This window comes from Onychostoma macrolepis, chromosome 09 (genome assembly GCF_012432095.1).
Source record: "Onychostoma macrolepis isolate SWU-2019 chromosome 09, ASM1243209v1, whole genome shotgun sequence".
Lineage (NCBI taxonomy): Eukaryota > Metazoa > Chordata > Actinopteri > Cypriniformes > Cyprinidae > Onychostoma > Onychostoma macrolepis.
This window is the reverse complement of record NC_081163.1, coordinates 19,888,422-20,019,499: the sequence shown is the minus strand read 5'-3', so window position 1 is coordinate 20,019,499 and position 131,078 is coordinate 19,888,422. Positions and strand designations below refer to the sequence as shown.

Sequence of the window (131,078 nt, the reverse complement as noted above, 5' to 3'; positions counted from 1 at the left end):
CTTGTGACTTGTGACTGTGGCCCAGAAAAGTATGAAAGACATTGCCAAAATAGTCCATCTTCACGTTATGAAGCTACGAGAATACTTTTTGTACGCAAAGAAAACAAAAATAACTTTATTCAACAATTCGTCTCTGCGTCAGCGTAGTGCCATTTTGGAGAGTATGCGCTGGATGTAAACTGCGTACTCTGTTCTGCTGCGCCACACGGATACGCTGTTTTCGTTCAAATCAAAGTGTAAATAAATGTAGAAGACATATTCGTGTGGCGCGGCTAACACAGAAGAGCATACGCTGTTTGCGTCCAGCAGATATTCTCCATAATGGTGCTATGTTACGGTTGAACCACTGATGGTAGATGGACTATTTTGATGATGTCTTTCATACTTTTCTGGGCCACAGAAAACAACGACAAACAAAGCTTTTACGGGTTTGGAACGACAAGGGGGTAAGTGATTAATGACAAAATGTTCATTTTGAGATGGAGTAACCCTTTAATTACTTTCTTCATTCGGTATATTGAACGAAGCCCTGTTGTCCCTACAGATCCTCTACATTACAGCTCACTCGCCCATAAAAAATTTGTCCTGGGATACTAGCATTAGCTCTGCAGGTGTGTGCATGTCGGCCATTTTACAACTACTCATCCAATCAGATTTTCGAACCAGAACTGTCCATTTTATCATTTAATTTTTATCACAAATTAATGACCCTCCCCCTCCTCAAACTTCTCTCTGCGGGCCATTTTGTGCATCACATCCTTTAATTAGTCGTCACAGGGCTGCCAATGACTAAGCCACCATTTAGAAACTCGTACCCATGACTCAAGGATTAAAAGGGCTAATCGAATAACTAATGGTTAATTAGAGAGTAATTATGTGAAAGAAAAGGTACTTCTAGCACACATTCTCACAGCCTTGTAAATGTCTTCCAGTGAGATTTCCTCCATCAGCTCCGCTCTATTATAGCTGATGCTGGTAATTGAAATTCACATTGTCATCGCCTCAAACCAAAAGCAAATGTGAGATTTATGCGTCATCCACCTCCTGATGCAAGTCTTACTCCTGACAGACTCTCGAACGCCAGTACGTTTCATCTCAACAGCGGCAACCTGATATACAGCACATCTGGTGTCAAATGTGTAGAGTAAATCCAATTAATTGCATTGTTAATTTGTAGGAATAGACGTGTCAGTGACTGCTGAATAATCTCACCTAGGCTAATCAGGGGAAAAAAGGGGAATTCTGCAGGCTGCAAATTTCCTGCTCGGTCTCTCGGGATCCGTGTCAGTAGCTTAATGTGCATATCCAGCCCCCTCCATTCACCAGCCCACTCACCCCCTCTGCTCTTGGCACAGGGGTCGAATCGTCTGGGTGGCGGAGAAGACATTCATCCATGCCAAGTTTATTAATGTAATACGTCCCCGTGCCCTTGTGCGCCTAGACAATGGTACTAAAATTAGTGTGTTGATTAAATGGAAATTATGCCACTGATGTGATTATTGCTTTAATAGAGCTAAACCCCTGTAACTGATGCTAACTAACAAAAGGTCACTTAATTAAGGAAGTGATAGCAGAAGATAATCAGGAATTTACAGGACTCTCGAGGTGGCTGGGGACAGCAAAACAATGTTTTGTTGTGCACAACATGTTCTCGTGAACCCCTTGATTGTGCGGTAGTAAACAATCTTGGATTTTCCCTGAAGACTGCATTCTGGGATGTAAGCAAACATAGCAGAAGGCATGAGCACAAGGAATTTCCCATGATTCCACTCTTCTACACTTACACAAATTATATCAGATTGTAATATCACTGTACTTTGATATACCATGGTATTGAATAATTGAATATTAGTTTCCCAAGATATTCATCTGAGCCATATGAAAAAGAAATGAATACTTTTATTCAGCAAGGAGGCATTAAATTGATCAAAAGTGACAGTAAAGACATTTATAAAATTTATATTTCAAATAAATGCTGTTCTTTTGAACCTTATATGCATCAAGGAATTCTGAGGGGAAAAAAAGTATCACAGTTTCCACAAATATATTTAAAATTCAGCTTTGCCATCACATGAATAAAAGATACTTTAAACATAATAAAATAGAAAACAGTTGTTTTACACTGTAATATTAATTCATAATAGTACTGTATTTCTGATCTACACACACACACACACACACACACACACACATACTGTAGATGTATATAAATGTGCATAAAAGCAGACAGGAAGGCTGAATTGAAAGGATATAAAATGGGAGTCTTGTTTCAAATGTATAAACATTAAAGAGGTCAAAATATGATTCCTTTCATTAATATCCTTGAATTTTAGCTTTATCACTCACCAGCAATTTCACACACAAAAAAAATACTGCCACCTCAATGAAATATCAAATTTGATTGAAAATGGTGAAAATGTCAAAGGACTCATAAAAACTTCTTAAAAGCCCTTTTAAACAAATTCATTGTATTAGGCTATAATTTAATGTCTGCTTTGCTGTCTGAAGAGGGATGATCACATTTTGTTAAACCTTTAATCTTAAGATGGCAATAAATATGCTTTTGTTTCATTAGCTCACATATAAAATATCTGCTGTAAGGGCACAATGAGCGCTTGCCCATAAAAGCCAGCAATTTATTCCTAACCATGGAGGAGGGGAATTATATTAACTGCCAGAGGAGATGGTATTTGGAGTGGGATATGGCATAAATTGAAGGGTTTCATGGTTGTCCCAGCACCGGAAATACTTGTATCCTGACAGGCTGGAAGCAGAAAATAATGGCAAACATGGTAGTTTAACTAACATGTGCTTAAAACAATACCGCCTCCGTGTAGATGGATACCACTTCATTCAGTGCGATGGGTACACGCACTGGGAGTGTTCGAAAAATTGGTTTTACGGATTGCATTTGATGGTAAATTGTTAAAACATTGTCAGCTTAATATTTTGAATGAACTAAACGCCTGACAAAGAGACAGGAAAGCAATGTTCTTGGTGGCTCAGACAAAGAGAGCGAGAGAAATCCCTGTAAAATGACTTCCGCCTTCCAAGAATAGAGGGAAGGAAAACTATGATCTCACAAGCAGCCGTGCAAACACAACACAGTAAACACTTCCCCACCGGATTCTCAAGCACACACACACACACACACCCAAACACATTTCTAGCACTCTCTCCAAATATCTGTTGTGATTGTTTCTGAAGTGACTGTGCTAGATCTGTCTGTCCTTTGCCACTGTTTTGCTGTAAATAGTATTAATCACCCTTCTGCCAACCACGTGTCTACAACTCAAAGAAGGAAAAAAAAATCTAGTCTGGAAAATTTCAATCTGAAGCTGGACTGTCTGAGGATTAAAACATAATTAGCGGTGCTTGCTTAGGCAAGAATTACTATTATTATTAGAATTAAACTTTGGCTCATGTTAATATGAATGAATACCACAAACCATAAAACCCAAGTCTAAGGAGACTCAGGCTAGTAGGAAACCACCTAGCAACCACTCAAAATACCCTAGCAACCACAAATCAATAAAGTGCATTTGTGCCTGCCCACTTTTTCAGCTGTGTTGGTTCCAGAAGTGCCCCCATTTATTTTCTTACGTCTTAAGTCTTTATTAAAGCATGGTAGGCCATGAAACAAGCCAACTACAGACAAGAGACAAACTGAATCACAGTATTACAAAATTTTATTTGAAATAAAAATATAAGAAAATTAGAAAAAAATATAAAGCTAATTATTTTATCAAATTAAATAAAATTATTTTATTAAGCTTTATTAATGTATTGTTTATTGCTTTGCTGTGAGTCTGATTGGTTTAATTTTCTGTCCAGCTTCATGGTTAATGAAGTTTTTTTTTTTTTTTACCATTAACAAGCTTCAACAAAAGCATTGATTAACAACCTTGGAACTTAGTAGATCTGTCTTGAAAGGTTTTTAATTATTGTTAAAAATCAATTTCCCTATAGAGACAATAAATGGAGTTTTTACTTTCGGAACCCACTTCTATACACTTTGAACAACCAGACAACACTTAAGCAACTGGCAGCTAGGGCTGGGCTTCAATACAGATTTCACAGTTCGATTCAAATTCAGATTCAATTCCAATTAATTTACCAATTCATTAAATCAACAATGTATTTTTCAGTTATAATGCCCATTTTGTTGATGCATACATAATGATACGTTCTCCGCTAATGCTGTAAATTATATATTTAAATCATGTTTTTGATTCATTAAAGAGAACAACCTTATAAGAGCCATTTGTTTGTGAATTGAACTAGCCTGGTTGCTTTTCATGTTTGTTTTTGATTGTATGCTGTATGGAAACCTCAACAGAAAGATTATTTATTACATGCACTTTTTAAATCACAACACATTCTGCGAATTCATACTCACAACACAGAATTCAACAGAACGCAGTGACACCTGCAGGACAGGATGCACTGTACAAACATTTATTTATTTATTTTTAATCTTGGGATTTTCAAAATAGATATAAGGAATGTTCAAAAGAAGATTGTGATTAAATCATGGAATCTATATTTTTCCAAATCTATATTTTTTAGTAGTCCTATTGACAGCTAAACATCTGAATACTAACGCTTTCTTCAAAAATGTAAAAATCTAGTTCAAATTTTGTAAATGTATATGCGATCGCACCAGAAATTTATTAGGAAAAAAATATATACACATTTGTTGTGAATAACAACATGCAGTCTGCCAGTTTTCCTCTGGGAAACAGCACCGGTATCTTCACAGTGCAGACACCTTGGATTGCCCTCCAGAAATGCCACTGTTTACTTCAACGTCAAAGGTCAAGATTCAGCAGGGTCAGAGGTCAGAGAGGGGGGTCACATATGCACAGCGTTTTAGCCAGATCTTACCATTAATCCAGATAAAGTGCTCAGGATAAGAGAAGTAATTACAAAAGGTGTATAAGGATTCGAGACAATACAAACTTATCTCAGGATGACAGTAACTCAAGAGCAGATTTAGATTGTCCTCTTTTAGCCTGGTTTTCAAACTCATTCAGCAACTCACTGACTGACTCACACACACACGGTATTTCCTGCCCGTTTTCCTGCACACGCTTTCTCTCTGTTTCCTCAAGGAAAATCTTAAAAGCAGCTGAGTCCAGTCCAATGACTCACGCTCAGGGTCGCACGGGGTCAGAACCACTCAGCCCATTCAAAATTCCCCCATAGTTCAGACCAAACATCTGCAGATTCCATTGAGCATCAGTTCTGAGCAGCAAACTTCCTGGATGGAGTTTGTGTGGGGGGTTTTTGTTCATGTGTAGCAGTGCTTCCTGCACCACTGCGAAATCTGCAGCACAACAAGAGTGCTGCAGATCAATAAAATCATAAAAAAAGAAAAACAACTTACTAAAATCAATGGTGTTGGATAAAAAATCTAAACAAATCCATTTAAAAAAATAAATTGATTAATAAAAAATTTAATAGACCTGATACATTGAAATCAATTTGTCTATTATTTACAATTAAAAAAAAAAAAAAATTTTTAGAAAGATCATTTAAATTTGTCAGGAAAATGCGGCTTCAAATGGTTGCCCAGCCTAGGTAAAGAAACAGAAGAGAAAAAAAATCCACTACAAATTGACCTCATCATGTCTCTCTTCTCTCTGCTCGATTTCAGATATGTATCAGGGTCCTTCAGTAAATCTGCTGAGATCCAGCATTATGGCCCATTTCTTGCTCTGCTGAGTAGTCACATCAACAAGCTTCAAATAGCCAATACCAGCACTTCAACTGCTATCTACTGACTGCTCAGACTCATTAATGTCATACGCAGTCTTTATCAGACAGTTGCTGGAGTGTACTGCTTAAATTATTCAGGGTAAACACATGCACATCTGAAGAGGACCGAGGAGGCTTATCTCAGAGAGCAGCCTGTTGTTCTTCCATGTTCCCTTCTCAGTGCATATCAATTCGGTCCATGTCGGGAGGAATCTTCCTGATCATCCTGTGTCTCTGAACAAACTGTGGGCCACTATATCTGCAGCTTGCTCTCTGTCGCAGCAAATCCACATTGATTTTAATGCTATCTTTATAGCCGTCTTGTCTATCAGGGGATTACATTAGGTGCTTTTCTGCACATTCAGTCCTTAGCTTCCAATCGCATCATTTTCAAGTTGAAAAGAGCGATCTTTGTGCTATATCTCATTTTTTTGTTGGCTTAGCTTCAGTCATCGCCACAACCCAAGAATCAAAAATGCATTTGAAATGTCCAATAAAGCATTTGCATTTAAAATCTGCCTGCCACTTTTCATCTCGTAATTTGCATAACATTAAAAATGTCTCCACTTTAAGCTCTCACTATTTTGATGCATTATATTTATATAGCAGATTATTATCTAACCTCAATATAACAAATGATATAGCAAAATGAGCCACTCAGAACACAGCTCAGATTATCTACCGAAAATGTAAAATCTTTTGCAGAATTTGCCAATGAAATGGACACCCCCATCTTCTTAGGCTTCAAAAAGAGAGTGGGGCCATTAATTTCCCTTGAATCAGGTTTCAACTATTAGATGAGCCTTTGAACATGAACTTAAAAGGAACTTGTCCCACTCTCAAGTACGCCTCAAAAAAAAAAAAAAAATCGTAATACCCCAGACCTGGTTCCTCTAGCAGGAAAAACAGCACTGCACACACATACAGCCTCATCGAGCATGAGGTGAACAATGTTCCTTTGTCACCAACCTCACCTCAGAACTAATACCCTTGGCAGAAAAACGTGTAAAAAGAAAAAGCCCCACTGCCGTTTGTCTTGTCTTTCATCCTGTTTTCCCCCTCTTATCAAGCAAGCCTGAGAGGGCAGAGGAAAAGGAAGTACACACACAGAGAAAAAGGTCTGCTGACAGTCACACGTGTTTCCTTTTTCTCAAGGCCTGTGTGTATTGTTGTGGCCACAGGTGTGGGGCAGAGGCCAAAAACCGCAATTTCTTTCCCTTACTAGCTAGGTCAAATCCCATTCACAGTGCTGGACCTGGTGAAACGCTGCATCTGAGTCTCAGTCTAACACAATCTGTGCTGTCACACTTTTTGTAGATGAAATGCACAATGTCTCCACACTTCTCCAACTCTGGTCTATCAGTAGCTATGTTTCCATTACCCTGTTTTAATGCAAATTTTGAAGTATCGCATCAAAAACGAATGATAGAAATGCCAAATTTTGTGCAATGGGATGGCGTAACTTGACTAACCAATGCACCAATCTTGTTGCACAGCACCTGAAATGTTGTTATGGTCATTCAGAAATGGCCATGCAAAGTCTGTCGTCAAAGTATGACCGAATTCATTGTGTTCCGTCTGCTCGCTCTGAGGCACAAGTCATTTAATATACAGGCTATTAAAATTATTATATTCAGTGGCTTCTCCCACTTTTCTTTATGATATTTAGTGCCAGTTTATCAGGAAGTGACGAGTTTGTTCTCTTTGACTCTTCGGATGGAAACAATACTTATTTAAATTGCTTAGTTAACTTTGGATGGAAACCCGGCTAGTGTGTCATTTAAAAAGGAGTTGAATTAATTTAAATAAATGATTTAGTGAAATAGTCAGTAATTAGGACCCAACACACAAAACACATAAACTCACACTCACCATAACTGAGAGATATAGGCCTAGGTAATAGTGATAAATATTTAATATATGGACATTCAGAGATCATAATTTACATCAATACCACTTACATATTATAAAAAAAATGCTATGTTATGCATTTTCACTATATATATCTGTAGCTCAATTAGTAGAGCATGGCGCTAGCAACGCCAAGATCATGGGTTCGATTCCCAGGGAAAGCAAGAGCTGATAAAATGTAAAAAAACTGTAACTTGAATGCAATGTAAGTCGCTTTGGATAAAAGCGTCTGCTAAATGCATAAATGTAAAATGTAAAATGTAAATGTATATATATATATATATATATATAATACAAACTGAAATAAAATACATTGTTTTTATTTATATATAAATGTTATATACAATTATATACAAATAATATAATTTAGTTTAAATGTTTATAAAAGTCTGCATTGCAACTGAAAACTCAATTAGGCCGACCAATAACAAATGGCACCCTAAAAGCTACTGGCTTGCATTCTGCACAGTCCACTCTTCACTGGTTGAATCTACAGTGACAAAACCAGAGCGATATGAAGTGAGAAAGGAAAATGTCCTTTGAAGAATTATAATGAAGGCTCTGGCCAAAATGGAAGTCTTTTTTTTATATGACTTAAAGGGGTCATCATGGGAAATAAAACTTTCCTTGATCTCTGGAGATAAAAGAGTTCATTGCACTATGAAAAACATACTGTAACTTTTAGAATTTAAAACTTTTGTCCAGTGGGGAAAAAAGACCATTTATCAACCACCAACATATTCACCATTCAGAAACTTTGCCTGCCCAGTGAAGATGAAGATATGGTTAGAAAGCTGGATAGATACCAGGGGTGTCACAGTATACCGGTACCGACAATAACAGCAATATTTAAATATGAAATATCAATATTATGTTAAAACACATGATAATACCATAAATAATCCAGCATCAGTAAATGGTTGAAACTTCAACATAGTAGGTGGCAGTATTGCACCTTAATGCTAGTTGTCGTCCATCATAAAGTGTGTACACAGTGTGTAGCTACTACTGCAGCTCAAAATTATGTTTCAGGAGATGACAAAAAAAGCAAGTCACCTCATCAGTAGTTTGGATTCTGTTAAAGGGGTCATCGGATGCAAAATTCACTTACATGTTGCTTGAACAAATGTGCGTTGGCAGTGTGTGTACACATCCACCCTATAATGATAAAAATTCACCCAGTGTTTTTTTTTTTTTTTTTTTTTAATCCCTAAAAAATAATAACCCCTTTCTCAAATCAAGCCATTCTCAGATGCTTAGCTGTGTGACGTCACACAGACCCAGGCTGCTCCCATGATTGTTGATTGACACTGGCGTTTTACCTTAGACCCGCCCTGAGTGAGCTGTCATCAGTCCGCCATTGTTTCGACACCGGAGCAGGAGTAGACAAGAATGGCTCCTAAGCGATTGAGGTGTTTTGTTGTTAGATGTAATGATGAACATAGCAATCGTCATTTACTTCCAACATCTGAGCCACTGAAGACGCAGTGGATTATGTTTGTTTTTGAAGGGAATGTGCCTCCAGATCTACCTAAATGTGTTTATGTTTGCGCAAATCATTCGTGATCCAGCTTCACCTCCAGAAGAAGTGAGTATAAGGGGTTTTTATGAATCTTTGCAAACCACTTTTCCTAATAATGTGCTAGTTAGCAAGTTCCGCGGCTAAAGTAAACAGAACCACATCAACTAGTGGAAAATGGGCATCCGATGACCTCTTTAAAAGGATAGGGTGTTACACCATGTCTACAATGGACACGAGTGGGGCAACAACTATAATCATTGATGCTCTCTACATCGAATGTCACAGAGCAACAAGCCACAGACAGTAAACTGATGCCTTGTTCTATTTCGGACATTCTCCACCTGATATGCGCTTCTTCCAACAACAGGGTAAATGGATTTGGAACGTTCACTTAGACAAGCTGTGTTAGACACCACAGTCTTCAGGAAGTGCCAATCAACAGTAAGTGCATAAGGGGGCAATACCACCAGTCGATATGACGTTTTGTCACATAACATTGGTTAAATAGAAATGCCATCGGTGGCAATTTCTTAATCAACATTTATAAAATATTGCAAGTTTTGCACAAATCTGTAATGGAAATGCAGCTTGTGAGAAAACAAATGAAAAGCAAATACCTGTATCTGATTTCACAAATGAAGAGGGTGTTTTAGTAAGGCAAGGCAAGGCACGTTTATTTATATAGCACATTTCATACACAATGGTAATTCAAAGTGCTTTACATAAAAGGAAATAAAATAATCATTAAAAAAATAATCAGCAAGGAATTAAAAAAAAAACTTGTTTAAATGATTTAAAAATTGATTTTATAGAAAATTTGATAATTGATAGAAAATGATTATACATAAAATACAGTGCAGTCAGTTCGGATGTAGCACAGTGCTCATTCAATAAATGCACAGCTAAACAGATGAGTTTTGAGTCTAGATTTAAATGTGGCTAATATTTTAGCACATCTGATCTCTTCTGGAAGCTGATTCCAACTGCGGGCGCCATAATAGTTAAAAGCAGACTCCCCTTGTTTTGTGTGAACCCTTGGTATTTCTAACTGACTCGATCCTAATGATCTGAGTAGTCTGTTAGGTTTATATTCAGTGAGCATATCTGCAATTTATTTAGGTCCTAGGCCATTGAGTGTTTTATAAACGAGTAAAAGTACTTTAAAATCAATCCTAAATGTAACTGGAAGCCAGTGTAAGGACCCGAGGACTGGTGTGATACGCTCAGATTTTCTGGTTCAGAATCCTGGCAGCAGCGTTCTGGATGAGCTGCAGCTGTCTACTGGTCTTCTTGGGAAGGCCGGTGAGGAGACCATTACAATAATCCACCTTGCTTGTGATAAAGGCGTGAACAAGTTTCTCCAAGTCTTGATTGGAAACAAAACATCTAATTCTTGCAATGTTTTTGAGATGATAGTATGCTGATTTAGTTACTTCTTTGACGTGACTACTGAAACTTAGGTCTGTCTCCAGAATCACACAAAGATTCTTGACTTGATTTTTAGTTGTTTGACCCCTAGAGTCAAGGTATGCATTCACCTTGAGAACTTCATCTTTGTTTCCAAATGTAATGACTTCAGTTTTCTCCTTGTTTAACTGAAGAAAGTTCTGGCACATCCAACTATTAATTTCATCAATGCATTGGCAGAGGGTGTCAATGGGGCTATAGTCATTTGGAGATAAGGCTAGGTAAATCTGGGTGTCATCTGCATAGCTGTGATAGGCAATTTGGTTCTTTCTCATTATTTGACTTTGTGGGACCATGTACAGGCTAAACAAGAGTGGTGCAGGAATTGAGCCTTGTGGGACTCCACATGTCATGGACATCCACTTAGACTTATGCTCTCTTATACTCACATAATAATCTGTCCCTTCTAAGTATGACCTGACCATCCCAGAAAGTCCAGAGATGCTCATAAAAACAAACAAACAAATACAATTACAGCTGTTTTTATAAACTATTTTAGGATGCCAGCAAAACAATAGGGCATAAAAAAACAGTTCATTAAGCAAACATTCCAAGCTGCCAATGGCTAGGGCAGAGGAGAGTCAGTCTGAGGATGTAATTATTCCATTATCTAATTGTCAGGGCACATATGACTATCTAATTTCATCTTCCAACACAAAATGACGCCATGGGCAGAGAAGTGGTGGCGATATGTGATACAAAATTCAATGCACATTTTTGCCCACTTGGGTAAAACTCCAAAAAGCCGCAAGAAATTACTAGCTTTCCAAGAAGTTAAAAACCTATTTATGTTGTTTTTTGTCAGTGAACTAATCACATTTTAATTCCTTTTTTTCCTCTAGTATTTTGTGTTTCTGCAGAGACAATGATCCAATTAAGCTCAGGCTTAGAGCTTATCTCTGTGCCCGTAGCCTGCAGAAGTGAATGGGCTCTAATTGTCTCTCTTAATTGCCACGCTGATTCACCTGCAGCTGGGAACGGTTAGATGGCAGTCTCACACCACCCTGACAGACCTGGAATGGAAATGATGCTCCTAATGAAGATACTGGGCGGAACTATTCCTCACACTGACAGGAAGGAAATACACATCCAGGAAGACTTGCAGGTTCCAATAGGGATTAGAGGGCTCCAGGGTTTCTCTCTATTGGGCCCATGTTCTCTTGGGCTTTGGCTGCATCTCAGCACCATTATCGCAACCTCAAAGCCTGAACTATTCACAGATTAGTGCTGGAGGGCAGCTGACTCCCAAATCAGACACACATGCTGGTCTGAATGTCGCCTTCCAACTGAGTATTGATTTGAGTTGATATGTGCATTGTATCAAAATGAGACAAGATCAATATGAAAGTGCACACCACTTCAAGGCTTTATTAATATCAGTTTAGATTAAAGGTTCCATGAAATCTAATTTTTTTAATTTTTAATTTTTTACTTTTTTGATCATGACATAGGCAAAATATGTAGATCAAGATATGTAGACTTGACCCCAAATTAGTGTAGCTACTGTACACTGGTGTTGTCTAACAAATACAATTTAACACAAGGAACCATTTTCTTGGTATTTACCAAGCAGTCATTGCATTAATTGCACATTTCAGAAGCTCAGCATGACTTCTACAACAACTCTTTGTAACATCATTGTAACATTTTTTACTCTTTAATTGCAGGCTTTTCTCAGTTGACAGCCTTAGAAAAATAGCCTACCATTCAAAAGTTTGGAATCTGTTAAAAATTATTCAGCAAGAGTGCATTCACCCAGATTGAAAATTCTCATTTATTCAAAGAAACTGATACAGGTTTGGAACAACTTGAGGGTGAGTAGCTAAATGACAGAATTAAAATTTTTAGGTAAACTATCACTTTAAATTGATCAGAAATGACAGTAAAGGCCTTTAAAAATGTTTCAAAGTTTCCACAAAAATATGAAGCAACACAACATTGTCAAGATTGATAAGTTCCTTAAACACCAAATCAGCATATTAGAATGATTTCTGAAGGATCATGTGCCACAGAAAACTGGAGTAATGAGTGCTGAAAACTCATCTTTGCCATCACAGAAATAAAACTTTAAAATGTATTAATGTAGAGAACAGTTAGTTTAAATTGTAATAATATTTCACAATATTACAATTTTTACTGTATTCTCAATCAAATAAATGCAGCTTTTGTGAGCATAATAGACTTTAAAAAAAAAATAAAATAAAATTACCAACCCCAAACTGTTGAATGGTACAGTATGTTTTAATGTATTCTCCACATTGAAGTTTGCCCATGACTAGTTACATGACCAGGGTCTGTTTAATAAAACAAGTTTACCAAATAAGCCAGGCTTATTTCAGATAGTCTGACTTATTTTGAATCAAATCAACTGACAGTAAGTCAGTCTAACTGAATCAAACCTGGCTTGTTTGGTAAACTTGTTTTACGAAACAGGCCCCTGGTACAGCAGGTTAGCATGAAACTTTCTGATCCTCCTCTGTGTCCTCTACTTCGCCCTTGGACTGATGCATGTGACACAACACAGTGCTAATACTCCATGATGCACCATAGCGAGCAGAGGGATATAAGACACTTCAGTGCCAAAAAGACTGGATTGAGCAAAATTTCTCAAAGGGCTCCTGCACTCGGGCCAGCCTCCAGAACCAGTCCCTAGCAATGGTGGCTTTCGTTCCAGCCCAGCAGGAGGGCCCAGAAGCCCAGGTGTGGATCAAAGCGACATTTTAAGACCCTGCAATCCTAAATGGGAAGCCCACGGGATGGACTGACCTAGCCACACCTGTGCTGGTTTGATCAAGGACCACAAAGGTGCCTTGACCATGACCTCCAGAAGCATGCATCGACGAGTTACTATTACGCTTCCAGGCTTGTGCAGGCGATTAACATGTCTAATGCCTCAGTGACAGTACGGCTGAGAAGGGGGAGATGGGGGTGTTTGCTGGCAGAGGAGTGTGAAATCCGCTAATTAACGTGACCTGCCTTTGATCCAAAGAGAATACACAAATGACATCTGAATCAGGAGGAGCGCTAGGCAAACTGGGGGATGTGCCCCACCCAGGCATGCTGGGGCTTGGCGTGCGACTTCAACTCTCTGTCAAATTACATATCCTACCCGAAACAAAGATGTCACAGGGATCAGCTCTTCTTTTAAGAGCATCCCTCCTTCAAAGTTTTCTCCATCCGCCAGCATCTATCTCGGCCTCCCGCCGTTCTGAGAGAACATGTGTGGACCAGGCGGCATCTTTTGCGCCAGGTCTGGAGCAAGCGGTCCCCTCCCCGTCCCCGTCCCCGTCCCCACAGATGGCCCTAGAGGCCCCTGCCTGACAACGTGTTGTTGTGCTGTGCACTCAAGCACACTTGATTGAGGGAGGAGGACACGTCTCTTCCTCTCTCCGTCCACCACATGGGGCTCACCGAAACATTCCACCTGCTACTCAAGCATCAGCAGTCACACGCTCCGGACAGATTGCGGAGTGATAGGTAGCAGGAGGGTGGAACGGCGAGATTTTGTCGCACACAATTATATTCAATTTTTTCTCTTTTCAAGAGACTGCTCACTGCAAGCCATGCCAGAAGATGATTCTGGTTTTTTTTTTTTATCGTGGCCCCATGTGCGACTCGCATTGCATATGTAGTAACAGAGAGCCAATTTCCCAAGCTATGTCACTGGAACACACATGGGCGCGTCTCACAGTCATGTCACGATAATGACTGTTTACCTGCCCTCTTCCTGTCTCCATTTTCCACCGGCTGCATCCCATCATACAGAGAAAGACAGAAATGGAGAGCATAACAACATTTGTTTGAAATGGCATACTACTCGTATAATGTGCCCTGAATGAAATATTACTGTTTGGAATAGAAATTTCACTTGAAATAGCTACAAAATCAAAATGTATATATTTATGGTTTCTGTGACCCAAAAAAAAAAAAAAGATTTAACTTGAAATGATAAAAGAAAAGAAATGTTTACTACATTCTACATTTCTACATTACAGGGAAACAAAACTACATACTGTTTACATAAGAGTAAGCAGAACACTAAAATTCCTTGCACACAGAGTCTGAAATTTTCGTATATGTGTTTTTTCATAATCGTCATCCTGAAAGTTCATCATCCACAGAAACTTTGCACACTGAGCCTGATGCTTAAAGACAGGAAATATTGGGTCCATCCAATCCTGAGATATAGACGGGAAGGAGAGTTCCCCCTCCTTATTAAGGAGCAGCGGAATTATCACGGGCGATGCAAAGTTTACTTCAGGATGTCAGTGGCTCAGTTTGATGCTTTGCTAGCGATACTAGAGCCACATATTAAAAAGAAGACCACCAATTTCTGTGAACTCTGTGCAAGGATCTTTACAGTGCTTTGTACTGCGAGACGAAGTGGATGAACAATCGCCATTCTGGATTTTGGCGTTCGCTTGTACGGTGGCTCTGAATTGTCAAAAGTCCTCTCTCGAAATGCATGCTACGGATGCGAAAAATGCAGAAAATCGAACCTAATCCAAACATTATGACAGACGAAAGTTTCGGAGGCAAGTGTAAAGGCCATTGCACACTGAGTCCGAAATTTCCGCACATTGAAAAATAAATACGACCTCACATTGTGTCAATCATGTTTACACACTGCCTCCGAAACTTTTGTTCATCATAAAAAAAAATCGGAACGGGTTTGATTTTCTGCGTTTTCGCATCCGTAGAAAGCATTTTGATAGGAAAGGATGACGAATACGAAAAAGAAAAGAAAAAAAAAACGCATACGGAATTTTCGGACCCAGTGTCCAAGGACCTTAAACATGATTGACAAAACATGAGGTCATATTTATTTTTCAACGTGCGAAAATTTCGGACTCAGTGTGCAATGGCCTTTAAGCCTGGAAAACACGGCACAACTTTTGCCCATATTTGTCCTGATTTGCAGTCTGGATTTTGCATCAGAGCCAGTCTTCACATTTTGGGCAGTTGAGTTGACAGATTTTACAGAAAATTGTTTTGTGTATGATAGGCATGCACTGCAACTTTTTTTTTTTTTTTAGCTTCAGACTATGATTTTTTTTACCAGTTGAAGGATATCAAACATGTTACATATTTAACGCCAATTTTAGAACACATTGTTTTCATTTGTCATGAATCTTTCAGTCCCAGCAATGAGGAATGTGTTTCTGCGAATTTGCGCTTCAAAACAGCATGAAAGTCTGGAAGGGTGTTATTCTTGATCAGAATAAGATGGCGACTTTTAAAAACACTTTTTTAAAAACACAGACAACCAAACAATCCACTAAAACTGAATCTATACCAACAGCCTCACATTGCAATCAAAACTGACTTGTTTTTCTTTTCTAATCTGATCTTTAGGAGTAGGCTATATGCGCATGTTGCAAATGAATTAGCATGCTTATTCAGATGGTGTAGTCTATTGGTCTCAAACTCAATTCCTGGAGGACCACAGCTCTGCAAAGTTTAGCTCCAACCCTAATCAAACACACCTGGTCCAGCTAATCAAGCTCTTCAGGATCACTAGAAACTTCCAAGCAGGTGTGATTTGGAGCTGGTTGGAGCTAAACTATGCAGATCCTACAAATGTGGTCTGGGGTTACGAAAACTACGAAACCAAAATCTTATCTTATTAACGGTGCAAATCACAATGTTATTGTTGATGAAAATTAATTTGCTTAACCATGGGGTAATGCCTTTTTCAAATCATTAAATTTAAAGTTTAATAATAGAACTTAATTTCATTAGTTCCTCTTTTTGTTTGGAAACTGATGCACACAAACCTAAAAATAACAAAAACAACACATTATATTTCACTTGAGTCAAAACCACAAGCCTAACATTTTGAACTCTGTATTTTCTAACCTGATCTCATGAGAAAATGTAACTATTTACGAATTGGGGATTTTGTATGATTTGAAAACTGTAGCCTGCTATTTTTAGGGGAAAAAGGTCTATCCCTAACCCCAAAGATACACATAACTCTGATGGGGCAGAAGCAGATACAAAGTCGTACAAATGTGATGAATTCATCGCCCATTCACTTAAAATTGTAAATAAAATTGCCATGACCATGTTGGCAGTTTTATGAGGCATTCTGCCCACTGATTTAACATGGTATAAACAGCAACATGTATATACAAGTATATAGGCCTACAGTCAGACACACCACAGCCCTTAAGATACATATAAAAAAATAAAAAAATAAAAAAATTAGATTTTTTTCTGCCTGTCTGAACAAAGCCTATTACTCTTGAATAGGAGTAAGGTTTAAATCAGGTTTATTAGACTGACCTATCTGGAACATTTCAAACTGTATTACTATCAGTCCAATCCATATCAAATGTGAACACAAACCTTGTCAGTACCACTCTACAGCAAACAGAGAGAATGTTGCAGTAGCGGTTTGGGGGAAGCTTCATAAATTGAGCAAGCAAGGAGGAGCGCTGGACAAAACAGCACACTGTAATTCACTGCATCCTCCTATCAGACACGTTCTGTCTATCTGCTTTTAAGAATCAGTAGGGACTGTCAGATCTCTGGCAGGCTGTCGGGAGCAGATTAAGGACACTATCTTGGCATCGAGCCGGGTCTACAAGCACAGCTTCTGGAAATGGATAGCACATGCAAGCCTATAGCCACAGAACACACTGCAGGTGCTCAGGATGGGGCTGTGTCCAATAGCATGAGTCTATTCATAGAAGACACCAGTCTCTTTGTAGGGGATGTGCTGCAACATTAATGATTATTAATTAATGCCACAGATTAAAGTCTTGGACAAAAGAGGATTTTTATATTGAAGAATCTTCCTTGCTGTGATCTCTGCTTTGTAAATACAACACTCACCCACAGAGGATCATCATTTTTAAATGCTAAGACTTCATTTAAATGTTAAGTGTGTCACTGAAGTGCCACCAGTGGCCCAAAACATAATTGCAAAAGTTTCCAAACAGGTTCCCAAACACTTTTATCACCCCTTATCAGACATTACATTATGAAAATAATTATCAGCATTGATTAGAATTTTAATACTGGTGCAATTTTATTCAGAGGTCCAATCTGAGCAAAAAAAAGTTTGCAATGCTTGTAATGTACAGTAAATCACTGAGATTTTTATAGCAGACTATACATGAAATGCTTACAAATGTATGCATCTCCCAATAATATATCCTAGTAAGATGATATGGTTACACTTTACTTGACGGTGTGTGCATAAGACTGACATGACACCTTCATAATCATGACATGACACATGTCATGAATATGAAGGTTTTTTTATGCATGTTTATGACAACTGTCATTAAGTGTCATTCGCTCAGTTAATGCAAAGATGACATTGTTTGAGATGTCTTTGTTATGGGCTAGGGTTAGGGGTAAGGGTAGGGTTAGGTTAGGGTTAGGTCAAATAATGTCATCTTTGCATTAAAAATGACATAACTGAGCAAATGACACTTAATGACAGTTGTCATAAACATGCATAAAACCTCCTTCATATTCATGACATGTGTCATGTCATGATTATGAAGGTGTCATGTCAGTCTTATGCATACCACTAAATGCTTATTTTATACTAAAAGCTCTGTAGTTTTAAATGTGAGGGGAAATGTACTATAATTCAATAAAATGATAATAAAATGTACACTCTCAGAAATAAAGGTACAAAAGCTGTCACTGGGGCTGTACCTTTTCAAAAGGTACATGTTTGTACCTAAAGGGTCCATTTTGATACCTTAAATGTACATATTAGTACTTAAAGTGTACATATGTGAACCTAATAGGTACAAAAGTGTACCTTTTGAAAAGGTACCGCCCCAGTGACAGCTTTTGTACCTTTATTTCTGAGAGTGTAGGTTAATAAATGTTAATGTAATATAAGCCTGATTTTTCAGACAGATCGACAAATGGGTGGATGGTTCATCTTTAAATTTTAAAAGCAATATAAAATATATTATAATATTAAAAAATAATATATTATTCTTACATTTACTTTATAAAATTCCTAAATATTTCACAGAAAAAGAGAAAAAAAAAACTGTGTACCTCATTTTTAGAAATATAGTTAGAAATAAGCCCTTTTATTTGACTAAAAAGTAAGACCATAGGCCTATAGATGTCAGAAGGCAGTAGATTGTGTACAACTTTTTTCAGCCAAATTTTGCCCATATTTTTAAATGTAAAGGCACTACAAATTCATGTATCAAATATGATACACCAGGATTTTTAGAGTTAAGGAAGTCAACCTGTAAATGTCTTAGCTATCTCTGAGCATTAAACTGATGCCATGTTCTAACTTTAGGTACTTTCACAAATACAGCCTTTTCTGTAAATTTTACAGCATTTTTCAGTTTAGAGGTCATATGAGATCTATTTTGAGCTAACTATTTTGAGACCTATAACAGGCATCAAATTTGAAATTAGCTCATTTTGTGCATAAAATTGTAAATTTTCTCAGTTTAAACATTTGTTATGTTCTCTAACAAATGTTTGCTCATGTGGTTTGAAGCCTTTTAGTTTTCATTTTATTCAAATTTTAAAAAATGTCATTCCCAACATCTCCGGAATTCGGGTTGTACTTGATCTATTCTAGACTATGATGCAGGAATCATGATTATCTACATTCAGGCAAGAAATTTCATGAAACTACTTAGACAGACGCTGAAATGAAATAGCTCTCTCTGTCTGAACAGATGAAGATATTTGACGAACATATTTGTCAACATATTACTTGAATAGAAGTTCTCTGACAACCTTACCATGTTTCCGGTGCAGCAGTTTAAAGGTCATTTTCAAAAATTACTTTACATGTTTCTGCTATTTAACAAAAGTCTAAAGCTGTTGCATGTGTGAGCTTTTAACGTGTCAGTTTGACTGCAATTTAACGGGTTTCATGTGTGAAAGTGGCTAATGATACAGTGCACACTTCACCTTACATATATATTCTTGCCACAGGAACGGTAAGAGGTTTGCTCAGTCAAAGCAGATAATGCAAACCACTCTGTTCCTCTACAGGGGGGTTTCTGGAGGGATGCTCCCCATCCGCGATAGCATCACAACAGCATGTTGAAGCCACATGGCGCACTGTGAATTAAAGGATCTAAGAACATCCGAGTGCCAATGCATGATGATGTACTGCTTGATTTACATGTTTCATTCTAGCTCACTTTAATTAGGAATGAGCAATCAGCTTTTGTCTCATGAATGAAGCACACATGGCTCGGAATATGAAAATCACATAAACGCTTCAAATCCCAATGCAGCAGTAACACCGGACACACTGTGCCGTAATGCACCATATGTTTAACTATACAGACATTAAAACCTAAAGGCCTCTAATATAAAGCCTGGTGATTAACTGCCTTAGGAAGCAGATTTCAAACTGTTCTTTTAGTGACACTGGATATGGTAGGCAATAAAGCAAGCATCTGTTTGGTGCAAGTGTCTTTTCCTAATGAAATGTTGAATCTCACACCTGCTACCTGTTTCCTTCGGACCAGAGGGGATATCCTAAACATATTAGACGCCACAGGATATAAAACTAACATTGCATGCAGTCGATCTCCTCTTTGTAGGTCACTTTGGCTGTGTATTGTTTCCTTGCTGACTGTAATGTATTCATTCGCGAAGTGCCCAAAGCAGAGAAAGGTCTAAATATTTCCAATTATCGAACAAAGTGTCAGGCAGACCTGTGGTAATTAAAACCCAGTTGACATGGAAGATAGTCAGTGCTCTCATAGGTCACCACTGCACACGCTGCAGGCTGCTCAGTAATTGCCACCAGATTTAATTGTTTTTTTTTTTATCTTGATATGAAGCTGTGATAAACACCTGTTAGAGACAGTGTAAATCATGTATTTCTCCTTTCCATTTATGCTTTTTTTAATTATTATTATTTTACATGTTGCAGGGCTCCAGACTGTGACTAAAATAAAAATATGCTGCTATAATTTGAAATCTAGTCAGTTGGGAAAGCTTTACATTCGTCCCATGCGACTTCATTCAGACGTTATTTCGTTAAAGTACGCGCCAGAGTTATTTCCATGCAGTAGAATGCAGCAGTACAGTTTAAGAGTTGTAAGCCATGAACCAACATTACAAAATTTAATTATGGGGAATGAAAATTGCCCAAAAATACAAAGGTACAACACTACACACTTAAAGGAATAGGTCACCCAAAAATAACAATTTGTTGAAATTTTACTCATCCTCTGGCCATCGAAGATCAGGACAGATTTGTAGAAATTTACCATTACATCACTTGTTCACCATGGATCCTCTGCAGTGAATGGGTGCCGTCAGAATGAGAGTCCAAACAACTGATAAAAACATCACAATAATACACAAGTAATCCACGACTCCAGTCCATCAGGTAACATCTTGTGAAGCAAAAAGCTGTGTATCTCTCCTTATTCGGACAAGATGACTTTTTCCCTGGAGAAAGCAAGATAGAATACTCATATTTTACTCGGAGGAAACTGATTGAAGTTAAAACTTCTTATTGATGGATTTGTTTCGAACATGCAGCTTTTCGCGTTAAGACATTAATGGGATTTTTACTTTTGGAACCCAACTGTTCCACTCTATAACAAACGCAGCACGAGTTGCAGAGGGCAAATTCCTCTTATGAACCAATTCTTTTTAATGAGGCTTTTGTGAATCTTTTTGCACTGACTCAAGCTCCTATTTTAGTTAGCAGTTTGAATCAGACTTACTCACCCAGTAAATGATTCAGAGCCATAACTGGCTTAACAAGCCACTCCTTTAATGAACCACGATTCATCTTCTGTTTAATGTCCAATTCAATACACAATTGCTGTGGTGTATACAATAAACTGAAGCACCTCTGAACAATTTAATGAAGGATTAATCTGTCAACTAATAGGCTAAGTCATTTGGCGTAAATCAATGCTCCTTTGCTATTTTTTTGTCTGGAGCCCTATATTGCTGTTGAGATGTGCATATTTTTAATCTTTTTTAACAGCACATGGAAGGTATGCTGTTTATAAATACGTCGGGTTTTAATGAGCTCTACCTGGGTGGTGCGTTCAGAAGAGTATTTGACATTTCTGTCAGCCTGGCCCTAGCTGAAGAATACGGCTGTAGTCAGAGGAATTTTCAGCATGTGCTGCTGAGAGAATAGCAAAATTTATAATTCAAATCCCTTTGGGTCTAAAGTGTTCATGACATGACTGACTGATCTGTTACAAGGTCACACTCACAGAGTGCTGAAATGAATTAATATATCACAGACAAATGATCAATGGTCAACAGTCATGTCCAAACAGGCATGAATATACTGAATATTGAGATGCACTTGAATACAACCATGTCTTTCTTATTTTTATGAGTCATGATTTACTGCAGATTTTTATCACATTCAAAAGCACAAGTTAATATATTATTCATGTCAAGCGTATGATCCAGATGACCTCCTGTCTAGATGCCCTTAATATGCTGATCTAGGACCCGCTTTCACTAAGTCATGACCTTAACTATTACTGGAACAAACAAAACCTTCAGACGGGCAATAAAATTCTATGGGTGTTCACTTGACATTAAATTCCCATATAGATTCACTATAAGTTGACTAATTAATGTCCAGCTTTTTATTAACTCGATACCAATGATCAGATCACAAACACCAAATTTCCACATCCTAACGAAAACCTGTGTGCAAAGCGAAACTCAAACATAAAACCCTACAATAGGAAATGAAGTCCACAGCAATTGCTGCAAGCATAGAAATCAAAACACATCATATACAGGGGGTGTGGTTTATCTTGGAGAAACTATGGAGGTTGCCATAGTTACTTGTTCATTTCCAGAAAGAAAATGAGAAATAGGCAATTTGGCTATTGTTAGAAAGAAAATCATGCTTAAAAACATGCTTCAAGTTCTGATTTTACAGACACGTCTTGTTACTGAATTGACAGTCTTATTTTTTTAATTGATGGAAAAATAAAATGCATTTTCTCCACTAGGTCTTACACTAGACAAGAGTAAAATGAATGCTGCCTGTGGACAGGTAACCCAGATCAATTCTCTCCATGTAACCACAGCAGCTTTCCAGGTATTTTACCGTTATTTTGCCATTACTAGCACCGTGCTCTGTTATGCTACTTTAATGTTATCTCTTCAGAAACATTGAGAAAAACTCATTTTAAATGAATGCAAACGTGTTTTCTATCCCTTATCAGCTCAATACTCATATTTTCTACCATTTTTATGACTTGACAGACATTAAACGCACGTTTATGTCACAAATAAAGTGGCGTCACCTAAACATACGAACAACACCGTCTGCTCTCAAATGCACCTGCACGGAGACACTTTTGCTGCAGAATGCGGTCATCACTCTCTTTTAAAACCTGAACGGTTTATTAACTTAATTTAACAGGAATAACAACCGTATTACGCAACTGTGTCAAACAGGGCCTGTGAGACCTACTCAATCAACACTGAATTAATTAAATACCAGAACAAAATACTAAAACAAACCGTAAGAACACAGCAAAAGATTAATAATAAACCCTAACTAGTAATTCGCCATACGTGGAGTTACCTCGCAACGGATGAAGTGAATGTACGCCATATTTTTTTAAAGTTTAATCTCATTTATTCCTTTTCTGAACTGTTTTCAAACGCCGTCTAGGCCTAATTAATTACCTTAGGCAAGCCAATTTCCGCTGGTAGCATTATTTAGAATTGTGAGAAGTGACTGCTTCACTAAAGAGCTTAAGGCTTTTTCCTGTAGCCTATTATTGAGTAAGCGTAATATTCAAGACGAATATTATACTTACTCAATTATTCAACATAAATACAGCGATCATAAATACCATGACATTTTGTTTTGTTTCATGAAATTATTTTATTGTCCCAGCCCCACTATAACTTTATTCTAAGTTAAATAACAATAAATTATTTAAATATTTACTGTGTGAAAATGTTTTTAGTTGTTTGATATTCATTATGTTATCAAATAAACATTGTCTCACAGCTGTGGCATCATTCCCACCATAACAAACAATTTTGTCTAATAAAGTTGTACAGTGTACATGTTTAATAAGGATACAACAGTGTCACTGAAGAGCTTGAGATGAAATATATGTGATGTGTGCGGGAAAAACAAAGAATCTTTTATGCATAATTCATAAAAAATAAAACGTAGCTGTAGTCAAATTATGCAAAATGTGTGAAAATATGATGTAATTTTGGATATGTGGGATATAAAATTAGACTTAGCAAGGAGGTGCTTTATTTACTTATTTATTTTGTAAGTGTAAAATGTCATTTCCACCACTAATTGCTATTGAACAATACATAATCTGAGGAAAAATTCATGGCTTTCAGAAAAACATGACAAAATTCCCCCTGCGATGCAAATATACACTACTGAACATTGTTAGAAGGCAAATTAAATTAACTACTGTGAAAAGTGTTTTTAAGAAAGTTAATTAACAACAAGTCAGTATATCAAAGTACCAGTGTGTTTCCCAATGATACCATCCCTGTACTGCACCATGATACTTTTTGTTTCTTTGTTTGTTTGTTTGTTTGTTTTAAGCGCTGGCTATTTAACAGACTGTATTCAGTTCTTGACTAACCTTTTAGGTCTGTGTCTGTAGTAGCCTATACATAAACTAGCAAACAGCTTGTTTCTGGGTTAATTTTCCATACACAGGCACTGATACAGAATGACTGTCATGATGTGAACGGCTTAGGATAAGACCGAATGAAGCTAACAGAGCATTTCTGCTGCATTTCCCTTGTGAATATTAATGGATCATGTGTCTGTGTCTGTGTCTGTATCTGTATCTGCCTCAGTCATTGCTGACTCCGAGTGCAGCGTACAGTGCAGACTCTTACAAACTTTTATTGCCCTCGAAGAGCATACTGCCTTGAATTCCGACAACTTAGTCCATCTAAAACAAACATCTACTGAGGTTTGTACCAACTTTAAATTAATATCCAGCGAGGCTTGCACTTCACACATCCCGTTAGATGTAAACTGGGTCTAAAGCAAAGGTTCGGTCAGCACAGCATGATGCTCAGGTCTAGAGAGAGCACCTGGTTGTGTAACACCCCAGTGCCGCTCCACAGGGGCCATGCATTATGCAGCGATTGCATTTCCATGCTGCTTCCTCCTGCGCAGCAGTAAAAATAGAAACGCAGACCTCGGTGCTCATGCTTCGTTGTTTACGACTGCGCCGCCCTCCTTCGCTCCCGAGCACAGACGGTTATTACTCAAACACCCATACACACACACACGACATCTTACCAGAGATATTAAGATCAGAAGGGGTCAGGCTGCTCAAGGAAACATCGTCCTGAGATGTCAAAGATCCCAAGCCACCGAGCTTTTTATGGCTTACTTATTATTAAAAACACCTTTGTGGTCATATTCACCTTCTGAATGGTTCCTGAGGTGTAGAGAGAAGGGGGGAAAATGCAAACAACTCTGCTTGATACATTTTGTTATACATATTTTGTCTGGTAACTTGATATGGTTTTACATATTACATATTCAAGTTGATGTTTCTGTGGGGGCTGTGAGTGGTAACTTTGCATGCATTACCAACTTTGTGTTTAAAAAACAGAAAAGGCCAATGAAATTTCCTCCGGATATACAAAATCTCTATCTACTCTGTTTACTGTTGTCACCATTGCAGTTCTAGTGCCTATTATAAGGAACAGCACAATATAAAAAGCGAGTGCAACTTCACTGACAGCTACACTGAGGCAGCCTTTGAGCCCACGCATCAATAAAAACTGTGGCTCTTACTTTCTCTGAGTCTACCGATATCAACACTGCAGACACAAACAAGAGAGAAAAAGACATGACTGAGAACTGGGGTACATACCCACTGCATAAGAGTAAAAGTCCATTGCCGAGCAAGAAAAACAAACTTTTCCTTGTTTAAAATAATAGGACGAAGAAACTTATGATGTAAAAACCATTACATCTTTTTTAGTTTAATATTTTTGTGATTCTACTGTGTGCGTATGGGGGATGTCTAAAGTTTATTTGTGTATTCAGAGAAGGGTCAGAAATATATTTACTGTATGCAACAATATATTGAGTTCATTTTGATTTAATGGTATATAATACGTTGCAAGAGATTTATTCTGTACATTTTAATAATCTAAATAACCTTTTTTCACTATAAAGAACCTTTTGTGCAATGGAAATGTTTCCTAATGGAACCACCGATTCCAATAAAGAACCTTTATTTTTAAAGAGTGTGTAAAAAAAACAAACCTGAAAGGAAAATGTCACCTCTTTACAGAAAAGTTCATTTCTGACACTGACTCAGAGCTGTCATTACCTTCTATGAGACTGTGTTAAATCACCATACAGTGTGGGTTGCTGCTCGACTGGGAGAGCTCAGTCTTGTTTCCTCGAATTGTTTGGGTTGCATAATTAGTTGAATATAAATCAGTGAATAAAATCCAATCTGCAATTCCAACGATAGGCCATTAAGTGCTAAGCGCATTAGCATTTTTTCTGATTCTTTTTGAATGACTATGTTGAAGAGAATTTTCTATAAGATGCAAATAGCCAGGATGATCACAGACTTAATTTGTTAATTTTTCATTAATAAAACTTTACGAATCACAGCCCGAGTAGCAGTGTTTGAAGCCCTGTACGTCTCACATCACAAATGTAGCACAACTAGCCACTGGCTCCTCTGCTTCCTCTGACGACGTTTGATGAATTTTCATTTGGTGATGTGCAGGGTTTGCAGTATTGAAAAGGCTTTAATGTATCACGTATTCTTTTCGTTCTCGCTCGCTCTCTCTTTCTTTTTTCATTTTAGTTTTTTACCTTGAGCACCCTCACTGCACAATCAATGAAACAGTTCCCCAAACTCGAGCACACTAACTCCTGCTTATCCTAATGGGTCCTCTTAGGCTGAGAGGAGATACAACCGTGCCAGACTCAGACAAGAGACTGAGCGAGAGTGCGCGTTCACTCGAGGGATGATGCACAGCAGGAGCTCAAAGGAGAGAAGAAGGTGGTGGTGGAGGAGGGAGGAGGGGGTGAAGAAGAGGAGGAGGGGAGGAGAGAGAGTCTCTATGGCCAACTCTGAATGTAGTTCTTTTTCAAGGTCAACCTCATACACATTGGAACGGTTATACAAAAACAGAATAAAAACAGGCTACATACAATGTGCACTTTCACTGGAAAGTGAGAATAGCTTTACAAAAGATGCTTTCTTCTAGATTTATGTTTTCAATAACAGCCGCCATTGCCTTTGTATCATCGGGGCTGAGCGGCGTGCACGACGTGGGCAATTTTAACGTGCTGGCGTTGTGATAACGGAGCAAATTCTTATTGATTTTTGTGTATATCACAAGAGTTTCCCCTTATCATCACTCTATAGGTCTACTGTCAGCCCACGCAGCCTCGTAAAGATAATTTCACATATTGCACAGATTTGTCACTTTTTCCCTGAAGACATCCACCGAGCACAAATTCATGGTTGTTCATTAACAAGACGGTCAATTCCCCAAACAATGTGCTTCATGTCACAATAAAAAGCAGGTTTTATGGCTTGTAGCAGTAAAGCGCTATTAAACAGATAAAGCACACCAAACGGGCATCTGGAGGATTATAAAAAGGGCTGCCACACGAATAAACTCACACACCCCAAACCCATAGCCATTCAGAGAGAGGGGTTATTGAGTGCATGTTGAAATAATTGCGTAAATGCTGCCCCCTTCAGGAAGACTTCGCAGCGGCTGCGACACCACACAGATTGAGGAGTTTTCTCTCAAAAGAGGTTTACTCCTGCCCCCATGTGTTAAGTGTGTGACTTTATGTATCGCTTCAAAATTGGAACATTTCACATAAGAGAATTTCAGAGAAATGCAATTGTGTCCAAGGTTAAATAAATAAATCAAATTGAAATATTTATTTATTAATAAATTGATGTGCAAAATGCACATACAGCTGAAATCATATTTATTAACCTTATAATACTGATAATAATACAAATTTAAATGCTGCCCATTGAAAAATGATAACTATGTTTTTTTAATTTTCAAAAATCATGTTTTTTTTTTTTTATTATGTTATCATGTTTTACTGTTTTATTGTGTTAGTTAGCTGTATTATTAAGCACATTTTTTACCTAATCAAAATAACCCAACTGCAGTTTGATTGAGATTAATTGGAACGCACAATGAAAAAACATGATTTTTGAAAATTGTTAAAAACGGAGTTATGTTTTTGCAAATGAACTCTTCAAATAAAGACGAAGCAACAAAACAGCTTGTGCTCTGCTGAAGCAATAACAATTTATCTCTTAATATCAGTAAAACCCAATTTTAGACTTCATGGTGTTCAGTGCCCATTGTTCCCCCTTATGTTGAATAAGACCCAATACTTCCTTGGAGACTCAAAACAGCCAGCATGAACACTACAGACTTGTGTGGAAAGAATCCAGACTGCCAACATCACTGGTTCAATTTGTTTGGCAGATGCTCCACTGTGGGTAAAAAGGCTGAAAGACTTTTTCATGCAGCTTGTCGTCTAGTTTGTGTGTACACGTCTCTGTGTATTGTGTATAACAAGTTTATTGCATATTCAGTATATTGTATATTGTCTGTGGTGTATATTGATACCTGTTATTTGAGCACCTGTGATGAAATGAGCTTTTTTTATGATTAAAGGGCAATATTTGCCCCAAGGGTTGATTTTCCAATGCCTTTTTTTTAGCTTCATGAGAGCATATATTTTTCAAACCTCATAAAAACATTGTGTCATCCATTTAGGTCAAAATGCAATTAAATAAATTGAATCAATATCATATACAAACAATATCATGACACAATAAACATTCAGCTAATACATTTATGGACTCGATATTATACAGTTCTCTATTGTCTGCCATCAGAATTCAATTTGAATATAATTGTTGTTCCTAGTTTTGAAGTTAGGAGGTTTTATTGCATTTTGAGTGTTTCACTATCTGGATTTATTATTATTATTAGGCTATTATTATTATTGTTATTATTATTATTAACAACATGTTCTGCATCGTGGCTCCAGACGTCACTGTATTTCATGTTCATCTCTAAAGAGAAATAAAAATAATATTTTTCTGACGTTGATACATTTCTAGGATATGCTATGAATTCACATACTGTCATTTAATAAGAATATTGTAATAGCAAACAAAATTTTAACAAAATTGTCAATCATGTTATTCTTCTCCCTCTTCTACAATGACAGTGTGTTTGCCAACCCTGCATATTCGTTTGGAAAAACCAAAGTCGACCATAGTGCTAATAATAGGGGTGCTTTGTCTTTTCTGTCTTGATAATTTATGTTGAATTAAATATTAATTGATGAACATGACGTTTTGCATTATTTTGCATATGATGGATTGCAAAGCTTTCTAATGAAATATGCTGGTTTAAGCTATTATTTTCACCAGAGATAAGATGGTTCCAGCTGATACAAGCCTGGTCAAGCTGTGTTTTGGCTGGTTTTTAAAGGAATTTAGGGTACTTTTCAGAGCAAGCTTGAATACCAGTTAACCAGTTGAACACCAGCTTAGCCAGGCAGTAAAACTACCGTTTGCATTTTGACATTTATTTGGTATTTTCATGTATGCTAATAAGAGATAAGATTGTTTGGTGGTTCCAGCTGATCCAAGCCTGGTCAAGCTGTCTTTTGGCTGGTTTTAAAGGAATTTAAGGAATTTTCAGCCGGCCATGCTAAAACAAGCTGAACATCAGTTTAGCCAGGCTGTAAAACTAGCGTTTATATTTTGATATTTAATCGGTATTTTTATGTACGCTGAACAATGTTCCGTTTTAAAAACCTTTTTCCGAGATTCATTTTCGAGTCTTGCTCAAATATGTCGTATTCGCACTGTTTCGTTAAGCTTCGGCAGCGCTTCGTCTATTTCCGTCACCACTCGACTTTTTCCGCCACGCTCTCGGCAGCTCTCGCTCAGTGCAGTGGGGTTGATGATCGGATTTTCGTCTCGTTCTCTGTGTTGTTGTTCTCGGTGACGCGACGGAGGTGTAGCCTGACGCGGTCTCTTACGTGTCGGCCTGAATAAAAGTGGAGCTCCGAGGGCTCGAGAGTGACGGAGGGAGTCTGTATCGGTAAGAGGAGACAAGTGTCCGGAGGGAAAGGGCTCGCCCCGAATGGCATAAGAGTCTGGTTTGGGTTCGGCCCGTTGGAAACAAAGAGATCATGGCGGCTGTAGTTGTTGCATGCAGAGGGAGGGGAGGCAAACGGGAGAGCAACACAAACCCAGGGTGGGAACTCTAGATGCATGGCTGATTATTTAAAATGCAGGGAAATATGGATGCACAACATCTCTGGGTTTCTCAATGCATCGGTGCAGATCATATATGTGGGTTTTCCCCTTTCTTGTTGGCTTCTTTCACACACTGGCTAGACAAAATGTGTACTGCTGGGTGGATTCATGGTGTAATACTCTTATATCATTCAGGAATAATTTAATCTCCGATGTCCATGATGCATTGTGCGATTTATTGGACACACTCAGATTAGATTGTAGATCTTTAGGATTGGGTTATTATTGCACTGTTTCATTGTATACTATTCTAAGAGCTGTGATTGCACACCCTCAAGCAATACATTTTTATACACAATATTGAAAACCTTTTACCTTCTATACATTGCACATGACTAATAAATGCAGTACTATATTGCATATATTTATATTAAATTCCACAGATATATTCAAACACAAGTCAATGAATTTTAAGACATTACTCCTGATCTGTCCACAATGCCAAAAAAAAAAAAAAGCTTTTTTTTTTTTTTTTAATAACTGTAGGCTGTCTTTTGGATGCACACTTATAGTTTTAGATGTAAAGATATATAAATGCACATAAACAGCTACATGCTTCCTAGAATAATCTGTCTGGCAGAAAATAGGATTTGAAAAGTAGAGGGAGAACTATGCATGACCAATCAAACCACAGATAGACTCTGAGCGTCATGAGATCACATTACTATCAGTTCACGCTTTCTGCCATGCTGGAGCTCGCTGGCTCCCTTCCTTATCTTTTTCTTTTTTTTAAAGTGCTTTATTGGCCTTGTTATTTCACACACAATAAAAAAAGAAAAGAAAAGAAAACAGCGTTAAACAGTGTTATTTCTAATATATTTATTTCATCATTATATGTTAATATTATATTCACATTATATAATAACAAAACATTATGATATTTTAATGATATTACTAGCATTGTTTAGTTTGGTATAAGATGTTTCTCTCTCTCTCTCTCTTTTTTTTTTAAAGCTGAGTATAATGTCACAATTTTAGGGGACTGTTTGTTGGCTCAGCCAATGGCAAATAAGGGAGTGTTTAAAAAAAAACAACTGTTTAAACTATTTTTGAAAATCCTCTTTTTAAAAAAAAAAAAAAACTTTTTTGGGGTTTTTTTGTTGTTTTTTTTACATTTTTTGGTTTTGTTCTTTTTTCTTTCTTTCTTTTTTTTTGTAATCGAGTCTGCAAGTTGCATTATTATTTGCGATGTTACGTTTGAAAAAACGCATGTTATATAACAAATTGTGGTGGGACATTGCAAGCACCTCTTTCCTCAACTGTGAAAGCTTTACCCTCCAGTGTGAGTGGGATTTGTATCCAAGAGGGCTGACGCCAGTCGCATGTTTATTTATGAAAACCTATAGCCTTGCTACCTGTATATGGGGTAAATTAATCCAACTGTTCCTCTCCAGAGGAAGAGGCCTGGAGGTCAGGCACTCCAAAATCTACAAATGCTGAACAGTCAAGGGAAGCCAGGACTGCATTCACAGCATATTGTGATACACTTTCAATAAAAAAAGGCTGTATGATGACACCTTTATTGCAGTACTTAATTTTTTATCACTGGCCAGTGCACTAGTAATTTTACACTCTAATATTAGATGTTATTGTAGACCAATGCAGAAATAAAGATTTTCAGAGCACCTTGGGGTTACACACTGGGACTTTATTTAATGAGAACGTACAAACTCTTTAAATTCACACTGGGATTTTGATTAATTTTTACTGTGCAGTGTAATGCATTGCATCGCCCTATGCAGGCGTATGTTTCAAACGAGACCTGCCAATATTCTGTGCTAAAGCATCAAAGGTCAGAGTTCACTGTATCCTGAACGTAAAAATATTCAGCAAGGATTCAGCAGTTTGTTTCTGTATCTTAAATTTAGCAACTTTAAATGAAGACAAGACATATTTGATGCACTTTCTTTCCTGGACAAGAACGGTTTCTGGGAAAAACATTTATCAGTGGACATGCAGTGTTGCAGTCTCAGTTTTTAGACCAAACGGCCGTTGTATTGATTCATAACTGTGCTTGTCTCGAGTGCAGGAAATTTGCGCCCTTATTTCCGACGTAATGTCAAATGATTAAATTAAAACTCCATATAGAGTTGCAGCACAGGAACGATTTAGTCATACTTAACTAATGTGTGGCTATATCTGTATATTCTAAAATTAGCTTCCCTTTCCAAGAAAGTCTAGAGCTTCATTTTCATTTGCTTGTCTTATAAAACTGGACAGAACATTTAAGTGGATATTAAACTTTGTTTGAGTTGGGTTTTCATATCCTTGTCATGTTACAATATTATACCAGCTAAACTATATTATGATACCTAGTAGTATTACAATACCACTGGCTTGGATGCAGTGATTCTTATAGCATTGCAATGAATGCGATGGCACCAGGATGCCATGAAGCAGTGGTACGTATATCAAACTTTATGCATATTTATTTATAGAAGTCACAGTGACAAGGAAGAAAGGAATTCTGTCTAATCTGATATTACTTGCAACTGAGCCACAGACTTTATACATTATTGGGTAATCAACCTACTAATCACTTAGATTTGCTTCTGTATATTAAGTATTATTACATTGCAACAATCACGCACTTGATATTGTCATTTACTCATCCTCAAGTTTTTCCAAACCTGTATGAATGTCTTTCTTTTGCAGAACTTGCATAGTTTTTTTTCTCCCATACTATGGGAGTCAGTGGGGACCATCAACCGTTACTTACCCATATTCTACCCATCTTTTATCATCAAGAAAGAAACTTATACAGGTTTAAAATAACTTGAAGGTGAGTAAATGAAGACAGAATTTTCATTTTGGTAAATTATCGCTTTAATGTCACGTTTGATGTTATTACTTCATTTTTGTTAGATACTGTATACCAGCAAGAGTGTTTGCAGAGGTTTATCCCTCAGTATTTTGTCAGTAGTATGAGGGATGGTTTCAAAGTAGAAATGTCAAAGTTACTGTCTAGTAAAGTGACTTTTCTGTGTCTGTCTGATCAGATTTCTGCAGTAGCAGAGAGTGAAGGCTTACCAGAGTCAGTGGACGTGTGACTTTTGTCTGGGTCTCCCTCTTATAGGTATGTGCACTTCATCTTCAATGCCACATCCAAAGTTTCAGGTTGAGACTGTGAAAGTAGTGTTAATAAGCAGGAGTTAACTTACTTAACATATGTTAATCATTTATGTAATTCAAGTCACCGTGAAATCAAATTTCTTATTTTAGTATAGATTATTGCAGTGTTCATTAAAATTAATATTATCATCATTATCATTATTATTTTAAACCTGCTTATCATCATTTTAAAATTCAGACCTCTCCAACAATTTGTTGCTCACATGAAACAATCACAGCAACTAGCAAAAGACAACATAATTGTGTAATTATTAAGTATTATTATAATTAAGTTTAATTAAGTGATTTTTAGGATGTTAAAGGGATAGTTCACCCTAAAATTTGTCATCATTTACTTGTTCCAAACCTGAGTTTCTTTCTTCTCTTGAACACAAAAGTATATATTTTGAACAATGTGGGCCATTAACTAACATTCTTCTTTTCTTTTCTTTTCTTTTTTGGTGTGTGTGTGTGTGTGTGTGTGTGTGTGTGTGTGTGTGTGTGTGTGTGTTCAGCAGAAGAAAGAAACTCGTACAAAATATTAATGGAACACTACATTAAATTTTACGGTGGGATGACATGATATAGGAATACGGTGATTAAAAAATATGGTAACACTTTATTTTAGGGTCTCTTAACTAGTTTCTTATTAGCATGCATATTACTAGAATATTAGCCATTTATTAGTAGTAATGAAGCACATATTAATGCCTTATTCTGCATCCCTACTCCTACCCAACACCTAAACTTAACAACTACCTTACTAACTATTAATAAGCAGCAAATTAGGAATTTATTGAGGGAAAAGTCGTAGTTAATAGTGAATAAGTGTTCCCTATTCTAAAGTGTTACCAAAAATATTATCGGCACTTGCTTGCTATGTTGACTTTTTTTGCCTCCTTTACCTGTGGCAAAAATGTAAATTCAAGATTTTCTTATTTTCATCCTGTTTCTTACCAGCTAACTCGATGACCATGGAGTCGGGAGCCGATGCCCAGCAGGGTGCAGACACTGCGGTCTCTGAAACTGAGAACCAGCAGATCACACAGGCCCAAATTGCCACTCTTGCACAGGTAGGAACACAATCGATTGTTTACTATACATCACGTCAAATGAATTCAGAGCTTGTTGTAGTCTGTTTATTTTGAAACATGAAGAATCAAAACATTGAATCAAGAGTCTGACATTAGAGACAGGATGGCTGTGTTTGAATATGTGTGTGATGTTGGATAGGTAACAATGGCTGCGGGACACGGTAGTGCCACAGCACCCACAGTCACCCTGGTGCAGCTGCCCAATGGTCAAACGGTACAGGTGCACGGAGTAATTCAAGCTGCTCAACCTTCAGTCATTCAGTCTCCACATGTGCAAACTGTCCAGGTAAGACAACTTAAAACTTCAATATCTTTAGATGTTAAAAGGGTCCTATTATGCTTTTTCACTTTTTGAATTTTAGTCAGTATGTAGTGTGTATGTTTGGGCATAAAAAGATCTAAAAAGTTACAAATCTCAAAGTCCACTCCAATGGGAGATATTTTGTTTTTTTAAAAATCCCTTTTCAAGAACTACAACGAACTACAGCGTTGTTGTCTGGTGTTAGTGACCACAAAGCGGTCCGTTAGAATATCATTAAAATAAATCCCGCCTATGGAAATTTGAATGGTTGGGGGGTGAGGAGGGTCGTGGTTAGAATGCTTGGTTGAGTGCATCAGACAAAACGATGACGAAGAAGAAGTGCTGCTGTAGCGTCAAGTTTTCGCAAGTTATTACACATGCACCTGAATAATTATGTATGTAAATATGTATGTTACAATTATGAAAAGTTTTTATAAATTGCTGACAGTACAATACTGGACAATGATGTAATCTGCAGAATTTACACTTCAATTATGAGACTACAGTGTTTTTCATACATTGATTTATTTATCAAAACTGACTGCCACAAATAGATTTTCCAAAAGGCTTTGAAAAATCTTGAGCACTGCACGTTTCAAAATCGAAAGCCGGTGCGGGTGTTTTTATATCACTGTATTTCTGAAGGAAACTGACTGTTTTCAGAAAATTTGGATGTCATTTTCATGTCTGCTAAAGCAGCATTTGTAAGCGGAGCTCTGTTTTGTGTTCAGCGTTACCGGGGAAACCTTGATCTCTACCACTCCCAACAGCACCTCCCACTGGTAGAGAATCAATTTGCATATATGCCGCCAAAAATGAGATGGTCCTCACTGCAGAGCACAAGATCCAGGGGGTGTGGTTGGATCTAGATCCAACTCCTCCCACCTTACATTTACCTAAACTTACCCGTCTCCACCCCCTGATCCCTAAACCCACCCATCTCCACCCCTAAACCAACCAATCTCCACCCCCTGGATGTGGATCCAACCCTGCCCCCTGGATCTTTGTTCTGCAGTGAGGGGCTACTGCCACAAATCGTGATTTAGCCCAAAAAAAAAACAACAATAACGTTGCCACTCATTCAATATTCTCAGGGTTTGAATCCGGCTCAAATTGATATGGCAATATTGACGCCATCCGGAACTTCTGCTTTGGCAAGGGGCGGGGCAGTACTGAAACACCGTCTAAAGCCGCGGTCACACTAGACTTTGAGCATGCAAAATCGTTTCGCATGCTGCAACGTTCGTGATATGTTCGTGATATGTCACGCTGTGCAGCATCTTTTTAAAAACTTAAATTCAACACGTAGCAAATTATAATACATCTAAAATGTAAAAATATAGAATCTACTCCACTTTCCTGCAGCACTGAAGTTTTAAATTTATGTTCTTTTAATTCAGATAGGAGGTTATACTGTGACGTATCGATCTGCCGTTTGTTCACACGGTATCACGTGATACGAATTTGCAGGCCAGAGTTCACCAAATTTGAACTTTGCATTGCTCGGGCTTGCGGACGCATTTGCATGCGTATGAATGGAAGTCAATGGAACGAAAAGTCTAGTATGACTGCGGCTTAATCTTTTCGCCAATCACAACGCACTGGGACAGCTAACCAATCACAACACATTTAGTTTTTCGGAAGGCGGACCTTCATCAAACCCGGAACTAATCGAGCCGTTTGTGTCTGGCTGGGGAGAAAGGTATTGTAATAATGTAAATTATGTGAAAAATAATGCGTTTTTTGAACCACCAAGCATGAGAGCATGTTCTAGTACACCCCCAAAACAAAATCAAGACTTTGTAAAAGAGCATAATAGGACCCCTTTAATGACTGATTATCAAGTGACAAGATGCATTTAATTCTTGATGCATTCCATTCACCTCACATGGTTCTCTTAACATGCAATTATGTGAAATTAATTACTAAATATGACAGAATTGTCTGTTGATCAGATTTCCACAGTAGCAGAGAGTGAGGACTCACAGGAGTCAGTGGACAGTGTGACCGACTCTCAAAAACGAAGAGAGATCCTTTCTAGACGCCCCTCATATAGGTACGTATACGGTCTTCAATGGTTTCGCATGAGATGAGGACATTTTAAAGTCAACAGCTGTCTGTGATCTACAGGAAAATCCTGAATGACCTATCATCAGACGCTCCAGGAGTTCCGAGAATCGAAGAGGAGAAATCCGAGGAGGACGCTGCGCCTGCCATCACTACAGTGACCGTGCCAACTCCAATATATCAGACAAGCAGCGGCCAGTACAGTAAGTCCATGACTGAAGTTTTGAGATATTTTGGGGTTCAAACCTACACCTCCCACTTTGTAAGCACTGCTCAACATGCCTGGCGCACCATTATACCGTAATTCCCAACATATTTGGTTCCATATGCACAGCTTGTCACCAAATCAAGACCTCTATTTTTTTGGCAAATTGTCACCAGACCACCTCATGATTGCTGTTTCTCTTTCAGTCGCCATTACACAGGGTGGAGCCATTCAGCTAGCAAATAATGGTACAGATGGAGTGCAGGGATTGCAGACTCTAACCATGACCAATGCAGCAGCAGCCCAGCCGGGGACCACAATCCTGCAGTACGCCCAGACCAGTGACGGTCAACAGATACTGGTGCCCAGCAATCAAGTGGTGGTACAAGGTGAGCTGGACTATTTCCCCCTGATTTTTTACAGATACAATCCAGTTTTAAGGATACAAACCAGGAAATTGCTTAAGTTAGTAAATAGTATCAATTTTAATATTGTTTTCAACTTTTTGGCCTGCTACGTTACTCCATGTTAAAGGTGTTCATCATGATTCTATGCTTTAAGTCAAAATTTGGATTAATTGTTTGTTGGATGTCCTAAAGCTGCTTCTGGAGATGTTCAGGCCTATCAAATTCGTACTGCCCCAACTAGCACTATTGCTCCAGGTGTGGTCATGGCGTCCTCTCCGGCCCTGCCAAGCCAAGGAGGTGCTGAAGAGGCCACGCGCAAGAGGGAGGTCCGCCTCATGAAGAACAGGTAAAAACCAAAACAAGTTTTTGGTAAAAGCAAACGTAAAGTCAGCCTTATCACTTATGGTCATACATTCAGAACTTGTTGATACTCATGATACACATTACCGTTTGGGGTTGTTAATAGTTTTATTTTACCATTTTTGAATGAAGTGTCTTATGCTCCCCAAAGATGCATTCAAAAAATACAGTAAAAACAGGAATATTGTGAAATATTGTTACGATTTAAAATAACTGTGTTTGATTTGATTGTTTTAAAATGAAATGTATTCCTGTAATGGGAAAGCTGCATTTTCAGCAGCCATCACTCCTCTCTTCAGTGTTACATGATCCTTCAGAAATCAAAAAAGAAATCTGATTGTCAAAATACTGGATCTGCGCATTAGAATTTATAGTAAATGCATCCTAAAATACCTGCTGTTTTTCATTATGTTGATAATATTCATGAAAAAAATATACCGTATTGTCCCGAATATAAGACAATGTTTTTTTCTTGGAAATACATCTGAAAAAACGCGGTCGTCTTATATTCGGGGTCTAGACTTTGACATGTCAGTAATACACCCACAACAATAGGTGGCGCCAAAAACGCATATAACGAGTGTGCCATGAAATATGTAATATAATGTGTGTTGTAAAGATCGCGGGCGAAAACAAAAGAAAAAGAAAAGCTTACAGCGGCACGAGTCGTGACTGTCATGTTAGCCTGATGGGACCAAACTTCCTCTGTAAGTGATTTTAAAACATAAGACAGTACCCAGATTTGAAGACTACAATAAGATTACACTTCTACTGTTAATAAAATTTTGGTTGGCTACTATGAGATGGATAGCCTAAATGTTATATAAATCAGATGGGCTACCTGTTATTTTTATGGTATATCAAAAAGTGTATATTTTTCAATGTCATTGTTGGTACATTTTACCAGTATTTACCATACTTTCAAAACAAAAATTAAAATAGGAAAAATATGCAATTTGAAAATAATTTAAGAAAAAAAATTGTTTTACAAAGAGAAAAACAAACAAACAAACAAGAAAACAATTTGGTTTTCAAAAAGCCTTTTTCCAAAAGGTACATCTGGAAAAAGGGGGGTCGTCTTATAATCAGGGTCGTCTTATATTCGGGACAATACGGTAATTAACATAAAACATCGACAAAAAAAAAAAGAGATGAAGGACATGTAATATCTGAAGGATACATGTATTGTTTTAATTTAGTTCGTTAATATGTATAATAGCATTTATCTTTAAATAAAGGCATGTGCAGTATAATATTTATCTTTAAATAAAGGGATGTTCTATAGTGCATTTTTGCTGTAACAGAGAATCGTGAAATTTCTGGTATTTGACTATATATTTTGTCAACCCCATTTTGAACCAAAAAGATTCATCAAAACTAAGTAGATCTCAAATATATTTCCCCCCTTTAGAGAGGCTGCTCGTGAATGCCGTCGAAAGAAAAAGGAATATGTCAAGTGTCTGGAGAACCGTGTGGCCGTTTTGGAGAACCAGAACAAAACTCTCATTGAGGAACTCAAAGCACTCAAAGACCTGTACTGTCACAAATCAGAGTGATGTACCACCCGTTCTCCTTCATTCTGGCAGACTTACATGTACAGAGACTAAAGGGCGAGTCAGCCAGACACGGACGCATGTTTTCTAAATGTTTTCTTATTTTAAATTGCTGCAGACTGCCTGTATGAACACACAAGTACGTGAGGGAACTGAACAGAAGCCCCCTGGCCAACACAAATCTCCTCTAGAAATATCGGATCATGTCATTAAAGACAAAAAATGCTGAAAACCTTACTGTGGACATAAACACACAAGTACGTTCTCAGCCATCTTTACTTCCGGACTCAAACCGAAACTCAGAGGAGGGGTTTGTGGGAAAATGTTTACCTTTTTTTCCAGTGTGCTGGTGTAAAGTCGTCAATAATTTTTAAAAGAGATACAAATAATGTACAATAATAATAATTTAACTGACATTTCAATAGTATGGTAGGCATCAAGAAAGATTTTTGTCTTGGAGTTGGCATCATTCCCTCTTGACATTTTAAAGGTTTAACGTGTCTGACTGTTACTTTTATTTGGTGTATAGTGCTCTTGTGTTTTAAGTTGACATTTTTACCTTTAAATATGAACAAACTATATACAATTATGAAAGCTGATTTACAGAATCTATGCCATTTATAAACAGAAATATTGTGTATTGTATACAGAACAAGATTATAGCCCGTGTATATTTCGATTTTGCTCATTTTAGATGACAAACAATTACCTAAATCATTTAATTTCTTAAAATACTGCCTTTGCAGTAGCAACAGTTGCACAAACACTATATAAAAAGGTAATTCTATTGCAGACATTTGGTCAAATGTACACCAAAATTCACATTACAATGTCAAGAATTACTCGGAAGTGATTTTGAAAATATTTTTCAGGTTAAACGTTTCTTCACATTTATATTGATCATATTTGGCAGATCACTTTTGTGTTATGCTTGTGTATCATAGAGCTATAATTGGATGAAATACAATCCAATACATTCTATCTTTGGCATTATAAACAAAAGCATGTTTTATAAATATTACATTAGCTTTGATATTGTTATATGGTCAATTTTTCATTTCAACACTAACTGGGAGGCAGTGTCTTTGTATTTGATAATGTGATAACATAAGTAAAGAGTACATGTTATCTATTATAGCATTTTTGGCAGCTATTTCATATATATATATATATATATATATATAAAAAAAAAAGATGTTAAAAGGATTTCTCTTGGTTTCATTTTTCCTTTGTTCACATTCAGTTGCTTCTGAAAATTCAAGAAAAAACTGAACAGTTGGTAACTTAAGTTACAGTTTGCCTTCATCAACGCAAGTTGTATTTTGTTTACAAAGTCATCTCAGTTGACCCAAACTGTTTAAGGCTTTTAAAGTTCTTGATGAATAATAATAATAATAATAATTATTATTATTATTATTATTTTTAATCTGTCGATTATTGGACTTTAAAGTTGTTTAAAAGCAAAAGGGGTTCACATTTTGGTTGTAGTGACATTTTGAAAGTTTTTGAAAGAGATGTTAGCAGCCAAAGAGACTTATGAATTTAAAAATGCCCATCAACAACCCCAGTCTGTACTGAAATATACCTTTGTCATCTGTTGGCAAGTGCATCATCTGCTGCTACTCTTAAACTTCGAACCGTCTGCCTGACGTGTCATTTACGCATTCAGCCGTGACAAATTAGGGAAGCAATCTCTCCTCGGCAGGCGCTCACGGTCCAGATCTGCAGTCTAACTGCTTATGCAAGCTGACATGCAACCTGATTTCCCTCACAAAACCAATTATTTTCTGACACAAGAATCTGAATTGGCCCATCGAAGGACAGACTGACCTCAGCTTTCAGAGAAATGCAAATTCTGTCTGTTTTCAGTGATAGAATCTTTATTCATTTTTCTGAACTGATATTAACTTTTTCCCCTCTTGTATGTACCCCGTATGCAATTGAGATTGACCTACTGCCTTGCTGGCCAAAGTGAACTCCGAAATATGCGACTGTGTGTGTTTGTCTTCATGAATTCAAAAGACCAATCAATCTGAAGCAATGTTTGATCCACTCATTTTGGACAAACACATCATGCACTTTTTGTATGATAGCTTTCACCTTTTGGACACTATGTACAGAACTGGTAGGATTTTATAGTGTTTCGAAAGTTTAGAAGTGTATTGTATATACTCTGTGACTTGGCTTACATTTTTAGAAGCTTTGCACTCTATTACTGTTAAACCAGAATTGTGTATACTTGTTGTTGTTCCCCCACCTTCCTTTTGTACACAAATGTAAATCTTTAATAAAATACTAATACTGCACAGTGAGTGTTGTGGTTGGAAATACTATAATACAATGTGCTTAACACCATACTCGAGTGATTTTTCAAAGCTGTGAATAAAACAGGTTATTGGAATATGTTTTACAAGAAAGCATTATACTTCAATCTTTCTACTTTAAAATGTCATTTTGAATGTAAAATTTCCTACACTGTAAAAAAAAGAAAAAAAGTTGAGCCAACTTAAAATTTTAGGACAACCAGCTTCAGCAGATTTTTGATTTTTCTCAACTTGTCGTTTTAAGTTTATACAACAAAAATTTGAGAATCTCCCACAAAAATAAATTGAGCAAACTCAAAAATCTGCAGAAGCTGGTTGCCTTAAAATTTTAAGTTGGCTCAACTTTTTTTTTTTTTTTTTTTTAAATACAGTGTAGCAATTTCTGAGTAAAAATTGTTTAAAAGTAAATTCTGTAGGAAGCTTTTTTTGTCTGATTGAATGTTAATTTGGTAGGGACATTCCAAGATTTTACATTTATGTTTCGCATAATTGGATTTAAATTTTAAAACAATCAGGCCAGTATTCAATTGGAGTGGCAAACAAGAGGCAGAATTAGTGAAAAAAAAAAAAACTTTTGTAACATTATACACTACACCATTCAAAAGCTTGGAGTCAGTATAATTTGTATTTATTTATTTTATTTATTTATTTATTTATTTTTTTTTTGGGGGAGGGGGGGGGGGTTATGGAAATTAATACTTTTATTTAGCAAGGATGCTTTAAATTGATGATGATAAAGACATTTATAATGTTACAAAAGATTTCTATTTCAGGAAAATGCTATTCTTCTGAACTTTCTGTTTATCAAAGAAACCTGAAAAAAAATCTACTCAACTTTTTTTAAACAATAATAATCAATGTTTTTTTGAGCAGCAAACCAGAATATTAGAACAATTTCTAATGATTTCTGAAGGATAATGTGACGTGATGCTAAACATTCAGCTTTGAAATCACAGGAATAAATTCCATTTTAAAATTTTAAACAGTAAAAATATTTAAAATTGTTACTGTTTTTGCTGTACTTTGGATCAAATAAATGCACGCTTGGTGAGCAGAAACTTAATACACATACAAATATGTAACAATTGTATGATTTAGCCTATTGGTATTTAAATTTCTATTCCACTGCAAAAAAAAGACTCAACCATTTTTATTTCATATAACTAAACAGCACTTGCTGAATTAAGTATAGATACTGTTTGAAATGTTTATCATTCTATAGTTTATATACTATTTCACAAAAGAATAGTATGCACTGTACAGTATGCACTGTGTAGTATGCAGTACGCTAGTATTCCATTTCATTCTATTCACAAAGAGGTGTGTAAATGGGCGGGGTTTAAATCTTTAGCTTACCGGCGTGATTGACAGTTATAATCACCAATCCTTAAAAAGATATTTATTTTGTTTTGATCCCTCATCCAATCGTATTTGATGGAATGTCGAAAAGGGGCGGGCCCTCACCTGCGTCACTCGGAGCAGATGGCGGTGGTGGCGGGGAGCGGATCGCTGCTGCTGCACTGGCCGGCGAGGAGGAGGGGATAACAGGGGGACTCTCCTACGAGACTCGCTGGACAAAATCTAATAACTCCAAACGAACCCGGAGCTTGAATTAGGCGCATGTAAACGGACAGGACTTTATTCATCTGCTGCGTTAAAAGCTTCATTTTCTCTCGCTACGGGCCCGAAGGCCTGAGGATTTGAGTGATTATTGGATCCAGAGTTTCAGCCAACACACAGATCTGCCATATACATGACGGATAAATGCTTGGAAGTCTGTTCTTCAGGGGCTATTTCATCTGTTCCCGATTTGAACCGCCAAACCGGCTTAATTTAGGACACATTCGGACATTCAAATCAGGATTAAAGGGATGGTTTATCTCAGTTAGCACGACGGCTAATAACTCGCTTAATCACAATGAATCAATATTAGCCGTTAGCAGTTAGCATGTGCGGCTAATTTAAAAGACTAAATCCGTATTAAATGATCTCAGACTGATATTTTCTAGTGATATGCTGTCAGTCACGTGTCTTATATCCGGTTGTATTGATTGCTCGGATGCTAAAGCCGTAGGTCTTCTGTTGCACTGGGTCTAAATGCATGGAGTCCCGTTATATGACTGGCACAGATAGTAAAATACCTCTTGAGTCTGGAACAGCAAGACAGCAGTAAATGCTGACTCTGTTTGTTTATTTCAGCCCTTCATGCACCTTCATTTAGCTTGAGTTCATTCATTGGATCCACTGCTTCATATTTGATGACAGAAGCAGCCTAGACTAACACACCTGAGCAGGTAGAGCACATACTTGTGTGTATCATCATGGGAAATACAGCATCCTGCTGCGTGTCCCCCAGTGGGAGCCCCAAACTACCCCGTCAGGTGGAGCGTCTGGAGGACTATCAGATCAACACAGACCTGAGCGATGACACCGGTCCATACTTGCAGCACATCAGTGACCGAGAGGTTCCCGATGGTAAGTTCTAGTGGGTAAAAGATCTAGTCCACGATTGCTCAGTCCTGCTAGTGGAGATCAACCTTCTGGACTAACCCTGCTCAAACACACCTGAACTAGCTCATCAAGGTCTTAATGTTTACTTGATGATAATACAAACATGTGTTGGAAATTAACTTTTGAGGTGGATCTCTACTAACAAAACTAAGCACCCTTGATCCAGACAAGTGGTTCTCAATTGCACATTTTAGATGTCTCCCCTAATTAACCTGATTTATATCATCTGTTTATTAGAAGTAGTTTCAAGGTCTGACTAGTTTCCAAAATGTGCAGTTCTTGGGTTATCTAGAACCATATTTGGCAACTAAATCTAGAACTTTAACCAAAATGTTGCAAGTTTGAATCCTGCGAGTGTTGTTCCATGACAGCAACTGTCACCACAAAATTCTATTCTATTCCTTCTGTTCTTTACTATACTTGTGTTTCCACATTTGTGTGCCACGGCTTCTTGAGGAACTTTACTGCTGTGATCCGATGCCTTGACCTCCTCGTCTCACGGGTCGGGTTTCTGTTAAGAGCTGAACACTTTAAGTGTTGTTGGTTTGCTCTGAAAATGGGTGGCCTATGATATTTTCGGTCCGAATAACAATTGCAGATTTTACTAATTAGCTACACTTAGTATCGTTATTGAAAGAAACAAGGTTTATGGAGATGTTTAGAAGGATAACTGTTAGTATTTGGGATATGTGTGTGATGCCCCTTGGGATTGTTTGCAGTCTTTACTGCTGTTTATTTAGCCTGAGCTATTTTACCCTCAGGGGAGATGCATATAGTCACACACACTCACAAATAACTTCCAATGATGTATTTAGAGCGACATGTCTTCATCTTTGGCTTAAAGCACATATGACAGCAGCGTAAACTCCACTACTGCGGCTGCGGTTAATCCTTTATGATTGGGACATTCCAGGTCATGGTTAATTTGGAACATTTTTGGACATGAGAATAAAAAGCGATACTAAGTTTAACTGGCAGAGACGATCAAAAATGTGTAGAATTCCTGGCATCCCACTGATGTAGATCTTGGGACAGCTGCATTCTCTCCTTATCTCGCTCTCGTTGGGAATCTCCATGAGGTACGTTTTGTTCCCTTTTGGGCTTAGAGGTTAAGTTTGGATAAAGTTACTTTTCCTGTATTGAACTGTCTTCATACAGTATATAGTATCACTTCTCTGGTGTGCAAAGTGTAAGAAAGACAAGAACTGCTGATATGATATGGCAGCACTGAAAATCAAGTTGTGAATTTTCTTTAAGTAAAACAAAAGCTGTGAGGTACACATACCCCTTGTTGGGAATCACTGTGCTACGCCACACTACAACCGTGTTTCTCCCCTCAGTGAGGACGGCTGCCCTACCCCCAGGGGTTATTTTTGACTTTGGTGGTGGGGGAATGGGAGTGTCAGTTGAGTACATGAGCTCTAGAGACCTATGGAATGAATGAATCTCAGTTGTTTAGCACATACACTACTATTCAAAAGTTTGGGTTCTTTTTTCATGTGGAAAGAAATTAATACTTGCATTCGGCAAGGATATATTAAATTGATATAGCGACAATTTACAAAAATTGTATTTCAAACACATGTTGTTCTTTTGTATCACTGTTTCCACAAAAATATTAAGCAGCACAACTGTTTTCAACATTGATGTAATTGATAAGTAATGTTACTTGAGCACAAAATCAGCATATTAGAATGATTTCCGAAGGATCATGTGACACTCAGCTTTGAAATTCAGCTTTGCAGTCACAGAAATAAATTACATTTTAAAATATATTGCAGTATATTAAACAGAAAACAGTTATTTAACTTGTAACAATATTTCAAAATGTTTTTTTTACGGTATTTCTTAATGAAAAATGCAGCCTCAGTGAGCACTGATATCTTTCAAAAGCGTTAAATATTCTTACGGCCCCAAAATTTGAACCATAATGTACATGCTAAAGGGATAGTTCATAAAAAACAATAATACAAAACAAAGTATATTGTATATAAAGTATATACCAGCAACTGGTCTTTCTTTCTGTATTTCCACAGAAGTCACACAGGTTTAGAGCAACATGAGACTGAGTAAATGATGACAGAACTGTTAGTTTTTAATTGAACTAATCCTTTAAAGCAATAATTCATGGGAGGTCATTACAGGGCTTTTACCACAGTTAAGGAGTGTTCTTATGCACTAAGTGAGGTGGAGTAAAATCACTATAATGCACGGCCTCAAGATTTTGATCTAATCTTTATGTGTGATCCACTAAGAAAGAATGCATTTGTATTTGCCAGCAGTGTGACGTTAGCTTAACATTTTATCACTGAGTTAGCGAACGTATTATTGGCTGTAGTATACCACCCTTGGACTAAAGCTGCCTTGTCACCAGGCATTCCTGCACCTCCCTATTGGTCAGCATTCTCTCTCACCCATGACCATCGATCTCTCAGGGGAAGGAATCTGGGCCTCAGCTCCAACAAGAGTTCAGTTGAGAAATAAGTCTTCGGGTTTGCCCAACTAATTTGGACTTGTCATTCTCACTTTGCCATGCCATTCGTATCCTCTGGTAGGAAATGGCTGTGAATTTTTGTGTTGAAGAAAGATATCAAGACTTGTACTGCCAGGCTCTGAGGTTTTCATTTATTAGAGTACATGTTTGGATGTACCTGAAATTTAGTCTTTTATAAATTATCTGCACTTTGCACATAGTTTAACATGAAGGTGAATTGCAGCAAGAATAGGGTCTTCGAGCGACATTTTGATAGAGTTGCCTATAAATATCTTCGCCATTAAACGGAATCAATGTTATTAATTTAACTAGCTATAAACTTTCTTCATAAATTATAAACTTGACTATTTAAGTAACTTTAACTACTGTTGTTTCATAGCTGTTGACCAGCCAGAATAAAGTTAGTTAAAATTATGCCAATTATGCCACTTGTGGGCACAGTGACTCTTTGGTAATGCTATGAATGCTACATGCATTGTGATTTGCCTCGTGATCCATTGTACATTTAGGGCCATAGAGTGTAAAGTAAAATCATCCAAACTAAAGCTGGGTACCCTGAACTTCCTCAAGAATTCTTCTGTCCTGCACCTGCGCTACACCTCCTGCCAGTTTTGTAGCTCCCATGACATGGTTGCAGCTGTCCAAACATCTCCTTGGAGTGTGTTTACTGTACAACTTAGCAGCACTGGCACAAATCTTTTGACCCTGTCTCCATTTAATTCCAGAAGAATGTCTCTTCATTGGCTGATGTAGACATCTTTCAGTGAAGTGGCCTGGGCTACATCCTCAATCCTAATGTTCTGAACAACACTTGGGGTAGAATATTTGTACATTTTATGGCTGTAGACTTAAAACCGTTTACAGACTCGTCTCCCAGTAGATTGAGTAATGGTTTGTAATGTGTAGTAAGGTCCGTTTTGATCCGTTGGCATGGCTCCTGTGGCACATGGCGGTGTGGGCGGAGCTCAGGGTGTGAGCTCACGTTGTTCTATTGCAGTGTCCATACAATAGGCTTATTGTGCCCCCACTCCTCTCACTCCTGTGGCCAGAGCGGGTAGCAGCATGCCCCTGCCAATCAGTCTGAGTGCTCAGAGCAGGACGACATACCGCCTCATCTCCCTTATAGGGGTTGTTTCTGTATAAAGATGAATATTTATTCTGTTGGACAGTTGAATGATTATGTATGTCACCACCGGTGCACTTCTAGCTCATTTTTAAAAATGTATTCTTGGCTTTGCCTTGTTATGGGCAAATATAGTGAACAGGAAAAATGGAATATTATGCTGTACTAAAAGTACACTACGAATGCATTAAAGTGACATTAAAGACATTTTAAAAAGTTTCTACATCAAATGAGTGCTGTTTTTTAAGATTGATGATAAGAAATATTTCTTGAGCACCAAATCAGCATTTTAAATTTCTGAAGGATCACGTGACACTAAAGACTGGAGTAATGACTGCGGGAAATTAAGCTTTTCCATCACAGGAGTAAAATACTGTAATTAAAATTGAACACAATTTTTCTTAAATTCTAATAATATTTCATAATTATACTGTTTTTACTGTATTTTTGATCAAATAAATGCAATCTTGTTGAGCAAAAAAGACTTAAAACATTAGACTCAAAAACAGCTCAATAAACAAAATGTATTAACCCAAATCTTTTGAAAACTGCAAATGGTATTGTATATGTGAAATGTTGCCCACCGACCATACCACCCATTCTTGGATGTTTGTAATTATGCCCTTATGTTGTTGATTGATTGATTTGATTATCTGTCTTCTAGATTTGGCTTTAGAGTCCAACCCATCAGATCATGCCCGTGCCAGCACGATCTTCCTGAGCAAGTCACAGACAGATGGTGAGTGTTTCCAAAAATTGTCATCTAATGAGTTAATCATTTCATTTTACTTCCTTGGTAGTAGCTGCATATTAACTAGTGTCCTGACTTTGGTAAATGGCCAAAGCTTGTCAATATTTGATGAAGAAATGTTTAACAACAAAACCCCCTGCCTTTCTTTTCAGTACGGGATAGGAGGAAAAGCAATCACATAAACCACGTGAGTGAATGTGTTTTGGAGTTTGTTTTGTGGTAGTGCTTGGTTATAAGGAACGTCTTTCTGCAAGCGTATTAAATGTTGGTCCTTTCTGAAGGTCTCACCTGGTCTGCTTTCGAAGAAGTACAGCTCCTGCTCTACGATATTCATTGATGATAGTACCGTCAGTCAGCCCAACCTGAAAAGCACAATCAAATGGTCAGTGAAGGTTCATTGTGTTATTGCATGTTTTTTTTTAGAACTCTTTCTACAATATATACACATTAACGAGTACATACCATTGAATGCATGTAAAAATAATTAGCAAATTGAAAAGGTGGAGGGCTGTTTGTTGTGTGTTTTATTTTGCTTTGGTTTATATGTTGACCACCTTTCGGTTCTCTGTTTCCAGTGTCACATTAGCAATATATTATCACATTAAAAACAGGTACGTTTTATTAGGTTCTTTTCCACAAGCATCATTTCACCTAAAGTTTGACAATGTTTTGCATATGAAAAATTGTATTAATCTATTTCAGGGACTCCGATAGGTCATTGGACATCTTTGATGAAAAAATGCACCCCTTATCTGTAAGTTAACCCCTTCTTTTTCTTTTTTCAGTAACAACTACAGCTGTTGGACAATTGCACATTTTATAGTCTCTATTTGGTTTTGTTCAGACAGGCTGCAATATCTTTTTTTTTTTTCTGTGCATCAAATCCGTTTAGCTGTTTAGTCTGAGCAGCAAAAATGTTACGCAATCCGATTTGTACATTTGATCTGATTCATATGTGGTTTAAAATCCGTTTGAAATGGATTTTTGGAAAAGCATTTGTGAATAGTCAGTTATTTTTGTTATTTGGGAATTGACATATATAACACACTCTGTGAAAAGTCAGTTATTTTTCCTCACTCCTAGCCCATATAGTTAGCTTATATTCTCCCACTTGCCACAATGACAGGGACTCTTTGTTATAGTAGAAGGTCTCTTGGTATCATACTGACATTTTAGTCATCAGAATTAACTAATGAACATAACACTTATATTAAATGAAACACATTTGAGCTTGAAGTTGAGCTAGAAAAACATATTAGCATATAATGTGTATGAATGCTACCTTTGGCAGAGGGAGCAGGTTCCTGATGATTACTCCCGCACAGACCCCGAACACAAACTCATCTATCGATTCGTCCGGACACTGTTCAGCGCTGCACAGCTCACAGCCGAGTGTGCGATCGTCACTCTGGTAAGAGAATAGCAGCCTTTCTTGCTGGTCTGGTACACTTTCAGTTTATTCTGAACAATGAGAAATAGCAGGGGCTTTGGTTTTTTGATGGAGGTGCTTAGGTACAGTTTCCTGATGTCCACTAGAGGACAGTAGAGCACCAGAGAATGGATTACCATGAGTTTGTTTAACCAGTGTTGTCCACAACCAGTCACTTCTCATTATTTACAATCAAATATTTTGATAAAACATTGTACAATAAGGTTCAATTGTTATCATTTAGTTAAAAGGTATCATCAACAAATAACAAAACTGTTTTTACAGCATTTATTAATAAAGGTTAATGCTAATTTATAAATATTCTACTGAATTCATTGTTAATTCAGATGAATTTATAATACATTAATTAATGCTCATTTATACAACATATTATAATGAATTAGTGTACACTACCATTTAAGAGTTTGGGCTTAGTTAGGTTTATTTATTTATTTAATGTTTTTTAATGAATACTTCTATACAGTAAGGATGCATCAAATTGATCAAAAAGTCACAGTAAAGAGAATGGTACTAAATATTACTATTTTAAATAAATGCTGTTCTTTAGAACTTTGTATTCCCAAAAAAGAGTCCCAAAAAATGTTGCAACAAGTTTTACACCAAACCTGCGTGTTAGAATGATTTCTGAAAGATCATGTGATCTGAAAATGTAGATTTTTTTGTAGATTTTTTTTTATTATTATTATTCTAAATGTAGCCTTGGTGACCATAGGAGACTATTAAATACATAAAAAAAAAAAACGTACCAGATGTAAACATTTGAACTGTTGTATATGTAATAAATGAACCTCGAATAACATCACCCAGACAAATTCATTCTTTCTTTCTTCCTGAAATTAATAAATGCTGTAAAAGTATTATTAATTGTTATTTTATGAGTATTGCATCAGCTAATGGTTTTGAACTAAATGTAATTAAAAAGATTTTCCAGTGTTTTCATTCTAATTTACACACAATGATATACATGCTTTATTGCAAGTTGCCTTTGTAAGAAGCATCTTTTAAAAACTGTCTTTGCTGCAGGTATATTTGGAGAGGCTGTTGACGTATGCTGAGCTGGACATTTGCCCATCTAACTGGAAGAGGATTGTTCTGGGAGCCATTCTACTGGCCTCGAAAGTCTGGGACGATCAGGCCGTGTGGAACGTCGACTACTGTCAGATCCTCAAAGACATCACTGTTGAGGACATGTGAGTGAGATGATATAGTCACTGTCCGTTCTGCTGAAATGTTACAGCTCATTTGTACAGTCGAAATAATCTAGAACAAAACGTCCTGATGTGATACATCAACACACCATCCAAAATCCAACATGTGCTGCGGTCAGGAGACGGTACTGTGTGTCACTTCACTCCTCTGCCAACTCATTCCAGTCTACAACTCCTACATACCTCACAACTTCCCATATCCCTTGGAACAAGCGTGCACGATTTTCAAAAAAATGAAGCGACACACTTCAAAACCTTGTTTTTTTTGTTTGTTCTCATGTCTCAATATCCATATAAATGACACAGACAGGGTTTGTGTGTGTACGTGTCTGTTCTACCTGATTGTGTATGTTAAAGGCCATGTCCCTCTTCTCTCCTCTCTGCCCCTTCGCTCTATTTTCATCCCTTTCATTGAAGCAGTCTTTGTGAGTCTCTGGGCTGGCGGGCTTCAAGTGCTCTCAGACTCCTCTACAATGGTCCAGGCTCTCGCCCACTCCATTTGTTGCCCCTAGCGACTGAACCGCCCCCCTCCCCCCCTCTCACAACACCACCCATACCAACCTCAACCTAACGTCTGCTTTTCCCAAAACAGTCAGGTGACACAGTGACAGTCTCTGTACCTGCTCTCAGACGCAGCAGATAATCTCTAGGATGGTTTGGGAGTGTCAAAAATTTTAAATATTACTATTATAATAAAGTAGTGGAAAAACAGCATGAACATATGTATATATATATATATATATATATATATATATATATATATATATATATATATATATATATATACACACACACACACACAATTATATTCAGCAAGGGTGTATTGAGTTAGTGACAAAATATCAGTTGCTCTTTTTTGCTCTTTTTAACTTTAACATCCAAAGAATCTTGAAAAAAAAACTATCACTGTTTCCACAAAAATATAAACAGCACAAATATTTCTTGAGCACCAAGTCCACATATTAGAATGATTATTGAAGACTGGAGTAATGGCTGCTAAAAATTCATTTTTGCCATTACAGAAATAAATTACATTAAAAAAATATTAAAATAGAAAACTTGTGCCTTAAAATGGAATAATATTTCACAATATTGCTGTTATACTGTATTTTTAATTAGCATTTTATATCATAAACGTTAAAGTCTTGCCAACCGCAAACTTTACAACAGTAGTGTGAAAAAATTGGAAATGTTGTTTAAAATAGTTTTGAATATGGCAAGAAAAAACTCAGTGTCAATGCTTGACATGCCAGTAATGGATTGTATAGTTTTCGTGTTACTACTTTTTTTAAATATCAGTCTTTATTTATATTGGTACTATTGTCTGTGATTTCAACTCAGAAAAGACATCCTGACTCATTGAATCTCACAATCCATTTTTCAGGAATGAGATGGAAAGACATTTTCTGGAGCTGCTACAGTTTAACATTAATGTGCCGGCCAGCGTCTACGCCAAGTATTACTTTGACCTGCGCTCTTTAGCAGACGACAACAACCTGAGCTTTCCTTTGGAGCCATTGAGCAACGAACGAGCACAGAAATTAGAGGTGGGCAGCAGACCTAAAATAATTGACTCGTTTATAAATGTAAAGCCATACTACTTTTTCTAACGGGTCAATTTATTTGCCAAAATTCTCATCATTTGTTCTTTCTTTTAAAGGCTATCTCAAGACTATGTGAGGATAAGTACAAGGATCTGAGCAGAGTGGCCATGAGGAGATCATTCAGCGCAGACAACCTAGTGGGCATCCGCAGATCCAATGCTGTTCTTTCTTAGAGATTTTTACTCGGGAAACAGTGGCCACTCCGAGACGAAGCTCAATGGACAAAACTCGTTCTTTGCCCCCTCCTTTGGCTGCGACGTTACGCCGGTCGAAAGATCCTACACCTTACCCAAACAATGCAGAACAACATAGAGACAAAAACAGACTGAATGGTTTCTTTTGTTTGTTTTTTGCTTACTATGTAGGCTACTAGCTGTGAACTGTCAGTTTTTAATTGAAATCATTTGCAGATGGAGTATTTTAAATAAACACTAATCATGTAACACGTCTGAATTTATGTTTGAAGAACGTTTTACAAGGTCAACTGTCAAAATGGTGGTTTGTGGTTTTGTTGCATTACACTGAAAAATGAATCCAGGGATTTTAACATTTACAGCGCTTTCTTTCACAATAATTGCTAATTAACTTTGTTAGAACCGTATTTGTTTTAAACCATGTAAAAGAAAATTTGAATAAAGTGCAGGTTTTTAGTGCCTGTTATAAAATCTGAAATTGATAGCATTCTACTAACAAAACATTAGAAAGGTATAAAGATAAGATTTGTTTTTTTAGATCAATGGGGTGAATTTTTTTATTTCCTCTCCAAAACAGCAGTTAAAAAAAAAAGTACAATAAATGATGGACCAAACGTTTGACTTGCCAGTTCACAAATTGCTCCTCACTTTTATTCTCTACCAGTAAGAGAAACAAAAGAAACATGTAAAAGACACTTTTCATAAATATCTAAGAATCTCTTTAAAATTGTAGCACTGTATTTCATATCTTTTACAAAACATATGTACAGAGTTGCAGTCTGGACTCTTAAAAGGACATGTCTTCTACAAGATTTACATATTAATAGAGCCAAACAAGTATGTACACACAACCAGACATGCAGCAAAATCGTGAGGCATTTTAAAAACTACACAGGAAAAGGCATTTCTACAACAGCTTGGACAGTAAAAAGTAGCCAAACAATGCTTACATTTACACCTTAATGCTGCACTGAAAGATTTCACACAGATCTACAAAAACAACGTTTACAGATTCTGTCTGCTAAAAGTGCATACCCAACACTGGTTTTCTGATTCAAAACACAAATAAGGTGAAATGACAAAACAACCAAAGACTGGATCATTTGGCTTTACAAGGAAACGAACAGACCAAAAGAAATGATGTTGTTCCACTTTGTTTTGAAACCAGTTAATATTTGGCCTTCTACTCAACAAACCTAGGCTGCTGGTTAACACCTGAATCTCATGAAAGTTGAACCATTGACCACAAGAGGGAAGTCAAGCTCACACTATAGACCTACAGATTCTTCAAACAACTCTATAGATGATACGTAACACTGCTAACCAACAATCTATTATCAGTGGAGAGATAGCTTTGAAACACACAACCTGTTAAGTGGTTGTTGAGGGACACTGAAGAACATTCGGTCAGCATTAACCTGTGCAGAAATGCCTGCAACAACTTTAAGTGAATGTGAGCTGCTTCTTTACTAGACCTCCACTTGCACAATATAAGATGACAAAGTGTTGTTCTTGGTTACAGAGGACACATGAAAGCACCTATTTACATCCTACGTCCAAATGAGTAAATTAGAAACCTGGAGACGGCATTTAAAGTGATCCAACTGACATCCTGTAAAATGCTGATAAAAAGTCACAAACACAGCAGAGCGACTGTAATCTGAGCTATCACAAAGTTCTCAAATAGCATATTTACAAGAATACACAAATAAATAAAATATCTCCACAACCCCCTCAATTTGTCTTGACTCATATCAAGTATTAACTTTCTCAGATCTTTTTTCCATCATTCACTATCTAAAAAACATAGAAGATGGCTACCATGCTTGCTACGATATGTATAGATCATCTTTTCCTCACAAAGTATCATGTTCATTGCTTTGCAAATTAGACCAGTGAATGAGAAGAGCTTGACTACAATGAAACAACCAATAGTCTGTAAAAATCCTTCATAATATATTCGTTCAGTCCATCATATCCGGTGATGTTGGTCACAAAAGACACCTGGGGGAAAAGACACCTGCTCATTCAGAGTCATGACCTGCACACTTCATGCGTCACTCATATGACAGTTGTAGGGTTTATAAAGGACAAGGGCTTTCTGGCCAATGCTCAGACATGTGATGAAGGTGCTGATTTGTGATAGGTCCCAGTGGGTGCCGTTCCAGCTCGGGCTGTGAGAGCGGTGCTGGCCTCGCTGTACATGGATGAGCCTGATACAGGTAGCTTCCGGGTCCGACAGGGGAGGTACCGCGCCACAAAGCGTCTCCAGGACTCCAGAGTCTTCCCGGACCAGATCCAAACACCTGAGGTAATGCCTACTACAAGGCACATGAAGTATTTCAGCATGAAGACAGCATAGTCCGGCCCCACGCCGAGCCGCTGGCGCTCGGACGGGCAAGAACAGGCCAGTGCCCGCTCCCAACCTGGCCTGTAATGTTGCTCATACACCAGGCAAGCCACCACAATAGTTGCGGGCACTGTATACAGGACGGTGAAGAGCCCAATCCGGATCATTAACTTCTCCAGCTTGTCCGTCTTGGTGCCACCCTGTTTAATAACGCTACGGATCCGGAAGAGTGAAACGAATCCGGCCAGAAGGAAGAGGGAGCCAGTGAAGAGGTAGACGACCAGCGGTGCCAATACGAAGCCACGTAGGCTCTCCAAACTCTGGTTGCCGACGTAACAGATCCCAGCCACGGGGTCGCCATCCACTGAACTCAAAGCCAGGACAGCGATGGACTTGACACTAGGGACGAGCCAAGCAGCAAGGTGGAAGTACTGCGAGTAACCCGCGATAGCCTCGTTCCCCCATTTCATTCCGGCCGCCAGGAACCAGGTGAAGGAAAGCACCACCCACCAGATGGAGCTGGCCATTCCAAAAAAATATATGAGCAGGAAAACTAGCGTGCAAAGGGCTGGACCCGTGGTGTCATAGAGTATGTGCTGTTGGTTGCCGGAGCCCTCGCAAGCTACCCGCTCATGGCCCGCAAGCAGTCGCACAATGTACCCCAGCGACACGAACAGATAACAAGCAGCCAGGAAGATAATCGGCCGCTCTGGATATTTGAAACGCTCCATGTCGATGAGGAAAGTGGCCACAGTGGTAAATGTCGAGACAAAGCACAGCACCGACCAAAGGCCGATCCAGAAGGTTGTGAAGGCACGCTCATCCAGGGAAAAGTAGGGTTGGTGGCAAGGCAAAGCGCAATTGGGTAGAGAGCCGGTATGTACCCGGTTATGAAGAGGATGTGCGTCCTGTTTAATTGTCACTAGGGGGTTTCGACAATGGCACTCACGTTCACACTTCTGCGGTGGAGCGGATTTTGCAGTGGCTCTATGTCGTGGCGTTCCCTTGGGAGTGGGTTTGGGGAAAGGAGGTGATAGAGTTGTGGTCTCACTGCTGTTCCTGTCCATACAAAGCCGATCGGTGTCACCCAGCATGGGCAGCTGCTCGCAGCTCATCCGCTCTGGCCACTCAAACCCATACTGAATCATGAGGGGGGAGCAACCCCTCTTAGCCCTCTCACACACAGACCTGCAAGGCGGCAGAGGCTTTTTGTAGTCCTGAAGACAGATTGGGGTGTACATACTGCACAGGAAGAAAAGCAAGTCCGGGGAGCAACGGATCCGGACAAGTGGCCAAAACTGGTGCACTTCCAAGCCGACTTCATCCTGGGTGTCATGATTGAACTGGTTGGGCATGTAGGTGTGATTGTATCCAATCCCTTTGCACATCGGTACGGTGATGGGCTCGCACACGATATCCTTAGAGGCAGCATCGCCAAGCCGAGACAGTTGCAACAGCAGCAGAACGTGAAGCCAAAATCCGACCAGGTGCATCCCTGAGGTCTCCATGGTGAAATGATGCTTATCTGCAGGTTTCCTCATATTGGAAAACTATGAATTTCAATTCTTGAGTATTTTCTCAGCTCAGGTTTTTCCCCTTCCTTCCTTTCTTTCTTTTTTTAATTTATTGCTGCGTTTCGGAAAGAAGAAATCCCAAAAGGAAACCTTAATTGCTCCAGCAGCATGTCCACAGTCCACAAGGTTGTAAATCACAGTGAAGTTTCATTCCAGATCCCGAGCACACTTTCTTCCAACTGTGTGAGTGCATTTCATACAGACCATGCTCCTAAACACGGGCTGAAAAGTAAGAGAACAACTACAGTTAAATCAAACAATAGCTTAATAATTCTACAGAAAATCATAAACATAGATTTGAGCGTCAGAACGTACCATGGAAAAGCACGCGCATCCGTGGACTAAATGGTCAATCATTCACCGAGTAAACCGTGTTAAGGTCGAAAGTTCAATTCCCGCAGATACTTCGTAGCAAAGTAACATTTTAAGCGTCGGTTTCCTTTCTGATCTGCGTTAAATTCCACATGGCAGGTGAATGTATCCGATGAATGCAATCCGGCGGATTCACAACAAAAAAAGACGCCGAAAAATCAAGAAGAAAATAAGAAAAAGATACCTGGCGTCCAAAAATAAATTCGTTTTTTAAAGTATAATAAGAGTGAATAGGCTAATAAAGAAAATAAAAATCACCTTTCGCATTAGTGCTCAGAGCAACAGGTTTCAGGTGCTTCCTGCCATTTCCTTCACAGTGTTTCCCAGCAGTCCATTGGAGTCCTTTCACGCACTTTAACATGTATAGACTCCACAATTCCACGCCAAACTCTTCTACTAATTTGTTGAGACCGTATTTTTCTGTGTGGCAGAGCGTGTGTTCCCTCTGTTGGCTGCGGAGCCAGTAATTACTCACTCCGTAGAGGTTCAGTGGAGTGAAAATACTCCACCCGCAATGACACGCCCACAACTTTCAGGCCCCAACCCCTTTTTCACCAGGGGCCACTGACAGTCATCTGTGTGGAAACTAATATATTTAACTTATAGATATCATTTCTGTTTTTGGCGTAACAGGTGTCCTCATTCATATCATTGTGTGAAATTAAGCTTTTAATAATTTAATGAGTCCTGAACTATAACATGGTTTCCACCCTAAACTGAATAGAAAATGTGATGCACTGGTTAGGCTTACTAGAACAATGGCTTAACAAATCATCAAAATGAAAATTTATGTTAGTTAAAAAAAACAAAACTAAAAAAAAAACACTGGGAAGATGCCACTTACTCATCTAACTGTAATGAGGATGTTTAAATTAGTCAGTGGAGATCTGGGGGGAAGTGAATTGCACTAGTGGTGAGTGTGTTGATTGTGTGTGTGTGTGTGTGTGTGTGTTTGACTATGAAAAGACCTTGAGTCTCTTGTGCAAGTGTATCCTGTATTACGTTTGTGTTTACCCACTGGGCCCATTCAGGACAGACAGAGCTGTGCAAACACTCAGATAATGACTCCTAACGCAAGCTTAATCACTCACGCCTCGACGAAACAAAGAAAGCAACAGAGAGGAGCACCTTGCCACACTGATACTCTGTTTGAGAACAGCTAGTGTGCACTATGCCATCTCTAGGTCAGAGTTCAGAGGTTGTTTGCATTTTTGTGATGTTTGGAATCATCAACCAAATAAAACGAGTCCAAATAAGGTGATGTTTGTTTTTGTCCTGTTTTGCGGTAAAACACTGAACCTACAGCTGTAAATTTGAAAGAGTAATTTCTGGTTCCATGATTCTGTGAATGATTTAAACACTTGTTGTTAACTTTAATTTAAGTTGAACTAAATACTAAAAATAAAAACAATAAAAAATGTCGGTAATAAAGCTAAAATGAAATAGAAATGTTACTTGAAAAACCTGAAAATGAAATACGTTGACTAAAACAGAAATGAAAAATAAAGTTGAAAACTTGATAAAAAAAAAACTGACAAAGCATGTAACAAAATCACTTAAACTTAAACTAAAATTAAAGTGAAAACGAATAATTTAAAAATAAAAATAAAGTATAAAAATAATACTATAAATAACATTGAAAATTAAAAATGTATAAATAGCATTGAATTAGATCAATAAAAAAATGAAAAAATTATTTCAAAGAAAGACAGCACTAACACTTTTTAAGCCAAATGTTTCATAAAAAGACGTTTATTAGTTTTGAAATGATAAAATAATAGATATACCATTCAAAATTAAGACACCCAAGTTGTCAGATGTTATCATATTCATAGTTAATGTGATGTATTAAACGGAGGAAAAATGACACACATTCTCTAGAAATCATTTTGGGAACATCAAGTCATTGCAAAAACCACTTAGAAAATAACTATACTAAACGGTAAAGTTACTACTTCTGGGAGCCACTGTATGTTGCAGCATAGTATATAATACTGATAAAGCACAGTAAAATTATTGCGCTATCCAGAGAAAAGTGAGACAGATTCACGTATGCACTGGTGCTACACAAACTCCACCGGCTACTTACTCAGACAGGAAGCATGTTTAGGAATTCTTCACAGAAGGGTGGCTCTCTCTCTCTCTCTCTCTCATTGTTGATTCAGTATTCTGTAATCTCACAGCTTTCTATAAGTCCAAAGGTCTCACAGGGTGTGTGCCAGTATATGTGTGTGTTTAAAAGTGCAAGTGACCAATCCGGCTGCTCCGTCAGGTATTTCTAATGCTCGATTAACACTTAGATGACATCAGCTCACAGAAAGTCTGAGAAGACGAGAGTAAACAGAACTCTACATGCCACAGACTTGCTTAGGAATCAATCACTGAGACAGACGCGGCCACAAATGGCCGCTTACATTGTTTTCCTTGTAACACACGAGATGTTTGATTGTGTCTTAAATGCTATGGTAACCGAATCAATCTTTCCAGCCATTTGTGCACCTGTTTCATAGGTTACCTACACACATTGTCACACATTAACTCCAAAACCCCACCTTAAGGAGTCACACGAGCGCCAACTGACTTCCTTTCAATATACTGTGTCTATGCTATGTTAGGCCTTGCTATAGGGAAATTTCTAGTATGCGTACATGTATCTATAGTACTTAGCTAGTCTGTTGAATCAGTGATATAACCTGTGTGAGGAAATATAACCTGATTAAAATCAGTCTCAGTCATGCTCTAGATAAATCAGGCTTGGATTTACTTTAGTTGAGCAGTAGAGCGTTGTCAGCATCAAATGATGTTGAAGCGTGATGAGGTGTGGTGCAAACTAGCCGTCTGTTTTATTTTGTGATGTCTCCTGGGCATGAAAATATCCCATGGTGGTTGGTTTTTCCTCTTTTTCTCTTTTCCACTCCCTCCTCTTGTTCTTTACATGCCTGAACCTGTGTTTGGGCAAATGCTTTTATCTGATAATCGACTCTCCATGTCTGTGTGTGGACGGACAATTCGTACACAATGCCAATGTGATGCAATCTCACCAAATTGACCTTTTCTCATCTGCATTGGCTTTCCTGTCTCTGTCACGAGAAGATGATATGATATGGGATGCTTTTGTTGTATTTTGGTGAAGTACGGCGATGGGAAATGGAACTGGAAAAGCTCTTTTAACATGATGATGCACCGCCGTACCATTGTAAAACTGCAGCAGTTAAAATAAAAAAAATAAAAAAAGATACTTACAAACATTTAGAATTCTTCTAGAATTATTTTAGATTTTAGAAAATATGAAATTTATTAAAAATACTTTTATTGATCAGACTGATGAAAAATGGTGGTAAAGACTTTTATACTGTTACAATAAATAAATAAATAAATACATAAATAAATGAACGAACAAATAAATAAATTCTGTTCAACATTCTATTCATCAAAAAAATATTGTTTTCACTAAAATATTACAGCATTGATAATAATGAGAAATATTTCTTGAGCACCAAATGAGCATATTAGAAGGATTTCTGAAGGATCATGTGAAACTGAAGACTGGCGTAATGGCTGTTCATTCAGCTTTTTCATCACAGGAATAAATTACATTTGAAAATATATTACAATAGGAAACAGTTATTTTGAAGTGCAATATTATTTCATTATACACTTAAAAATAAAGGTGCTTCACAATGCCATAGAAGAACTGTCTTTTAAAAGAAACTTTAGGTTCTTCAGATTATAAAAAGGTAAGAATGTTTTTTTGTGGAACCAAAAATGGTTCTTTGTATGGCATCGCTGTGAAGACCCTTATATGCACCTTTATTTTTAAGAGTGTATTTCTGTTTTTTTTTCTTCATCAAATTAATGTAGCCTGGGTGGTTTTTCAAAAACTTGTGTCCACAAACATTTGAACTGTAGTATTTATATATGGATAACACCTATTTTTTGTTTTATATATATATATATATATATATATAATTTTAAACTAATGGATTGTGTTTGATATTTTATTTAATGCAAAGATACATTTTTCATTTGTGGATTAATGTCCATATAATATGTATGCACTCGCAATGTACTGTTCTGTACATTTATATATCATAAAAAGAAATCATATGAAGTATATAGCTTGATTGTTAAACATTGATATTTAAGGACACAATGTGTGTGCATAAAAAAGCAGAACTTGAAAAAACACAGATGACGTCGAGGCTTGTTATTGCTCGGTGCTGATCAGGGGTTTGTGTCTTTATGCGGCAGGTGGACGTTAGGGAACCAGGGGGTTGAATCAGACATTCTAACCCCTTTTTCACGAAAACTGGACCCTGGTGCTCCATCCCATGTCACTATTGTCTCCACCCCTCCTGCCTCCATTCTGCCGTCGTCTTTTTCTCCTTAAACCGCCCTTTTGTTGTCTTTTTCTGATGGCATTTCTGGCCCCTTGTTGTCAGAGTCCTAAATGAGTCTTGACTGGCCTGTGGGCCACTGGAGAAGCACAAAGGAGAACGTTCCCCTCGCTACAGTGGAGCCATTGTGGCTTTCAACAATGCACTAATTGGCGACGACAATTAAGCACGACCAACACTCAGGTTCAATTTGCCCACTCCTCAATACAAATCACAGGCAAATGAGTCAGACCGTGCACACGCAGCTCACACACACATTCACACGGTCCTGCTAAAACAACAGCTATCCTCATAAGCAGAGTGCAACTACCAAATATACGCTCCCACCCCTTCAGCCAGTTCATGTTAGGTGTGAAGGGAGACTCGTACCGTGAGGATGATGGATGGACAAAAGAATGGACTGTTCAGCTTGTCTGGAAATTTTTACAAAAGATTTTTCCCTTGGGACGATTACTATTTTTATTTTTCCGAAAAAAGATTAGATCACATTTCTGCTTTGATAGTCAATAAACAAGGCATCTAAAGTGTTGTTTCACTTTCTTTGAGTTACAACTTCACCATAATTCCCCTATTGTTCATTGTGTGCGAAAAAAAAAAAAATCACAACATATCCCTAAAAACATCCTCTTGACACAAAAAATTCTCCACCGTTCCAAAAAAAGGACGCGACAAGTCCAGATATGTGTGAAAACACCCATCTTAAAGGCATCTTCAGCATTGAGCTGTCACACATTAAGACCGTAATGGAGTCTGGGATCAGCAGGACGCCTCGATTTTAAGCCCGGCCTCGAAAACCAGCTTTAAGAGTTAGTGAACAAGCACATTCACACAAAAACACACACAAAGGAGGGAAGACTTGGCATGTTCTGGCCCATCGGCAGTGGTTGGATCCTGCTGGATTATTCTCAGACAGAGAAAGGCTTTAGAGCTCTCTAAGGCCAGGACAAATTACTGTTCTCTTTCAAGAGAAGAAAGAAAAAAAAAAAAAAGCAGGGGAGGAGGAAAAAACATGAGGGAAGTGTTGAAAAAGTAAACCAGGGAGGAAGCGTCTGGGGTGGCCAGCCATTAGCTAAAGCGAGACATCACTCAGACAAGAATTGGGAAAGGTTTGCAAAAATATATATTTTTCATTCACATGGAAGGTATATGGTATAGACATAAAATATGCCACCAAAAAAAACCCAATAAATCACATAGGTCTCCACGGAGACCATATATATAGATGTTTTTATTTATTTAAAATAAGAATAAAAAGTGGGAAGTGTCCAAATACAGTTGGATCTTCATTTTCAACAATGCCATGCCAGCTTCTGTGGCTGTTTTCATGGCGAGATAATTTATAGCTAAATTTTATATATATATATATATATAGGCTAAAAACTCTAAAACTGTATTTTTCAAGAGAATAAATAAAAGAAAGATATAGCAGGGCTCAACAATGAGGACATATAGATTTTTAATCACAAAATTATTTTTATTTTATGAGGGGTTTTTTTTGCTAGTAATATTTGTCATTAAATGTTTTTACATTCTTTTCTTTACTTCAAAGAAAATCAACACACACACACACAAAAAAAAGTTTACGACACACTCTTACTGATTCTTTAAGACTATCACAAGTCATTTTTGCAATTTGAACAAATCCCATTTATGTTATCCAACTAAATAACATTAACTGAAAAATCAGCAGAATTTGCAAAATGTAGAACCCCCCCAAATGTTTTCAAGGCATAAAAAAAATGTAAGTTTAAGTTCAATGAATGTGACATTTTCAGTGCTTTTCAGTCAGCTGGCCCAAAACCCACTCACACTGGCCCTGGGCCAGCAGACCATCCTTACTGTTGAGCCCTGGATAGCTAGGACAAATATTTAAAATGCCTTGAAGATGAAGGAAATACCTCCATGGTAACTGTTCTCAATAGAATCATATCACTGGACTGCATTTCAAATGTTTATACGCTGGTACCACTGTGCAAAAAATTAGAAGCCTCATGCTGTGGTCTCTAACAGGTCCAGTGGTTATTGGTAAAACTCCAGACAGAACCAGATACAAGCATGTGGCTTTTAATTTGGGATTAGCTCATGAGTCAGTGCTTGGACCCTCTCCGGTGCACCAGGACCTAAAAGGGAACACCACAACCACAGCCACGGCCATGATGCATTTGTTCCACTGCTGCCACCTTGGATTCTGACCAAGAAAATAATCTGTGAAGAATTGAAATTACTTTGCAAAATCCTAAAATCAATTCAGATGACGACATTAGAGTAGAAGCATAAAAAGAGCAGAACGTGTTAAGCAATTTACTTTATTGGCAACAGTGGTAAAAAAAGAAAAAGAAGAGAAGAACTGGAAGGAACCCGCACCAGTACTGAAACACAAATATTTGTAGTTGCATAAGAGGTTGTCTGTAATGAAGAGTTTGCAGAATACAAGAAAGCACAGGGAAAATCCAGAAACTGATACAGAAGTTACAGTGAAGAATATAAATACAATAAATACTTCTGAAACAAAACCGATATGTAAATATACAACTGAGAACAAAGTGACGGCAGAAAAAGAACCTTCCATTACACCTTCAACAAACATGAAATAAAAGACCAATTTGGTGTAATGCAAAAAAAAAAAAAGATATGCACCAAGTACATCCACTGAGTTCCCTTTTTGTTTGTCCCTCCATGACCATTATTCAGTGTGTTAAGAATCCCTGATTTTAAAGAACAGTGCGAATAACGCAATGTAACGATACATCAAACTTTCAAAGCAAACCGATTGCAAACACACCATTATATTTTATAGTATCATGTAAAACATGGTGCATTTAGCTCACTTCAAGCTTAAAATAGTTAAACGACGAGTTCTCTTGTGGCAAAACAAGAGATCGTCAGATTCCAGGGAGATTCCTTTTTTAGTAAGGTAAGTAAAAAGGTCTTCGCCTTCAGAAAACGAAAACACTACGTGGTTATATTACGATATATTATATAGCCTGATTAGTTTAATAAATACTGAAATATCTTTTGAGTGACTATAGCTTGCTAATCGAAGAACATCAACAGGCCGATGCATTGACTTTTCATTTAAGGCAGGCAAAAAGACACAGATTCAATAAATACAACAAAATATTCTGAACAGCTAACATGATCATCCATCCATCCGTCTACATTGTCCTATCACACACCAACCATGCGTAAACTAAGACTGAAATCTCATTTAAAAGTAAACTTCTTGGTGCAAAACATATGGAATTAACACAATTTCTCACAAAACGAAATGTAACATGGTAGCAAATGATATGCAAGTTGACCTAGACCCATCTCAAAGAGTTCAATAAGTGACACTGTCGGCCAGTATTGAACTAAATCTCCACTAAAAGTCCAGTATAACAAGTAACTGTTTTTTTGAATGTGCAAGTGTTTTATATCAGTAATTTATCTCTGAAGCTTCTGTTTGCTGGTGAGGTGTCCAGGAAGAGACGTCCACTGCTATTTTATGTATGCTTATAGAAGGGGGGGGGGGGGGATAACAGTGATAATATGGATTCAAGTGAATATCCTAAAATGTCAGTCAGCTTGCTACGTCGACAACAGGGGTTTTCTAGTTAAAAAAAAAAGTCTTATTTTTTGTATGTCTTATTGTGCACTTTGCACATATTGTCCAACTGGAGAAAGACAGGTCTCGCCAAAGAATGGGATGTCAAATAAGGCAGCAAAAGAAGTGACTTTATTGCCAATACTAATTTCAAGTAGACAGAAAACTTAGTATGAACGCAGAGAGGCATCGAGGATCCAAAGCAGAGGTTAGATGGACATGAATTATGAGCTTGTCCACGGCGGGTTCGCTTTACATTTCTTGTTAAAAAGACGTATGAATGCTAAACAAAGCCCTGGAACTCTAGACTGTAATTTCGGGGTTTGGTGGCCCAGGGTAGTTTGTAATCACAGACCAGGCGGTTAGCAAGAACAACGTGGTTCAGCTGCTTATAGGCAGTGCCATTGAGTGTTGATAAACAGTCAAACGTTTTAAACTCCAGCTGGACGGGACGAGACACCAATCCTTCTTCAATGTACAATGCAAACCAAAGCTGAATGCGTTGAGATAAAAACGGATATGGCAACATGCTCTGACTGAAAGTGCAATGATAATCTTGTAATAATAATAAAAAAACTGAAACTTGGGGACAAATCATAAATGTAAAGTGCAAAAATGCAAACGTGTAACAGAAAAAATCTATTTTTGTTCTAAGGATGTTTATCTTCAGCCTTCATGCGCTCCAGATCAAGGGTCTTCGGCATAGTAGGTTAACTACAGCGTGGAGGGAAACCTAACAGAGGGGCCAGACTCCCATCTCAGCAGCGCTCATTTTCACCGAACCATTAATGGATTAGAAGCTCTATTTGTGTCCAGAAATTGGTTTGAATCATCGCTCTTGGATTGTGAGTCTGCCAGAAAGTGCATTATTTTACATCTGTCAGTGGGAGTGTGTTTATGTGCAAGTGTGTGAGCGTACTTTGCCTGTATTTGTCGGTTGGCCCTGGCTGTCATTTGGTAGATGAAAGGGAAGGGTAAATTGGTATCATTATGAAGCCTCTGCTCTTCGGGAGCTGAATTATTGTCTCTGTGCCTATCTCTCTCAGGTGAGGGAGAACGTAAAAAAAAAAAAAAGCCACTGTTTCTCGGTTTTCACGGAGCACTTCCACCAAGGGAGCACGGAATCTTGTCTTTAGTGGATACAGTAGCACTTGGACTTCATTAGTGCAGTGTGCTCGGGCACCGCTCTCCGTAAACCGTCTCAGGTGTCCAGCTCAAAGCAGTCCAGCACCTCGTCATCAGGGCTGTCGTGAGGGCCGTGTCTCTTCCAGAATGACGCTGGCTTCTTGTGCAGTTCTTTGCGCACGCATCGTGGGCACGGCTGGGCTCGCATCCGACACTCGGCATGGAAGACGGCACCGCAGCCCTCGCACCTGCATTTTAAACACAAAAGAGTAATGATGGTTGAGCCAAACTCTGACACTCATAACAGTGCTGTGGGGGATTCTTTGACCCCTCTGAATTTCCCCATCTGGTGAATTAAGTTAGTTAATCATAATCGGTGGTTAATTAAATTTTTTATATATAATAATAATAATAATTATTATTATTAATTTTATATAATACAATAATACAATCGTTCAACATTGATAATAATAAGAGTTATATATATATATATATATATAATAATAGAGTGATTTCTGAGAATCATTTGACACTAAAGACTAAGGTAATGGCTGCTGAAAATTCAGCTTTGCTATCACAGGAATAAATAACTTTTTTAAATATATTCAAATTTTAAATTGTATTAATATTTAACAATATTACAGGTTTAACTGTATTTTGTAAGTTTGTTTAGCCTGTATTACACACACACATCCATCCATTTATCCATCTATCTATCTCCCAGTCTCTCTCTCTCTCTATATACTGTATACAGTGCTGCTTGAAAGTTTGTGAACCCTTTAGAACTTTCTGTATTTCTGCATAAATGACCCAAAACATCATCAGCTTTTCATACAAGTCCTGAAAGTAGACAAAGAGAACCCAATCAAACAATTGAGAGAAAAATATTTTCTTTGTCATTTATTTATTGAGAAAAATTATCCAGTGTTACATATCTGTGTGCTGCAAAAGTATGTGAATCTTTGCTTTTAGTATCTGGTGTGACCCCCTTTTGCTGCAGTAACTGAAGGTAAAGTTTCTTGTAAATGCTGATCCGTCCTGCACAATAACATGTAGGAGTTTTAGCCCATTCCTTAGTGCAGAACCACTTAAACTCTGTGATGTTGGTGGGTTTCCTCCTATGAACTGCTTGCTTAGGTCCCTCCACAACATTTTAATTGGATTACGGTCTGGACTTTGACTGGTCTGGACCATTCCAAAACATTAGCTTTATTCTTCTTTAACCATTCTTTGGTAAAATGACTTGTGTGCTTGGGGTTGTTGTCTTGCTGCATGACCCCTGTTCTCTTGAGACTCTGTTCTTAAACAGATGCCCTGACGTTTTCCTTTAGAATTTGCTGGTATAATTCAGAATTCATTGTTCCATCAATGATGGCAGGCTGTCCTGGCCAAGATGCAGCAAAACAGGCCCAAGCCATGATACTCCCACCACCATGGGATAAGATTCTTAAGCTGGAATGCAGTGTGTTCTTTTCTCAGAACATAATAGCTTCTCATTTAAACCAATACGTTCTATTTTGGTTTCATCCATCCATTAAACCTTTCTCCAATAGTCCTCTGGCTTGTCCACATGATCTTTAGCAAGCAATTTTCTTTTTGGAGAACAGTGGCTTTCTTCTTGCAACTCTGCCATGCACACCATGATTGCTCAGTGTTCTCCTGATGGTGGGCTCATGAACATTAACATTAGCCAATGTGAAAAAGGCCTTTAGTTGCTTAGGAGTTATCCTGGGAACATTTGCAACCTCTCAGACTATTACACATTCTGTTTTGGAGTGATCTTTGTTGGTCGACCACTTCTCTGGAAGGTAACAGTGGTCTTGAATTTCCTCCATTTGTACACAATCTGTCTGACTGTGGATTTGTGGAGTCCAAACTCTATAGAGATGGTTTTGCAACCTCAACATCAACTCTTTTTCCAAGGTCCTCAGTAATCTCCTTTGTTCATGACACAATTCACTTCCACAAACAAGATCAGACTTTGATAGATCCCTGTTCTTTGAATAAAACAAGGTCACGTACTGACTTTTGATAGTCATTGCACTGACTGAAAACACCTCTGCACAGATGGACTCTAATTTCATCTTTAAATTAACTGCTAATCCAAGAGATTCACATACTTTTGCCACTCACAGATATGCAATATTGGATCATTTTCCCGAATAAATAAATGACAAAGAAAATATTTTTGTCTCATTTGTTTGATTGGGTTCTCTTTGTCTAATTTCAGGACTTGTGCCAAAATCTGATTATGTTTTGGGTTCTAAAATTCTTTCCAGCAGCACTGTATATGTGAGTGTGTGTGTATATAATACAGGCTAAAAAAGTTCCCAGTCTATATAAAGCTCCTTCTTTACTAGAACAATTAGGAGCTTCAGGGCTCCTCAGTCCTCTAAAGAGCAACAATTTCTTTCTGTGCACCATCATGGGCGGTAGTAGCCCAGTGGTTAAAGTTTTTGACCTGCCAAGCCAAGACTAAAACCCAAGATCACTGTTGGCCAAGAGGTTGTGCCATACTAACCAGAAGTACTACTGGTGGTCTATTCCTGAAAATGATCTACACTTTGTACAAAAGCATTAAAAAGGCCTTGTTTTTAATAAAATTTGTAAAAACTCTTAATTTGATTTCCTCTTTACAGAGAACTATGAGTTAAACAGACTACCAGAACTGAAAATGTCTTACAATTTGAAGCACGCCCAACATGAATAAAACCTAAAGCACGCTAACAAGATAATACTAGCTGACAGGATGTCTATTTTAAATTGGTCTCTATAAATAAATAATTCTTTCCAACAGTAAGGATCCAAAGCCATAAGGGCTATGGTGTACTTGCTCCTCAGAGAGGTGTGGTGGTGGTTTGTGGAATTTATGGATTTACGGTGGGGTGTGGAGACACCTTCTGCTCATATGACCACACGCTTGTGCCCTATTGAGCATGTACTGTTACAGATACAACATGAAGTGCATACAAACACACCCAGAAAATTCTGGATAAACTAAACAGTGAAACAGTTAGTGCAACACCTGGATCCAGCTGTAGTAACAGACACACTCAAACTGCCTGGACAGACCTGAATGGATCCATCAGTGAATAAATATCTACTAACAGTAATGCATTAATTCGATTTATATAATTACACGTAATTAATCTGTTCATGCATTCAGTCCTTTGCTACGTTGTGCTCAAAATAATATGCATTTAAATAAAATTCATCAGTAAGATTTTTAAATGGAGGCTCTTATGCTCATCAAGGCTGCATTTATTTGATCAAAAATACAGAAAAAAAAAATATTATTGCAATTTCTAATATTGGTTTCTTAATTTATAGAATAGAATTTATTTCTGTGATACAGTGTAGAATTTTCAGCAGCCATTACGCCAGTCTTCAGTGTCACATGATCCTTCAGAAAGCATTCTAATATACTGATTTATTATCAGCGTTGAAATTGTTGTGCTGCTTAATATTTTTTGGAACCTGTGATACCTTTTCAGTATTCTCGCTGATGAATAAAAAGTTCAAATGAACAGCATTTATTCAAATTAGAAATCTTACAGACAACAATATAAGTTTTTACTATCACTTTTTATCCATTTAACACATCCTTGCTGAATAAAAGTATTAATTAAAAAAAAAAAAAAAAAATTACTGACCCCAAACTTTTGAATAGTAATGTATATTGTAGCACAAAGTTTCTATTTTGAATAAACACTGTTCTTTTAAATTTTTTATTTATCAAAAATTCCTGAAAAAAGTATCACAGTTTCCAAAAAATATTAAGCAGCACAACTGTTTAAAACATTGATAATAAATCAGCATATTAGAATGATTTCTGAAGGATCGTGTAACACTGAAGACTGGAGTAATGCTGCTGAAAATTCAGCTTTGCTTCACAAAAATAAATTATATTTTTATGTATATTAAAATAGAACAATTATTTTAAACTGCAATAATATTTCACAAAATTACAAGGTTTTTTCCTGTATTTTTGATCAAATAAATGCAGCCTTGATGAGCATACGAAACTTCTTTAAAAAGCATTTAAAATCTTACTGATCCCAAACTTTTGAACGGCAGTGTACAAATTTATACAGCAGTGTATATATGTATACATGTGTGTGTGTGTGTATACATACAAATACATATGCAAATTGTTTTAAAAGGTCTTTGTCCATGATGTACAAATATGGCAAGGGTCTTTCTCAGACCAGAAAATCACACAAAACAGAATAAAACATTTTAATATGAAATAAAGTAACTTTAACTGTAGCAGCCCTAACCAATCATTATTGAGGTTTTATCAGTGTTGCCGTGTGAGTAGCTATGTTTAAACAGCAGCATCTGTTCTGGGAACTGCACTCCACTTCGTTGGAGAGTCTGAGAGATTCTAGTCACACTGATGGTATGAAGACCAGAGAGCGGTTTATCAGCTGCAGGCCATAAGCGGACAACACACAGCATGCTGAAAAAAGCTGAGATGCTCGAGGGATTAACTGTCCACTTACACAGGGTGGCCTATCACTGCACCATTACACCCCAATCCACCGCCCGCTGGGTGTGACTAACATGAGACAGGGGCTGGACAATCATCAGCAATGAGCTGCAGCCCATTTGACAGACAACTGGCACTTACAGTGTACAGAGCTGTGGGATTACAATACCATCATCATCAGCGATGAAGAAAATCTTTGATGTCCACCTGTGATTTCTCCGCTAGGACACTTGTCCTTGAGGGAAACTGACTTCATGCATCCACTAAAAATCATTTTGAGACTAATTAGTAAAAACGTAATTGTAAAGATACTTTGGCCAATGTATGTAGCATCTCTACTTTCATAGACCTTCAAGATCATGAGACATTTAGAGGTGAAACAGTGGCAACAGGTCTCACCTTTTTGTGGCATTCTCCTGGAAGGGATAGATGACCTGGCCAGTGTGGCAAAGCTCACAGATGAAGCCCTTCTCCCGGCACAGACTACAGCTATAGACATGAGAGCTGGCAAACTTGATCACCTTAGAGAGGAAGGGAGCAAGCTTTCCATCTATGACCTGCAAGAAAGAGAAATACATTACGAAAGTGGAATGCAGAGGTGGGTGATGGGACTAAAATATGAGTCACTGTATTTCACGTTAACTATATAAATCACAATATAGTTATTTTTGCTGGAAATAAGGTTATGATGCCAGCATTTTAAATACCATTGAAATGTCACAATAATGATTTCAAAGCAAACACTAATACTAGCCTAACTAATGTAAAAATTCATCAAGCATATAGAAGACAAGTAAACAGTAAAAAAGCAATACAAACTATATAAAGAGTGCTTTAGATTTTTCAAGTAGGTCTAACAAAATCAATACTTCAGAAATGTAGTACATAAAACTGTATGACTGGTAGTTTTTTGTGCACACATTCCAGATGTCAGACAGCAAATTGAGTTTCATTCGTCTCTTATAGCGGTTGAACAATTTAAAATCGATTGAATGGTTTAAAATCACTTTGAACATTTAAACTAAAACTTTCATGACACTGCAGCATTGCAACATCACATGAGGGTAACTGTCTAAACGCAATAGTGAAAATCTCTAACAGCTGACAAATTTTCAACCAGTTTATTGTCCACCCTACAAGATAGAATCTCGAAATTCTGCAGAATGCATTGGCAAAATAGAGTGCTACACTTAGCAGAAAAGCTGATGCAAATTCACCAAAACATTAATAAGGAACAGAGGATGTGTAGAACTTTGTGAAAGATGATAATCTGAAGTCTGAAGTCTGTGGAACTTTCTGCAGGTGCAGATTCTTTGCAGGCCAACCTATAAGCTTTAAACATGCTGAGAAATAGGATGGAAAAGTATGGAGGAGGAACCTAGGGAAGTGTAAAACGTGACCTAAGCGATTCTGCTATGAAATGGGCTTCACTAAATGTGTTCAACAGCTATGAGAGAGGAGCAGGTTCAAAATATCCATGCAAAAATCAAAAATAAATTCCATTATCAAATGGACAGTAATCCTCCTGTTAACAGTTAGAGGTTTATCTGAGAATTTCAGCGACTGGACAAACACTTAAGAACATGCTACAATGGGAGCCAAGTCCAAAAAAAAAAAAAAGACATCACATCAGGAATCCACACGAAAACTAATGAATGCTTCGAGAGTGGGGGGTTGGCTACAGCTTGAGGGTGGGGTAATTCCTTTTGGGAGACTGTTTGCAAAAAATAATATGTGAATGCCATTTATCGGCCAGAGTAGTTAAAAATCGGCCTGGTCTTTGAAAGTGGGGCGCTGAAGAAGGCGTATTGTGGGCAGCTGAATGAGACAGGGGAAGGGGCCTAGACCTCCAGTGCATATTCACCAAGGGGGCAGAGACAAGTGGCTACACCTGGCAGCACTGCAGCACACCAATTAAAGGCCCTGCCAGCATTCTTCAGCCCTTCCACAAGGAGCCAGCCAAAGAATGGAGGAGAAGAAGAGGGGACAGTGGAGCAGAGAGGAGAGCTTGGGAGGGTGGGACGCGAGGGCTCTGGGGAAAAGAAAGAATAAAGGAAGGACCACCGCGGTCTCCCACGAAAGACGCGCACGCGCACACACATACGCAGCGTGAACGGGGAGAATGGGTTGAAAAGGGGAAGGTTTGTGTGGGAACACGGAATCTAGACTCTCCAGCCATGGCCAAAGTTGCCGGATCATGTTTAGTTATATTGGAGGGTTGTACATCAAAAAGTGTACATTTCTTGCATTTGTGCATTCATACCTAATTTTAGAATGTGGGAGTTAATGTACTTGGAGATAAACTTCAAATACTCTATGATTTTTATGGCAATATAAGATTTATGAACAAAAAACAATCTGAATCTACTATTCTGTTGAAACAGAGGGTTCCTCTAATTGTAAATAAATACATAACTAAATAATATATAAAAAAAAAAAACCTTAAGCCATTACATAGCAAACATTTTGCATATGTATATTTATAATATGGTATAGAAATATTTTTATATGATATTAAATAGGATTTTTAAATGATATTAAATAGTCAAAAGGCTGAAAAACAGAGAGATTTGTTATGCCACAAAACCCATTCCTACCATGTTCACAAATACAATAATAATCTTTATTTTTATATAGTGCCTTTAAAGGTAGCTTCTCTAGATAATTTAAATAAAATTATATAAAAATAAGAAATATAAAGAAAATTAATAAAGAAAAAGAAAAGAATAAAACAAAATTAAGAATATTTTCATTATATCCCCTTTTCAGCATTCATTATTAGAAAAAAATTCTTCACATTCCACCGAAGCACTGCGCAAGCCAGAAGGACTCAAGGCAGAAAGACCCACACTGCTATAAAGCAGTCACTGTTATTGCCCAATGAACATAGAGGTGATGCTGTTGGCAAGCTTTCTCAGTAGAGGCATCAGGAGAGCCCTTAACCATCCATCCATCAAGTAGCTTTCAGTTCAGACACCCCTGTTTTTCTCTGACCGGGCTGACAGAAGCATGAAGGCAATACCCGGCCTTTTCCCATGTGGAGGAGTAATATAGCAAGCTATTAAGGAAACGCTGCAAGCCACCAATCAAAGCGGCGGGGTGAGCACACTTGCCGTCCTTTGGTAAAGATGATATATACTCCCCTTGATCAATGCTGACAGAGGGAGTAATTAAACATTTCAATAATTTAACAGGCACGGTGAGCGAAACAGCGAGTACGCTTGCACCAGGCTTGATGGGGAGGGACTGTGAAGAGCTAGAGGGCTGTTAAAGTAGTGAAAGTGTGAATTTATGCATGAACGGCTACAGGTTCAACTGATTAAAATGAGTTACAGTAATTAAAACTCAGGGAAGTCAGTTAAATAGTAGGATAGGTTTTGCACATTCCTTTGCATTTCTACCTCATAATGCTATTTGCACTGCAAACCATATACATGTATCATATGCATACGTGTTTTATAGTTATTCTGTATAATGCATCTACTGAGTTTATGCCTCCCCTTTTGCACCTTGTATTTACAACCACTTGCAACAAGCTGGTCTCTGCTTCTGTACCTCAAACTTTGCACTCCATAAAAATCTTATTGTATATACACACACAAATATACATGTATATACTAATATACATTTTGCTTTTTGCACTTCTGGTTAGATGTAAACTGCATTTCATTGACTCTGTATTTGTACTCTGCACAATGACAATAAAGTTGAATCTTATCTAATCTAATAAATAATACCTACAATATTACTATACACTAACAGTATTAATAAATGTAAATATACCTTTTATACAGTTCACTATGCATTAAATTGATCAAAAGTGACAGTAAAATCTTTTATAATGTTACAAAAGATTCATATTTCAAATAAATACTACTCTTTTGTACTTTCTATTCATCAACGAAAAAAAAAAAAATTGCACCATGTTTTAACAAAAATGTTAATGTTAAATGTTTTCAAATTTAATAATGAGATATGTTTCTTGAGCACTGATTTCTGAAGTATCATGTGACACTGAAGACTAGAGTAACGGCCGCTGAAAATCCAGCTTTGCCATTGCAGGAATAAATTACATTTTAATACACATTAAACTAGAAGAATTATTTTAAATTGTAATAATATTTCACCATATTACTGTTTTTACTGTAATTTTAAACAAATAAATGCAGCCTTGTTAAGCTTAAAAGACTTGATTTAAAAACTTTTGAACAGTAGTGTACATTAAATATTTAGATACTTATATAAATGATATAAAAATATATATAATTAAATAACAACATTTAAACCTGGAAATAAATGTAACAAAAACATAACATAAAACAAGAAATATTAGTCATTAAACAAAAAAAAAAAAATATATATATATACACATCATGTGAAATATTTCTTCAGATGCACTCTAGATCATCTCAAATCCAGCTGCAGAACATGATCATGTCTGCCTTTTGCTTTAACAAGCACTTTAACAGCACGTGTGTAAAACCTTCACACAAACTTGCAGCTAAAGTGCTTATTTAAACAAAAGGTAGAAATCAAATACCACAACATTCTGAAACTCATGTTCACTTTTAAGTCATTGTTTTATTCAAATTATGCTGAAGAAAAGAAACACATGCTTCAAAGTCAGGTAGCTCACTAAAAAACAGCATCTTTGTGGCTATTGCGGGGGGCATGGGTGACGTCTGCCAAATCAACTCCCCCCAAATCCCCCACCTTTTGCTCCTGTCTTGCATGCGCTTTGTCGTTAGCTGCTTAATCCCCTAAAACCACAGTTTAGCGCCTACTTCTTCATCCCCTCCTCAGCCCTGGCCCTAATGTCCTCGCCCGCTCCATTAAACGGCAGAGAAAGGGCCCAGATTAGACAGATAAAAAGAGTGTGAGCTCTGTTTGGATAACACCCTCCCTGCCAGGGCCTCGCAAAACAGGATTACAACCAGCGTGTGCAAGGAAGGCCTGCCAGGGTCTCGTGTGAAGTGGGCACGAGAGAAACGGCATGAATTTTCATCATATACGTGGACCATGTGAACGTATCGGTCACGGTAGACCAGGTGCCATGTAGGTATCCTTGAAGAATGATGGTTTTATGGATATTCTGAAAGCTGATGTTTCTCATCCGATTCCTATATGTAACTTCCGAGGACCTGAATGTTGTCGTTTGAGCTCAGTTAAGTGCATATTGTTGGTCTTCGGTACAACACATACAATTAGCATTTCTATCGCACTCGTACTTGTGTCCTTGCTGGTGCACTTGGTTAACTTTTCTTACTCTTCCAGTGGAGATATCAAACAAAAGGCAGTGGCTAAACAAAAGGCAGTGGCTAAACAAAACGGGCTTCTGGGCAAACAAATATGGTCAACGGGGTCATTTTTAAAAAAAAAGAAGACTGCCCAAAACTCTGTGTTAATTGTTTGAACTAAATGGGGAGAGCGTTTGGTTTTACTCTATAGTGTTTGGAGCCTTGCTGGAGATAGTTCAGCATTCAGTGACCTCGACACGGAGGGCGAGCATTCCAGAGCTGCGGAGGAACCGGCATTAAGTAGCAACACTAAAAGAAAATGGCTCCTTAATAAGGTAAGCCAATTAAGAAGCTGAAAGAGAAAGTAATGTGACGTGAATGGGAAATGCCTCAAATTTGGGCCTTACAGAGGCAGTGGGGGAGAGAACATAAAGGCCTCGCGGACGAACGCCATGAATAAGAAGTACACAAGAAGAGGGACAAAGTACTGACAGTACAGAGAGCATTTAAGAACCACAGAGAACCGCGCCGTTTCACTGTTGTGACGAAGATAACTGCTTTAAAATAAACAGGATAAAATATTATGCATTTTTTTGACACCCAGATGTGTTTGTAACACTGTACTCTGTTTTAAGACCCACAGACCCAATACTGACCAAGACTGTTCATTGGAGCCTTGGGAAAAAGAGAGAGAAAGCATCCCTATTACAATTCCTCTCACTTAGTGTTAAGAGTTTTGTTTTGTGGCAAAAATAAAAATTCTTAAATAAATAAATATTTTAACATTTCTTTATTAAGCAACTGAATTGATTAAGAGAATTAATAAAAAAATAAATGAATAAATTAAATTTACTATAAATAAAAAAATGCAATTTAAAAAAAAGACAAGCTGCAATTGACATGTAGAATGTAAAATATGTAAAAAAAAAAAAAAGGTCAGGGAGGTAGTGCCAGGCAATGGGATGTTGGGGAAGAATAGAATGGAATGGAAGCAGAGGCAGGACTGTCACGCTTTGTTTTTCTGCCTGTTGCTCCTGAATGGCAGTAATTAGTTAGCTGGGTGGGGGGAACGTGGGGTGGAGAGGGACTCCAGCCTCCCACCAGGAGACAGAAGGGAGAGGGGATGTGGGACAGGAGAATAGATGTTCTGAGAGCAACAGAAAAATAAGGGCAAGGGTCATTCCTAAGAAACAGAGGAGTGACAAAAATTCAGGCTTGATAACAGGGGGCTGAGGAAAGGAGACAGAGATATGAGAGCACAGTTTCCTATATTTTTGATATATAGTTATTTCAAGCATGCAAGCATGTGCATTTCTTGAAGAGAGAAAAAAGCTGGTGCTACAATAAGCCAAAAACAAGAGCAAATTAATTACAATGATCAAAGTATGAGCTATAACCGGGATTTTTGCAAGTTTTATGAAGGTAAATTTAAGACCCGATTCAGAAATAAATTAAAAGGAACACAATATGTCAATAAGTTCTATATATAAATATCTAAAGAGAACACAATGAGTTTTTACTGTACCTTCTTGTGCATCACACTGCACAAAACTGATCCTTCTAAGTACTTTTGTTTTGTTTTTAAGTGCAAATGAAGCTTAAACTAAGATGTTTTCTGGGAAATGTTAACAAAATAAAGTGAATTTATGATTATAAAAAAGGACAAATATCTTCCAGTGGGCTCTGAGAAATCAACTTAAATCAAATAGAAAACAAGTTTTCATACGTCACTGAAAGATGCTTGATCTTATTTTAAAGCATAAGGTCACTTCATTTCGCAAAAAAACAAAAAAACAATTCATATCTTCATTCTGTATCTCAAGTAAATGTATCTTGATTTAAAGTTGTTTAGATATTTGTATTGGAAAATAAGACAAAAATACTAACAAAAGCATTCTTTTGGAGTGCATGCAACATTTATCGGCACGATTTTATGAATTTAAGACGTTCTGTTTAGATTTAAACCTTTTTGAGACCTACAGAAATCCTGTTAACCTTATTACAGATGGATTCACAACAGAAAGTGAAAAGCAGAAGGTTAATGTGTCATTGACACCGAGGCTGCACACAGATCTACAGTGACTCTGTGAGCGTCAGGATTGCGAGAGGAAGGGTGTGAAAAACACAGTTCACTCTCACAGCCCCTCAACTCCCACTGCCAGATGACACTGAACAGACTCTCCGCATGGCGATGACGTGTGCTACAGGTGTGTGTGTGTGAATGCGATGAAGTCTTTTATCAGAATCAGGTGGGACGAGGAGGAATGTGAACATGCAGTGGCCCAGAAAAATGTGTTAACACATCAGCCACACAAAAATGTATGAATGTCCTGGATGTCAAGCATTTATTTTATTTTGTCAAGCACAAAAAATAAAAAAAAATAAAAAAAAATAAAAAAAGTTATTTTTTTTAAATGAAAAACAACACACACAACTGTTTTGTTCCAGTACGATTTATTTATTTATTTTTATTTTTTTGAAGGAAGTCTCTTATTCCCACCAAGACTGCATTTATCTAATTAAAAATACTTAAAATAATTTTGCAATGTAATTTATTTCTGTGATGGTAAAGCTGAATTTTCAGCAGCCATTACTCCACTCTTAAGTGTCATATGACCCATCATAAATAACCCTAATATGCTGATTTGGTACTCAAGAAACACTTCTTATTATTGAAAACAGTGCTGCTTAATATGTTTGTGAAAACCACGATACTTTCTTTACATGATAAAATGTAAATGTTACCACTTTGACCTTTTTTACTGATCAATTTATTGCATCCTATTGCATTATTTCTTTAAAAAAAAAAAACCTTAGACTTAAACATGCAAAGAAAAAATATTATTAGATCATATTTATTGTTACAATGATGAATATCTGTGGTTATTAATGAAAATAATGAGAAATCACTTCACACAAGCAAACATAAGCAAAAAAAAAAAATAAATAAATAAATAAAAAAGGCATAATTTGCTTGTCAGTGCCATTTGGATTGATATGTTATATCTATTGCATTTCATTTCAATACGTTTTGTTTTTGAGTTTGAAATCCTTCAACATTCTACTACATCCTACACATTCGCTTATGAAATCTTTGTTAATTTAAGCACTCTCAACTAAGCTTGTAACATATTTTACAGAATTTTACTCCATTCAGCAGAATTTCATAGATTTCCCATAGCATGAAATAAGCATGAGAAAGATGCGCGTGAGCCTACTTACATGTGTAAGTGCATAAAAAAAACAAACTGAGATGGAGAGGAAAGAGATAAAATTACCTGCTGCAGGTCTGCCAATGAGTAGAGGTGCACATGCTGTAGCAGGTATTCTCTCGGAAAGATCCTGCAGAAATAGCAAGAAAAATCACATTAGAATGAAAAGCATATGCATATTAACTGAGTCTGCACATATCTGTAAAAAAAAACAACAAAAAACAAAGAAACAAAGAAAAAAAAGAAACTGCATTAGCCTGCACACATATACATACAGATCCATTTCAGGTGGAACGCTATCCCATCATCCTGCCTCTGTAACCATGACAACATGGGTCCAAATTGCTTGGAAATAGGGGTTAATTCAATTGAATTGGAAAGAGGCTGTAAAATAGGCATTTAAAAGCACTACCCCTTATTATGGGTGAAGTGGGGCGGCTCTGTCTCTCTCTCTCTCCATCTGGCTAGCTATTATGGCCCTCTTCACCTCTCTCCTCCCATGAGCCTACACTCGCTCTTTCCCTCTCTCATTCACCCACGCCTGCTCACATTACAAACTCAAGGGCCCACAGAATTATCCGGAAAAAAGGGGACAGGGAAAGCAACAGGCATACTGTGAGATGACGAGAAAGAGAGGATATGTGGTTACGAGAAGCAAATGAAATGAAAAACTGGGAGTTATTGGTCTCATCTTTTACCACACCACTAGTTAGTCCATAATATCCACTGACAACCAAGCAAACAGAACAGATAAATCTCTCTAATGAAATGATCCTCATTGGAGATGCAAAAAAATAAATTCATTCAGACACAATGCTATTGGTGTAGCTGGCTACTTGAACAGGATTCAGTCTTTTTTAAACCACAAAAGGCTGGAAAATTGGATCGATTAAGTAGTCTGGCACTGGAAACCAGTGCATCTTTACTCCTGCCCACTAATAGTTCATCCACTCCGCTTCCTCAGTGGCTTGAGTCCATCATTAGCAACCCGTCAGACAGATGTTGGCAATTAGAGACAGGCTTACAGGCCACAAACACAGCTAAGAGACAGGAGAGAGGGAATTTATGGCATTATGACATGGGAGGAAAGTATGCTGGGTAGTTTTGAGCTATAATGGGGCATTTTGAAGTAAATGTAGCTATTATATTATATATACAAAGTCACATATGATTTAAAATAGTTTGTGTTGATGCATGTGGCCCACATGGATGTGCGCATCATTGGACATCACCTCAATTTTCAGCTTTGGGGATTGTGGTGGATCTCCATTTTTCTCATTCACCGCCATAATCTCATTGCTGGCTGAAGAGAAGCATGGCAGTACTCCAGACAGCCCCATTCACAGCTCGTCCCTCAGGCCTCATTAGGCCAAGCCATCATTTCGGTGCTTTTTAGTGAATCAAAACCATACAGTGTGACAGGAGTAGTTTGAAGTTAACCATTTTAGTGAATCAAAAAACAGAGTGAACATTGTAGTCAGATTCCTGAACCAATGGTTCTTATGAGTTTGTTCTTTAGTGAAGCGTACAAAACACAGTTTTTTCAAAATTTGCTTTAAATATATTTGTTATTGAAATTATCAAAAATATTCCCAAAATATTTCTTCAAATTTAGTACTTAAAAGTACTAAAATAATCCTTAATGGGACTATTAAATAATCTGAATTAATAAGAGAAATCCTAAACCAGATTTTTAAAAAAATAAAAAGTTTTCCACTGAAGTGTTTACAGATTACACCTGACAGATCTGCAGCCTTGGAAAGGTATGAATGCCTAATAAAGAGTCTGGAAACCACAGAGCTCAAAGCTTTACATACCCACAAATCTGATATAACAAGTGAGGTGTTACTGAACATCTTAGGAAGGCTGACAAAGAAAAGATATTGCATTGACAAGATTCCATGATCTAATGCGCTATCTTCTGTATGACAAGATGAAATCCTAACTTAATCCCTGTGGATGTGTTGTTATGCTGATTTGCCTGCCTTTGTCAAGCTTGTTCAAGTCAGGACAGTGTGTGAAAAGAAACCTGGGTCTCTCCGGGTGTTCATTTACTTCTGGTTATTGTGACAGTCTATCTTTCAGCTTTCTATCTCCTCAAGCATAAATTCATCTCTGCTCATGGCAGAGATCCATGTCTGTATCTTTTGTCCTTTCTCGGGGTAAATGCATATAAGTGTTTACAGTGGTAGTAACCAGGCGATATGGGGTTGTTGTCGAACAAAAGAGAACCAAATCCGGCCACAGTAATCAGAGGGTGGCAAGCACATAAACAAGAGACAGTATGTTGATTTTGCTCTTTTCTCTAGGTACGCTTTTATGACAGAGAAACCGTAGGACATGCTGCAGTCTGTAATTGGTCACAAGTAGAGAAAGAAGAAAAGTTTGGAGGCACCATATTTAAGTAAACAGAGTTATTGTCGCAGTTACTCTGAGAATTGTGCAAATTTTATACTACCAAGTATTTCAACAAATGAACAGACAGCATTCTATAAAAAAAAAATAATAATAAAATTACATATACATATACATACATATATATATATATATATATATATATATATGGGTTGGGAAAAACATAAGGAATTTAATGCTTTTGGTTTAAAATTCTTAACGGGTCTGGTTTGGTAATTGTTAAATACTAATGACTTTACAATAAATGTAAAGCAATTCTTGTAAAAGGTACATTTACTCTTTTTCACAAATGTTTAAGAGGTGACATGCAATCCAAAAATTTTCCTTAACTATATTAACAACACTACTAAACAAACAAAAAATGCACTACACTACCATTCAAAAGCTTTTCATTTTAATATTGTATTAAAAACAACAAAAAAACAAAAACAAACAACATCTATTTCAATGCTGTTCTTTTCAACTATATATTAAAAGGATCTTGAAAAAATGCATTACAGTATCCACAAATATTAATCAGCACAACACTGATAATAATGAGAAATGTTTCTTGAGCATCAAATTAGCATATTAGAATGATTTCTGATGACGTGACAACGAAGACTGGTGTAATGGCTGCTGGAAATTCAGCTTTGCCAACACCTGAATAATTTACAGGTTAAATATATTGCAATTGAAATGTATTTTGTAAATTGTAATAATATTACATAATGTTACAGTATTTAAAATTTTTGAGAAAATGCAGCCTCTGTAAACAATAAAGGCACTTCTTAAACATTAAAAAAACTCTTAGAATCAACAAACTTTTGAACGGTAGTGTATATTTCATATTTCATTCAATTATTCACAAATTCAATACAGGTTTGGAATAACTTGAGTAAATGATGACAGAATTTTCATTTTTGGGTGAACTATGCCTTTAAGTGTCACAAGTCTTAAGCACTACAAAACACAGTAAGGTGTATGATTCACGAAAAACATTCATTCAGGAATCACCTGAACTATACTGGCTGTCCTGTGTGGTTTTGATTCACTGAAAAGAACCGATTCATAAGAACAATTGAACGATACTGATCGCACTGTTTTGCTTATGATTCACTAAAAAGATCTGGCTCATAATACTTCTGGAAATGGACTATACTGGTTGTGTTGTATGTTTCAAACTGTAGATCCAGTGGCAGCGTTGCAGTTTCCATGAATAGTATTGCAATGGATTTCAAAACTGGTTCTCATTTCCCCACCCCAGACATGAGGAAAAACTAATGAAAAGTACAGACAAAGGTAGTAAGCATGCATGTGGATGCCCCTGTGGATCAGTGAGGTGCATTAGATCAGGCTCAACGGTGTGGACTGTGACAGTTCTCCCCCTTTTCTCTGTGGCTTAGTGTAAACACTCGTAGGCCTCTTCACAACCACTGATGAGCGTCCCGGCTGGGCAATGAATGGCTAAGGTAATATTTTAACGCCACCGCCCTCATCAATCCTACACTGTTTGGAAAAGCGAAGCATTAGCCTGATGCCTGCTAATAGCCTGGCCATAAACACTAACCCTCTAGCTCTGCCTCCTGCTAGGGTCACCACTGCTGCGCCCGGTAAACACAGCAGCCAGATAAAGTCACCGCTCAGTAGGCAGCTGGGACCACTCCAAGGAGATGAACCTCGGAGAGGATATTCAGTTCAAACTGAGGTTCCCTTTGCTAGAGCCCTCACGTCTGCACTTCAAACGGCCATCCCGCTTCTACGTCACCATGCAGTTCAAAGGAGCCAATACATAGGAAAGGGTACTGGCCCATTCAATAATTCAGTGATTCAAACAACAAACAGTGTTCTGAACGTGTATCTAAGAGTGCATTAGCAACACCATTAAGTCAACATCTGATGTTTTTTTTGAACGTTTTTTGGCATGCCATACTTTATTTCAATATAAAAAGATGAAAAGTTTACCACAAAAAGAGTTCATTGTCAATCCAAGGATGTGTTTCATGGACACTAGGATAAATAAACTGCAGTTTCCTCTTAGTTTACCCAAAAATGAAACATTTGCGGTCATTTACTCAACCTTTGTGGAACACAATAGGGTCCAATGTTGTTTTAGACCCCACTGTCTTTCATTGTATGGACACAAACAGTAAAAAAAAAAAAATGCAGTAAATAAATTAATATTGGGAAAAACATTTTATTATTATTATTATTATTATTATTAATGTTGAAAAAGTTGTGCTGCTTAAATACACACACACACACATATATACATACATATATATATATATATATGTGTGTGTGTGAGATATAATATATATAAAGTATAAATATATATATATATATATATATATATATATATATATATATATATATATATATATATATATATATATATATATATATATATATATATATATATATATATATATATATATAAATATAACAAACATTCCCTTGCTAAATATCTGAAAAAGAATTGAAATTCTCTAGGGGTCTAACAATTTTGTCTTCAACTGTATGTGTGTGTGTGTGTGTGTGTGAGATATAATATATATATATATATATAGGATTATATACAAGATTGTAATACAGGCTTAGAATGGCAAAAGGGTGAGCAAATTATCACAAAACTTACATTTTTGTGTGAAATATCCCTTTAAAACTTTTCCCTTTCCAAACTTCCGCTTATCCCTAAATTAAGTAAACAGTTGTCTTTTTCTGATGATTAACTGTCAATACATAAGGAGTTGAGCCATTTTTAGGGGAAGAGCTGGAGGTAGCTTTCCATTATGTAATATTTCATCACAGAACTGTCCACGCTTTCGTCTCTCATGGTGTGAATGTTTAAGGCCTCTTAGCGCAATCTCGTGGTCTCCACACTGACCCTGAAAAGAGCATGAAGCATTCATCACATAGACAAGCCTTTTAGTGCCGAAACCTTCGCATAAACACAGCTCCTTCACATTCCTGCTGAACCTGGCCCTTAAGAATCCACTAAAGATCTTCATAAGGATCTTATTCCCAGCAACCAAATGCATTCCTTGAAATAGCTTTTAAAAATTCATACTTTGTTAGTGGTACATGCTTAATACATATGTATTACAAGCAAGCTCCCTCTGTACATACTGGCAGGGCAACAAACCTAATGCAACCAGCAGCAGTCATCTACTACTTTATGTGCCTTGCAAGACTTCACAAATATTTATGTTGTTCCACAATATATTAACTATTAGAGGAAATGCTTAGTGTGTGTCCCTGCTGGCCTAAATCAAACACTGTAATCAGAATCACTGGAGTACTACAACTAGGAAATATTTATACACTCATGCACTGATATCAATGAAATATTTCTGAACTTACCTCATCTTACTGACTTTATAACTCCAACTGTTTTGATGTAACTAACAACAATACAATCTTTGGTCCCACTTTATATTAGGTGGCCTTAACTACTTTGTACTTGCATTTAAATTAATCATTTTATACAATGCACTTATTGTGTACATACATGTTATTAAATTGTACTTATATTTTTAAAAATACCTACATGTAATTACATCTGTAATTAATTTGTGTAATTAAATTTAGAATTTCACTGTTGACCCTTCCCTTACACCACCCTTAAACCTACCCAGACCACCAAACCTGTTCCTAACCTTTCCCGTATCCCACCTCAATAGCAGCAAAAGTGTTTTGCAATACAATATGAACACAATAAGTACATTGTACTTATTCTTTGATGTAAGTACATAGTAGTTAAGCCCACCTAATATAAAGTGTGACCCAATCTTTTAAGCGGACTCTTAACAAGAGAAAAAAAAAAAAAAAAAAAAAAAAATCACACATATGATTAAAAACAAAAACTTTTCTTCTAGTCTTCCAAGTGAGTTTTGCTCTTGCTCCATGGTTGTTTTTTTAATATATAATTTTGTCACAATAAGAAGCCATAGTAGATTTGAATGCATTTTTATATGATTCAAGTTATTGGAACCTCTTTTAAATAGGTGAGAAAAAAAACAGAAAAAACTCACTTTTATATTGGTCCAATTTGAGATCAGTTTCACTAACCCGTTTAACATCAGCAATTTTGAATCGTGTAAAATCACATTGCCAACTGAAACATCATTACTGGTTAACCACTATACTGCAGTATCTGACAATAATCTATAATTCAATAATCTGCTGGTTTGCTACACACAGTGGTTGGTTAATAAAGCAAATTGACACTGGTTCAAACCCAGCACAAGTTGATCCACTTGTCTTACTTTTACTTTCCCTATCTTTCCTGTTCCTGCTCTTTGGCATCGCTCACCTGCGGCGGAGGTCTTCTGCCACTGTGGCACGGCAGCTGAAGAGGTAAGCCCTGAGAGACTGGAGCTGCTGTCTCAATTTGAGAACGGCTGCCAATGCCTCGCAATGCTCATACAGACACGGGTTCAACTGCTGGACATCTAACAGGGGCTCCTCATAAACAAACTCCAGAAACTCCTTCGCTTGTTTTGACACCTGAGCCACAAAAACAGTGTTGTTAATCATCATCACTTACAGCTTTTGTTGGTTGCCTGGTTTCTTTTGTTGGGTGGTGTAAAAGCTGATTTCTAAAATCAAATGCACCAAGAAAACTTACAGAATGATACTGAAGATATGGATTGCGTATATAGGTCTGTACACGTACCTTGTGTTTGTTAGTGTCCCAATTGTGCAGTAGACGCGCAGGTATGAGGAAGAGGTTGTCCTGGTGACAACTTGGGCAGTAGTACCAGCCGCTGTAAGAGCAAACTTTGGCCTTGCACCGTGACAGACCCACTGGTCTCTGGCATCCTGAATGGAAAAACAAAGCAACAATAAAACTGAAGAACCTCAAACACCACCAAATCAAACCTGGGACAGGAGAGATCAACTCTTGGTTAAAGACAACGTTAATGACCACCTAATCTACTGATGAGGGCACGACCCTGTTAAAATTTGACAATCATTAGCAGAAGGTGATCAATCTGTTTGGGTTGTGCACTGATATGTCAAGGTTTACTACACAACCCTGGCTAAACACAGATAAATATTACTAATGATCCAGAGGATTCAAAAGATTTATACTGCACAAAAGATAAAAACCTTCCAGACACAACAGAAATAATCTAAAATGCTTCTTAGTACTGAACAGGCATAAATACTGAGCACATTTAATACAAGATATCTCCTGAAAGTGCATTGCTTTGTCTTTTAATCACTGTTCAAGATGTCTTCAAACAATTTAGGCGGCACTCCAGCAAAGGGCTTATCCAAAAGGAACCAAAACAGGTGATTGTGAACATGGCAGGTGTCCCTTATCCTAACCATCTGGGAGAACCAGAGTCGGGACAGTGTGAACGTTCAAAGAATAAAAAGAGAGAATGAAAGGAACAGGCACAGACGGATATAGACTTGTACAATCTTTTCGATGGAGCGTAGCGGCAGCTATACACTTCATAGGGAGAAGAAGAAATGTGGACAAGATGGGAGGTAGGATAGAGAGGACAAAAACAAGTCAGAAAACACAGTCTCCAAAAGAGGGACGCAGAATGTTATCGCTACAAATATCTGTAGAGGGAGACACTGATTACAGTGTTTACAGGCAACGCTGTAGGTCTATTTTTGATGCATTGTTAGTTGGCTGAAAAGGGCCAAACCGAAAACAGCGATGATGTACGTGCATCCCTGAATGTAAGCAAAATTACACCATTTACCATCAGATTCAAAACAGTTAGTTCACCCATAAATGACAGCTCTGTCATCATGTACTCGGCCTCATGCATTCTATTTCTGTAATGTTCTCTCATTTGTGCAGTTCAAAAGGAGATGTTTAGCAGAATGTTCAAACTGTTCTTTCCATACAAATTACAGTGAACACATTCTGTTGAATTCGGAAACCACAAAACAACTGAAGTAATTCATATAAAAGTGAACAACATTATATTCCAATTCAGTTTATATTCACAACACAGACTAGTGCTGTGACAAATGACTGTATCAGCGAATTACCATAAATTCAAATGCACATATTAAATATATTTAAAATACATCAATAAAACAAAAATAAATAAGGAATAAAAAAAATTCAACAGTAATATGTAAACTACCATTCAAATGTTTGCGGTCAGTAAGATTGGACAGTTTAATGTTTTTGAAAGAATATACTGTATATAACTATATGTATAATTTGATGATGACATTAACATTATGACATTTTATATGAGAACTGTAATTTTTTTGCCGTTTTGGATGCATAATAAAATTCTTTTTTTTTTTTTTTTAAACTGGGCAAATGTTATTTTGTGAACAAGACTCTTGCACAATACGTCGCCAAGGAATACAGCCATTTTGGACCAAGAAAAGAAAATTCACTCTATTCCATTTCCAAACCAATACGTAATGGGTTGTTCTATCTGAGGTTAGGCGCTAACATCATGCGCTGCACTGTGCTGCCAATGTAAACTTGAGGTTTTTAGGGGCAGGGACCCCAGACTATAAAAAGTCAGAGGTGGTGTCCCCCATGCCACAGCTGATGGGTGCCTGATATTTGGGCTGAACCACAGACCATGCAGCAGGGTGTCGTGTGTCAGAGCTGCCTTGTAATCAGCATACATGCAGAGCGTAAACCCACAAATACCACCCTTTTCCAAAAATAGTTCATCGTTGTATAGCGCTCATGCTACAGAGACTGTTATTAAGAGAGAGCTAGTTGAGGCTGTGCTTTTCAGCAAAAGAAAAACAAAAATTGTGCAAAAATTAAAGGACAAACACTGACTCAAAAACTTGACGGCAATGTTTGTAGGCATTCATTTGGCTTCCAAAGCATAGTTTCTGTATAACATCACGGAAGAATCAGCAGCTAACAGCTCACATATGTCATATACTCTGGAATGAAAAAGAGAATACATGGACAACAAAGTTCAAATTTGAGTTAGTAGATGAGCTACAGTCTTCATCTTCATCATGATACAATGCGTAAAAGGTTTTTTTTGTTTTTTTTAAATGATAGGACAGTGTAGAGGAGACATGAAGCGAAGTGGGAGAGAGAGGGGGGGCAGGATTGGGAAAGGTCCTCGAGCTGAGATTCGAACTCGGGACGCCCATATGTCGGTGCACTGCCCACTAGGCTAATGACGCCAGTAAAACTGATTTTTATCATTAATGTGACATTATCACATTTTAATGCATGTTTTAATTGCATGTAAACATAGTGCCAAAACAATTATGTATGAAAGAGCCACAGAACAAGATGATCTGAACGAGCTTTCTAGCAAACTTCTGATACATTTCCATCAAGCCTGTTGGGCTAGAGAGCTTCTGGACAGCGGCCAGAGAGCATGTCACTTCTGGGAAGGAGTTGGCCACTTGGAAACCGCAGGTTCTGTGTATTGTGGACATCACAGCCTGTGCCAGTAAAGCACAGCCCCATGCATGAGTTCCCACATACGTTCAAACACACAAGGTGCACATTTGCACATCACATCACAGCCAGACAGAAAGATAGCACAGAAAATATCCCCAAGTTGAGGGTTCAATGATGTCTGTGGACATCAAACCACTCTGAGCTCACTCAATTACAACTGAATATGGTTCTCAACATTTCCCAATCTCATAGCCAAGCATAAGTGCAGGGGAACGGCATGTTCCTTGCACAAAAAGTGGGGCCAACCTGGGACTGTGGGAAAGACAGGGAGCTGTGCCAAACAAGAGGCGTTTGATGTGTTCACTCCGTGACTGTCTGCAAGATTCCCCTCTTTCATTTTTAGCAGCACCCTGTTGCCCTAAAACGGCAACTATTTGCAGGAAAAAGAAATGTGAAGCGGGGCGCTCTGAGGTGCCACTTGCACAATGGTTTTCTAGCAGAATAGACGTTACAGCTCCGGAGGAGGTGTTCGGTCCTTCAGTGCGAGAAGGTCTCTCTGTTTTCTTGCTGCAAAGGCTACGACTCGCGCCACTTTCAAGCAGCCCGCCCAGTTCCACGGGACAAGAACCCCAGGGTGGGGCTTTGTGGCTCCATAAGCGTGAAAGACGACAAGGCCCCAGCTTTGATGTCCCCTATTCAAGCTGACATCCACTTCAAAAAAAGATGGCATAAGGTTGTGCGTGCGTAAGTGTGTTCACACATGTGTTTGCTTGAGACAGATGCACTGAACATCTTTTTGATGTAAACAGCAGTCCCTTGGACCCCATTCTCTCCACCTGACCCTACACTCCCTCTTTTCCCACCTACAGCTGGATCTTCCCATTTGATCTGCTGTCCTTGTATGCTCTACAGGGTACTTTAGTAGAAGTGTGTGGAAAAAAAGCCCAAGCTGGGTTCAAGCAAACTATGTGATTTGGCTTGAGAAAAAGGGTGTGTGTGTGTGTGTGTGTGTGCATTTGAGAGAGGAGGAAAGAGGATGGTCTCTACTTCTGCTTCAAATGGATGGCATGCATGACCCTCTTAAACAAAGGTCTGTTATTCTGTCGACCTAATGATTTGAATAAAGTTCGCTCATTAAGTGTTGATCAGCAGTGTTTTGATGAGAGGATGATATAGAGTGAACTGGACAACTGGGATCCAGTTCAAACCAACCCAACCCAACCAAAATGTAACTATTAAACGAATATAAAAAAAATATATAAAGTGAAACTATTAAATATAATGAAATAAAATATTTGGCAGCATACTTTTGGAAATAATTAGAAATTATTCAAATGGATTGGATTAGACTGGATCGAATCATGATTGAATTTTCTGGTTTTTCTGATGCAATGCAATGGTGAAATTTTTACACCTCTAGTTGACCACTAAAGGAACAGTCCACCCAAAAATTTAAACTCCTTCATAATTTACTCACTCTCAACTTTTTCCAAACCTGTATGAACACAAAAGAAGATGTTTTGAAGAATGTTGGGATCCAGACAATGTCTGGTCCCCACTGACATCCATAGTTTTTTTTTTTTTTTTTTCCCATGGTGTTTGGTTACCCACATTCACTAAAATGTCTTCTTTTATGTTCATCAGAACAAGGACACTCACACAGGTTTTGAACAACTTGAAGGTGAGTAAAAGATGACAGAACTTTCATTTTTGGATGAAATATCCTGTTCTGCAGAAAAAAAAGAGAAGGAACACTGGCTGATTTTAAAGTGCTACCTCATTAGACGTCTAACAACAAACATTGGGACAAGAAAGAATCAAAATCTTAACGGAAACAACAGATGGTATAAGTTTGAAATATGCATATTCAAATTAAGGCAGGGACTAATGTTCCTTCTTTTCTATTGCACTTCAATAGTTTTCTTCCCCTCAGCATCTCCAGGTCATCTTTAAACAATGTGAATGCATCACAACCCCTTTCAGTAACCCCCACATAGAACTTGGGTTAGCTGACAAAACCTTTTGTGGATGCATAAAAACTGAGGCCAAGAGGTATTGCAAAGTGAACAAATGACAGAGAACAAAACAGGTCATAATAAAAGACTGCAACAGTAATGAGACAAAACTCCAGCATCCCCTCATACTGAAGAGCCACTACCGACTTTAACCATCAGCCCACTGAGTCCAGACTGGATCCGTTGTCCTTTGCATCTACCCTGCATTTGGAGGAGTTGCTCTCTTTCACACTAGATCCAGTCCTCTTAAAGCACATACACGGAAGACACATTTTTGAATTTTAGCTTCAACTATAGAACAGAACAGACAATAGAACGCAGGAGTCACAGGCACATTTCTTAAATATATTACGTGTTGTCAGTAGCATGTTTAAGGCGTATGTCCCCAACATGTTATGATTGGCCCATTTTATGTGATATTTTTGATGTGGGTTCAGGTCTGAGAGAGATGCATCTGCGAGAGATACCACTAATATACTGTCTAATTTAAAAGAAAACAAAACAAAAAATGAAGACTATTTAATGTCTAGTTCTACCTTAGAAGCACTCACCATTTACATCTTTAAAATCTGTAAAAATGTACTCAAACACAGCAATACAAATGTCAAAAGCAACACAGCACTGATCAAAACAGAAAAGAAAAATAAGGTGTGAGCATCTGTTTGGGGGAGAAAAATAAAAAGAAAGACTCATAAAAGTGTTTTTTGGGTGATAAAAACTACAGTGAGAGAAAGAGAGAGAGAGAGAGTTCCGAGCGCAGGGATGTACCCAGCTGTTCTGTTCTTTTTAGCCCGACACGTCCCATTCAAAAAAATCTCTTTCGTGGCCCCGAATCAAACAATTAGCTTCCGCACAGATCGCAGCATCCAGGGAGCCTTTGATTCTAAAAGGGGATTTTTTCCGCTTTATATGGGCCAATTATCGTCAGGTGCCTGCTGTCCTTGTTCGGTGAGGCTTTCAAATGTCCTGCTTTAAAAAGCTGGTTGTTACAACTGGGCAGGAAAGCGTTTCATTCATATCCACTTAGAGGGTGGAAATTTCACACCGGAGAAAGAAAGTGATAGACTTAGCCTGATGTACAAACTCACATAACTATAAGGGCTCAGATATCTACCTGGTCTTTGAAGACCACCACAGCAAAGCCAAAGACATCAACATAAACATAATTAAACAGTATCTGGAATGGAGATGACAGATGCCAAATTACAGACATACGTTGAGGATTGTCTTTGTATAATGGGTTGCTTGTTTGTTTGAGCAATCAAATCACGTGGCATGTGTTGAAAAATGTGACATTTGGTTTTAAACAATTTTTTAGTGAGTGGCACATTTATTTCTTTGGGGGTTGAGTGAGTTTGTTGAATCATTTGACTCGTGGAGGAAGGCTGAAGTTCAAATAGACATGGTCTTTTCGAATGGCAAAAATCTAATTAAAGGAGTCACAATGTAAGCTGGCAGCCTTAAATCTGTGATGTCAAAAATCCAGATCAGAGAAAAAAAAAAGAAAAAAACAAATTCAACATTACAATAGAAAATTTAAGAGCAATGAACCAATATTAAGATTTTAACCCTGTTTATAAATTTGTTGTGAATGATCCAACCACAAGTGGTGCTTAAACCTGGTATGAACATGCATCTCAAATGTGTCTTGTGACCACTGGATTTCATTGAGCAGGAGGTTTCCAATTAAATAAAGCACTTATTATTATAGGGGCAAAATGTGATATTCATTTGAGAAATTGAGAAATCAATGAATAAAAACAAAACTAAGAAATCAACAAATACTTTTAAAAAAGAGTCAATGAATGATCAATATAGATAAAGAATTCAGTTTCACAATTTTAATATAATAAAAAATATATAATATAAAAATTATTATAGTAATAAAAATGTAGATAAATGAGAAGATTGAAAATTTGATGCTAAATAATATTCAAGAAATATGACAATCTGTTTATCTAATATACAAATAATTATAAAAATATGAAAGTTTAATTTGTGATTATGAAGTGATTACCTTTTTAATTTGTCTTCTGCATTTTCGATGTTAACATTGCACATTGGACTTAATTAATGTAAAATGATCTAGATTTCTATGTAGATTTATTGGTCTTTTAATTGATTTTAATTTCTCAAATGATTACCTAGTGTCATGTTTGGGCCCCAAAAACAGAACATTGTGATCATGACTAATTAACTAAATATACAGGCATATTTGTGCCACAATGGATATAAAATGAACGAGCAATCAGCAAAGGCAACTGAATCTTGGTGAATTCCACCCTGACAATTTTACTGATAAGGAACCCATTTCTAAAAAAGCTGTTACAATATTAGGAAATGTTGAAAGTGCATTGTAAAAGGTGGTCACCTGCACATCGGAAGCTCTGAACAGTAAGACCCTTTTCTACAGCCAGACAGGTGAGGATGCTGAGAAAGCTAGTGGTGACGGACTGTCGTTTGGCTCTCTGGGCCTCCCTGTGCCGTCGCTCCCTTGCTGGCTTACTCCTGATCACCACTTGGCTATTCTCCCCCTGTGGCCGCTGAGCCGTCACTGCCGTGCGCAAGGCCTCCACCCAGTCCTGGGCCTTGGACTCGTTCTCTGCCCGCAAACGCAGCACATCATCAGGGAAGACCGCCTGGAAGCGGGAGCTGGTGTCTCCGTCTTCATCATCCCGCTGCACAGCCAGACAGGAGGCCAGCGGGTACCTTAACACCGGCTCCGACACTGGGCCTCTTCCCTCAGTCGGGAAGGCCTGCAGCTCAGTCCGGCTCAGTACAAACGTGAAGGCCCTCCAGTTATTGAGGTCGGTGAGTTGGTGCAGAAGACCAGCCTTAAGAACATCAGCACAGTGCTGGGTGAACAGTGGCAGGGCCGTGGGACGAACCAGGGGTCGAGGGGCTGGCACCGCCGCCACATCTGGATCGGGTTCGTGAGGGGTAGGGGAGTTGGCACGGGCCGGCTCCCCTTTACGATTGGCTGGACGGGCGGCCAAGACGCGTTCCCAGAGGAGTCTACGCCACTCCAGTGCCTCCCACTGGCAGGGTGCACGTAACTGCACGCGAGTGCTGTTAAAGAAGACGGCCTGGATTACACGTCCATCCTGCGGCTGCGGTGCGCTCACCCCTTGGCAATGGGACAGTGAAAGGGCGGCACATAGCTGCTGGTTGCCGCTGCTGTCCAGGCTGTATAGACGCAGCTCACAGGGCGTAAGCTCCACATGACAGGTGGTCCAACGTCCCCATGGGCCCTCTCTCTGCTCCAGTGTTCCCTGCTTCACCAGGCTAGGGCTGCTCTCCTTATGAGCTAGAAAAAAAAAGTCAGAAAGATCACTTTTAATGGCAAAAACAAACTACAGACTATATAATGTCTGAGAAAAAAGTTTATAATGGATTAAATAACTGTAAATATGATTACTAGGACCTTTGGCTACACCATGTCAAGCTAATGGCAAAAACAAGAACTGTAATTGCACAGGAAAATTGGAAGAAAATATTGTGGATCAAGTACTTCCTGGCGAATCGTACAATACAAACAATACTTGATCCATGATCAGACTCTACTTACTGATTTGCTGGAGGAAATGCCAACATTTTTTTCACTAACAACTGCTCTCTTTGGATTTGGATTTCTCAGAGGTCTTTAGCAAAAAAAAAAAAAGAATGTAACTTTGATAGCCAATTTACCAACCAAAAAAAAGCTAAAATGTCAAAATAAATTATGAGAAGCATTACAGAAAAAAAAAAAAAACCTGACTGTTTTGATGATTTTAAGGATTGTTTTCAGGATCCTTAGAGGACTTTAAATAAAAATATAATTTTAGAGAATTTGCCAACAAAAAAGGCAAAAATGTCAAAATAAATGAGGAGAAACTTGAAAACAATAACAACAACAGAGGATTACATTTCTTAGAGGACAATGGCAAAGATTAAAAATTGTAGGCATTTACCAACAATAATAAAAAATAAATGAGAATCAATATAAAAAATTTTTTTTTGGAGGATTACATTTCTCAGAGGACTTAAAAAAAAACAAAAAAAAACAACCCTTTTTCCTAAAGTCAGTTTACCAACAAAAAGGCAAAATTGCCCAAATAAATAAGAAGAATTATAGAAAACAACAACAACAACAACAACAACAACATGATTATTTTCAGGATTACATTTCTCAATGGACTTCAGCTAAAAATATATACCGTATATTTTTTAGCCATTCACCAAGAAAAGAGGGCAAAAATGTCAAAATAAATAAAAAGCAGCATTGTAAAACAAACAAATAAATAAAAAGTCAAGTGTGTTTTCTCAGGAGGAAAAACTTTTTCTTTTTTCTTTTTAATTAGCAGAGGGTATGTGAGAAAATTATAAAGTTAAAGGTATGCGTGTGAAACACCTTAGTAACTAGAGAAAACTTTTCCTGTCCAAATATTGCTATATATTAATTAATTATTAATTTTTCCTTTTATATACCCATCGCGCCCTCACTACTACCTCCTTTTGCAGAACTTGCTGGCACCAGGTTATAGTCTGGAGCCCTGTGTGAGAGATGTTCACATCATCTGTGATGGGTGCTATGTGATAGCAGTCTATCCAGCCACCTCAAAGCAGGAAGAAACATTATTGTGTGTCAGGCTGCTGTGCAAACAAAACGGCAAAGAGTGAACCCTAATCTTTGGCACTCCTTTTCAGTCCTTCCTTTCTCTGTCCATTTCTTGAACATACTCCCTCCTTTATCTCCTTTCCTCTCTTGGTCCACAACACCCCTCATCCTTACACTTCCTTGGCTGGAAACTGCCAGTTTTCCTCTCAGCCCTCGGGAACCTGCTGGGTGCCCCGGGCATCTGGGCCTGGCCAGACCCAAAGAAACAGAGAGAGGCCAGGAGGAGGGTAAATTAAAAGCAAATGCCTCTGTATTGTTTTCTTTAAGTTTTATCTGTAATGTACCAGTCAAAACTGCACCTTCCTATACATCTGTAACTTATAACGGACAGTCCCTCCCTCTTGTGCTGATAAGCTGTGAGCTCTGAAGGTTGGGTTCATTTGGGTAGCCAGCAAAAGCTACTACAGATGATGTGCTTTGGCACTCTGGAGCGTCGTTATGAATGTTTGGGGGCTCCTTGCACTCTGAGGTCTTCAAAGGTGCATAGCTTGCAGCTATGGAAAGAGTCACTACTAATTTCACGGCAGAGAGGACGTGAGGCGTGCTGACATGACCCAATTAGAGAGCTGGTGGAAGGCCAGTCTGCCTGCAGAGTCTGAACCTTTCTAAGACCTTTTCATCTGCAAGTGACTAAAAGACTCATTTGAGACAGACATGGCACATAAAACCAGTATTAGAGGTGCTACCACTCATGGATGAGCACAAGGGAAACAGTCATCAGTGATGACTCAAAATCTGAGCAGAAAAGGAAAAAAAGCACACAGATACAAACAGTGGGTCAGAATGGAGCGGAGTGAAAGCCATCTGGACCATTTTAAAGGCCAAACTAGTAAAATTTTATGGGATTTATTTATATAAAACATAAGCAAGTTCTAAATATATGCTACCATTCGAATGCTTTGGGTAAGTTTTTTTGTTTGTTTGTTTGTTTGTTTTGTTAAGAAATGAATAATTTTATTCAAATGCATTTAAAATGATTAAGCCAATGAAGGGCAACACTTTAGTTTAGGGACAAATTCTCACTATTAACTAGTTGCTTATTACTAGTGCTGTCAAATGATTAATCGCGATTAATCGCATCCAAAATAAAAGTTTTTGTTTGCATAATATGTATGTGTGTACTGTGTATATAAATACACATACACACACATGCATGCATATATTTCAGAAAAACAGGTTATGTTTGTATAAATATATTTGTATATAATATAAATTATATGAATATAAATATATACATGTAAATATTTTCAAAATATATACTGTATGTGTGTATATTTATATAATACACATAATAAATATACACAGTACACACATATATTATGTAAACAAAAACTTTTATTTTGGATGTGATTAATCGCGATTAATTGTTTGACAGCACTAATTATTAGCATACATATTACTAACATTTTGGCTGTTTGTTAGTACTTTTGTAATCCCATACCTCAACACTAACAGCAATAAGAAATGTTTCTTGAATATTTTAAGTAATGGCTGCTGAAAATTCAGTTTTGCCATTGTCTCTTAAACTAACTAACTAACTAAGCAACCTCCATTGACTCCTTAATCCTTTATTTATAAACCCTGCAATTTTCTTCAGCGAGATGCAGTACGATTGCAGCATAAATCCAATTTCAGACCTGTATAACTATATTCAACAAACAATAAAATTGTACTGCTTAAGGTCCAATAAACATGCAAATGAGTAGGCACAAATTTAAACCCACTGTAATCAAACACAGAAAGCAGCACTCAGGGAAAAGTCACATCATAACATGAATACAGCTGAATGTGGAGTATAATCTCGACCCACTTTGCACTTCAATTAAAGACATAGTAAGTTTTGATGTACTGACTGTCAGAGACCACAATGAAATAAATATAGATCTGACAACCTCTTTGTATGACTTTTGTATGGTAATAATATTCCTAATCTAAGACCAGATACTGAAATTACACTACCGTTCAAATGTTTGGCATCTGCAATTTTTTTTTTTCAATTCAAAAATGTTCAATTTTTGAGAGCTATAATCGTCTATTACAAAAGAGAACAGTTAAATGCAACAGGTAAAATGTGTTAAGAAAATTACATTCAAACTAATTTGAGTCCAAGGCCAGTCTCTGAGGGTGTAACAGACCTGTCTTGTTTGGCTCGATTGAATCGAACTCAAGTTTCCCCCCTTGGGCCGGATCTTTGGGCAGGTGTGAATACAGCAATCGCACTCGGGTGCGGAGCAAACAACCGTACCGAGCCACAGCTGAAGATTTTGTCTCCGTCCGGTTCCAAACAAATGGATGAACCGATGAACTGATGACCTTAGCACACGTGTGGTTTTGTTTACAATTTCTGGTTCACTTGCAAAAAGGGCAGTGTGAAAGCGAACCACACCAAACAAAAACTAAACAAAACAACAACAACAAAATCAACATTGCATTTGGTCTGGACCAAAGCAAGTGAACTAGCAGACTTTCCAAGTGTGAATACACCCCAAGTTAAAAATTAAGATGTCGAAGAATAAGCGTAAAACAAAGCAGACTATATTAAAATTGACGCTTGTAATGAACTACAGAGCCAAGTCAAGCATAACGCAAACACTGAGACCTGTGCAGTGAGGGGTGTAGGGGTTTCTCCAGTCTTAATCAGTAGATCTATCAACATTAGACAGTGGGTGGGTTGCCAATATCTTAATGTCACCTAGGATTCAATCTCAGTCACTCAAGAAACGGTGGGCATTCAAGTGTGGAACTTACTTCTATTTTCAGTTGCTCCCTTTGGCACATTTCTGTAATTAACAATTTACCCCATTAAGTTTTAACACAGAGGCAAGGACAGCCAAGAGGATTGGTATCACCTGCCATTTTGCAAAACCCAGTGCTGATTTACTGGATGTAGAAATAAATCAGCCTTTTCAAAATGAGTTAATACAGAATTAAACCAGACTACACTGGATATAAAAAGCTTTAAAACAATGTGACAGTTTGTATTGGTGAATTGTATTAAATCATAGCAAGCATGTTAATCGTAATATTGCACTAGATCTCTACTGTTCTTGTTCTGGGATGACCTTGTCTAAATAAAGCCTTTCAGACGAAAACACAGAAACAAACAAACAGGCCAAACCATAAGTAAGCCAAAACTCATTGAACCCCCTCGACATAAAAGGAGGCGATTCCTGCAAAGAGTGCAGGTGAGTGGTGTTGACAGAGACGCAGACACAACAAATCACAGGTGTGAGGAGATAAAAGCTACACCACCACGTGACATTTTAATAAAATGTGTACACAGCAGTGAAATAATTTCATCATTTTAGTCTTTTCAGGGAGGGTTTTTTTTTTTTTTATGTTGAGTTTTTGTCCTAATCATTCACAACAAGTGACAAGTGGGAGAGTGAAATCTGATTGGTCCAAAGTTCTACTCAATGCAACGGTATAAAGTGCAAGAGTCAGTTTCGGGAAGTAAAAATCCCATTCATTTTCTCCATGAAGGAACTGATTTTTAACGATAACTTGGAGCATGACTGTGAGCTATGAGTATGTTAACCAATGGCTATACCTTTTGTTGAAGCCATCAGCCCACATTATTTCAACTTAGTTTTTTAATAGCGTTTAACAGTGGAATTCCTGATGAAAAACGACATTATACATAATTATGCAAAGAAATTGTCGACTATCAAAGAATCTCTTTAGCACCCACTGACTTCCACTTTTTTTATTTTATGTCATTTGCAATATTTAACTGGATTGTAGTTCTTTCCCTCATTAAAACTTAATTTTCAAAAACATTTGCTTTAAAGTTTGTAATGCTGTGCTTCACCTTGTACCTGGTTCATAGTTCACAACTTTTTAACTAACATTTTTTTTTTAAATCCCTGGATACTTCTGCTGAAAAAGTGGATGGCACTGTTGCACTCTATTAAATATCAATAAAGTTCTGATTGGCTGCGATTATGTGGCATCACTTAGCATTTTCACTTTGTGTGTAGACAGAATATTGAAAGTGAAACACCTGGTTTTGAATGAGATTTGATTTAACTTGTTTGATCTCTGCACCACACATCAATTCAAAATAAATGTATAAATGATGAATAAAGACAATAAACACGGTTTAGTTAATTCTTACCATCTCTGTGGTCGTTCAGTGCCATGTTCTTGAGTGTATTTTTGTCAATGGCAGGCATGCCATTATCGGTGTAAGTGCGGTTGTTGACGTCTGAACGGGAGCGGTTGTGGCCACGCTTGAAGCCACCGCTGGATGTATTGGTGGTGGAGTTCATCTCTTTGGCATGAGCCGCCAAATCGTTGGTGGATCGTGCCCGGTTCCGTTTTCCATGTCGCAGGCCCAGCACGGTGAAAGATGACTGCTCCGCCCAGGCCATATTTTTGGGTGATATTTCAGATTGCTTTCCTGTCAGTAGCCCCCACACCCCACTGGAGTTCAACTTGTCCAAGGTGGAGGCCTCTTTAAGCTTGGGCGGATGTGCCTGGCCATCTCCTTGATTGTCATCGAGGCAGTGCAAGTAGTCCTCAGTGACCTCGAGGGCGGGGCTTATGTCCTCAACCTCCAGACCCTCCATCACCTTGACAGTTTCGGCGTCACAGAGGAAGGGGAGGGGTGGAGCGAACTGACCGTTTCCTTACGTGTGTGAGGGAAGACACAGCAGGATTGGTAAGGCCTGAGGGCATCGCAGACGGAACATCTGCTGTCTGAACCCAAAAGGAAGTGTAGCAAAACAGATGGTCCACAAAGGCCTGAACCCCTTCCAGGACTGTCACTTTATGAGCCAATGTTGTTAATCAAAAACCTAATGAGAACTGACCGCTGTGCCAGCGATCAGTATCAGCACTGGGTAAGGTGAGTGCAAACAGTGCTGTCTAGAACAGGTGTTGCCTCATTCAGATGAGTGCCTCAATTAAATCACTGCAGTCTGTAAGGCAGTAATTCAGCGAGTGATAAATGCAATGTGGCACCAGGACGTCCTTCCCCAGGGCCCGACATCCTGAATTTAGACAAACAAGAGAGAAAAGTACACGACTGTCAGCAAATACAGCAGTAACTCCATGGACAGCCGATGCTCTAGTATGAGGAGCCTTTGAGCAAAACGTATGACAACAGGAACTGTACAACAGTTGAGCCCCTCAAAAAAACAATAAAAGCAAGCAATTTAAAAAAATATATATATTTATTTTTAAAAAAACCTTCTAAGGTGGCATCCTAAATGAAGCAGAAGATCCTAAATGACTCATTTTGCGCACCACACAATTGTGTACAAATTCACAATATTTATATCAAAAACCTCAAAATAACCTACTACTTCTGCTGAGATTTCAAAATGCACATCCAGTGGACACTTTAGTCCACTGACAAAAAGTAGTACATCTAAATCACATTCATACTACTACACACATTATTACTACAAAGAACGTCTTTAATGGTTGTAAAGTTCGATTCTTATCAAATGTTGTACCTACATATTGGATTTCAGATGAGGTCCAATTTGCATTTTCTACGCAAACATGCAGACTAGACAGACAACTTTCTATTCTACATCACATCTTGCCATTTTTAAACATCTTGCAAATAAACTTCTGTGTAAAGTAAAGCTCAAGTATCAAGAGCATGTGTTCTTTTCCATTCCACTGCATCTCACACAAAAAACGTGTTCTGTGTGAATGTCCCATAATGCAGCTTCCTATTGGTATGGCTTCTGAAACAATGCCATAAAATGCTGCAGAGATAGGCAGCTCGCTATCTTTTGGAACAGAGCTACAGATTCAGCAGCTGAACTCCACTTACCTTGCCCTGTGTTAACTCATAGTAAGGCACCGCTAATTTCTTGCAACTACCATGGTGGTCGTGGAATCCACTCAGCAGCTTCCCTTTCGCTCCAGAGCTTCGGTACGCAGACAAATCGACATCACTGGACGTTTCCAGCTTGGGGTGGGGTTCCCTGCCTCGCTAAACCTGAGCTAAACCTTCTTTCTGTTTCTGTTTCACATGATCTTGCAGCCTCTTCTCATCTTACTCATGTCGACCTCCTCCCACACTAACATTGATTTCCTCTGCACTCCAGCTCAGGGTCTTTCACTTTCTTTAAACCATCAATTATTAAAAGACCATTACATCATCTCAGATCAGAGACTCTTCCGACCCATGGGAAAACATAGAGAAACCAAGAAGTGAGAGCAACAGACAGCTGTTTTCCATTGAGCCAGTAAAACTGCTTTCAAAATGGCACCAAAATAATGACTATCAACACTTAAAGGAATAAAGGAAAGGTCGTTCCAAACCTGTATAACTTCTGTGAAGCAAATAAGAAGAAATCTTGAGTTAAATCTCAGTGTTTCTTGTCCATACTATGGAAATCCATTGGCACCAAAATAAATGACAACAGATTCTTCATTTTTTTGTGAACTATCCCTTTAAAACTTTTTTGGACAGTAGTCTAGAGAGCAGAAGCCAGCATTAAGAACCAGACCTGCTACAGTTAAAAACCTGAGCCGGTGATGCTCACACCTCTGCTTAGACAAATTATTCAGACAGATATGTGGAGGCCCTTCTCTACCATTCTATTTTTAGCCATCTCACAGCAAATATCAATCTCCACACTGAGGCAGTGACAAAGCAAAGTTACAGCCTGCAAGCAGTGTGTGAGAATCCTAAAGTGAAAACAGCAGAGCAGATGTGCACACTCTTAAATGCCATTTTACACAATATATTTAGATTATTGCTACAACGAATAAGGGTTATACTGTGTTAAGCAAAAAAGTATGTGTCATCCTGGAACATGAAATCATATTATCATAGATCTGACTGAGAGAAAACACATGACCAGTCATCCTGCCAGTAACCTACACTGCATATCTTTTGACCTGTTACAATAAAAGTACTGTGGTATCAGATGCTAATGGTACCGTCTTCAAAGGATACAATCAATGGTAAATCTCTGAGAAAAATAACATTGTACTTGCTACATATTTTGTAAGATGTTGTAAGACAAAAGTCTTGTTTTTTCTGTACTGCTGTCACCGGATGGATTTTTGGTTCTTTGCCACTGTTGCCTTTGGCTTGCTCAGTTGGGGTTTGAAAGACATCCAGAAAATATTACCAATTTGACTTCACTATGACTATCAGATGAGAATAAAACTTACATTGAGCTGCATATTTGCTGAATAATAACACTGTTGCCTTTGGTAAAACTGCTTTATAGCTGAATTGAAATTGGCACGTTTTGAAAAATTAACACTGTTACTTTCCAGTGTATTACTGTGAAGCAGTTTTGAAAAAGAATCTGTATTGTAAAAAGAGCTATAAAAACAAATGTGCCTTGACTTGACAGACAGAGTGATGAGCCCTTATTTCTGCTATCTAATGCTGACTGTTAACACCTGGCGTTCTTCACTGAATAAAAACTATAGATAACATTTAAATCGAAAAGAATCCTGAATAATCTTACTGTAAGTTGTTGCGGACTGGCAGTTCACCCAAGTGCAGCTGACACACACAAACAAGCTACAAGATCTACGAGAACAGAAGTAAAAAAGACGATGAACAAACTCTAATATCTAGGTTTTCCCCGCTTCTGACAGAAATTGTGTTTTTATTTACAAGTCGCTGCTTCTATGAATTCAGCCGATGACTTCATCATGATGCTAGTTAGCACTCAGCTAAGTTACCTCATCTGCCAATGACATTTGTGTCATCTGATTGTGTTTAACTCACAACGTATGTAACATGTTTATGTATAATTGATAATCGGAGAATCGCTATAATAAAAAGTCTAAGCATGCAAAGAGCGAATAATATGTTATTTGTATGTGAAAATGACTCACCCGCATCTGTTTACAATCTGTCACATTGAGTTCCGTCAGCGGAAATGCGCACCGGGTGAAACAACATTCAGCGATAAATGGTTCCGACTCCCTTTGTTTTTTTACTTATTAAATTATTTTCTCTCGTACTTAATTCATTTTATGTAATGATTAAAATTACATATTCCGAATAGTATCGTGGTATTTTTTTTAATGTATCGTGGACTACCATATAAATTAATGGACATAAGAGTTCAGATTAATGGTGTTACATATATGACACCATCCCAGCATGGTGCCACCACAGTACTTTTTTGTAAGGCATGTGTGTTTTTTCAGGTTTTGGCTACTCAAGTGAAGCAATGTATTTTATTTTTCTCCTTCTTAACAGAATGATTATAAAAGGAGGGGTATTAAAAGTCATAACAAAATCTGTGAGGTTTGCAAAATAACACTGGCCGTATTACCCATCAACATTATGCTTCCTGACATCATGCAACCAAGCTTCTATTACGATCAATAGCGGTGATACATACTGAATAAGACATGAGTTGCTGTTGTGTAGGAGTGTGTGAAATCATCTTATAGCTACACTGTAATTCAATGTATTTCTTTTTTCTTCTTCAGTCTTTCCTCTCACAAACACACACACACACCAACATGCCACACAAACTGCACATATTTCACAGTCATTAGCAACCCATGTGGGCCTGGAAGGAGTTGCCATACAAATTCTGACAAAAGAAGTCTAACTGCATAAAAGATCTATGCATTCTTAATGTGCAAATTGTGGTCGACATTAAGACTTTTTGCGATAATGAAGCCAAGAGGTTCGGCGTGAGTGGCAAAGATGAGATTTTTGTAATAGCCAATAGCCAAAAGCTTGCCGTTCTTGAAGCCAGGCCTGCATCTATTGTTCGGGTCCCCACAGAAAAAGAAACATTATTCAAGTCTTTTTCAGGCCACAGACAGAAACACAGTAATTATCGTGGGCTCCGGGCTAAACCTGCGACCTCCCCTCCATTCCTCCTGTTCTCCCCCCGCCACCCTTTCTGAGAGCTTATTGTCTTGGCTTGTTTAAAGAAAGGCTTCGTTAATGAAGGAGGAGGGGACATGGGCTAATGGGCTCAAATAAGTTCCTCTCTGTGATATTGTTGTGGGATAATGGTGGTACGAGCCCCAGCTGTAAACTTGCAGGCGCCATATTGTGCGTGACCTACATAGACCCTCATCTGAACCCTTGCTGAATGTTTCTTTCCCCCTTCTTTTTTATGCTGTTCTGAGACAATTAAGAGAGCCAGCAATTGGACAGGCTGCTGAAAGTCACATGTAGAGAGGGAGGAGAAAAAAATATTTTTTAAAAAGGACACAGCAAACAGTGTTGAAACACTAACCTTGTTAACCTTGACAAATGGCAGCAACTGTTTGAAATGTTAGTCCACTCAGCTAGGTGGTTATGAAGCTATCTTCATTAAATGTTTAGTAAGGAAATGTTGACCTTACTATCCTTGTCAAATTGCAGCAAAAATGAAACGCTCCAAGTAACTGGTTGATATAAATAATCTCCAATAAATGTATCTTTAAATGTGACAACCATTTTGGTTGTTTTATTTTGATCAATTTATTGAAACCGAGCTATTACTCTACCGTTCAAAATTCTATGAACTGAAAATGATGGTAAAGGCATAATGATACAAAATTTTATCGTTCCAACCAAATACTGTTCTTTAAATTTTCTGTCCATCAAATAATCCTGAAAAAGACACTTTATTCCAGTTTGCACACTTCATTGAGCAGAACCACTCTTTCCACAATGCATAAGAAATGTTTATTTAGCATTAAATCAGCAGATTTCTGAAGGATCATGTGACACTGAAGACTGGAACAATGGTTGGAAAAAAAAAGTGTACGTAGCAATTACAAGGGGAAAAAACACAATTTAAATACTGAAACAGAAAAGAGTTATTTTAAATTGTAATAATATTTCACAATATTACTATTTTAAATATATTTTTGACCAAATAAATGAAGCATTGGTGGACATAAAAATTCTTACTGACCCCCAAACTTTCGAATGGTAGTGTATTTCTAATTTATTAACATATTTGTTGGTCTTTATCATAACTAACACAATCCTACTATATGTACATCTTGCTGCTCTTCTAAAGCTTTGGTTGTTGCACTACCCCTATAAGTCTGCTATAAGCAGTTATGGATTTGACTTATGTTTACATAATACTTTTTATTAATAATGAATTTTACAAGCAAACAAATCTATTAGCCAAGCCCACATCTACTCTTCTCCTACTCCTACTCTGTGTATATAGACAAAGAAGTATGTCCTGATAAACAAGGTTGCTATTTTTAGTTTTAACAATGTAGTTGATGCATCATAATTTTCTCAAATTGGATGAAAGTGGGCGGCATCATTTCAGCACAAACTACAGCACAGAGAATTGATCATCAGCATGAAAAAACAAGTCTGAGCCACAGCACAACTATTCCTTTATCTCTTTGAAATTTATCCTCATATCAGCCTCCCATCTCTCTCTCTTGCTCAAATCTTGACCCACGAGTCTCTCCTTTTCGCTGTTTGTGTTTTCAGTGTCTATTTGGATTCTGTGCTCCTGCGCTGATGACTAAATTATGATTGGACGTAAGGATAGCAGGGCTTTCATCTGCCCAGCGTTGTTCCACGCTTTCCTCTCTAACACAAAGGGCCCCTCTGCCTCTGCTCGGCCCGCTTTTGAAGAGTAGAGTGGCTATGCGTCCCCATGGAAACCACTGCGTTCCCTACAGGGGTAAGGTGCACTCTCAGACAGAGAGAGGCAGAGACAACATCAAGTCATATCTCAATCATTCATCTGTTTATTAATTTTCAATGTACATGTCCTTCCTAAGGCTCTGAAGAGTCATGCTGGTGTGCTTGGTGCAAATAATGCAGTTTTGATGTTGACAGTTTTTGTGACCTGTGAGAAAATGTTTTAACACTGTCCCATTGGTTATATGGTATCTGTGATTCAATAGCCTACATTTGCTTATATCAATATCTTTCATCTATCATTTTCAGGCCAAAATATATTATATATATATATATATATATATATATATATATATATATATATATATATATATATATATAATTGATATATATTTTGTAAATATATTTTTAACAATATAAATAGGCCCAAATTTTAAATATATGACAAAATAGCCAAAAATGTATTAAGAAATTTAAGCAAAGCACATCAAAAATACATTTATGTAAATTCTATATTAGAAATATATTTTTGTATATTTTGAAATGAATATAGCCTACAGTTATTCACTAAAATGAAATTTTAAAATATACAAAAATATAGCTATCCTAAAGGCCTATATTATCGTGAGAACTCGGTAAATAAAGAATTAGTTGTTTGCACATACCGATAGACAGCATAATCACTGTCGCAGTCGGATCCATTTATCTGATTTTTCTCAACTGAACCTATAAAGTCTGAAGTTTTCTTTACAGGTGATGCGTAGTTGGATTGCCCAATTAAATATTTTGGGGCGGGGTTTGTATAGCAGTGGCCTTAGTGACCTGAGCTTGTGCATGTTTTACGTCATAAACGTCGGAATCACCACTGGCCTCTATTTCATATTCATAAGGCTTTACTTCCTGCAGCACAATAGTAATCTTTACACTAACAAAGCCTGTGAATGAGTGTCCATTCACACAGGGAGAATCCAATTATCACGGCACAATGGTGACAGTCTGAGGCATGATCTCTCTCTCTCTCTCTCTCTCTCTCGGGTAAACCATGGTCACAGATATCTAATAAAGTCAAGAACACTTAAGTGTAGGTAGCAGTATGTGTTCAGTCTGTTTGGTGCTCAGACATACTCTTAATAATTTTCCGGTCGCTTGGTGGAAGTCACGTTCATGTGCATGAAGTGATGAAACACATTTTACAATGTTTTTCATGTTTTGGTTTATTTTCCCTTCAAATAGGTCTACTGATTCCAAAACTTATAAAAATATGAAACATATCATGTTTAATAATAATAAAAATAATGCTATTAAAAACTAATTAATTAGAAACTCTCTGTTATTGTGTTATTCACTATAAAAACGTTCAGACTCCGTTTAAAAGGCTGTCAGTCTTGACATCATTGTGCTGCCATCTAGTGAATGAAGTGTGAACCACATCAAGTGACAACATTATGATTTAATCAGGCCACTACAGACACCACAATATTGTTTCAGCATGTTCAAAATGATTTGTAGTCCAGTATTTTATGTATACTACTGTTCAAAAGTTTGGGATTGGCAAAATAAAACCAGTAATATTTGACATGTTATTTTTATTTTAAGTAACAGTGCTCTGTTTTAATATATTTAAAGAAAATTTTTATTCCTGTAATGGCAAAGCTGAATTTTCACGATCCTTTAAAAAAATCATTCTAATGCTGATTTGGGTGATTGTTGATCATCAATGTTGGAAACATTCATACTGCTTAATATTTTTGTGGAAATTGTGATGCTGATTTGGTGATTGCTGACTATCAATGTTGCAAACAGTTCTACTGTAATAATTTCTGGAAACTGTAATATTGTTTTTTCTTTTTTTTTTTTTCAAGATTCTTTGAAAAATATAAAGCTTAAAAGAACAGCACTGATTTAAAACAGAGATCTTTTCAACATCTTTACTGTCACTTTTGATCAGTTTAATGCATCCTCGCCAAAGTAACATGATCAAAACATATGAGATATTCTTCTTAAAAAGTCTCATTTATTACTGATGTCATAACAACACAAGACCTCACATAAGCACACAGACTGACATAAACAGAACCATATAAGGAAATTCAATTGTAATGCAGTGACAAGACAGTGCAACTGAGTGAAGAATGAACAGGAATATCTACCGATATGAACTACCAGTATTTCAGTTAAAAGCAGGTATTTACATTGTTAAGAACTAATCTCACTGTTCCTGGGATGGCTTCGAGAGTGGCTGCCCGAAGACAAGACAACTACACATGCAGACAATAAGGCAACAGGTGTTCAAGCACCTGAGAGATAGCAGTAGCACACAAATACGCATTTATGCACTACAGGGAATATATCTTTCAAAGAAAAGAACTGTTGCAATGATAAAATGTATAAACAGTGATACAATGTACTATATGAATGTTTCTAGTTTGTTTTTAAAAGCATAATGAAGGTTACAGTGGCTCCTGCCATTTAAAAGGGCACTTTCGTTGGTCCAGATGCAAGTGCACTGCTCCCCCTACTGGTTGTAGTGGTAAAGTCAATCGTTGCTCTGTTTTTGCTCCCAGTTAGACAGGAAATGAGACATGACATAAAGGAGTCTGTGGCTTCAGGTGGATTGAGGGCTGAGTGTCAGAGTGTGCGTGTGTGAACGCCCTGTCAACACCCAGCAGCTTTACAGTTTGGGTTGGCTTGACAACTTAATCTTCAGATTCTCAGCCAGTTTGTCCAAGAACTCAAAAGTGTTGAGGTAATCAGAGCGTTTGACACTGAAAAAGTAAACAGAAAAAAGTTAATATATAAAATCTAAAATAACTTTACAGAGGTTAATAAATTCTCACTGCTATACTTTTATCAAGCATTTAACATGGAATTCATGCAGTCTATTGTAAATCTAATTGAAAAAAATCAAAAATCTTTTTAAATGTCCCTCAGTAAACACCAAATGTTTTAGAGCAAGATAAAGGATGTACCTAGACATGCCCTTGATGCAGATAGCCAGGTCTTTGGTCATGAAACCAGCTTCAATGGTCTCGACACAAACGGCCTCCAGTGCCTCAGCAAACACCCGCAGCTCTGCGTTCTTATCCAGCTCTGCCCGGTGCAGCAGCCCTCGTGTCCATGCAAAGATAGAGGCTGATGGGACAAAAAAGATAATGAAAAACAGTTTCCTGTGCCTCATTTGTGGATTTTATTGATTAAGAGTGGTAGTGAAGTAAGTGTTTTCCTCACCAATAGGGTTGGTGGATGTCTCTTTGCCCTGCTGGTGCATGCGATAGTGCCGCGTAACGGTGCCATGGGCTGCCTCAGCTTCTACTGTACGCCCGTCAGGACACACAAGCACGCTGGTCATCATACCCAATGACCCATAACCTAGAAACAGAAAGTTTACTCACTATAAATTTCATAATTCTTTTAGAATACTTTTACAGTGAGTAATATTACGCAAATGCAAGGTCTTAAAGGATTAGTTCACTTCCAGAATTAAAATTTCCTGATCATTTACTCACACCCCCCTCCAGGAAATTATCAGGAAATGTTTATTCTGGAAGTGAACTAATCCTTTAAAAGCACATTCACACCAAGCACCACATAAACATGCAAGCTTACATTTGAACAATTATACACTACACTACCATACCATACAATAAAGTAGAAAAAAGTTCTAATGCCACCAAGGCTTCGTGTATTTGATCAAAATACAGTAAAAACTGTAATATTCCAAAATATTCTTAAAATTAAAAACAACCGTTTTCAATTTTAATATACTGGATAAAAGCATTAATTTATTTTAAAAATAAAGAAATGGATAAATACTTAAATGAAATAAGTATTAACTTTTGAACAGTAGTATACATTAAGCTTGTCCTCCATACACACACACACACATATATATATATATATAAGGGCTGGGCGACAGGAGCAAAAATTCATATCTCAGTATTTTTTGGCTGATTTGCGGTATACGGTATATATCTCGGTATTTTGTATTTGGATTAAACAAATAGTGAATGTAAGCATGTAAGCATATATTATGTGCAAAAAGGGTTAAAATCACATTACATTTTAACATTGCAATCTTAAAACAAAAATAATGCTTTTAAAAGCAGAAGTTAAATTTACTAAACTAAAAATTTAAATAATAAAAAAAGCACATACTAGGCTAATTGAGTAAAAAGGCTATTTTGATTACCCCATTACACTTTACAGTTAGTGCTATCATACAAATACACTTACTTGTAGGTTTAAAATTCTACATACGTCACATTTATTGTCCAACTACAAATATTTCAGCAAAATGTATATTTTAGTCAGAGTTATTGCGCTCTGTCTGTTTGGCGCGCTCGTTCTGAATTAAATCTGTGAAGTTTCGCGAAGAATCGCAAAGCAAAAGTTCATGCACAATGGACAGCAAAATGGAAATATTTCTATGGCTTTCTAACATTTACAGATGGAGAATATACCTGTGAAATGCAAATTATGCATTAAGGAAAACAGCACATCTCAAACACATTAAACAGCGTCTGTCAGCGGCACACGCAGCCTTTCTGTCAGAGCCGTTTTTAAATTGAAACGATAAACAATAGGCTACTATATCTTAACAGTTTTTTTAAAGCCCTTCATATAAAGCTTGTCACATGTTTAGAACAAACTGTATTATACACTTTCTCCGCAGCAGTTCAGTCTGGGTCCTCCCTAGATATTTTTTCAGATGCGCTCGTATCAAACTACTGTATATCGATATTAACGTTATTGCTCCATACCGTATCGCTTATAAAGAATATATCGATATATCATATATATGTGTGTGTTCAATGGTAAATTCATTCAGGTAACTGTTTTCAGACAATGTTTTGGCATTGGTGGGGTGCAAAAGATTTACTGCAGTTTTACTCACCCTGAGCTACAGAGTCTGACTGCACATCTCCATCATAGTTCTTGCAGGCCCAGATAAACCCACCTTCAGACTTCATGGCCTGAGCCACCATGTCATCAATCAGCCGATGCTCATACCAGATACCTTTGGCCTCATATTGAGCCTTGTACTCTCTGCAACACACACACAGTGTCAGAATGCTCTTTTATCATTTTTTTCTGAATTTACTTTTCATTGTTTGCCGTTCAGTCATCTTATGCAATGTGGGCATATGGGATTATGACGTTTATACTTTGATGCCAGAATTTTTTTGTTAATTGATTAACATGTAAGCCTGTAAAATGAATTCATTTTTATGAATTCCCTCATTTTCTTTCGTTCAAAAAACCCTGTGTAACTACATTGATTACCAGGGGTAATTTATTCAGTGACAGTTCATAAAACAACCATTTCATTGAGGACTCACTTGTCATAGATCTCCTGGAAAATGTCTTTGAAACGGCCATCATATTTCTTCAAGATGGTGTTCTTGGTGCTGAGGTACATCGGCCAGCCTTTGTTCAAGCCCATCTGGAAAGAGCTGTGAGCAAAGTCCCGGATTGAGTTGTCTGTGTTGTACATCCCCAGAGCAACTCCACCAGTACCTAAACATACATAATCACACATACTGTCAAGAAATCCTGGTCTAAAAGCAGATATACTTGTGCCAATTTTATTTAGAAACAACTAGGCTATGTTCCAATAATTTCAAATGAAATATCAAATCTTTGCACAACATCTATTTCGTCTGATCAGTATTTGCAGAGCCGGGACAGTGTTAATCTGCCCATGTGGCCTCATACTGTAACACCGACAAGACAAACATGCTCAGTGCTCTCACAGGTGACAGTCCACTGTCATGACAACACCATAAAGAGACATTTACACATCTCTGACATACAGAAGGGCTGCATTCAAAATCGCATACATCCTGACTATAAAGTAGGCACAAAACAGTATGTGAAAAGAATATTATGTACGAATTTACAGTGTTCATAAAGTAGTATGCAAAAACTACCTGGATGAAATTTTGAATCAATGTTAGCTACCTTCAAAGTCATGGACAACAAACTTAAGCGGCTCTCCTCCATTTTTAGGTGTGTATGTCATTTCCACTCTTCCAGGACCAGGAACAACGAAATCTGTGGCCCTGTACTGTTAAAATTGAAAAGGACAGATTATCTCAGGAGACCTTTTACCTGTAATGTGATTTCACCGATATTAATGAATGATTGCTTGGGTAAAATGTGAATTTTGATAAAACAGCAGAAAGTATGATTAAAAAGATACAAAAAACCCCAAAACAAATTCACAATTAGGCTTAATTACAGATATTCTAATGAGTAAGAGCTCCTTACCTGGTCTCCATGTGCGTGCCTGCCGATAATTATAGGCTTGATCCAGCCAGGAACCAAGCGGGGAATGTTTTTGCAGATAATAGCCTCTCGGAACACAGTGCCACCCAGGATGTTCCGGATTGTTCCGTTGGGAGAGCGCCACATCTTCTTGAGCTTGAACTCCTCCACGCGATTCTCATCAGGAGTGATGGTGGCACACTTGATGCCAACGTTGTAGTGCCTCACAGCCTCTGCCGCCTCAACAGTCACCTTGTCATCGGTGGCATCGCGGTTCTCCATTCCCAGGTCATAGCTACCACACAGAGAGCAGAATAGAAACCTTATGAGTTTTGCTAAACTATATGAACCATTCTATGATGTTCTTATTGCAAATTACATTTTAGTGGACAAAAAATAATTACAAAAGTCTATTATTCTAGAAAATGTTATTGATGTTGAATCAAATGGAAATGGGGAAAATGCATTTCATAGCTTATAACCGTAGTACACCCATGAGCCGCTTTGAGTTCCTACTTATCTGCTTACAGCACATTATTCTTAACTATAAAAACATCCAAAATTTAAAAAATAAAAGCCTACAACCTAGCTCACAGTGGCAGCCAAACTGGTGATGTTGGACTGAGAACTACATTACACTATGCTACCAGTCAGACAGATGGCGTCCCATGGCACGCTTTAAATGAGGTCAATGGGAAACTAGTGCCATGGTAAAGTCACACTGTTCTAGTGAACTGAAATAGAACAATTCTTTTCTTACTGTGATAAAACAGACAAAATGTTATTACAATTAAAATAGCTGTTTGAATTTGAATATATTTTGGAATGTAATTTATTCCTGTGATCACAAAGCAGAATTTGTATTATTATCAGTGTTGAAAACAGTAGTAGTTTACATGTGTTTCCACCTTCTCTAAACGTAGGGGTAAAAATCTGTGGAATTCTGCAGAAAGCATTTAAATATGGTGTTAAATGAGAAACTAAAGGTCCTTGCACACTGACTCCGAAATTTTCGTATGCATTTTTTCATTTTCATCGAAATGCTTGCTACAGATGCGAAAACGCAGAAAATCAAACCTGATCCGAATTTTCTTTATGACGGACAAAAGTTTCGGTGGCAGTGTCTAAATGTGATTGACACAACATGCGGTCGTATTTATTTTTTAACGGATGAAAATTTCGGACTCAGTGTGCAATGACCTTTAGAGCAGACTAGGGACTAGAAGCTAGAGCAGAACTGTTAAAAAATAAATCCAGAAGAACTGTGGCAACGTCTCCAAGATGCTTCAAGAAACCTACCTGCAAAGCTACAGAACTGTTAAAAGTTTTAGGCACTAGTGTAAAAATGCTATAAAATGAGAATGCTGTCAAAAATAATGTCATAAATAGATTTTCTTTATCAATTAACTTCTATTAACTAAATTAAGTCAACATTTGGTGTGACCATCCTTTGCATTTAAAGCAGCTTTTGCGCATTGTTTTTCAGTTAGCTTTGCAGGTAGGTCTCTTGAAGCGTCTTGAAGACGTTGCCACAGTTCTTCTGGATTTAGTCTGTCTCAGTTTGTTCTGTTTCTTCATGTCATTCCAGACAGACTGGATGATGATGAGATCAGATCTCTGTGTGGAGCACTGGCTGTGTGTCAGACAAAAATCTCACTGGATTATTACAACTAATGGCAAAATGAATGTTTAGAAATGTAAAACTGATATTTCCTACTGACACACTACAGCAAAAGATAGAAATAACTGACTTAAACCCATTTTTTAGCTGGTGAAAATACTAGTGTTCTAATAATTTTGGCCACCACTGTGTTTCCAAAAGCAATTAAATCAAGAACATCCTTAAACATATAGTGGATGAAAGAAAATATACATATCTCCATACATAATTTCTGCTACTTCTAAGGCACAGAGTCCGTGTGGTCCCAGTTATGTGGTAATGAATAATACACAGATGCTTTGTGATTTCTAGCTACCAAAACATGCCTTAAAATTTCTGATTAGTCATGCATCTTCAAAATAAAAATTTCCACACTAATTTAAATTCACTCGTGCTCTGAGCAGCTGAAAGCAAATGAAAGGCCTCATCTGTTCTGCATATGCATGACTGAACTAATGAAAGCGTCCTCACAGAGACTCTACAACTAGCCAGAAAGAGTGTAACAGACTTAACACACACTTTGGAGAGAGCATCCCTGAGCTACAACAGCACTGCCAGCGGGGGGAGGAACTTTCCCATACTTTCCTTGTTCCCTGTCCTCACTATTGTATCAAGTATGCGGTGATCTTTCACCCACTTTCCTTCTACTCCCTGGCACAATAATGATTCTGAAAAACTGTTGGTGGCGTTAGAGGACTTCAAAACAATTTAACATACATTTTTAAGAATTTCCACAGACTTAGTTCAATCCATCAAATGCAAACCTGTGATGCAAAGATGGCATTTAACAATGCAACTAAAAGCACAAATGGCAAGTAAACATACGCAAACAATCTTACGATACAAGCTCAAAGACCAGTTCAAAGTTCAGTGGAAGTGACTGAATGGACAGGCGTCAAGAGATCCCTCTTAAGTGACGACACCTTGTTTGCTAACATACTGATAATACTCTTATCAGACCAATAACCGACCGACTTTTTACCTTGCAACTATTCTTCAAACCTCTAGGTCAAGTTCATGCACAATGCTAAATACTTGATGTATTTTTTTAACAAAAAACTAAAAAAAACTTTATAGTTAAAGAGCCACTCAGATCAAACCATAACCTATAAAGTTCAAAGTACAGATGCTGACAATTCATAACACAGAAAAGCACATAAAGTGATGTTAGGTAATAAAAGTGCTAATTTATGGGAAGATAACGTTTCCCTTTGGCCTTGAGGATTACCACAGCCGTACAACAGGAAATGTCATATTTGTAAAACTTGACAGGACCCTGCTCAGTGGCATGATTATTGTTAATAACGTAGAGTTATGTCACTAAAGTAAGTCTGTGGCATGTATATATTGGTTATAAATATCAAAACAATTGAAAACTCAAAAAAATTACAATATCGGTATCAAAAATGTAACATAAAATTAACATTAAATTATTTATTACTTATATTTAAATATTATTATGATTTATATACAATTAAAATATGAATTCTTTTATTACAGAGAAATAAAAAGATTTTGAAATGAGTTTACAAATGATTTCATGGTGCAAAAAGTATTAATATGGCATTAACATTAGCGCTATGGGTAAGAAACGACTAATTGGCAGCAAAGCAACATTAAATCGGGTTAGCATACAGGCTTAAACCTGAGTATTCACAAGGGAAATCAGATACAATGAGAGAAACGCTCACTTGCTGTGACCGTGACACACACACTTAATCTCACTCACACACATTTAATCTCACCTGTGCAGGTCGAGCTCCAGATAAGGGAAAATTAGTTTCTCTTTTATGAGCTCCCATATTACTCTGGTCATCTCATCTCCTTGCATCTCGACCACAGAACCTGCTTTGATCTTCTGAGACATTTTGGACCCTGCGAGACCAATGATGGTTATATGTTAAGATGTATAGTAGGATCAGTACTCACTCCCTGAAAGAGGGTTCCATTGAGAAAAGTTACACAACCAGTGAATCAGCATTTTTGCCTTAAACCTGTTTCAACAAACAGCAGTTTTGAGCCTGCAGACTAATAAGCACAATTCTCAGATTTAGAAGTCTGTAGTTGTGTGGTTTTTCATAAATGGCTATACTAATACCTTAGTTTATCAGATGTGCGTGAGGTATTTTTGGACATGGTAAAAGGACCTGGTGTTCTTTTAAGTACCCTGAACTACTATGCAAGTACAGTCATTATGGTGTTACAATCTCTGTATGTAGCAGCTTTTATGAGAGACATCAGCTATTCTCATGCAACTAAAGTAACAGCACCTGACAGTCAGGCAGCCGTTGTGTAATATGACACAGGCCTTTTATTCAGTATATCGCATCAGTTGTGTCACTATTAACAAATGTTTCCACAAACTGGCACTGGTTACGTAACAAAACAATTAGGACAAAGGTCAAATACAGCGCGTGCGATCCTGTTTTGCACATTTAAACTAATGTTTTATTAAGAGTCATAATGAAGGTTTAGACGAACCTGTGTACGATCTGTCGTAACAATTAATAATGCATAAACATTAACAATTCTTTAAATATGTCGTTTATATATGACCGCCGAGGTTTCAAAACCTACGTTTTCGTCTTTTCTAATGAATGTATCACTTTAACAGTGTTTTCTTCAGTAAGGGTAGCACTTTGCAGGAAATGTCAAATCAAACAACAGCGATTGTAATGTGATGTACCGGCTATTTTGAACGATCGCGACTCAATATACGACGCCTACCTTTTCTTTTGAGATTGTATTGGAGTAAATGGAGAGATGGTTAATGGAGGCTTAACGCTTTTGGACTAGTCTTGGAAGGCGTTGTTTCCTATCAGCTGAGCGGATGGCATAGGCTCTCTCCAGCTCTGCTCATGTACTTCTTCAATCAGATAATCCTCCACCAATCCAAGAGAATACGGAACTACACTTAAAAGACTAGTCCCTCCTTCATTATGCACCCTATTGGGAGGCATATGTTTCTGGATAATATCTGTTTACATTGGGACACACACTTGTTTTCCTCTAGGAGGCGCTGTGCAGCTCAAAAATGCGGACCATTCGTTGAACTGTAGGATCACAAATCCATTTTCTTCACTTTTTACAACTGAAATAAAATGGGCAATGATTAAGAAAATGTCTTTGGTCATTTTATTTCAATTGTAAAAAAGTGAAGACCATTACTTTGATTTAATGACTTTGAATAAATCAATTAAAAACTTGCTTAGAACACAAAACATTTAGACTCATAGATTAACATGTTAATATTCTGACATCCAATAAATGTAGGCAGTCTATATATTCACTATATTTTAAAATTTATTTTTGATTTTTTGTAAATTAGCCCATTAAATGCAAGTTGCAAGAATCATTTTATCATTGATAAATACATTTGAAATATGTAGTAGCTTACCTGTCTTTAATTAAAAAAATTAAAAACTATAAAATATATATTTCTTCCCCACACTGAATACTGATGTTTAATTTTCGGTTAATAATAATATTGTGATTTCGGCCAATAATTTTATATATAATTGCAGTTAATAAAAAAAAAGAAAAAAAAAAAAGCCATCATTCTCTCGCATTTCCAGAAGGAATTGTCGATCTTAAAATTTATGCATAACAAAAAAAGCCTTCAAGCTGTATAATATTTTGATGATAAACCCCTGTGTCGTATTTGTTTTCATATATTTATTTATATTTTAATTGCACTTATGTTTTTGCTGCAATTCCGATTTGTATTTTTTGTAAATTTTGTGTTTAGTGAAGCATTTTTTTTTTTTTTTTTTTGAAAAACATGTATTTCTCCCAATAGAATATGCCTTAATCCATTAATCTAGAACTGTGATTCGTGCATTCTCATCAACGCGGATAAAAATAACAATTACCACGTGACTAAAGTGTTACTTTTGGTAGCAGTATGACCAATATTTTACAGATGAATAATGAATGACACGGAGGACTTTAATAGATACCGAACCGAAAACAAACAATTAAGAATTGAAACGGAAATGATTTAGAACTAAAATATTATTTTGAACCATAAGCCCCGCCCATTTTGGACACCCTCTCTGCAATTCTACTCACTTTCATCATATTTCAATGCCAGTCCTTCTTCCTTGCTTGTAACGTACCCACTTGAACTTGGGCTGCTTTCTATTAAACATTCTTAAAAAACAGACCTAAGTATATTTTGTCAAGTAGCTATGCAATTAATTGGCGTGACATACTACCGTGTCATAAAAGTGCGTCTCGACGCCACCAAAAGTAACAGAATAAGCGCGACACCAATGCCAATTTTCATAAACCAAACGGTTAATGATTTGGTTTTGTACCATCCTTCCCCTGCACACATAATAAATGGGTGATTTCTAGTTTCCATGCCTCCTGCAAATCTTCAGCAACAAAAGGAGATGAAACAGAAGATGATACAGGTAGGCTAAGACAGATACAGGTTCACCCAACCTCCAAAACGCATTCTGTTTCTTGAGCAGTCCATATTCTCAATCCACCTTCACGAGCACGCTGCTCTGCATGAGCTGAAACGGTGTGCTTATCTTCTGGGTTTGTGTGAGTAGGAAGGCAGTGAAAGCGAGCACTGAGCTGTCGTTTGGCATCTCATGTATGAATGCAGAATTCAGATTTTCCGGCAGATGTCGCAATTCCATCACTCAGTTTGTTGTAAGAGTCCCCTGTGACCGCCACAACCGTATTTTGTCCTTTATGCCGGTGTGTACTGTAATGGTTTAGCGTACTTGAAATCTGCCTTTTATTTCTTTAGTATATTTGTATAGCAATGCAATGCAAGACATGGCAAAGGAATCCTGATAAGTCGAGTTGCAAACTGTATGAAACAGAATGGACACAAGTGTTTTGCTTTACAGCTGTGGCCTAATATGTTTTCCAGTCTGTAAGTGTGTTGTCCTTTGGAATATTTTGGGCATCCGGAATGTGAGTTTGCAGGCCAAGGTGACATTAAACTTTAGGTTTGAGAGTGTAAGTAAGCTTTTCAATCTGAAACAAGACACCAACATTGAAAAGAAAAATAACAAAATGTTGCCAATATATTTCTTCTTCTCTTTTTATACTTTGAACTACAGTGTTTCAACCTCAGTGGTGAGTTGTGAAATTGTATTTATTGCCTGTGTCAAATTACATATCATTCACTTGTTTGTCTTGTTAAAGGTTGTTCCATGGAGACACTGTATTTAATTTCTTCTATCACACATGAGAAAATGACAATAAAGCTTTTTTCCTTCATTATTGTGTTCTATTATTATTGACCACAAACACATTGATCGTGTACAAAATTAAATCTAAAAGAACATACACATACACACACACAGTAGTTATACTGTTTGATTTATGAATCAATGACAATGATGTTGGACATGATAAAAAGGAGGAATCTACTTAGGACAAGTGCTTTGTGTCCATTTTTGAAAAACGTTTACATTTTGTATATATATATATATATATATATATATATTAATTTACTAATTGTCTAAAATGTACTACAATACTTGCATTGGACTGTGAATTAACAGACAATGTTACTATATGCACTTAATTATATTTTTAAACATGGTTATAAAAGTATAAAATATGTATTTTTGAAGTTTTTTTTTTATAGAAAATGTATATATATATATATATATAATCTATGAGGTTCTTTCAACTACTTCTATAAAAAAAAAAAGTTACAGTTACACCACCTTGACAAATGTGTTTATTATCGATGAGGTGTATACTATTCAACTAATTTTAATATATTTTTTTTGAATAACTTAGATCCAGATCAAATGACCATCATGCTATTGACCCTTAAATAAATAAATAAAAAACAAATCTCACTTTTTATGTGTAAAATCAGAAAACGATAAGAACCTTCCACAATCACTAAGTATTTTCTTGTGAAAAAAAAAAACTAATTTCTTACTAAATCAAATTTTGGTTTGTTTTTTTTATCATTTCCTCTGAATAAAGAATCTTTAACAAAAAGACAACCAGTACAAGGGTTCTAGCCTCCTTGCCAGATTGCTCACCACGTGACATGACACCTGCTGGTTATAGCAACTAGAGAAAGCCAGTAATATAGATGTAGAGAGGAAGGATCGTGGTGCCACAGGAGTCCACACGGCATCAGTGCGCAGTCGCCTCACCAGTCAGAGCTCCGGTCTCCAGCGCTGCCGTTACGCACAGGTTCATCTCATCTCCAAGCACCTGATTTACAAAGACACGTACGCGGATTTTCGCCCTCTTTATGACACGATGTGAGGCAGATATGTGGGCTTTTTGTTAAAGGATATGGTCACTGTTGAGCTGCCAAAGTGGAGCCGCGCGTATCACGGATCGGGGCGCTCCTGCAGGGTCTAGGATGCGCGCCCGGAACATCCCGATTCTTACCCGGGTTCGGGGCTGAGCAGGAGTCCACTGCTGGGCGCAGAGGCGGGAGGAGGACGCAGTCGACCCGCACCAGGATGCCTGTGATGAGAGGTCTGCTGGCCCCGCAGAACACCTTCCTCGACACCATCGCCACCCGTTTCGATGGCACCCGTAAGTGCGCAGCCCGTACCAACTTACCGTTCCTTCACCAAAATGTCAAATGCATATACAAAGTGTTTTGGGCAAATTTAAGTCACCCGAAGCTATTTACAATAGTGCGTAAAATGGAACAGTTGTAAGCTCTTAATGCACGCGCGTGGACATATGAAATCCTTTCGTCTAGCAGGTTGGTCATTGTCTCGTAACATTGTTCAGGGTAACCAGTGACAGCAGCGATACTGCCATACTACAGCTAAAAGTATTTTGGACAATATTTTATAATTATGCATGCACGCAGTTTTATGGCCTCGTAAAATTAGAAGAGTGCATGGAATATTTGTACTCGTCACATTGCAGGACAATTTAAACGAACTGTAAACAAGTTTAAACATAGTTACACTTAAATATAGTAAATATATTAAAATACATAAAATACATAAAAACATTTAACATTTTGGTATTGAATTAAAGTTAATGTCCATGTTATTTGTCAGCTACAGGTATTGTGTAACACTGAGCTCTGGGTAATTCTTGATTGCACTTAATAAATCTTAGAGAAAGGCATTAGTTTCATTCCCCTGTCTTGCTGAGTTCAGGTTGCTGCATATCTGCGTATTTTGGATGTTCTGTGGTGTGATCTGTTCCCTGGCATCCCTAGTACATTTTGTCTCATTTTCTTCTCGGCATCTAAAATAATTACGTAATCTGAAGAACAGAAGCAACGTAATAAGATTTAACAGTGTTTTTTAAGAATACATTTTACTGGACATCTGGATGGCTCACTGAAAGAGGGTGAAAGAGGACAAAAATCTTTTAAAGAGGAAGACAGGTGCATCTGTCACTACTCCAGTGCTGCAGATGAGTGTGAGAAGACACACTTTTGAGCTCCCTTCCCATTCTTTAGGCCGATCTTTCATCTAAAGCCACACAGAGTAAGTGTGTGGCGATCTAGCTGATTTGTAAAGTGTTTTTTGAACAGAAGGGATGAGTAACTTGCGTTCTGTCCGGCTGAGCCGTGGGTGTGTAAGTGGATAGAGGGTCGCTAACATGCAGCTTAACGTCCAAAACTAGATATTCTGGGTTAAATTCAAACTAAGCTGAATTGACAGCGTTTGTGGCATAATGTTGATTACCACAAAAATCAACTCTTCTTAATAGCTTCAATAGTATAGCCAAAAACATAAACAATATGCATCAGGTTGATACCATTTAAATGTGGGGGGAAAAAATGCTTACTAACCTTTGCTGTTTAAACTGTCCAACTTTGTTGCCGTGACAACGAAATTCCATAAACCCTGTAACCCCAAGAATGACTAAAATTATTCAGCTTTTTAGTTTGACCAGAATAATTAATTGAACAGCTTTTTGGAAAATTATAATCTTAAAAAAAAAATGGCCACATTTACTTCTATTCATAATATTCATTTAAAGATCTGGATTGGTGATTGAAAGGCTGTACAAATCACTCATAGGTTCATCACTATCAATTTATTAGCAGATGTGTGCAACCTCTAGATCACAACCCTCTTTAACTGATCATCAGTGAAAAATAGATAAACACAGAGGGGGACTGCTTTTAGAGAAAGACCCCTATGACTGTTAATAGAACTGGAATAAAAGCCTGAAATAAAACGCCTTCTGGAGATCCTTCCCTCAGAGCTGGTAAAGACAAGAACTCATATTACCATTTGCCACTTGATCGCCTCGCACATGGTTGGGATCAGCTGCATTTAAACTCAATGTGATGTGCACTATCAAAGGTTTTATTCTGCTGTTTGATGCCAGAGAAAAGGAGAGAAAAAGAGAGTTTTATGCTGCTGGCGTGCACCCATTTGAGAGGAGTTCAAAGACAGACCCATAGAGAGAGGGCATAGTTGCTGCAGACACTGATAAACATTGGACTTCATTAATGCTCTGGGGCTCCTCACATTCACACATTCTAACAGGAAGTGATGGACTCAGCCTTTATTGTGGCTGATATTTTGAGAGTATGCATTAGGGATGACCGGATCAATCTTTAGAGATATGATTTTTCTGAAAATGATATTAAGAGGCCAGGAAGACACAATATTGATCCTATGTTTTTTATTTTTATTTTTTATTATTATTCTAAGAATTTATCCTAATGATGATATAAGAAATAGTAAAATATATAAGCTGTAAAAAATATGAGTTTGTTTTTATTATAATGATATTCAAATGTAATAAATATTGAAATATACAGTATAAGCTGTGAAAAATCTGAACTTAGTTAAAAGTTAGAACTTAGTTAAACAAAATAGTTGTGTAACACTCATCTTCCACTCATCTGAATATGAATAAAAATGCTAAAAATTGCAAGCAGTCAGACAGCATTCAGCCACAGAGAGCACTTCTTGCCAAGGGTAATGACAGGGAAAAAAAGAAGCATAATTTGCATCATTTGTTATTTTACTTCACTGCATGACAACAAAGCTAAATGTGACCTGTATTATAGTCTCATAGCTATAGCTTTAAAAAAGACAAAAAAAAAAAGGAAATTAGTCCGTCTGCTAATTTTAAGTTTAGGCCTATTTTGTGGCTATAATTATCTGTTTTATCCTCAGAAATCATACAACTTTGATAGAACTTAGTATTGGATTGATAAGTAAACCCTAGCTCTAAGGGATATCGCTCCAGCGCTAGTATGCATTTATAATTTCCCTGTCTTTCTAGATTATACTGACTGACCTTACAACCATGCAAGATAGATTTTTGTTGTTATTGTCTACATATATTAGTCCTCTTGAGCATGAAGATGTCAGACAGATCGTCCTCCATCTGCTAGAGATGTGTTGATCCCTAGACATCACATCTCGCTGCACATTCTCGATATGAGCTAACTAAATCCAGCTATCCGAAGTGTTTGCAGTGAAGAGTTTCGGATTCAGAGAGAATGTAAAAAAAGGATGTGATTCGGTCTTTGTCATCCATATTCAATCAAACATTCATTCAGAGCATTCAGCACATTTCAGACAGAATAAATGCAGGCCTTTCCATTCACCGAACACACAGTTAATTATACACCCCCCAGCAAACCGAGTGCAGTCATCATAATTAACAGCCGCCAGTGTCAAGAAATCATCTCGGCCTGTCTGAGCGTTTGTTAAATCTGCAAAGCAGATGAGAAAGCAACTGAACAAAACATCAGAGTGAGACATAGACTGAGTCTAGTCGCACAGTTGCACACACACACACACACACACACACACACACACACACACACACACACGTAAACAATCACATTCTCTTCTTGACAGAAGCTAATGTGTACTTGATTTGTGGCCTTTTGATGAGTACCTAATATGTAATACACAATACCATTCAGAAGTTTGTATTTGGTAGGATATTTTTGGTAATGTTTGTGAAATAAGTCTCTCACCAAGGATGCCTTTCCTAGTGAAAAAAAAAAAAATTGAAATACATTTATTTCATGCTAAGTATACTGCAAATTCATTTACAAAGGCCTATTTATGTATTTAAAAAACCCTGCAATTGTACTTTTAGTATACTAAACTGGTCTGCTAAAATGGAACGACTAATTTTGTACTTAATGCACTTTAATTGTGCAAAAGTAATGCTGAAGTCCAACTAAAGATATAATGAAGTATATTTTAGCATAAAGTGGAATTATTGCAAGTATACTTTAAGTACACTTTCAATATCTTGCATTTAAAGACAGATATTATTCAAAGATCATATAATCCTCGTCAGTAGTGATATTAAAACACATTTTAGGCTTAATATTAAAAAATGTGCAATTTAGAACACCATTTATCTGAAATAAAAACATGTTATAATATATATATATATATATATATATATATATATATATATATATATATATATATATATATAATGTGCCCTTGCTGAATAAAAGTATTAACATATTGTATATGTATAAGAGCAAATGTATAAGAGATCAGATATTTCATATCGCTGTGTTCTGGTCAGTACTCAGCTTCCATTTTGCTATGGTCACAGTGCCAGAAATACCCTAATCGAGCCAGCAAGTCCTTGTATTAGTGAATCGTCTATATTAATTTTGTTCGTCTGCTCTCCGTAATCAGGTTAGAGTATGTTAACCAGATGGACCCTTTCTTGGCTCCTGTATGTCTGTGTGTGTGTGTGTGTGTAAGTTGCACAAACACACTCACACACACACACACATTTCTCTCACTTAAGCACATCTAGTCTCCTGGAGACCCCCCTTCTGTAATTGTTCCAGTCAGCCATTTTGGCCAGTTTTCTTGCACCTGTGTGAAGCAGTCAGGTCTGCTTCTTCAGTTCCTCTCTCTCCCTTTCCCAGGCTTTCTTTGGGCTGCTCATTTGTAGCCATAAGGCAACCATTCAGAATACCCTAGGATCCAGAACACCATAGCAATCAGTGCTCAACATTGATTTTTAGTTCACAAACGAGATGGATTTACAGTAAATGATGTGTGTTTGAGAATATCTATCACTGGTAGAATCCAACTAGCAACCGGACATGAGCTGGTCAGCACAAAAACTATATGAAGTTTTGCCAGAAACTATTGTTAGTTACCATGGTGAATTTTTGTAAGGGTTGCAGTGGCTGCATTTCTGGAAGGAGATAGGGTAACGGTAATCAGCAAAATCCTGAAATGTCTGTTTGGTGTTTTCGAGGCGATTCAGCACAGGCTACGGCTGTCTCATGAAGTTAGGATGACGTCTAAATGGAAGACTGGTTTTCTACTAGTTTTTTATGTGTTTGTGTGTGGCTAAGAGTTTCTCCCCAGGGTGGTGTACTGGCTCCATGGTTAGGCACAATCTGCCCCTCATTATAAAGAGAAGACAAGAAAACATTGGCCACCAGTGAGACAACAATTCAGAGAGAAACAGAGAGAGACAGGCTGTGAATGACCTGAGAGACAAGTCACATAGTGCCTTCTTCTGTGGCAACACGCGAAGCTTCCAAATTGACATCCCTGTCAGAACCCTTTGTGTATTATGAATGTGAGGTCTACGTGTAAACAACCAAAAATTCACTCAATTGCACAAGCACTCAGGACAGACTCTGCAGGCAGAATGCTTCAAGAATAGGCAGTAACACAGAATTAAAACACTAATTAAAAAATGTAGAGTTGACTGCCTAAGTCACATTCAAAGCGTTCTCATAGAATTTCACATGAATGTGCAATGAAAATCTTCTATAGTATTTTATATATACTGTATATAAGACTCTCTCCAGTAATCCAGTAAAGAACCTGTATATCTATATGTCAGTGTTTCTTGTATTCACTGACTGGGTACAAGGCTAAATCTTACTAAATGCATGCTGTCATTATACGAAGAGTCAGAGACAGAGTTGAGTGGAGAAAGCAAACATCAAACTGAGAGACACTGAGCCTCCTGTGCGGCGTAATTCTCCAAAAAATTCTCTAATATCATGACACTTGCATAAACACTCACGCATGCGAACATGTCGTGCAACAGGCGGCATTCCGTTGACAGTTAGAGTTTGCAGTGACTCTAATTGGTCTGAATTAATGAACTCCTTTTCACTGGTCTATTGACAAAACAGTGACAAAACTTCCTTAATTAATCAATAAAGGTTTCCATTTACTGTGGCAATCTGATGCCTATGATTAATTCAGAACAAAGTCTATGAAACTTTTATGGCATTAAAACTATAAAAAAATAACCAGCAGGCTGCCTTCGGAACGTAACCGTGAACTGTGATATGAGACTAATTACTATGATACTGCAGTGCCTCTAATGCCTCTGGCAATCTGACTTCAGCCTTGCAGGAAGTTACGTTTTTTTGTAACAAACAATCCTGTATATTGCATTGACTACAAAGGGCCAGGGCTGTTTATTACTGTGTATTATATCAAGATTACAACATCCTCTTTTGTTTACTATATTTCTGATGTGTTTCCAGAAACGTTTAGGTTATAGTGTCACTACTTCAAACTTTGCTGTTTTCATAGGCTGTGTAGAGATTATTTGATTAACTTGTTTGTTTTGACATTTTAGTGGTTTATTTCAATTTTGCACAAACTCTAGGAGGTGTTTTGCTGACATATCTAGATATATTACAAAAGATGTAGAGGCACGTCAAAGTGCAGCAGAAGCCTTAAAAACATCTCTCAGGGACCTATAACATTAAATTGTGAAGCTAATGCCATGCAATGTTGTGGATTTCCTTCAAACAAAGGCTCTTAACCATGTCCAAATGTTTTATCCAATAACCAAGTGTCAGTCATTGATGGGAGCACTGAAGAAAACAAATCAAAGGCTCGTAGAGGAGAACTTTGGAAGCACTTCGGGGTCTCCAGGCACTACGGGATAACATGGCTCTACTAGGCGATGCTTTGTTGAATCACAATGAATCCATATGTATGAAAACTTCTGAAGCTCTTTCATGCCTAGGGCTGTGAATGCTAGGGAGAGAGAATATTCAAGGTCAAGACTATTGGTTTAACTTCATACCAGCAGATGGATTTGATGTCTTGGCTGAAATTTCATCAGTTTTTTTTTTTTTTTCAACTTGACTTTTTTGACACGAGACATTATTTTATACAGCTGACCAGTGGTATAAAGTTGGGTGCGGGACGACCTGTTTTTGACCAAAGGCCTTTAGACAACGTCCCTAATTTGTCAGTTGTTGAAAATCAAAATGATTAAGTCTACTTCAGTTCTGCTTAACACGTTTAATGATATCTTTACATAAATATTCACACAGTCTGCCTATATGAATATTCATATTCTACAAAATATGCACATAATTGCAGCATACAATTATATTAGATTTTTATATTATTACACCTGCACCTGTTAAATTCTGTTTTTAGCTTGCGTCTCCTTGTGATTCAAGTTGCTTCTTAACAGATGGTGGAGGGAGGTATTTGTGAACGATCCGGAAAGGGGTGTTTGAGGTGACAGGAAAAGTGGCAGTGACAAGTGCGGGTTTGTCATCCAGGATCAAAGTCACTGTCATCCACAAGAGCGAGAACAGCACAGCGGTTCACTGGCAATATTTACAGGTGATCTCTCACATAAGGAGCTTGTTCCAGGATAGTAAAGCACTTTAGCGATCCTAGAATTTGTTAAGAAGCTTAAAGAAAATGTTGACGTACAGTCCTAAAGCAATGGGACTTTTAACTGTTTGTGAAAACAGATGTCTTTGTACATGTCTCCAATCAACCGAAAAACACAGAAGAGCTGTTGTTGGGATTTTCAATTGATTCTTTCTGCAGGTTACATCAATACACCAATAGGTGGCGATATAAATAAATGTCCCTATAAACGATTAATTGAGTCATTCATTCAACCAATTCATTCAAAAAACACTGATTCGTTCAGGAACTTATCAATTAACTGTATTTATGAGTGAGTCACTGAATTATTCACTCAACCAATTCTTTTTGAAACATTGTTTCATTCAGGAGTGAAATGCCACTTCTGTGTGTTGCTCAGAGAAACGCAACAACTCAACTATGACTTTATTTTTGTTTGTGGAGCAAAAACACACTAGTATCTGGCAATATCGCATATGAAATGCATACTAAAGAATAAAAAAAAAATCCTGATAATTTACTCAACTCCATGTCATCCAATATGTTCATGTCTTTCTTTCTTCAGTTAAAAAGAAATTAAGGTTTTTGAAAGAAAACATTCCAGGATTTTTCTCCGTATAGTGCACTTCAAGGGGCAACCAATGGGTTGAAGGTCCAAATGGCAGTTTCACTGCAGCTTCAAAGGGCTCTACATGATCCCAGCCAAAGAATAAGGGTCTTATCTAGTGAAACAATCGAACATTTTCTAAAATAAATAAATAAATAAAAATGATATAATTTTAAACCACAAATGCTTGTCTTGACCCTGATTCCTCGGCTGGGATTGTGTAGAGACTTTTGAAGCTGCATTGAAACTGCAATTTGGACCTTCAACCCATTGTTCACTGAAGAAAAATCCTGGAATGTTTTCCTCAAAAACCTTAATTTCTTCTCGACTGAAGAAAGGAATACATCTTGTATGACAATGGGGTGAGTAAATTATCATGACATTTTTATTCTGGAAGTGAACTAGTAACCTTTAATATTAACTTCTTGTCTCCTGAATGGTATAAAGCAATATCACACACACAATCATGATTGTAGTATTTAAAGTAATCAGTATAATGACATTCATTAGACGGTCACTCATTTTTACTATTCAAGTGCTTTTGAGATCAATGTATATATTACAGCATTGGTGCATTTTTTGTTTCCATTTATTTTGAAGCGTGGCAGTCTAAAAGAAGCTGATCTGTCTTTTTAGTTAGTGAAATGATACATTTAAGATTGTGTGAAGTGTTGTCTGAATGTAAGTAAAACTCTCAGGGGATACAGAGGTGATAGTCTGTTGTGTGTTTCAGATGGTAATTTTCCTCGCTTTAGCTTGTCATTAATAGTTACACTGGTTGCCGTGTTCAAGAGACTTGTGTTACGTAACATAACCTGCTGTTGATTTGAATTAGACCCATGGTGACTCCAAATGTCAGGCGTCTCCTGCCTTCACTACCCACGCTCCCTTGCTTTGCATCCCTCACTCAGCACACCCCTCTGCAGACCCATGGCCATGTGTTATTCTGAATGACATGAGCCATCATGTCAGGCCCTCAAACTGAAGTACTAATTAGCTTTTGCAGCGAATTACTCCTTGAGTGTAATTCCTCCTTGCATCAAGGCCTCAGTTTTTAACCATTATTTCTGTTTGGAGGGAATATTTGTGCCATTATTTTTTACATTAATCATAAAAGGAAAGGGTTAAAGGATGTGATTAAGTTTAAAGGAAAAATTGCAATGTAAATATGCTCCCTTAGACAGAATAATCCATGCTACGTCAGTTAAACAGTCATCTGTGATACGAAATATCTGTCTGTAATCTATATGTGTGTATGTGTACATGAGCATACCTTTATGTGTGCATGGATTCATAACCAACACCTGGCACATGGAGAAAGTTAAGGGATTCGTTTTTCCAAAACATTTCCAGAGCTTTACAACTTTACTTATGACTCAAACTTCATAGAATAGAATTAGAAATCACTTATCCATCCTTAAGTGGTGAGTAAACTGCAGAAAAACCACTAAGCCTCGGCTAAGCGCTCGCTGTTGCTTCGCTTCTGCGTGTCTCGCTGTGGCCGGGCCTCGTCGAATCAGCCGGTAATTGGCCCCGCTTCGAACACGGGCAGACGCTTACCGCAGCAGATGGAATTCACTTGATTAAATATCCTCAGCTCCATCAGGGCTGAATGTCCCGTGAACCGTTTCTCCTTAATACACACACCAGCTCGCTGGAGAGAACGACCCTGCAAAGCCCGACAGCTCTGCAAAGATCATCGCTTTGATTTAGATTTTTAAAGAAGATCTGCTTCTGCCATGCAGACTTCTGTTCCTCTGCTCCAGGTCTGAATGCACAAAAAGGAACTTGCAGTTAATTATGCAAATGCTAATTGAGCCAAATCAGGGTTTTAATCATCGTATACACAACATAGTTCTAAAAAATTTAACTATGTGGTAACATTCATTGAAGGATGAACACACAATTAAACACTAAGCCTGTTTGAAGCCTAATGTCGCTGTCCGTGGTCCTGTTGAGGTTCTTAAGAATGTGTGGGTTATGCATAGTATTATGCAACTAATGAAACGTATTCCCCCACAGTGTCATTTTCATTCAATCACAGAATTTTGTGGTACAAATGATGGTGGAGGAGTTTCCATTTTTAACTTTTTTTTAAAATAAAATGGCCATCTCCATTGTCTCTTTGAGGCTAATTAAATAGTTAGCATTTATGTATCCTAAATATACACATTTAAATAAATATTTTGGCTTGACCTGAAATGATGCACTACAAATATATATATATATATATATATATCCTACTAGGGATATTTACATGATATTTACATTATTTTTATTGTTCAAAATATTGTTGGTCAAGATTCGAATTATGAATAATTTTCACATGTAAATATTGAAATTGACATTTTATGATATGACATACAGTAATTAACCAATTTATAATAGATTTTCATAGTTTAAAATTTCGACCTTGGGGCAAGGATCAAACAATTAAAATTAAATTTTATCCAAAGCACTTAAAAATTAAAGCAACTCCACATGAAAGGCATTTGAAAAGAAGAAATAAATGATGAATGCATATTAAAAAGCCTCTGAGACAGTTTTAATGCGACCTTCAAATACAAAAAGAAAAAAAGAAAGTTGAAATCTGCTGGCTTTAATAATAAAAAATCAACTTCTTTAATGTGCCTATAACTCCCATAAACACAATCCTTGTCTGAGAGATTCAGGAAGAATGTCCCTTTTAATTTCCTCTATTTATGAGCCTTTCCTGAACCGATCACATCATGGTTGCACATTAGCTGAGTTATTAGGGTTTGTAATGTGTACCGGTCAGGTCAGGTTGCATGTTCAACGAGTTTGACTTTCCACTCATGAAAGCTTTCTGCTCTTTAACTGCAGTGTTTATTGG

The 131,078-nt window shown here is 37.5% G+C and overlaps 6 protein-coding genes across 15 annotated transcripts in view; 3 read left to right on the top strand and 3 right to left on the bottom strand.

Annotated features, from left to right (window-relative positions):
• Positions 1–29,631: 29,631 nt before the first annotated feature.
• Positions 29,632–41,395, top strand: creb1b (cAMP responsive element binding protein 1b). Of its 2 annotated transcripts, XM_058788009.1 has the most exons (10): positions 29,638–29,773; positions 32,647–32,773; positions 32,991–33,067; positions 34,063–34,175; positions 34,336–34,482; positions 36,453–36,553; positions 36,628–36,767; positions 36,976–37,158; positions 37,369–37,522; positions 38,948–41,395. In XM_058788009.1, the coding sequence occupies exons 4-10, from the start codon at positions 34,071–34,073 to the stop codon at positions 39,090–39,092; spliced, it is 975 nt and encodes a 324-aa protein (XP_058643992.1). In that variant the 5' UTR covers positions 29,638–29,773; positions 32,647–32,773; positions 32,991–33,067; positions 34,063–34,070; the 3' UTR covers positions 39,093–41,395. The 2 variants fall into 2 exon arrangements, with proteins under 2 accessions (XP_058643990.1, XP_058643992.1); XM_058788007.1 differs by lacking the exon at positions 32,647–32,773 and having other exon boundaries at positions 29,632–29,773.
• A 1,487-nt stretch (positions 41,396–42,882) lies between these two features.
• Positions 42,883–52,999, top strand: ccnyl1 (cyclin Y-like 1). Of its 2 annotated transcripts, XM_058787017.1 has the most exons (10): positions 42,884–43,888; positions 48,206–48,280; positions 48,445–48,479; positions 48,574–48,674; positions 48,868–48,903; positions 48,995–49,046; positions 49,584–49,703; positions 50,766–50,932; positions 52,335–52,497; positions 52,611–52,999. In XM_058787017.1, exons 1-10 carry the CDS (start codon positions 43,735–43,737, stop codon positions 52,725–52,727), a joined length of 1,020 nt encoding a protein of 339 aa, XP_058643000.1. In that variant the 5' UTR covers positions 42,884–43,734; the 3' UTR covers positions 52,728–52,999. The 2 variants fall into 2 exon arrangements, with proteins under 2 accessions (XP_058643001.1, XP_058643000.1); XM_058787018.1 differs by lacking the exon at positions 48,868–48,903 and having other exon boundaries at positions 42,883–43,888.
• Positions 53,000–53,273: 274 nt separating this feature from the next.
• fzd5 (frizzled class receptor 5) lies at positions 53,274–57,573 on the bottom strand. Of its 4 annotated transcripts, none has more exons than XM_058787014.1 (3): positions 57,303–57,573; positions 56,988–57,228; positions 53,274–56,894 (listed from the first exon to the last, which is right to left on the bottom strand). In XM_058787014.1, exon 3 carries the CDS (start codon positions 56,637–56,639, stop codon positions 54,861–54,863), a length of 1,779 nt encoding a protein of 592 aa, XP_058642997.1. In that variant the 5' UTR covers positions 56,640–56,894; positions 56,988–57,228; positions 57,303–57,573; the 3' UTR covers positions 53,274–54,860. The 4 variants fall into 4 exon arrangements, with proteins under 4 accessions (XP_058642997.1, XP_058642996.1, XP_058642998.1 ...); XM_058787013.1 differs by having other exon boundaries at positions 56,988–57,120; XM_058787015.1 differs by having other exon boundaries at positions 56,988–57,115.
• Positions 57,574–63,728: 6,155 nt separating this feature from the next.
• Positions 63,729–103,423, bottom strand: plekhm3 (pleckstrin homology domain containing, family M, member 3). Of its 4 annotated transcripts, XM_058787024.1 has the most exons (9): positions 102,986–103,050; positions 99,652–100,528; positions 93,249–94,184; positions 86,166–86,311; positions 85,803–85,996; positions 79,160–79,223; positions 71,044–71,201; positions 70,786–70,907; positions 66,267–66,400 (listed from the first exon to the last, which is right to left on the bottom strand). In XM_058787024.1, exons 2-8 carry the CDS (start codon positions 100,103–100,105, stop codon positions 70,805–70,807), a joined length of 2,055 nt encoding a protein of 684 aa, XP_058643007.1. In that variant the 5' UTR covers positions 100,106–100,528; positions 102,986–103,050; the 3' UTR covers positions 66,267–66,400; positions 70,786–70,804. The 4 variants fall into 4 exon arrangements, with proteins under 4 accessions (XP_058643006.1, XP_058643005.1, XP_058643007.1 ...); XM_058787023.1 differs by lacking the exons at positions 70,786–70,907; positions 102,986–103,050 and adding an exon at positions 103,362–103,423 and having other exon boundaries at positions 63,729–66,400; XM_058787022.1 differs by lacking the exon at positions 70,786–70,907 and having other exon boundaries at positions 63,729–66,400; positions 102,986–103,049.
• Positions 103,424–108,028: 4,605 nt separating this feature from the next.
• Positions 108,029–118,650, bottom strand: idh1 (isocitrate dehydrogenase (NADP(+)) 1). 2 transcript variants are annotated; one of them, XM_058788136.1, is made up of 9 exons: positions 118,478–118,650; positions 115,774–115,903; positions 112,372–112,663; positions 112,063–112,168; positions 111,441–111,618; positions 110,996–111,147; positions 109,330–109,470; positions 109,071–109,233; positions 108,029–108,866 (listed from the first exon to the last, which is right to left on the bottom strand). In XM_058788136.1, the coding sequence occupies exons 1-9, from the start codon at positions 118,509–118,511 to the stop codon at positions 108,773–108,775; spliced, it is 1,290 nt and encodes a 429-aa protein (XP_058644119.1). In that variant the 5' UTR covers positions 118,512–118,650; the 3' UTR covers positions 108,029–108,772. The 2 variants fall into 2 exon arrangements, with proteins under 2 accessions (XP_058644119.1, XP_058644120.1); XM_058788137.1 differs by lacking the exon at positions 118,478–118,650 and adding an exon at positions 116,756–116,930.
• Positions 118,651–120,130: 1,480 nt separating this feature from the next.
• kcnh3 (potassium voltage-gated channel, subfamily H (eag-related), member 3) overlaps positions 120,131–131,078 on the top strand; it is a 133,602-nt gene continuing 122,654 nt past the window's right edge. Inside the window, exons 1-2 of the mRNA XM_058787898.1 lie at positions 120,131–120,214; positions 120,317–120,568. Coding sequence (XP_058643881.1) covers positions 120,493–120,568 — 76 coding nt within the window. The 5' untranslated portion in view covers positions 120,131–120,214; positions 120,317–120,492. The remainder of the gene's footprint in view (positions 120,215–120,316; positions 120,569–131,078) is intronic.

Bases quoted from the DNA above. Each gene is read 5' to 3' on its own strand.
- creb1b (XM_058788007.1), top strand. From the start codon at position 34,071: ATGACCATGGAGTCGGGAGCCGATGCCCAGCAGGGTGCAGACACTGCG. The intron at 36,554-36,627 runs GTACGTATACGG...TGTGATCTACAG, and splicing joins TCTAGACGCCCCTCATATAG to GAAAATCCTGAATGACCTAT. The intron at 37,159-37,368 runs GTGAGCTGGACT...GATGTCCTAAAG, and splicing joins CAATCAAGTGGTGGTACAAG to CTGCTTCTGGAGATGTTCAG.
- ccnyl1 (XM_058787017.1), top strand. From the start codon at position 43,735: ATGGGAAATACAGCATCCTGCTGCGTGTCCCCCAGTGGGAGCCCCAAA. The intron at 50,933-52,334 runs GTGAGTGAGATG...TCCATTTTTCAG, and splicing joins GACATCACTGTTGAGGACAT to GAATGAGATGGAAAGACATT. The intron at 52,498-52,610 runs GTGGGCAGCAGA...TTTCTTTTAAAG, and splicing joins AACGAGCACAGAAATTAGAG to GCTATCTCAAGACTATGTGA.
- fzd5 (XM_058787014.1), bottom strand. From the start codon at position 56,639: ATGAGGAAACCTGCAGATAAGCATCATTTCACCATGGAGACCTCAGGG.
- plekhm3 (XM_058787023.1), bottom strand. From the start codon at position 100,105: ATGGAGGGTCTGGAGGTTGAGGACATAAGCCCCGCCCTCGAGGTCACT. The intron at 94,185-99,651 runs GTAAGAATTAAC...TTTTTTTTCTAG, and splicing joins ACTGAACGACCACAGAGATG to CTCATAAGGAGAGCAGCCCT. The intron at 71,202-79,159 runs GTAATTTTATCT...TCTTTCTTGCAG, and splicing joins CATTGGCAGACCTGCAGCAG to GTCATAGATGGAAAGCTTGC.
- idh1 (XM_058788136.1), bottom strand. From the start codon at position 118,511: ATGGACTGCTCAAGAAACAGAATGCGTTTTGGAG. The intron at 112,664-115,773 runs GTGAGATTAAAT...TCTGTGTGGTAG, and splicing joins CTGGAGCTCGACCTGCACAG to CTATGACCTGGGAATGGAGA. The intron at 108,867-109,070 runs GTACATCCTTTA...TTACTTTTTCAG, and splicing joins TGCATCAAGGGCATGTCTAG to TGTCAAACGCTCTGATTACC.